The sequence below is a fragment of the Pan troglodytes genome, chromosome 1 (genome assembly GCF_028858775.2).
Source record: "Pan troglodytes isolate AG18354 chromosome 1, NHGRI_mPanTro3-v2.0_pri, whole genome shotgun sequence".
Taxonomy (NCBI): Eukaryota; Metazoa; Chordata; class Mammalia; order Primates; family Hominidae; genus Pan; species Pan troglodytes.
In genome coordinates, this window is record NC_072398.2 from 79,479,702 (window position 1) to 79,601,597 (window position 121,896).

The 121,896-nt window shown below is 39.3% G+C and overlaps 2 protein-coding genes across 8 annotated transcripts; both read left to right on the forward strand.

Moving 5' to 3' along the window:
* The first annotated feature begins 3,828 nt into the window (after nucleotides 1-3,828).
* On the forward strand, nucleotides 3,829-46,603 carry SELP (selectin P). 7 transcript variants are annotated; one of them, XM_001137240.8, is made up of 17 exons: nucleotides 3,837-3,921; nucleotides 16,018-16,108; nucleotides 17,822-18,208; nucleotides 21,545-21,652; nucleotides 22,126-22,311; nucleotides 22,834-23,019; nucleotides 23,561-23,746; nucleotides 25,540-25,725; nucleotides 28,085-28,270; nucleotides 32,006-32,191; nucleotides 38,037-38,222; nucleotides 39,079-39,288; nucleotides 40,336-40,521; nucleotides 41,489-41,608; nucleotides 43,731-43,761; nucleotides 44,989-45,044; nucleotides 45,626-46,603. In XM_001137240.8, exons 1-16 carry the CDS (start codon nucleotides 3,919-3,921, stop codon nucleotides 45,041-45,043), a joined length of 2,493 nt encoding a protein of 830 aa, XP_001137240.1. In that variant the 5' UTR covers nucleotides 3,837-3,918; the 3' UTR covers nucleotide 45,044; nucleotides 45,626-46,603. The 7 variants fall into 7 exon arrangements, with proteins under 7 accessions (XP_054511523.1, XP_001137240.1, XP_009436184.1 ...); XM_009437909.5 differs by having other exon boundaries at nucleotides 45,730-46,349; XM_054655545.2 differs by having other exon boundaries at nucleotides 41,492-41,608; nucleotides 45,730-45,860.
* A 2,061-nt stretch (nucleotides 46,604-48,664) lies between these two features.
* F5 (coagulation factor V) lies at nucleotides 48,665-121,185 on the forward strand. The gene is made up of 25 exons (XM_016932051.4): nucleotides 48,665-48,964; nucleotides 52,671-52,762; nucleotides 62,812-62,934; nucleotides 74,403-74,615; nucleotides 75,857-76,000; nucleotides 78,273-78,494; nucleotides 79,803-79,968; nucleotides 82,516-82,693; nucleotides 84,523-84,622; nucleotides 85,243-85,457; nucleotides 88,667-88,817; nucleotides 90,744-90,956; nucleotides 92,206-95,053; nucleotides 98,666-98,840; nucleotides 104,326-104,562; nucleotides 105,529-105,739; nucleotides 107,250-107,429; nucleotides 109,324-109,440; nucleotides 110,438-110,509; nucleotides 111,442-111,545; nucleotides 111,994-112,149; nucleotides 114,678-114,822; nucleotides 116,775-116,926; nucleotides 119,708-119,890; nucleotides 120,892-121,185. Exons 1-25 carry the CDS (start codon nucleotides 48,807-48,809, stop codon nucleotides 121,036-121,038), a joined length of 6,702 nt encoding a protein of 2,233 aa, XP_016787540.3. The 5' UTR covers nucleotides 48,665-48,806; the 3' UTR covers nucleotides 121,039-121,185.
* Nucleotides 121,186-121,896: the final 711 nt, after the last annotated feature.

The window sequence follows — 121,896 nt, forward strand, 5'->3', positions numbered from 1 at the left end:
GCTGACTTTGGTGGAGAAATAACCTTCTTATGTGGGATAATGCGAGGATGCTGGCTGGGTGGGATGCAAAAGTTCTGACTTCAGTAGGGGCAAAGCTGTGTGGTCTCCATGCAGATCTGTCAGCTGAGGTTGGTGTTAGTGAATACTACGGGGATCCTTAGAGGCCAACACTGTGGGTATCTACAGTGGCAATGAGGCTGTTGAGGTTTTCAATTGTGACAAGTCCTCCATATCTCTTTTCTTCCCCCACCTGGGAAGTCATGACTGAGGACATCCCTCTTGGAATTAGGTCTAACTTGCAGGCCTGCTCATGGTGGTGGTGACACTGGTATCTGATGAACAGTGCCCATGGAGTGGCCAAGAGCCAAGGCCTGAAGCATGGGCATGCATGGAGGGACCACAGCACCAGATTCAATTGTAGCAATGGTACCAGTGCCCAAGGCACAGGCATACTTACTATCACATAGATAATGGTGTGTAAAATGCAGGTATTTATAAAGCAGCTAAGGAGCCAGGGACTTTACTGCATGCATACGCAGAGCTACAGTGGCTCCAGGATCCAGAGTGTGGGCTAGCTCTCCTTGGTGGCTGAGCTGGTGACTAGAGCATGGACAGGCACAGAGAAACCTTGACTCTGGGACCCAGGGTGTTCACTAGCTCACTATAGTGGTGGCTCTGGTGTTGGAGGTGTGGGTGTGTGTAGTACAGCCTCAGAGACAGGGTCTGGAGCGCAGGTGTGCACATTACTACAGCAGCTCTGGAGTTGAGAATATGGGTTACCTTTCTACAGTGGGTGAACTAGTGTCTGGAGCAAAGACTTTCACAGAGAGAACTTGGCTCGGGGTCCCAGGGTGAGATCTAGTTCACAACAGCAGTGACTCCAGTGTCTGAGACATGAGGAGGTGCACTGCAGCCACAGAGCCACAGTCCAGAGTGTGAATACCTGTAGAGCAGCCACAACTTTTGGGGATCAGGAACACACATAGACTTGTGAGAGGTGGCAACCCTGGCCCCAGTCCTGGGGCAGTGCAACAATAGCTGCTTCTTGGTGAGGGGGTGTGAGGGGTAGTGCAACTGTGTTTCCCTTTCTAGCATCCTGCTATGGGAATGGCTGTTGGACAAAAGATGCCAGTGTCCTCTGTGGAGCAGGACACTGGGGGCCTCAGTGGCTCTGTGTCACATGACTGACACAGATAGCCTACAAATTTCTTTATTCGTAGCTATCTCCTGGTGTCTCATATATGCCAGTCTCACCGGTGATTCTTCTACATGGATATTCTTTCTTTTCTCCATTGTGTTGTTCCAAATTCTTTAACACGCTCTTGAGCCCCATCCCCCAACTCCCCACCTTTGTGAGGGCTATGTTGGTTGTGTATAACTGTCTATATTTGTTTTTTTGTTGGGGCATAAGGCTGACATCTCCTACTTCACCATCTTGCTAATGTCACCTGCATAGGAATCTTTTTATGCTTTCCTTATATTCACTAAAATTTAACAATATCAGACTTAAAAACATATTATCAATTGAACTTATTAATATCAAACTTATTATAAATAAGAAACTACCAGGCTGGGCATGGTAGCTTATGCCTGTAATCCCAACATTTTGGGAGGCTGAGGTGAAAGGATCACTTGAGCCCAGGAATTCAAGACCAGCCTGGGAAATATAGAGAGACCCTATCTCTAGAGATTTTTTTTTTTTTAATTAGCCAGTAGTGATGGCACACATCTATAGTCCCAGCTACTCAGGAGGCTGAGCTGGGAGAATTGCTTGAGCCCAGGAGGTCAAGGCTGCAGCAAGCAGTAATCATGCCACTGCACTCCAGCCTGGGCCACAGAGTGAGACCCTGTCTCAAAAAAAGAACCTACTAGTCTACATACCACACTTCCTCATCCCCATCTGAGACTATATATGTTTTTTCTAACATGAGGCAATGCCAAAAAGAGGGGCTTGTGAGTGAAAGTAAGAACAGAAAGACATGGAGGCAAGTCTTATAGAATAATAGCCAACACTTAAACTTACACTTAACAGCGTGATAGGTATTGTTCCAAACACATTAAATTCATTTAATGGTCCTTACATGTCTATGTATTTGGTGATTATTATCCTTATTATTCACATTGCTGAGTGTATTATTCTGTTCTCATGATGCTGATAGAGACATACCCGAGACTGGATAACTTATTTTAAAAAAAAAAGGTTTAATGGACTCACAGTTCCACGTGGATGGGGAGTCCTCACAATCATGGTAGAAAGCAAAAGACACGTCTTACATGGCAGCAGGGAAGAGACAGAAATGAGAACCAAACAAAAGGGGTTTCCCCTTATAAAACCATCAGATCTCATGCGACTTATTCACTACCATGAGAACAGTATGGGGGAAACCACCCCCATGATTCAGTGATCTACCAGGTGCCTCCCACAACCTGTGGGAATTATTGGAGCTACACTTCCAGATGAGATTTGGGTGGGGACACAGCCAAACCACATCACTGAGGAAACTGAGTCATAGGGAGATTAGTAACGCCCAACACAGCTGGTAGGTGGTGGAGCCAGGCAGTCTGACTCTAGGGTCTGGACTCTGAACTGCATCATGCTGCCAAGAAGTTCCTCATTTTTTCCTTTCTCTAAGTTTCCCTTATTCCCCTACAGTCATTCCTTCAACAGCATTTCCTTCACCATCTTTTCTACTTCTACTATATAATTAATTTTTTCTTCTTGGTCCCAAATTCCAACGTGCAAATGCAGCCTTATATGCCCTAATTCATCTTTACCTTTAGACTTTCTTCCAATGTTTCTACTTCATTCCATTTTAAATTTATCCATGAGATGCCTATTTACAAGCTGTAACCATCATGAAGTGAATGAAGAATAATACCTACTACTGCACAATAGAATTCCAAGAGTATAAATAGGAGTTATGGCTTTCTGACTTGAAACTAAATACTTGATACTTGATTTTGCTGTCTGAGATCAATCTGAAAAGTAATAATAATCACTAACATTTGTTGAGCATCAATTGTGGGCCAAGTGTCATTTCAATCACTCTGTACATATTAACTCATTTCATCCTACAACAACCTGGTGAGGCAAGTTCTGTTATTCTGTTTTACAGTTGAGGAAACAGAGGCATAGAGAGCTTAAGTAGTTTGCCCAGTAGATAGCCAGAGGTGGAGCCAGGATGGGTCTCGGGCAGTTTAACAGCACAGCTGAAGTCTTAACCACTATGCCAACAGCTTTTTGGTCCTACACATCCCATGGGAAGAGGAAAATAAAAAGGTATCTATTTGTATACCTTTTTATTTCTGATATAAGAAGCAGAATTCCTTTCACATGACCTATGTCTATTTAATACGTCATTTTGAAACTTACCAATAAACTTTCCCAAGTGCCAGAAAACTGTTAGTGGCTTTTTCCATTTCTCTCTAATTTTTTTTGTGCTACTATTTTTGCTCCTTTCCCTCAGAAGGCTGCTGGAATAGTAAACATTCACTGACATGTCATAATAACTGGAAAATGGGCACTGGAAAATCACATTGTAATTAATTCAAAGCATGTTTTCCAAATGTACTACTTTAAATTGGAGCTTATATCATAATCCAAGGAAACCTTTGTGTGTGTACTGTTCCCACATTGCTCAGCCTGGGATATCCAGGAGTGATTCACCTTGCGCCTGCCTCCAGACCATCTTCCATGGAAGGGGGTGACCCCTTGCCTCTTGGCAACCACTATTTCTAAGCTGCCAACATTACTCTTGCATTATCAACATTCTAACTTCATGGGAAGGGCTGTGGTGAGTTTCTGGAATGTGAATAGGAAGTTGTTTTTCTAAACAGCCTGACACTGAGGGGAGGCAGTGAGACTGTAAGAAGTCTGGGTTGGGCAGAAGGCAGAAAACCAGCAGAGTCGCAGAGGAGATGGTGAGTTTATTTTTTTTCTGCATGGGAAGTGGTTGAAGTGAGTTGGAGTGGTATGGGGTAAAGTCAGGCAGGTAAAGGTTCAGAAAGTGAGGAACAGCGATAGCCATGGAGTTTTATGTTGAATTGCCTATTAGATTTTGTGAGTACTTTAAAACTTGCTGTCCACTTTGACCCTCCCAACACCCTTGTGAGCTGAGGTTGCTATTTCTATTTTACAAATAAAGCCATCGTGGTTTACAGAGGCTGTGTTTTATCTAAGCTGCACTGTTAGGCTACATGATGTTGGATCTGGGGCCTGTCCTCTGGCTCCGCAGCTGCTGTTCCTCCTACTAGAATTTATAGGGGCTCTCTGAGAATAGATCATGGTAAACCTGTCACCCCATTTTCCAAGATTGTACTTCTCTCTGGGATAAATGATGGAATAAATGGAAGACTGGGTAGGTGCCCTGGGACAAGCTTACAATTGAATAGTTTCTCATCCCCATCCCTCCCATTTCTTTCTGTGAGCCTATGAATCTTCTGGGACTGATCTGGAATATCCACATAGTTTCCTTTTCTGCCCTAAGACTCAATCTTGTTAATGACTCAGTTTCTTCTTCTATAAAATGGATATAGTAATAATACTCTGTAGTTTCATCATGAGGATTAAATAAGATTTTGCTGAAAAGCATCCAGATCTGAGCCTGACACATAGTAAGTGATTAGTAAATGTTAGCCATTATTGTTACAATAAAAAGAAAATTCTTAGGAATAGTGGGGTTTAGGATTCAGGGAAGATCCAAGGATAGCTAGGCATTTTGAACTCAGCAATGTTATATGCTCATGGATAAGATGCACGTGGTTAGGCTACTTCTAATTCAGGGAAGATCCAAGTATAGCTAGGCATTTTGAACTCAGCAATGTTATATGCACCTAGATAAAATGCACATGGTTACGCTACTTCCAATTTTCCCCAGACTTTCCAAGAGTATCCCACATAGTCCCAGGGTCTGAAATCCTGCAGTCTGTGGCTATGGAGGAACCAGGCAGGTCTCTGTTTTTGAGCACCTTTCTGTGGGACTCCAGAAAAAAGTACCGCATACACCTGATTCATGCTGCTTCTTTGCTTTACTATAGCACACTTTTCAAGTACTTATAATGTGGGTTTCTGTGTTGGGGAAAACAGGAATAAGAGTATGATAAAGCGAAGAGGAAGGAGTTTGAGCCTGTCTTAAGTTTGAACCACAATGACCTAAGGATATGAATTACTTTTGTCCTATCTTTTTGCATGTCACACTTCTGAATTGGTTAACTTAAATGAGCAGTTATTCCTCTCTTCCTTCTGCTCTCCTTGGCATCCTCCTCTATTTCAAAGGTATGAACTTATTGGATCATAGAGTTCTTTGAGATTTTGATGAAAGTTACAACTTGTCTTTCCCAGATGAAAGCAAAAACATCGACATAAACACCAACCTTTAGAGACAACCACAGGAGGTTCCCAGACCTCCATGTGGATCCCAGGGTAAGAACCCTTCTCGATTGCCTTCTGGGCTTCATGTTCAGAAGCCTCTCTCTTGGTACCCTGAAATCAGGCTTGAGCTCTACAATGAAGTGCTAAGGCCCCAGCCCTGGAATGGTTTTTAGTATTTCAAAGACAAGACCTCTTCCTTTTCCTCTGAGCACATTTGGCCCCAAAGATTCAGAAACCTCAAACTGCATGTGTAAATTTTGCTTCAAGTTCAGAGAGTGGCTTTAATTAACCTTTAGGACCTGAGAAAATGAGGATAAGGTTTTTCTGGTGGGGTATTTTCAATCAGATAGATCTCAGAGGAGTAGCTCTTGATTGGGAACTTATAGTTAAATTGCACTGATGTTTGTCAAAGTTTTAGCGGGCTATGGCCGGGCTCAGTGGCTCATGCCTGTAATCCCAGCACTTTGGGAGGCCGAGGCGCATAGATCACTTGAAGTCGAGAGTTCAAGAGCAGCCTGGCCAACATGGTGAAACACCATATTTACTAAACTTACAAAAACTGGCTGGGCATATTGGCATGTGCCTGTAATCCCAGCTACTCAGGAGGCTGAGGCAGGACAATCTCTTGAACCCAGGAGGTGGAGGTGGCAGTGAGTTCAGATCACACCACTGAACTCCAGCCTGGGTGACAGAGCAAGACTTGTCTCAAAAACAAAACAAAAAAAAAGTTTTAGTGGGCTAAGGAGCAGGTCTGGATTTTCGTCCATTTATACCTTTTAACCACCTTATGTGGCTTCCAGTCCTTACTCTTCTTTTCATTACCTGTTTTTCAAAATGCAACTAAAATAGTTCAGACTCTCCTGGGCTAGCCACCAGCTCTTAGAATGTGCATCTTCAGAGATCTTTAAGTAGAAGCTTATTAATCAAATCCTCAAAAATCAAAATGACTTACTACATAAAAAACTGTGTTTAGAAAAAACCCTGGACCTAAACCTAGAGAGTAGGCACACAGTGGTTTTATAAATGACATTCATTATATTGTCTTCAAGGTGTCTAATCTTTTTTATTAAAAAGTAAATCAGAAACTTCATGAAGTCAAATACAGAGCAAATCCTCACTATTTGTAGAGATATAACTCATCTCTGATCCAATAGACTTTTAAAAAAATTTTAAGTGTCATACTTTATTTTTAATGCTAATATTTTACTCAAAATAATGGCAATTGGTAGTCTAAATTAAATATATGCTTGGATTCTAAGTGTTGATGTCCTGGGTCCCTTCTTGTCTATATTCATAATTTGCTCTTTGGCTTAGAGACAACCTCTTTTCTCACTGTATTTCTTTTTCCACCCCTAAGCTGGACTACTAATATCTGTGCCACACCACTACCACCACCACCGTCCAGAAACATAAGGGAACTAATGTATTAGCTGTAATAGCTTGTAACATCTGGGCTTTGCTACCAACAAGTTGTATAGTTCTGCATCCTCAACAACTCTCATATTCACCTCCCCCATTTGCATTCCCATTGATGCCAGACCAAACCAGTCCCTCTTTAACTCTCACTGGGACCATTGCAATAGCCTCTTCTTTTGCAGTGCAATCTCCCTGATTGTAACTCATTAAAAAAAAAAAAGTATTGCACTACTCTCACCCCTATAATATCAGCATTTTTGGAGGCCAAAGAAAAAGTATTGCTTGAGCCCAGGGGCTCCAGGCCAGCCTGGGCAATATAGTGAGACCTTATCTCTACAAAAAATTAGCCGGGTGTGGTGATGCATGCCTGTAGTCCCAGTTACTCAGGAGGCTGAGATGGGAAGATCACTTGAGGCCAGGAGGTGGAGGTTTCAGTGAACCCAGATCATGCAACTGCACTTCAGCCTGGGAAATATAGTGAGACCTTATCTCTACAAAAAATTAGCCGGGTGTGGTGATGCATGCCTGTAGTCCCAGTTACTCAGGAGGCTGAGATGGGAAGATCACTTGAGGCCAGGAGGTGGAGGTTTCAGTGAACCCAGATCATGCCACTGCACTTCAGCCTGGGCAACAGAGCAAGACCCTGTCCCCCAGCCCCACAAAAAAATCATACCACCATTAAGTGCATGTGTTCATGATACTTCTCTGTTCAGAAGTATCCCTTCTGCCAACTGGTATTTGTGACCCACAAGATATGGTCTCAAACTACCTTTTCAATTAACCTCTAGGATCTCCCAATCTTCAGCAGGCTGGAGTGCAGTAGTGCCATCTCAGCTCACTGCAACCTCTGTCTCCTGGGTTCAAGCGATTCTCCTGTCTCAGCCTTCTGAGTAGCTGGGATTACAGGCATGCGCCACCATGCCCAGCTAATTTTTGTATTTTTTAGTGGAGTTGGGTTTCGCCATGTTGGCAAGGCTGGTCTTGAACTTCTGACCTCAAGGGATCTGCCTGCCTTGGCCTCATAAAGTGTTGGGATTACAGATGTGAGCCACCATGCCCAGCTTCCGTTGGCTTATCATTGCACTTAGAATAAAATCTCATCCCCTTGTTTTGGATCCCAAAGCCCGATGTGATCTGTCACTACCCCCGGCTCATATTTTTCTCTCCATTGCTCATTCCATTCTGGCTACACTAATGTCTTCATGTTCTTTGAACACACTGCAGTTTGCTTCCACCTTAAGGCCTTTGAAATAGCTTTTTCTTCTTCCTTTAATGCTCTTCTTCCTGCTTCTCACTGGCTGGTTTCTTGCGGTCATTCTTCTCTCCACTTAAACATTATCTCATTAAAGAGGTCTTCCCTGACATTCCTGACCAACATAGTGACACAGTCATTCTATCACATAAGTTTCATTTCCTACCTAGCACTTATGGCTATATTCTGTTAATATTTTTCATGTTTACTTGTTTAGTACTGTTGTGTAGTTATTAGTATTTGTTTCATTGTCTTCTCTACCAATAGAATGTGCATTCTATGAGGACTGGAATTATGTCTGTTTTCACCATTTTATTTGTTCACTTAGCTATTATCACTACTGTAAAAGTAATGCATTCAGTTATAATTATTATGTATTTTTCCAACATTTTCTTATTTAGCATATTTTTGTCTTACTTTCAGTCATTCCTCTGCCATTATTCATTCATATATTTATCCATAAAATGTTTATTGAGTATTGAGTATGTGCCCTACCATGGCTGGGGATTCAGACCTGAGTAAGTAATAGTCCTTGCCCTTGAGAAGCCTCTGTCAGTAGCTTCCTCAGCTGTATGCTCACATGTTTGTTGCACATTTAAATTGTGGACCTCCTGCTCAAGAGAATATTCAGAAACGGAGATGCTGATTAGAGGACATTGGAAACAGATGACCATAAGGAGGTCATCTTTACTTCCCAGGAAAGCAGAAGAATGAGAAGAGAATAGGGCCATGGAGGTGGGAACCTAGAGAAACACTTACCTCTGCAAGGGAAGGCAGAGGATTGAGGTAGATTCAGAAGAAGACTCAGAAAAGTTTCTCAAACATTAGAGCAGAAGAACAACAGAAGAGCTAAGGGAAGCATTTTAGGCAAAAGGAAGTAGTGGTATTTACTGCTACAGAAAGGTCAAGGAAGATAAGGGTGGAAAGTCTTCATTTGGTTTGGTAATGAGGATGTCAGCAATGAAGTTTGCAGGGACACTTTGATAGGATGGTGGGGCAGTGGGCTGGAGAGTAAGGGGGAGGCAAGGAAGTTAAGAAAGTTTAGCTATAAGAGGAAGGAGAGAAACAGGCAGATGTGGGCAGGAGGACAAAGGGTCAAGGGAGGGACATTGTTTGATTCCGCCTTTCTAAAAGCACAAAGCTGTGGTCTACAATGTAGACAAAAAGAACAAGATCTCCTTTCTGTGGCACTATTCTTGCCAACTTTGTAAGCCACCTGGAACGTGGCAAGCCATGGGACACCTACTAGCCTCTGGTACCTCCTTCTGTGAAAAGTTAGGTCAAGGTATTTGCTTCTTCCACTTTCTCTCTGCTTTTCTCTTCACCCTGCAATCATTATTAGTTTTTTTGCTTGTTTGTTTGTTTTGTTTTTTGAGAAAGAGTCTCACTCTGTTGCCAAGGCTGGAGTGTCTCGGCTCGCTGCCCCCTCTGCCTTCTGGGTTCAAGCGATTCTCCTGCCTCAGCCTCCCAAGTAGCTGGGACTACAGACATGTGCCACTATGCCCGGCTAATTTTTGCATTTTTAGTAGAGATGAGGTTTTACCATGTTGCCAGGCTATTCTCGAACTCCTGATCTCAAGTGATCTGCCCACCTTGGCCTCCCAAAGTGCTGGGATTAGAGGCATGAGCCACTGCACCAGCCCAGTTCTTTACTAAAGTAAAATTAAAGATAATCATGGTGCTTAATGAAGGCTTACACAGGCACAGGATGTTATTCTAATGACCCAGTCTCTGACTCCTTTCCAGCAACTTCCAGTTGAACCAGCCTCCCAGAGAACATTAAAGACTAGCAGAGCATGTGGATGCTTCTAGAGAGGAATTTCCTCTTGTTTTAGTATTTAACTTGCTTAGTAACACAGGACAGAGCAGCATCCTGAAGACTATAATGCAGAGTAGGAGCAGATATGAGAAGGCCTGCCCACCCCAAGCAGGTTTCAGAGGAAAACTGTTACTCAAAGAAGATTTTTAAACATCATCAATTCTCCATACCTCCACACAAAATCCCTATCAGTTGCCTTACAGTTAACACAGAATCTTGAACTTGGGCCCCATTAAACATGGACAGACTTAGTAGGTCATGAACCATCTGAGATTCTCTAAACTACTGCAAGTGTGCATTTGTTTTGAAGAAATCTGACCACCGCTTTTATCAGATTTTCAAAATTCATAAGCCCTGGAAGAATAAGAATAACTGTGTTAACCCTATGCACATTCAGGTGAGCCAGCTTGGGCAAATCATTTACGCTCATTGAGTCTCAGTGGTGGGGAGTGGTGGCTGCCCCATCTTAGGCATTCGAAGTCTGAAAGACTTCCTGCAGAACAGCAGATAAATGCTAAGTTGGCTTGGAAGTGACCTTTATGGTCTCCCACAGCTCTGAAATAACCTGTAAGAGGTGAATCTTGGTATTTGGTGATGCATAGAAACAGAAAAGTATGTCAGATTAAAGCAGGGGATGCACACTGACTTGCATTTTCCTTTCTTAGATGTTGTGCCTTCATCAAAAGCACTGTACCAGTCCTCTAAAACCTTCAAATGTTTAAAACAAGTTGTCTCGCTCTCTCTCACTTTGTTTTATCTTGTGTGGTAGAGAATTTGCTGATGAAATTTTGCTTAAAAAAAAGTTTAAACAAACAAACAACCAGGTTAAAATGGGAAACATCTCTTTTTGGAAATTTTGTTTAAACCAAATCTTATTTAAAAGTTTAAACAAACAAGTCAAAACAGGAAACAGTGGGTAGGGTTGGCCACTGTGATGGGAGACTGGGAGCCTCACCGACTCCTTCGCCCTACACACTCTTGTGAGCTGGCCCCAAAGCCAGGGAAATCCCTAGAAATACTCTGTTCAGGGAGAAAACCACTTCCACAGGAAGAGTACCACTAAATTTAAAATCGTTGCACTCCTTCTGCAATCTGTCTGAGTAGAGGCAAAGCCCAGGTTCGAAGTCAAGCACTCAGGTCCCCTTCATGAAGGCTGCAGAGTTGTGTTCTTCAGCAGTAATATGTTTGCTCCTATACCTCCAAAAATATCCTGGAACACTATGTTACCTCTTACACCTTTCTAAGTGGAAAGCTACAATTTTTTATCCCAAATTTTAAAAGCAAAAGAAGATTGGATTTTCCAATGTATTACAAAAATTAGACTGTAAAAATAAAATTGTTACATAATTTCTTAAAGTTTATCCAATGGAATAAAGTACTAGCATGATCTGCAATCCTCATCACTTAAAAGACCACAAGCAGGCTCTTAAGAAATTTTATATTATTCATTTTTCTCTCCTTGAATAGTTATTTCTATCCCACTTCTACAGTATTTAGCCTAAGATTACACATTTCAAGCTTAAAGTATTTTCTTGATTATTATACTTCTTTGCAAAATAAAAATATAAAATTTCAATTTTCTACAACTGTAAGTCTCTATGTGTTAAAATGTTTTTCTTTTCTATTGAGTTAGCATGATAACTACTTTCAGTACACAATTAAATAAAGTAAATATACTACAAGTTTTGACAAGTGACTTAAACCTTTATATTTAAATTGCTATTAAAGATTCATCTCTAAGACAGGAGGAGCTTTCCCTCATTTGTTCATATATCCATGAATGAATATTACTTATCAACAAAATTAGACAAGTTTGGCATCAATATTATTCCCATATTTCATTTTCAAGGATTTAAACATTGAGAAACTTCATTCATATGAATAAGTAAATGGAATTAGAAGTTTTATTATAGCAATGTCTCAATTCCTTGAAGTCCTTCCAAGTTATATGCCCCAAATTATATAGTGATTTACTATCAAAATTTAGTCAAACTTGACAACTTAATCGGGTGCTCCCTCAAAGCTGATGAAAGGAAATAAATGGAAATCACTGGACTTGAAAACGGATTTGCTGCAATATCATTTAAAATATTCAAATTCTTAATACCTATACCAATATTTCGAATCATCTCTGGCATATGAATGTATTTATATCCAAGGGCAAAGCTCTGGAATAAATAAGAAATTAGTAAAAGGTATAATTTTTCTCTTATAAAGTGGGAGAAAGGTGTATTTTAGGCAGATTGTTTTTAAGAAAGTATATATGTGAAAGTTGAGAATCTGAATACAGATTTAATTAACACTCTCTTTGCTTGTGAACCCCTTGGGAAGTCAGCCTTATCCTGGTTTGAAGAATTCCACTTCAGCATTTGGAATGGTGCATTTTGAAATGTGATAGGAAGAACAGCTTGTGACACAACACAATTCAGAGAAAGCAGTGGGGTTAGGTTCGCACCAAAGGGTTATCAATCACTCTGCATTTTGTGCAAATAAACAGCTGTAAATCATAACGTTATGATACTCTCAGTGTTTAATCATAGGTCCTGCAGAGATCAGCAGCTTATAAGAACACAAAATATGCCTACTTACCAAAGTCAAGATTCAGAAGCTCCCAGATGAAAAGTTCTAGGCTTATGAGATAACTCTACTCTCTGGGACACATTAACTGGTTTGAGTTGAGTTCTCCCTGGTATCTGGTCAGGCTGTAGTCAAAAGTGCATGAACACATGCACACACACGACCCCACACTGTCCCATGCACCCTACTGGGCGTGACACATACACAACCCCACACTGTCCCATGCACCCTACATCATCCATCACTGGGCGTGACACACACACACACACACAACCTCACACTGTCCCATGCACCCTACATCATCCATCACTGGGTGTGACACACACATACACACAATCCCACACTGTCCCATGCACCCTACATCATCCATCACTGGGGTGTGACACAAACACACACACACACAACTCCACACCATCCCATGCACCCTACATCATCCATCACTGGGGCATGACACACGAACACACACACAACCCCACACAGTCCCATGCACCCTACATCTCATCACTGGGGTGTGACACACACACACACAGACACACACACACACAACTCCACACCATCCCATGCACCCTACATCATCCATCGCTGTGGCATGACACACACATACACACAGAACCCCACACTGTCCCATCCACCCTACATTATCCATCACTGTGGCATCACACACACACACACACACACACACACACACGCAGAACCCCACACTGTCCCATGCACCCTACATCATCCATCACTGGGGCATGACACACACATACATACACAACCCCACACAGTCCCATGCACCCTACATCATCCATCACTGGGGTGTGACACACACACACACACACAACTCCACACCATCCCATGCACCCTACATCATCCATCACTGGGGCATGACACACGAACACACAACCCCACACAGTCCCATGCACCCTACATCATCCATCACTGGGGTGTGACACACACACACACACACACAACTCCACACCATCCCATGCACCCTACATCATCCATCACTGGGGCATGACACATGAACACACAACCCCACACAGTCCCATGCACCCTACATCATCCATCACTGGGGTGTGACACACACACACATGCACACACACACACACAACTCCACACCATCCCATGCACCCTACATCATCCATCACTGTGGCATGACACACACACACACACACACACAGAACCCCACACTGTCCCATGCCCCCTACATCATCCATCACTGGGGCATGACACACACATACATACACAACTCCACACTGTCCCATGCAGCCTACATCATCCATCACTGTGGCATGACACATACACACACACACACACACACACAACTGCACACCGTCCCATGCACACTACATCATCCATCACTGTGGCATGACACATACACACACACAAACACACACACGACCCCACACTGTCCCATGCACCCTACATCATCCATCACTGGGTGTGACACACACATACACACAATCCCACACTGTCCCATGCACCCTACATCATCCATCACCAGGACATGACACATGAACACACACACAACACCACATAGTCCCATGCACCCTACATCATCCATCACTGGGGTGTGACACAAACACACACACACAACTCCACACCATCCCATGCACCCTACATCATCCATCACTGGGGCATGACACACGAACACACACACAACCCCACACAGTCCCATGCACCCTACATCTCATCACTGGGGTGTGACACACACACACACACACACACAAACTCCACACCATCCCATGCACCCTACATCATCCATCACTGTGGCATGACACACACATACACACAGAACCCCACACTGTCCCATCCACCCTACATTATCCATCACTGTGGCATGACACACACACACACACACACACACAGAACCCCACACAGTCCCATGCACCCTACATCATCCATCACTGGGGCATGACACACACATACATACACAACTCCACACAGTCCCATGCACCCTACATCATCCATCACTGGGGCATGACACATACACACACACACACACACACACACACAACCCCACACCGTCCCATGCACCCTACATCATCCATCACTGGGGCATGACACACGAACATACACACAACCGCACACCGTCCCATGCACGCTACATCATCCATCACTGGGGCATGACACACGAACACACACATAACCTCGCAGCAAATTGTCACAGACCAAATTGTGGTCTGAGGCAATTTGAGATTTCTTTACAGGAAAGGTTTTAGGTAGCAGTCTGGCTGGGATAGTGAAAAAACTGCAAATGCATAGCAAATGCACTGTTTTTATGTTGATAGTAATGTTGAGTGGCTTTAGAGGGGAACTGATGTAGCAGCTAGGCTTGGTCATGTCGCATGCTTTATCATCCAAAACAGCAATGCAGCATGGGATTTAGAAGCCTGGAGGTTAATGAAGGTAAAAAAAAAAAAAAAAAAAAAAAAAAGTACAGTGGAAAGAGCTCTTTCTTGTTTCAAAGTCAAGCTCTGCTACTGTCATTCTGAACGTGTTATTTAGATGCCCCAAGCTTCAGTATTTTCATGTGCAACATGAGGAAGTCGGACAAGATGAGCATCACTAGAACTTAGATGCCCAAAAACATTTTTTGTTTTTTTTTTGAGACGGAGTCTCGCACTGTCGCCCCGGATAGAGTGCAGTGGTGTGATCTCCGCTCACTGCAACCTCCGCCTCCCGGGTTCAAGCGATTCTCCTGCCTCGACCTCCCAAGGAGCTGGGATTACAAGCACCCGCCACCACACCTATCTAATTTTTTTTTAATGTACTTTTAGTAGAGACAGGGTTTCACTATGTTGGCCAGGCTGGTCTTGAATTCCTGACCTCATGATCCGCCCACCTCAGCCTCCCAAAGTGCTGGGATTACAGGCATGAGCCACTGTGCCTGGCCCCAAAAACATTTTAAAAATATTCATAGATTTGATGAAATCCCAACAGAAGAGAGTTCATGAGAAATAATAGTTGCTATAGATCCAAGGGGAACAAGTTTACTGCATATATTAAGAAATATTAAATATATACATACATATGTATATTAAACATTGAATAGTATTGTAGATGTGTACAGAAATGAAAAAGCAAGAAGATAAAACAAAGATCCATAGTACAAAATAGATGGCATAGCATAACACAATTAGTTGATGCTCTGCACCTCAAAGTATAGGTTAGACATTATTTGTGTGGGTCAGGAAGTTCTCATGTGACTTTCTATTATTCTTGGGTATGACATACCACTTCTTAAAAAGATTGTTTTATAATAATAATGACAGCCATATTAATATGTTTAGTTTTCTTCCATACACATTAAAAATGTATCTTAAAATAAAAACATTGGTGGCACAAACTACTCAATAAACATTTGTTGAATGAATGAAGAAATGAACTCTGTCCCCAGCCTTGCTACAGTGTCCATCCAGGGTAGAACTTAGAAGCAGGGCAATGAGAAGCAAGAAGGAAGCAGAGGGCTTGAACCCCTCTTCCAATGGAAATTGGCACAATTATACTTCAACATAATGATTGTTAACTAGAATTATTTTTGGCCATGTTGGTGGTGTACGGATACTAAAAGAAAGTTTTCTCTTCTTGTTTCAGGCCAACTGCCAAAAAGCCATCTTGTACCAGAGATTCCAGAGAGTGGTCTTTGGAATTTCCCAACTCCTTTGCTTCAGTGCTCTGATCTCTGGTAAACTTTATGCTAACTTTTCACTTAGCCCTAAGTAATTAGGGTAGAGCCCAGATCTATGTGTGAGAAATTTAAGGATTGTAGCCAGTTGGTTTGAGGCATGGGAAAACTGTCCAAGTCCAGATTGCTGGAAGACAAATGTACCCAACGCCATCATATTGGTAGAAAGGGCATAGGAAAGAACTTAAAATGATATATCCAGGACCAATGTATCCATTAGGCACAGTAGACACAGACCCACAAAATTTTTAAAGACCCACACACGTCTGAATTTCTTTTATAATTATTTTCTTTGAAGTCAAAGAAAATGTTTTAATATATAGTGATATATTCATCTTTGTACCAGTGCAGTTGCAAAATAGAATTTTTAATATGTTAGCATGGAGGAAGAAGCCTACGTAGGCAAAGTTGCCTGAAGTCTATGAAAGTCATAATGCAGCCCTGGCTATATCAGAATAAAGTCTTTAAGGCAAAACAATGCCCTGGAAATGTCAGCAAGGGAGGTACAAGCATGACTAACCCTCATGCAGGCAGCAGAGGAGAGGGTTGGATAGAAACAAGCCTTTAAATAAACAGGAAAGAAACCCATTTCCAGGCCTGATTGCTTGCTTTGTACACCTCTTCATGTGGGAATTGGCCTCTCCTGCCCCGGGTGGACTCCCACAGACTATGATAAGAGTGCTGTAGTACCTTCATACTTTTGAAACGCACATTCTTTATTTCATTTGGTATCAAAAACACTTGTGAAAAAGGGCTGTTCTGAGCCCTATCTTAATAAGGGAGTATTCAGACATGGAAGAAGTAGAGTAGTTAATGAAAGACAAACCGCCAAGAAGAATGGAAAGACTATAAGATTGCAGATCAGGATATCTGATTTCCCACCCGGGCTCTGCCACAAACCTACTGTGTTTCACTCATTCAACAAGTATTTATTGAAGGCCTATTAAGTGCTAAACTCTAGGCTCAGTGCTAAGGATCCAAAGCTAAAAAGAAAACACCGTCGGAGATTTACAACCTGGCAGATGTAGACTGTATCATAGAAACAGACATTACCGTACATGGCAATGAGCACAATGGAGGCAGGGATGAGGTGCTGTGGGAGCCTGGAGGAAGGAACACAGAGTCCACCTGGGAAAGCCATGGAGAATAGGTGGAGTAAAGTTTATCAGACATAAGAAGAGAGGACAGCCAGGATTGTGGGGAGAGCATGTGCAAATTCAAGGAAGTAGGAATTCTGTTTTGCTGAGAAAGTACATACAGTGGGCAATGAGGCTGGACCAACTGGTAGGCTCCAGGTCATAAAGCATGTTATTTTCCATGTGAAGAGGTAGAGCCTGCCCTTAAGACATTTTATGTGTCATTTAATCTGAGCTTGGGCAAATTACTTATGTCTCCTTCTTTTATGAAAGGACAGGAGTAAATTAGATGACTTCCAGGGTCCCTCCTAACTTTGATATCTTATGATTCCAAACCTTTAACATCAAGGATCCTCAGAAGATGACATTTTCCTATTCTGACATCATTCACACTTTTAAGTGAAAGGTGGAAACCACTCTTTTTCCTTCAAACAACTACATTAGACATAAACTAGTCGTTGTTTTGTGTATTAATGTTCTGGTCGGAAATTCATCTGAGTATGCAGAAGCATACTTGGGATCACGGCCTCCTTTTGGTGAGGGGTACTAACCTGGCACTCACTCTCCTTTACTCTAGAACTAACAAACCAGAAAGAAGTGGCAGCATGGACTTATCATTACAGCACAAAAGCATACTCATGGAATATTTCCCGTAAATACTGCCAGAATCGCTACACAGACTTAGTGGCCATCCAGAATAAAAATGAAATCGATTACCTCAATAAGGTCCTACCCTACTACAGCTCCTACTACTGGATTGGGATCCGAAAGAACAATAAGACATGGACATGGGTGGGAACCAAAAAGGCTCTTACTAACGAGGCTGAGAACTGGGCTGATAATGAACCTAACAACAAAAGGAACAACGAGGACTGCGTGGAGATATACATCAAGAGTCCGTCAGCCCCTGGCAAGTGGAATGATGAGCACTGCTTGAAGAAAAAGCACGCATTGTGTTACACAGGTAGGGCCTTCTCTACTTTGAAACTTTCCTGTTAAAAAAAAAAAACCCTGCCTTCTCTGGTTGGCCAACATAACCACCGAGTCAACACAAAGATACAAAGGCAGGACATGAAATCAAGGGGTAAATTGTTAGTCAATCAGCATTATTGAGCACCTTGAAGAATATAAGATCAGAATTAGAGAAAACTAGCTGCTTAAAACTAGAGGGAAATTTTAATATCATCCAGCTCACCTGTCTCATCTTATAACTGATGAAAAGGACACTCACGAGGTTTTAGTTTCTCAAGGCCGTGGAGCAGGACAGAAGAAAAGTGAGGACCAGAAACCAGTCTCCCAAATTTTAGGTCTAGAGCTTTTGTTCACCCCTGTGTCTTGTATAACAGAGAGTGTAAATTGGAAGGAAATTTAGCCCTGCCCCTAGGTGACACAGCTGTAACTAATAGCTACTGAATGTCAGTATGCTCTAGGCATTGTGTTATTAGTTTATTTAGTTCATGTGTCATTTGCTCATTTAATATTAGTCAAATTTAGTCCTCATGACAACTCCATCAGTCAGGTTTTTCTATTACTCTTACTTTGCTGATGAGGGAAATGCTCAGAGCTATTAAGTAATCTGCCCAGGGTTCTAAGCTAGTTGATGGTGGAGCCAGTTTCACACTGATGTTGATTCCAAAATTGGTGTTTTTTAGCCATGTAAACTACCACATTCTTTGCTCTACATTTTTATGAGACAATTTGAGAATATAACCAAGGATTGTAAATGCTTTACAGTTTCTCTTCAACAACAACATATCTTTAGATCCATTGAACTTTGGTGGGAGGGTAGTGGTGGGGAGTGGGCAGGAAAGGAAAGAAGTAATTGAAGGTGAAATACTTCGAGTGTATTTTAATTCTCAACTTTACCAGTGTCAGAGTAAGCAGACATTCCTGAAAGCTTGGTCTTCCTCTAGTCACGAGCCTAGTGTCAGAGCTGATTCCTTCTTTCTGATGTTGCTTCCCTGTCTAGAGGGGCCGGTCCTGTCCTTTGTAGAACATGAACACTGTGCCTAAGGATGGTATGGACTGCCCCGAGCAGGAAGGTTCTAAGTACTCGGAAGCTTCTTTGATAAATCATCTGCCATACATATTCTGAATTCTTTAGATTTTAAACACCTCTCCCTCAGAAGCCCTCAACAGTACATGTATGGAACAGAATACACAGAATAAAGCAAGCCTTCTACATTGTCCCTCTTCTCCCCAAGCCTCCTAGCTGAGGCAAAACATATCCATGAATGCATTATCATATAATCAGATCTACTTTATAAATAATGCATTTATATATAAATAAATTGATTAATGAGCATATATTCATGGATCAGGATGGACATTACCAGGATATTAGCTCATCCTACTGCTCTCCCAGTCAGCTCTCTACCCCTTTCTGGGCTATGCCTCCCTAGAATTATCTCTTATGAGATAACCTTGACTGCCACTAGCTGTTTCAATATGCCACTACTTCCCCTTCACACCCAACCTTCAAAATCCATTTCTGCAAGACAGTCTTCCTCAATAAAGCTTGCCAAAAAAATTGCAAGACAGAAAAAAGATAAAAAATTACTGGCATAAATGATGACACTCCTCTAACCCGCAACAGTGGTGGACATCACTAATTAATACAACTTTACCTGAACACAGATGGGTTTTATCTCCACCAACACAGTACTCTAAGCAGCCACTACCATTGATTGTCGTTTTGCCATCTAAGATGTAAAGGATGTAGAGAAGCATCAATTATCCATGGGAGACGAGAAATAGATATATTTACTGTAATATAAAATTAAGTTTGATTGTTGGAATAATTCTCCACATGTCAGGAATTATTAGACCTCAGAGCAGGCTATCGAAAAAAGATTTATTCATTGAATCATCATGAATAAATCATCTTCTCCCTGGAGATCCAAAGGAATAGACAAATTGCTAACCTATCTATTCAGGAATCCCTGAAATGGGATAGAATACAGAACATTGTCTCTTTTTTTCCCCCTAGAGTTCTGAGATCCCAAGGAAGCTATAATTGGGGAAACATTTGTATGTTTCCCTCCAAGAACATAGGGCAGGCAGGGGTTGCTACTGTAAGGCATTAAGACATTGGTGGGGTTAAGGTCAGGGAGCGAAGTGAATAGGATGTGGACCAAACCTGTATCCATTTAGCTGCTATTGCCTCCTACATCTTCTCTTTATTTGAACCCTTCCCAGTGTCTCAGTGCAGCTTCACCAAATTCACTGGCTGCCATAGGAACTTCTTCCTATAGAACCTTGCATGGTTTATAGAATTTTAATATCTCAGAATTGAGAGGAAAGATAGAGATCATGTAGCACAGCATATCCACATATGACATATGGATATCCTTTTGTAATATACTTCCAAGTGAACCAGCATGTGGACAGGGCTTAAGACAGAGGAAATAACCACCAGAAAACAGTTCAGCCACAGAACTTGCCCCCAACTATGACCTCATTAATAAAAACATCTCAGTGCTTTGAAAGTATCAATTCTAATACTAATTCTCTTCAAGTGCATATACCCTCAAATACTTTCTCGCAGGAAAGAAACCATGGCCCTTCTCTATTCTGTCACCTGAGTGGCACTGTCTTGGTGAGGAGCACATGGCAGGTCAGCCATAGTCAGTACTATCTTGGCCTGCTGTATTCAGACTCATGAAACATCACCTCATAAGATTGTTTGTCCTTTACCATGAGTGGGTCTTAAACATCTCATTTGGCTCCTCTGTTTCTCCACTGTAGGATTCTGGACATAGATTTGAAGCAAATGAAAGGTGAAAGGGTTTGGGCTCTAACACTGTGCAAGCTGAGCTCAGAGAAGTAACTTGCCTAAGGTCACATAGCAAGTAGGCAGCAGAGCCAGGATTCATATCACACTTGTGTGATCCCACGCCCCACATCTGGTGCCTAACCTCAATGCAGTAATACGTGACATTGGGCTTCCATAATAAAACAACGCTTGGTTTGAAAACCACAACCCATTTTGTACCACATAGGGTTTCTCTGTCCACACATCTGTCAGTGGCTCCATTTGTCCCTCTGTGTCCACACAAAACAATACCCTCCTTAGGAAACACTAAATGCAGTATGAAATGGGAGCCATGCAATACTCCAGCAGGCCCCTACAATGCTTTTCACAAGGAACAGGTTGGCTCTCTAGAAGATACTGTGGTTCCCTCTTGTCTGGCTAGCTCAGTCCTATCTGAGAGGGGATGAGTCTGTGGTCAAAACGAGAATTCAGCCTTTCCTCACATCTGTGAATGTCCATGACTCTGACCTTTCCATATCTATGCAGCCTCCTGCCAGGACACGTCCTGCAGCAAACAAGGAGAGTGCCTCGAGACCATCGGGAACTACACCTGCTCCTGTTACCCTGGATTCTATGGGCCAGAATGTGAATACGGTGAGGCTTCTTTTTTGTTGATATTATTTTGGTTTTATGCTAGAGATGATGCCAAGAAGTAAATAAATCATGCTGAAGTCTCTCCAGTGAGAATAGGATGGTACCAGCCCCCCTCTATCATCTGTCTCCTCCACTCAGTGTCCCTAGACACACACTCTAGGTAAAAACATTTTATTCTTGGGAGAAAACATTGACTCATAAATTTCAAAAAAGAAAAGGGAAAGGGAAAGGAAGCAAAACCAACAGAACACTTTCAGGCTAATTTTACTTGTTTGAAGTAAAAACTTGTGAAAGAATGACTATTTCCTAAGATGCAGCCAATACAAAGAGACCAAATAGAGATGGATAGCTTGGGTTAGAAGTTTAGGAAATTAGAGTTAAGAGGGTTACACAAATAGTTACAGCTTTCAGCAAATCTGACATTGCTGTTAATTCTACATGGAAAATAAAAATAACTATTTTGTCTCCTGCAGCGAGAGAGTGTGGAGAACTTGAGCTCCCTCAACACGTGCTCATGAACTGCAGCCACCCTCTGGGAAACTTCTCTTTTAACTCGCAGTGCAGCTTCCACTGCACTGACGGGTACCAAGTAAATGGGCCCAGCAAGCTGGAATGCTTGGCTTCTGGAATCTGGACAAATAAGCCTCCACAGTGTTTAGGTATGTAGACCTTATTCTTTTCATCCTCACTGACATAGAATTTTTGGGGAGAAGAGGACACAATGAGCTTTCTCCATTAAAAAATGTGAGAAATAATGACCATCTATGTTAGATGGAAAATTCTGGTTATCACTGTTAACTGTCAACCAGAGTAACATTAATTTCAATTTTCATGGTATTTTTTTATGGGTAGAGTGACTTAGTTTAATTGTTGATTCGCAGGCAAAAACATTACAAAGGGACCCCCCTTTCCCTTTGTTAATTGTAAAGTAAACAGAGTACAATGATGAGGACTTAGGGGTTAAGAATTATTAATTTGATAATTTTACCTAACTTCTCTACATGAAAAACAAGGGTGTTTGATCTTTCCAAACAGCTATTGAAAACACCATTTAACCATTCTAGTGCATCCCCCTGCCTGCCACTTTGGGAAGGTGTGACTGCTGCAGAATTTGAAGGCTTCCAAGGTGATGGACAAAATTTGTCCAAGGACTCACACTGTTATTCTGTGGTTGGTTTTAGCTGCCCAGTGCCCACCCCTGAAGATTCCTGAACGAGGAAACATGACCTGCCTTCATTCTGCAAAAGCATTCCAGCATCAGTCTAGCTGCAGCTTCAGTTGTGAAGAGGGATTTGCATTAGTTGGACCGGAAGTGGTGCAATGCACAGCCTCGGGGGTATGGACAGCCCCAGCCCCAGTGTGTAAAGGTGAGTTTCAGATAGTTGGGATGTATAATGTCCATTGCACCCAGTCCTTACTTAGCGCATAGATGAAATTGACCAGCTTATGGAGAAGCTGGCCTGAATTGCCAAAATTTAATTCTCTTCCTACCTGCCAGTCAGCTAGATTGGGTTCATCTGTGATGAGAAAGGAAAAAAATTCCTTTCTTTCCCCAAACACAAATGCAGGCAGTTTCAGAATGGCCTCATTCATAATTTCCACATAAGATTAGAAAGGGTGGCCTCTACATCTGTAAGTGGACACTAGAAGACCTACTGAGACAGGTTTATAGAAGTATAGGGAATAGAGGACATTAAGAATACAGCTTGGAGGAATCTTTGTTTTTAACAGACTCAGATCACCCTGGGAACTGGTAATCCAAGTCTGGACAAACATCATTAGGGTCTCTTGACCTTTACATCTTGCTAGCTCCACCTGCATTTCAGAGGTGGTTCCACCATTGCTCTCTATCTGTGGCTTTTCTCCTTTCTCAGTATCTTTCTCTTTATCCTTGGTTATTCTCTCCAGCTGTGCAGTGTCAGCACCTGCAAGCCCCCAACGAAGGAACCATGGACTGTGTTCATCCGCTTACTGCTTTTGCCTATGGTTCCAGCTGTAAATTTGAGTGCCAGCCCGGCTACAGAGTGAGGGGCTTGGACATGCTCCGCTGCATTGACTCTGGACACTGGTCTGCACCCTTGCCAACCTGTGAGGGTAGGATTTTTCGTTAGCAACCTCCATTCTGTCCAAGAAGGAATCATGGCATGGTAGAGAGGCCAAGGGCTCTCAGTGTCGGGGTGATCTCTTCTAAGTTCTTGCACTAGAGCAAGCTCTTCAACCTCCAGGAACCATGGTTTTCTCATCTGTGAAATGGAGCTAAGAATTGCAAGGTGCTTGTGAGGATTAAGTACATAAAAAGTATACAATTAAATAGCATGTATAAAGTACCTAGCATAGAGCTTCTGCTCTACTGACATATCCGAGGTATAGGGCCATGTCCTATACTTGAGAGGGAGTTGGGAGCAGCGGCTAAGGTGGCTAAAGAGAGTGGTTCACCATGTAGTCTTTGAGGGTAGCCTTTGACAAAGAAGCAAAGGAAGGAACACTGCATCGAAAAAGTGTGTGATGCAATCCCAGGCAATTACATAATTCCACCAAAATGAATTCTCTGCAATTGCCTCACACCCTCAGTTTATAAGGCGGACAGTGGTAATGGGAGAATAGAAAATTTACGATGGATTAGTGAATTCCCAGACCTGGATGACAAGCCCAACCCTGCTACTATCTAGCTATGAGACTTTAGAGAAGTCACTTAACACTTCTGAACCTCACTTTTCTTGCCTAAAACATAAGAGAGAAGAGAGAAACACTAGAGGATTTTGGTGTTTTTGTTTGTTTGTTTTTGTTTGTTTGTTTTGAGACAGAGTCTCACTCTGTCGCCCAGGCTGAAGTGCAGTGGCACGATCTCAGCTCACTGCAACCTCTGCCTCCCAGGTTCAAACGATTCTCCTGCCTCAGCCTCCCGAATAGCTAGGATTACAGGCAACTTTTTGTATTTTTAGTAGAGACTAGGGTTTCACCATTTTGGCCAGGCTGGTCTCAAACTCCTGACCTCAAGTGATTCACTCACATCAGCCTCTCAAAATGCTGGGATTATAGGTGTGAGCCATTGTGCCCAGCCGGATTTTTGGTTCTTAAATGCTCTGAGTCTGTAAAAACCAGAGGTCAAAGCCCAGAGCAAAGAGGTAGTCTTTACACTTTGAAAAGTTTCAGAAATAGCCTGGAAATAAAATGCTTTATCAAGGAAGAGCATGAGGAAACCAATCTTTATCAGAACTGAGGTCACTCAGGGCTTAATTGTGCTCAGGAATTCACTTTGGCTGCACTCACTTGGCAACTGAAGTCTGATTAGGATGACATCCTGTGTTCTAGAGACAAAGCCCGGTCAGGATCATTTTACAGGACTAGGTAACAGTGTCAACAATAAGCTATGCTAGTCCAGCTTTTTTTTTTTCCCCCTATAAGTCCAGCATTTTCCTGTATGTACTCTTTTCAGATTCAGTTTCACAGATAATGTCAATATTTAATGAGCACTTTCAACGTACAAAACACTCTGCTCAGCTCCAGAATAAAACTGTGAATGACTGAGCCCAACTTCGAGAAGACCATGGTATAATGGGGAAGAATGACAATCATGTATGAACAGCACAAGAACAGAGGCTGTGGGAGCACATTGCAGGGGCTTCTACCCTTAGTTAAGGTGGGAAGGGAGGGCTTCCTAAGGAAAGGGAAGTCTAAGCTGAGACCTGAAGGGCAGGTGAGAGTGAGTCAGGCCAAGAGGGGCATGGGAAGGTGTTCCAGGCAGTCTCTCTTTTGGAAAATGGAGGTTTTAGGGTTCTGAACACACTGAAAATGTGGACAGGAAAGATACAGCATCCAGGAATTTTTTCTGAGGAAGAACCTGGCCCTTCCATTACCCGGCTTTAGAAGATACCTTTTCCACTTAGCTATTTCGTGTGAGCCGCTGGAGAGTCCTGTCCACGGAAGCATGGATTGCTCTCCATCCTTGAGAGCGTTTCAGTATGACACCAACTGTAGCTTCCACTGTGCTGAAGGTTTCATGCTGAGAGGAGCCGATATAGTTCGGTGTGATAACTTGGGACAGTGGACAGCACCAGCCCCAGTCTGTCAAGGTACTGTAACAGTGGTAATGTTTTTCTGTGTGTCTCAGCTCATTAGAGGCATCAGCATCTGCACTGAGCATTGGCATGCCTTTCTTTATCAGATATTCACTGAGAACCTACTATGTGCCATGTCCTTTGTGCTTGGGACCAGGGATGAGATGAAATGGTGCACGAAGCCAGTCTTAGGCACATGTCCACTATAGTATAGTCAAGGTGAGGGTTGCACTGATTGACACATATAGGGTGCATTGGAATGAAGAAGATGGGGCTTGGGGGAATAAATCATGCATGAGGAATAGCATGGGATGGGGAAGGGTAATGGACAAGGTGTTTAGTTCGGTCCTGTCACTTCCTGTCCTTAAGCTAGTGGTTTAGACTCTCTGAGGCTCAGTATCTTCCGTAAAATGGGGCTACTATTATCAGCCTTACCTACCTGCCTCACTAGTAGTTGCGAATTAATGTCTGTAAACGCAACTTTAAAACTCTTATATGATTTATAGGGAAAATGATGATGATGACATGTTACCTTATAAATCACATGTCTGTGGTCTGATTTGACAAAATGATCCTCTTTCAATATGTTAGGTTTCTAATCTTTTGCTCTTATACTAAGGCACTCATGGGGGGCGGGTGTGGTGGTTCACAAGGATTATTATTTTTTTACGAGGAGTACCTCACACTAAAGTCATGTTCCAGAAGTGTAATATTGACATTTTGTGTTTTCATTTACGGAGACCTCTGAGCAATCTATGTGACTCCCCTGGGTTCCTAAGTATACCTTGATTTTAAAATGAGGCAGTGGTTTGAAAGCAGGTCTTGAAGAGATATTTGTGCACCCATGTTCATAGCACTATTAATCACAACAGTTAAAATGTGGAAGCAACCCAAACACCCATCAATGGATGAAAGGATAAGTAAAAAGTATTCCACATACTTACAGTGGAATATTATTCAACCTTAAAGAGGAAGTAAATTCTGACCTCTGCTACAAACATGAATGAACCTTGAAGACATTATGCTAAGTGAAATAAGCCACTATGAAAGGACAAATACTGCATGATTCCACTCATATGAGGAACTTAGAGTAGTCAAAGTCATAGAGACAGAAAGTAGAATGGAGGTTGCCAAGGGCTCGGTGGGAGAGGGAAATAGGGAGTTATGGTTTAATGGATACGGAGTTTCAGTTTGAGATGATGAAAAGAGTTTTGGAGATGAATAATGGTGATGGTGGCACAATAATATGAATGTACTTAATACCACTGAACTGTACACTTGATATTGGTGACATGGTAAATTAAATTTCATGCTATGTAAATCTCACTATAATAAAAAATTGAACAGCAAAAAAAAAAAAGAAAAAACAAGAAGGCAATAGAATAGATGGCTGTACACCATGATGCTGACACCTAGTCTGAGTTATGGAATGTATTGTATATGTTATCTGGGAGAAAAAGACACAATGAGCTCTTTGACACACTTAAAAGGGATCATAAGGGATTATTCAAGCCATTGTTGTCTCCAGGAAGGTAAATGTCTAATCAAGAAAAGATAGTTGGATATTCTCTTAAGTATCCAGAGATGTGGTCTCACTAACCCCCTTCATAGGCCTTCTGAATGTTTCCCACTCCTGAACTCAGTGTCTGCATGTGACGCAAAGCCTTAATGATATTATTACTATCTATTACTACCACTGCTACTAATATAGCAGCTAATGTTCATTGAGCACTTTCTATGATCTCAGTCTAACTCTATGAGGTAGTTACAATTATTACTACCATTTTAAAGATGAGAAGAGACAACACACGGAATATGTGTGCTCTCTTCATATATGGTTATTTATTTTACATCTTTGAGATCATGGTGTATATTATAATTTTTATTCTGATTTTTTATTTAACATCATACATTGAGACCTCTCTCCTATCTTTACAGGTTAAAATATATTATTTTTAGTGACCTTTAACATTCTTTTCATGGATCCACCATCATTAATTTCCACCCTCAATTAATGGCATTTGTGTTTGTTTTCAATATTCCGCTCTTACAAATAATGTCTTCACAAAAATCTCTAAATAGATTTTTTGGTGTGCATCTTGATTACATACTTAGCATAAATTCTTGGGTCCAAAAGCATGATAACTTAAAAATTATTGATACATGTTGCCAAGATGCTCAACAAAGGTTTAGCATTTCCTAATAAAATCCTTCATGTGCCGTTATAATTAAATGACACTTTTTCTTATCTTCTATGTTAAACGAGCCCAATTCAGGAATCCCTGTTCTTGACACTAGAAAGAGTTAATGGCTCAAAAATCAATGAGTACATGTGTATTACTGTTTCTTTATTCTTTACTTCCTTATCCCTTAGCTTTGCAGTGCCAGGATCTCCCGGTTCCAAATGAGGCCCGGGTGAACTGCTCCCATCCCTTCGGTGCCTTTAGGTACCAGTCAGTCTGCAGCTTCACCTGCAATGAAGGCTTGCTCCTGGTGGGAGCAAGTGTGCTACAGTGCTTGGCTACTGGAAACTGGAATTCTGTTCCTCCAGAATGCCAAGGTAAGAGTGTATTCTTTCTAACATCATGGAAATAAATTGTAGGCAGTATTTTTAAAGGCTGGATTTTAGAGGTGACAACTATGTAAGATCCACCTTGAAATGGACTGGAAAATTCATAAATACTCTCACTCATCCTCTTGTCCTATAACCCAAGGATCCCAAATGCAAATGCCTCCGGGGGATAGGCAGATAACACAAGTGTCAGGATGTCTGGCCATAGACAGTGGGGCATGGCCCTTGCTAACTCCTTATCAGGGTCTTTACCCAGACCTGAAGGCTCCTGCCACAAACCAGGTAAACTCTTCTCACCTGGCCAAAAATGGCATCTGGAAAGAAGACCAGGTGGGAAAAAAATTGCTTCAGAGTGGTTGTCCCAAGGCTGGTCTGGCACTTCTAGGAACCACAGGGTATAATGGTAAAATGGGAGGGGCAGAATTTACAAGTACCCAGTTGCAAACACTCCAAGATCTGTATAAAATTGGAGAAATAGACTTAGAATAAGGTGAAGAGTGATAGAAAAAAGAGAAAAACTAATCTGTATACTGGAGGTTACGGGATTCTCAGAAGAAAGAAATGTGTGGATTCAGTATAAACATTCTATCTGCATTGTACTTGATATACATATATTTTTTGAGACGGAGTCTCACTCTGTCGCCCAGGCTGGAGTGCAATGGCACAATCTCAGCCCACTGCAACCTCCGCCTCCTGGGTTCAAGCAATTCTCCTGTCTCAGCTTCCCGAGTAGCTGGGACTACAGGTGCCCGCCACCGTGCCCAGCTAATTTTTGTATTTTTGGTAGAGATGAGGTTTCACCATCTTAGCTAGGCTGGTCTCAAACTCCTGACCTCAGGTGATCTGCCTGACTCGGCCTCCCACAGTGCTGGGATTACAGGTGTGAGCCACTGCTCCCGGCCTTGTACTTGATATTTAACAAGCCAGTGTGCTCTGTCAGTATTGCAACATCTTGTATGAACTAGAACGGGTTCTAGTCATCCATGTTTGTGAATTGAAGGATAGACGTATTTTTTTATATTCCCCAAGCTTTTTCCCCCTCAATGTATCCAATTCCTTAGTTAACTTTTATAGACAATGCTGCTTTTTAAACGCAAGATTTTCATTTATAAAAATCTGCAGAAATATAATAAAGAAATGAAAAAATATCCTCTTAAATACTCCTATCCTAAAATAGACACTGTTAGGCTTCTGGTATGAATTCTTCCAATATTTTCTCTGCTTTTCCTCCTATGCAATTAATATTTTTATGATGTATATACAATTTTAACAATAAAGTTGAATGGGTAAAAGACTAGACAGTTCTACATTATTTGCCATACCTTTCACTTTGTATAGACTTTCAACATTTGAGTGAAAGTGGGCAGATACATATTTTTACTAAAAGGAAACCACTCACTATTCAGGTCACACAAAAGCATAATCACATACACACACACACACCCCCACACACACACCCCATTGTTAAGCTAGGTCAACAGTAAATGAGTGAATGAATGAATGAATGAATGAACAAATGGACAAGCAAACAGCAGAATTGAATGTCCTTCATCACCAGGCACCAGAGAGGATGGCAAGCCCCCGGACTTAGGGTTGGGTGCACCTTCAGAGCTGGGTCTGGAGAGAACAGGGCGGGGCTGTGACCTTGCCCCTTAAGTGCTCATCCTGGCTACATTGAAGTCTGGACATATCACAAAGTCCACACAACTTTGGGGAAGTTGTGGGAAGAACTGGGAATCCCTGAGGACAGTGATCACAGTGATTGAAACTCTTACAGGCAAGCCTGGGTGGTGCAGGGCACAGATTACAGTTCATTGCTCCATACTGTCCTGCCTCTGCGTGTTTCACAGCAAGGAGGTTGCCACTCACCACGGCTTCCTGTGACCTTCCAGTTCCCTTCTGCTTTTAGTTATTTATTTACTCTGAACTTTCTCCTCTTGTTGCCGGGTGCACATCAAGTGAAATACCCAAATGTGGGCTGGGCAGGAAGGTACCATGCAGTGTGCAATCCACTCGCTGTTGTAATACTTCTGAGAGAGTGTTATCAGACAATTTCCCTTTTTAATGTCCTCCCACCCCTCCACATCTACCCCTGCTGTCAGAAGGCAAAGCCACAGAAGAGCTGGAAATGGGCTCTGCGGTACCAACATCCTCACCCACACCCTTTCCCCCATAAGTCCTTGCAGTTTATAGGCTTCTTGAGTTGTGTCCTCTCCAGCCCCACATACACACTTACTACAGAAATACTTTTCAACTAGAAGAAAAGAACCAGATCTTTGGACAAGTTGATCAGATTGAAAGGAATGTAGCTAGAGAGGGGAAGGAATGAAGGGAAGAGAAAGGCATAGAAAGTGTTCTTGAAACCTCATGCTGTTTAAGTCAGTGGCTGAAAAATGACCCTAGGAGCAAGGACTTCATGTCTAAAACACCAAAAACAATGGCAATAAAAGCCAAAATTGACAAATGGGATCTAATTAAACTAAAGAGCTTCTGCACAGCAAAAGAAACTACCATCAGAGTGAACAGGCAACCTACAGAATGGGAGAACATTTTTGCAATCTACTCATCTGACAAAGGGCTAATATCCAGAATCTACAATGAACTCAAACAAATTTACAAGAAAAAACAAACAACCCCATCAAAAAGTGGGCAAAGGATATGAACAGACACTTCTCAAAAGAAGACATTTATGCAGCCAAAAGACACATGAAAAAATGCTCATCATCACTGGCCATCATAGAAATGCAAATCAAAACCACAGTGAGATACCATCTTACACCAGTTAGAATGGCGATCATTAAAAAGTCAGGAAACAACAGGTGCTGGAGAGGATGTGGAGAAATAGGAACACTTTTACACTGTTGGTGGGACTGTAAACTAGTTCAACCATGGTGGAAGTCAGTGTGGCAATTCCTCAGGGATCTGGAACTAGAAATGCCATTTGACCCAGCCATCCCATGACTGGGTATATACCCAAAGGATTATAAATCATGTTGCTACCAAGACACATGCACAGGTATGTTTATTGCGGCACTATTCACAATAGCAAAGACTTGGAACCAACCCAAATGTCCAACAATGATGGACTGGATTAAGAAAATGTGGCACATATGCAAGGATTTTCCTTTTTCCCATTTCAAAGATAAAGCAACTGAGGCTCAGAAAGGTTATTGTCTAGTGATAGATTGCTAGCAAGTAACAGAGCCAAAATTTGGGTGCAGATTCCACCACTTGGTTGGGAAAGGGGGAAGAAAGTATTTTCCTCCATTTCTGTGTTTCCAATCATTTGTCATTGTTTTCTGGTAAGGTCATTGGGGTGTTTCTGAAGAAGGTATCAAGGGAGAAACCAGTTCCACCCCTGTCTAGAAGCAACAAAAATGAGTTGCCCCACTGTCCTCCCAAACAGAGCACCAGCTTCCTTTAAAAATCACCTCTAAAGCTGTTTGTGATTGAGCACTTCAGGATGTCAATCACCTGTAAGCTGCTGCTATTTTACACCTCTACAATCTCTAACTGGTGATAAAGCATCATGAAATTCAAACAATCACTTTTAGACAAATACCATCGTTGTATATTAATCACACACACACACACACACACACACACACACACACACACACACAGAGAGAGAGAGAGAGGGAGAAAGAGAGAGAGAGTTACAGAGTTCAGGTTGCTGAATTATAAAATGATCTCTTCTTTTCTCCTCTGCCATGCCCATGATAGCCATTCCCTGCACACCTTTGCTAAGCCCTCAGAATGGAACAATGACCTGTGTCCAACCTCTTGGAAGTTCCAGTTATAAATCCACCTGTCAATTCATCTGTGATGAGGGATTTTCTTTGTCTGGACCAGAAAGATTGGATTGTACTCGATCGGGACGCTGGACAGACTCCCCACCAATGTGTAAAGGTAGGCTGTGGGTCTGTCCTTTCTTATGGCTTTAAAGATGACATCAGAGAATGGAGAATCATCAGGGATTTATATAAAAGTGTTCTTGAGCTGAAGCAAACAACACTCTCCACAACAATGGTAATCTAGATTAAAAAGTTCTCCCTCTCTTTAAATAATATTTTAATAGCTTTAGTTAAATATTCCACAGTTTCAAGAACATCCTGGCCAACATGGCGAAACCCCGTTTCTACTAAAAATACAAAAAATAGCTGGGCATGGTGGTGCATGCCTGTAGTCCCAGCTACTCGGGAGGCTGAGGCAGGAGAATCGCTTGAACCCAGGAGGTGGAGGTTGCAGTGAGCTGAGATTGTGCCATTGCACTCCAGCCTGGTGACAGAGCGAGACTCTGTCTCAAAAAAAAAATTGCACAGTTTCAGGAAGTGCTTTCATGTCATTATAGCATTCCAGTTTACCACAATTCTAAAATAATAAGGAAAGGCAGTATCATCTCATTTTATAGATAAGGAAGAGACATAAGCTTAAAGAGGTTAAATAACTCGTCCAGGGTCACACTGTTAGTAAGTGAAAAGGCTCAGCTCTATGTCACTGAAAGTTTTACTTCCTTACAGAGTCTTCTTCAGCTACATTCTTCATTTCTTCATTCCTACACTCATCTTCAACTGAGCATTACTAAATCCCAGCCACAGACCTTATTTAGGGATGGGTGAGATTTAACCCTAGCATAACTATGTGTGCACTTCCCTCCTCTCTCCACTTCTATATTGAATATAAGCTTCTTGAAGGCAGGAGCTGTGCCGTCTTCATCTTTATACCTCCTGCAGCAGCTAGACAGAATAAAAATGGGTGTGTGTGACAAATATCTGTTGAATTGAAGCTGATCATTTACCAGTAAAATTTACTCAAACACAAGCTTTGGTAATTTAGTGGAATTCTCAAAGGCAGGGGCCAGATCTTATCTGTCTTTAATTCCCCTGAGACATCTGGCTGGCAACGTATCTAGTATATTTTATGTTCTAAAATAGAAGTGCACTGAACTAATTAATTCATAGCTCCTGTTTAGTTGCAAAAGGTGCTATTGTTCTAATGTATTGTTCAGTGTAGAGTTAGTAATAATGAGACCAGCGATAATTGGTAATAATTATTGCTTAATGTAGGACTACCTATTTCATAAGCATCATCACATTCAATCCACACAAATGACCCTTAAGTTGGTTATTACTATGCCCATTTTAAAGGTGAAGAAACTGAGGCTTTGAGAGGTTAAGTAGCTAGCAAAGTTCATATAGCTTGAAGTATGGAGACAGGATGCAAACCCAGGCCTAGTCTGATTATAGGGCTAGTGTTTTGACCACTGAACTACACTATCACCCAGTGGCAGAGCTTCTGAATCTCAGGTAAGTCACTTGTGAATTTACTCTTTTCCACTCCACAGATTGCAGCTATAACTGCTAAATGAACTTTAGAAATGGCAGTGCCTGGTGATCAGATGAGAGAATATGTCGGTAGAAATCTATTCGTGTTACACAAAAACAGCTAAAATATTATTTATTCCTTCCTGTGGAATGAGCACTAGATTAATATCCAAAGACTTGTATTGCTCTCTCTCCAAGTCATGTGCCATTAGGAAAGTCTTGTCACACCCTTAGGCTCCTGTTTTCTCAATTCCAAAAGGAGAATTGTGGACAAGACCATCTTTGAGGTCGCTTCCCTGGTCAAGAATTCTGTAGGGTGAAAGACATAAAATGCTACCATCTGCTGTCAAAAAGATATACTACAAGTTCCCTGAGAATTCTAGAACATGTATGGAGGAAAGCATTTGGGCTTGTGGTTTTTCACTCATTCATTTATTCCTCACTCTCTTATTCATTTATTCCATTGACATTTCTCATAAGTTCTATTTTCCCACATTTTAAGGCTGAAGAATATTTTTAAAAACATTTAAAAATCTCATTCACATTTTAAATCATGTAGGCAACCAACATGGCTGCTAAATCTGTAATCTCTAAAGCCCTTGCTTCCCTTCACTACTTTCCAGCCCCCCTTTCTCTGCAGGAGGAATTTGCCTCCCACTTTGCAGGCCCCATCCCCACTCACTGTCGAGACCCAACCCTGACCATGAACAGCAGCTTTAACCCACTATGGCCCTTGGAATTATCAACCTTGACTGATCCTGATCTTGAGCCCTGGTTTTTGCATTTGTGTTTCTTCTTCGTTCTCCAAATTTATGCTCTAAATTTAGGCAAATGGTTCCTCTTATTTTCCCATATGCCTGAACCCATTAATTTTTAACCCTCAGCACTGCCCCCTAGAACCCCAATTTTCACATGGTGTTTTGCAGAGTTCTAGGATACATCAGATGGACTCAGGGGCCTCCAAGTAAGCAGAGGCAGTGTGGCAGGTGGAGTTCTCAAGCTGTCTCTTCAGAGTGCAATGTGAGATTTCATTTTGGGGGATGGCTCTACAGATAGTTCCACTTTAGTTAGAATGCCAGTTCCCTGGGCCCTCTGGGATGTGGCCTCTGCCTAGTTGTTCCTCAGTATCTGCAGGGGGAATTGGTTCCAGGACTCCCTGCAGATACCAGAATCCCCAGATGCCCAAGTCACTTATATAAAATGGCATAATATTTGCATATAACCTACATACATTCTCCTTTAGACTTTTAAATCATCTTTAGATTACTTATAATACCTAATGCAAAGCCTACACATCACTTCATCTGCATGGATTCAACATACTCAGCACATGGCAAATTCAAGTTTTGCTTTTTGGAACTTTATAGAATTTATTTTTTTTCTGAATGTTTTTGATCCACAATGAGTTGAATCCATAGATGCAGAACCCTTGGATACAGAGAGTTGGTTATTTTTCAGCCTTGTCTCTGCCTTTGCCCTTCAGGACCTGAAGTCCTTTTCATGAGCCTAAGCAGTGCTTGAGGTTCTTGTACCAACTTTGATGATGCCATCTGCATGATGGATTGCTTGTACACAGTTTCTGTATCCCTCCTGTCCCTGCCTGTTGGACCACTTTCATGATACAGACTGCTGAATTCCTAATCCCTTAACACTGTCTGTCATTGATCCTCTGGTGACCATGTTTGGCTGCTGAACCCAACTCCTAATGTCTATTTTCACTGTGTGGGGAGGGGTCCTGGTTCCAAGTCCCAACCTCAACTCTGCTCTTCTGCCATGTGCCTGCTTACTCACGTCCTAAAATATGGTGAACTGGTGCCCCCTAAAACTCTGGCCCAGCTGACATCTCCATTTTTTTCTTCATTCCCCCAACATTTCTCTGAATCTGTGGGGCTTCCTAGTTTTATTTCTAAAGTTTGAGTTTACAATATTCAACTCAGTTACATTTATTATTCATACTATATCTTCTTTCCAGAAAATTATTGAGAAAACTCTATCAAACTCAAGTAAAATGATATAATAAAAGGAAACAGATAATTTACTAAATCTATTTGAAATAATATAAATCAATATGTTTAAGAATTCAGATGCAATCATGTATACTTTCTTGATGGACTATAGAAGAACACCAATGAATACCCATATGTGATAGAACTGCCTTGGTAGTCAGTGAAAATAGAACACTAAGCGTGCAATAAATGCAACCCTTATCTGTTTTCTATTTTTGTAATTATTCAGGAGTTTTTTTTTTTGCCAACGTTTTAGAGTAGGCTCAAGAATATGACCACTTCTCAAAGTTATGCACAAAAGTCATTCCTGGGTATAACTCTTTTCCTGCATCTGCACTAATCTCCATTCCAGCAGCATCCTTGATAACTCCACAAATGTCATTCATCCCATGTTTGCTGAGTGCCCACCATATGCCGGATCTGGGTTAGGCTTCCATGTAACTCATCTAGGCTGCCCCTCAAACAGGTAAACCCGCTTCTTTACATGATCCAGAGCCAAATTCTTAGTATGTAAGGGTCAAGGTTAATTTTTACCTGAGAGAGTTCAGAGACTTTTATAAATATGAAAGTCTGGATATGTAACCTTGGCTGAGCATGACTGATAAGACTGAAACCAAAGCACTATCCCCCAAATGAATTTAATGCTGTAGTAGTTCTCATTTTATACTAGGGCCCCCTTACGTTAATTTTTAAAAACAGTAATTCCTCTTGTTTCTTTTCAAACCAGGTAGGCATACCTTTTAGAATGCATTTAAATTAAATTGTATTCATTACTGTATTCATTCAATTCATAAGTATTTGTAGAACCCCTCCTATGTGTCAGGCCCTGTTCTCTGGGATACAGTGTTCAAAGAACTGACAAGGTCCCTGCTTTCCTGCAGCTGACATTATACATATTCTTCAGTTTAAAGTTGTAATTCTGGGAGATTATGAAAAAGTTATTTTTGTGAAAATGTTCACAGATGACTTCATGTCTAGGAGTTACACCAGTAGACATGTTTCAAAAATGTTTAGTAAATTGATTTGATGTGTCAGATATGAAGTTGTTAATTACTCAACAATTTGAGAGTACTGAACTGAAATTCACTGTGTTATTTTGGCTATTTGAATGGATTCATGCAATAAGAATCCATAATCCTTCAATGAATAGCTTGTTACTGAAAAATACATGGGCCAGTATGTAAAAGCCAAATACTGTACATTGGTTTTCCATGAGGGAGCATATAGGTCTTGAAGAGGTTTGTAAAAATCAAACTATCTAAGTAAATGAGACTTATCTGACCAAGGTATTGTTTTCAGAATAGCCTTAGATTTAAAGAAAGAATAGTCACTTCATTTGTCTATAACCCAACATTTATCGATAAATAATAGTCTTACATTAGAGAATTAATGGGGAGAAAGGAATAATGCTAAGAAAATATGTAACTGCAATAATTTGTAAAAATACTTTTGGGGGGAAATTGTGAATTAAAATTTAAATTCATTTATTCATTCACTTGGCAAGTGGTTACTGAGCACTGCCTCTTGAGATCCTGGGATGGGAGTTATGGAAGACTCAAGGATGAATCATTCTTGGGTTTTAGACACTTTCCATCCAGTAGAAGAGTGAGGGTATGACATGGGACATGACAGCACATGAGTTCAGACAAAAAGTTGAAGAATTCAGAGGAGAAGAGTTCAGGCTGTGGTGATCAGCAGAGTCTTCAGAGAGTTTACGAGTTAAATCCTGGAGGATTAGTGGGATTTTACGCCATGAAAGTGGAAAAATTCTCAGGGGAATGTGAGCCAAGAACCAGAAGCAATAACACACAAAGTCACTTCAGGGAATTCCAAGAAACTAATCTATCTTGACCAGGAGGTTTTGAGTTTTCCTGTGTTATCTGGATGGGTGGTATTAAAATACAACAGCAAAATAAACAAAACAATTGGCGAGGAGATTCAAATGGAAGAAATAGTTTGAGGCAGAAAGCAATCATTGCAGTTTTAGGTGTGTTGAATTTGAGAAGATGGCATGATATATGGGAGCAAGTAGTCTCAGGCAAGAGGAAGGGCGGAAATGAAATCCTGGATTGCACCCATTCAAGTAAGATAGAGGGAGCTGCGGCAGGCTACGAGGTCTCTGAAGCAGAGGATGTAGAGAAAATAGGGTGACATTGTAAGTTCTTGAGTATGGCTGCCTAAATCTTTGACTTCTTTGTCTTCGTGACTTGTACCTATACTCTTCTCTGTAAGCTCACCATCCTCCCACTGCCCTTTGCAGCAAATGACCTACATGATATGTTGTGGAATGCTGCTGCCTAGCAAAATACCTGGAATATAGGTGCTTAATAAATATTTTTTGAATATATAAGTGAATGAACTTTGTGTAACACAGAACTTCTGAATAAACTTGGAGATTGTGACACTCTTAATTTGATACTCTAGCCATCAAGTGCCCAGAACTCTTTGCCCCAGAGCAGGGCAGCCTGGATTGTTCTGACACTCGTGGAGAATTCAATGTTGGCTCCACCTGCCATTTCTCTTGTAACAAAGGCTTTAAGCTGGAGGGGCCCAATAATGTGGAATGCACAACTTCTGGAAGATGGTCAGCTACTCCACCAACCTGCAAAGGTAATAATATGTACTTGCTAAGAGAGTTCTACTTTTGGAAATTTATTCTACAACAACAAACAATTATCTAGTTCTTATATGTGAACTAGATAATTGTATATATTACCATTATTTGGGTTTAGCAAACAGCTGAAGGATTTTAAAATGTCTAAGGAGTGACAGGATATTTTTATGTTTGTGAATAAAAGATATATTGATTCTTAAGCAGGAATTTTGTTTCATGGCTTCTTTTTTTGAAAGAGCTTTGTTGAGTGAACGGAATGGTCTCCATTAATTTATTGCTGAGAGAAACAGACAATACTGGGGTAGAGTCACTGGTCCAGTTTTTCAAATCTAGGAATTGAGGTGCAGAGAGGTCAATCATCATCTTCCTGCCACATGGCAAGTTAATGACAAAGCTGGTGGGATCATTCAAATGGAATAAATAGTTTGAGACAGAAAGCAATCATTGCAGTAAATTTCAGCTTTCACATTGACCTTTAGTCAGAGAACAGTACCACTTCCCAATAAGGCAGGGTTGGGCAGGCAGTTGGCCCATGTATATTTGGCTTTCTGCTGAATTTCTTATATTTCTGTACCATTTTTTGCTTCTTTTTAAAATAGCAATAACAATGACTCCTCTGATTTCTTCTCTTGGCCAGGAGAATCATCTCCTCAAGGATGCTTTTTAATAATTTTCCTCATCTGGTTTTCTATCTCTGACACTGATAGTTTTTCTTAACTTCCTTAAATAGCTCTTGCAGGAGCCTCCCTTGTTATGAAGGGAGTGAAAAGCAGTTATTCCAGATTAGCCTTAACTCTGTTAACGCTTCTTTTAATTGGGAGGTCTCTGAATTGAAACATTTTCTCACAACAGGCATAGCATCACTTCCTACTCCAGGGGTGCAATGTCCAGCCCTCACCACTCCTGGGCAGGGAACCATGTACTGTAGGCATCATCTGGGAACCTTTGGTTTTAATACCACTTGTTACTTTGGCTGCAACGCTGGATTCACACTCATAGGAGACAGCACTCTCAGCTGCAGACCTTCAGGACAATGGACAGCAGTAACTCCAACATGCAGAGGTAAGGTGAAAAGGAGCAGGCAGTTCTGAACCTGCCTTCCTGCAAGTACTCAAGCTAGCCATTGTGCCTGTATGTTGAAGTCTCACCCAACCACAACCACTACTCCAAGTGTCATCTCCCTTATGAAATCCACACCAATCCCATTAGAAGTAATGTGTCACAGGCATTTCACTTCTGTCCTTCCTCATGTCACAAGCTAAAGCTAATACACAAGTACTCAGAGACTTAAAGGAAGAAACATTTGCAGATGTCCAAGATGTGTTAGAAAAATAGGCATATTAAATGTAAAACCTGCTATAGAAATTGGTAAACTAGAAGTTGCATATTATGTGACAGTATAAACATTCCATATTTTCATAATAATTTGAACCTAAATAAAAAGTTAAGCCATACGTGATATTTCCTGAAGAGCTATCGCCCTACACATAAAGCATTGAGACCTATGTTTCTTTCATTTTTGTATCCCCCACAAAACATAGCACAGTGTTTTGCAAATGTCACTACTGATAAATAACATTTATTTGAATTAAATCTAATTTCTTGACCTTTAATTTCCTATCCATAAATTAGAAAGAATAACCCCGAAGTTCCCTGAAAATGTAGTTTAAGGAGGATGACAGTCTACTTCTTTCAAACTCCCAGTGTCCAGATATGCTGAACACTTATTAAGTATTTTAATAAACACATACTGACATGCCAGTTGATCACAAATGTAGTAATAACATTTAGACTAATAGTATTTTAAGAACCAAAATTTTGTAAATAGTATATTTGGAGGCAAGATTTATCAATGCATTAGCAGGTATTTGTCGGATGCTACTATGTGTCCATCTTTGCATCTTGGTTCTTTGGCTATCGCCCTTCGAGAGAATATTTTCATATATGTGCTGTTAGAAGAGCTACTGTGAATATTGGAAGTGGCTCATATCCTTTCTGACCTTTTACATTCTGCCTCATTTATTGGCAATGTTAGGTTACAAAAGAAACTATAATCTCTTTCACCTCCAATCCACATGTTGTTTCTCTTGCATTCTTTCTTTTCTGCAGCTGTGAAATGCTCAGAACTACATGTTAATAAGCCAATAGCGATGAACTGCTCCAACCTCTGGGGAAACTTCAGTTATGGATCAATCTGCTCTTTCCATTGTCTAGAGGGCCAGTTACATAATGGCGCTGCACAAACAGCATGCCAGGAGAATGGCCACTGGTCAACTACCGTGCCAACCTGCCAAGGTACAATTTTCATGTGGGTTAAGAAGTCACTTTGATGTGGAAAATAACAAAATCAGTGTTTCTTCCCTGTGTCTTTCTCATAGTGGTCTTGCTTTCCATCCCCGGGTTTCCCCCTGCTTAATAAGTGTTTCACAATGAATCAGGCAGAATCTCCTTGCCTTATAGAGTAGTGGAAATTAAACCCAGTGACTGTGTAGGTAATCACCCCTCCTCTTCAGTGTTCAATTGGTGAAATGAAACCTTTTGCTTCGTTATAATCTCTGTTTAACAGACCTTGAAGTTTCAAAATGTTTTAAACTGGGAGTTATTTCATGCAGATTTCTAATTTATTATCTCAGAAGACCTTTGCTTACCACCTAACTCTAAAAACCTCCTAGCAGATCTTCCTTAATTAAATTCCATCTGTTTGCAAGGTATATTTCAGCCCCCTATTTTTTCCCCTCATAGCTTGTCCTGACTGCCTTTTGTTACATAACTGAATCTTTGCCAAAAAATTATGCACAGTTTATTTTATTTGCCTAAACTTACATGTATAGGCTTCTTATGTCTACAATTTAATTTCTTTTATTGGGACCTTACCCTAATTCTTTTGGAAATTACAGTTTATATTTAAGTCTTAGGAATAAATTAAGGCCCCACTTTTATTTTATTTGCCCAAACTTACATGTATAGGCTTCTTGTGTCTACAATTTAATTTCTTTTATTGGGTCCTCACCCTGATTCCTTTGGAAATTACAGTCTATATTTAAGCCTTAGGAATAAAATAAGGCCCCACTTCCCATTCTGTTGCAGTGGATTTATGAATTCCAGATCTTCTTTCATGTTAGTTTGTCAGCATTCCCAGGACCTTTGGTGATCCTACTTGATCGCACATCTTAGAGTTCTTGAAAACTTTCTGGGAGATAAAGGCTAGTCTTTTGCATAATACACTTCTTATGTCTTGCATGTGTGTGTGTTTGTTTTGTAGCAGGACCATTGACTATCCAGGAAGCCCTGACTTACTTTGGTGGAGCGGTGGCTTCTACGACAGGTCTGATAATGGGTGGGACGCTCCTGGCTTTGCTAAGAAAGCGTTTCAGACAAAAAGGTAAATAGGAAAGAGTCTTCTCTTTGCTTTTTTCTTTCATGTAACTTAGGGTGGGGAGGCAAAAACCACAACTTCAGTAGTTCATGTTGGAAAACATTTGCATTGAAAGAAAATAAAGCCAAGATAAGTGATCTTGAGAACTGATTGTCCATTAGAATCACCTAGGGAACTTCCTAAAAATATAGATCCTTCTATGGGGAGACTTGGTAGTGGGTGTGGAAATCTGAATTTTTCAAAAGCCCTCTCCCAAAATTCAAATGAGGCTACTTTGCAGTTTGGCATTTGGGGCCTCTGGTCTAAGTACCCTAGGCTATCACTAAAGCTAATTAGAAAGGTGTTATGCTTCCTGACTTCACTCATTTCTTCATGCAGCTGTCATTTATTCATCAACTCTGTTAGAGTGTGAGACTCATAATGATGGTTTCTGATATTAAGGAAGGAAAAATCCAGTAGGGGAGACAGGTGAAATCAGTGCTGGTAGTGAAGTGTAGTAAGTGTGTTAGGACACAAATACAACCTAGGTATTATTAGAACATAGACTAGGGATGCCTAAACCAGACTGGCAGGTCAGAAAGCCTTTTTCAAGCTTAGCTTTGAAGAATGAGAGGCATTTAGCCAAGGGGAAAATGGAAATAGAGTTCCATCAGAGAAAATGGCATGTAGAAAGACATGAAAGTGTGAAATCAATGAGAAGATGGTATGTTTCGCAGTTCAGTGCATCTGAATCAAAAGGGGATTATGGAGGAGGCAGGAGATGAAGTTAGGGGCAGAAGAAGCCGCCCCTTATTGGTGACCTGGTGTGATAAGCTAAGAGATTTGCTTTTTCTCCTGAAAATTTGTAAAGTTGATGCAGGATTTAAACAGAGAAGACCAAATAGATGAAAACTCTCTGTAAGGGAAACTGTGTTCATCAGACTGTTCATCAGAAAAAGAACTTTAGTCTAGGAATTAAAGACGGGAACATCCCATCTCTTAAGGTTTAAAACATCCTTTCTCAATCTTCTCCAGACACTTAGCCTGCCTATAAGTTCATACAGTTTTGTTTATAACCTAATGGGGCTCTTCTTCATCACTCCTCATAGAAAGTAACTGGGGGCATCAGAGAGACCATTAATTGCTCAAATCAAGGTAATTGAAAGTGGCTATGTTAAAATATCTGAAAGAGATCTCATTGAATTTCTCTATTGTTGACATAGGTCTCAACACCTATTCTTAACTGCTCAGAGGCAAAACCATGTGTTCCTTACTCTTATTCTTTCTCCATTTACAATGCTACCAAAACATTGAGGCTGTTTTTCCAAATTTCCTTCATATACTCTCCTGTGAGTGGCTAAGACAATAGAAAAAGGTCAATACTCTGCTTCAATACCAAAGAGATGTACTGAGAGCTACAGTGAATCCCTCCATGCAAAATGTGTGCTTGCTCAACCAAACCCAGAAGGCAGAGGCAAGAGCTCCTAGACCTTAATCTCTATGATCATGTAGGAATCACTCTAATCTTGATGTTACCCCCAAGTCCTTTCTTTGACTTTGAGACATTTCCAGGGGACCCTCTAACAGTGGAGAAGGACAAATGGCCACTCATGCCCCAATATTTTTAATAATAAATACATTCATTTGTTGGGGATGGGAGCTTTTTTCCTCAGCTTCTCCCAATTTGATTTTAGGCTTTGAAGTTTTCTATGGCCAAATAAGAGGAAAATGCTGCAGCCATAGCTGAAAATTCAACTATGAGAGTCTGTTATTTGGATAAAAATATGCTACCAGGGAGGAAAAACATCCACTGTTCTGTTGGTTTGGATTCATGTATGTGATTAGCTTGCTCAGCTAAGGGCTGAGGGCAAGTGACACAAGATGCCCTCAAAATAAATTGATTTATGTATTTACTGAAAGGAAGGAGGAAGAAAGTGACAGGACTCTGGAGTTAAATATTGTCGAATGTTTAATTTAGCCTAAAACACTGTCTACCTTTCAGGGAGAAACTGTTCCCAATATTCCCCTTATAATGAGCCCTCCTGAAAATCAGTCTACTGGTTTTCCCCAATAATTTCTATCCTTAATGACCCTCTCTTTCATCTTGTTTTTTTTTTATCATTCATTCTTGTCTTCTTGCTGATTTTAGATGATGGGAAATGCCCCTTGAATCCTCACAGGTAAGGTAGAAATGTTTTAGGATTGAGTAAATTTTGCTACCTTAACTTTATAATTCACTGTAATATGTCAGAATGATTACATGCAATGCCTGCCTCCTTTTTACAATGTCTTTTGCAATGTCTTCTTTTCTACTCTGAAGTAAAATACACAGATAATAAATATTCTAATTAAAATATAAAGTAGGAATAAAACAAAAAGTAATTTATAATAAAAACAAGATGCAAAAACTTAGGCGCTGTGCCAGTAGATGCAATGAGGTCATCAGAAGCGTGCACCTTCCACAGAATCACTAGGAAAGCAACGGCCACGCAGGTGGACTGATGGGGGAATGTTGTATTAGTGACTCAAAGAGCATTAGAGATGTGGCCAACACCAGTCTAATTTTTCAAAATGGTGAACAACTCCAGTAAAGTGTCTGAAAACCTGTGATAATTGTCCTTTGATTCATATGGCAATTGCACTTTTTAAAGATGCAAAAAATGCTTAATATTTACATGTAAAGTGCTTGAGTTCCAGGCTCAGAGATTTTTTACCTGTATGAATATCGAGCAGATATTCCAAAGTTATGTGGGATGTTGGACAATTCTTTTGTGTCCTGTACCCCCTGCTATTTATAATCTAGCAATAGTTTTCAAAAAGGGACAGTATGCCCCCAAGGGTATTTTTTGATTTTTGTAATGAACAAGAGTTCTACTGACATTGAGTGGGCAGGAGGCAGGGGTGCTGGATATCTTTTAAAGACATTTCCGTCCTGGAGGACATGGAAATCCTTATATGAACTCTATTGTCGTAGACATCCAGCACCCTTGCCCCATACCCACTCAATATCAGAAGAACTCTTGATGGTTATAAAAATCAAAAAACACCCCTAGGGGGCATATTGCACCCTTTGAAAACTATCGTTAGATTATCAAGTGTTAATGCCAAGAATTTTGTATCTACCTCTTGTCACCTAGAAGAGGTTGCAGCAACTTAGAGGGTATAACAGGTATTCAGTACATAAAGCATGAACAATAACTTAGTGTGGGTGCAAAATGCAATGCAAATTACCCAGAGCTGTTAAGTGGGATATTGAATATTTCTTTGGCATTTATTTTTCTTTCCTTTCTAAAGCAGAATTCCAAGGGTGGATGGTAATTTGTGGTTTCTGGAAATACTATGTGTTGGACTGTGTTGTCGAGAACTAAGCAGTATATTGTTGCCATCCTTGTGTTTCTGTTCTTTAGCCACCTAGGAACATATGGAGTTTTTACAAATGCTGCATTTGACCTGAGTCCTTAAGGTAAGGTCCCTATAAAGATATTTTTTAAGGAGATAGAACACTAGGGAAAAATGGAAGACTATAAAGCTTAACTTTTCTTTACATAATCATATATTAAATTTTAAGTATGTATTAAATTTTCAGGCATGAAGGAAATTGTGTTGGCAGTAGGACACAGGTATGACAATGGAGTTACAAAAGAGTTCACAAAAGGATTTTCATTTCCTCCAGGACAGAAATGTCCTAACAAGACATAACTTATTTCAGGATGTGTAACATTTCCATTATTAACTGCTAGGTGGTGATGATGTGGCCTTGCCTGCAAAGCAGAAGTCAGGACTGCTGAAAAATGTTTACGAACTGTTATGGAGTCAATTCCCTATGCTACCTGCTGGAAAAACAAAAATAATCTGATGCTATCCCTCTCCCAAAAAGTGGGTAGTTCAGTGTCCTACAAAAAGCCTGAATGGCAGAATATTTGAAATCTAGAAAGAAAAGGTTATGCTGCGCCTCAGGGTGTAGATATGATGAGCAATTTTTTTCTTTCTTTTATTTTTTTAAGGAAATGATAATTATTTAAATTTCTTTGGTCTCATTTCCAGAGACCTGTCCTTTTCCTGGTCTCCTCATTCAGCCTCCATATGATCCTGTTGTGAACATCAAGTTTCCTGCTACACTGGACTTAACTATAATGCATTTGCTGCAGGTTTCCATAAACACCCGTGAATCAAAGACATGGAATTAGATTAGCTCTGGACCAGCCTGTTGGACCCGCTCTGGACCAACCCTGTTTCCTGAGTTTGGGATTGTGGTACAATCTCAAATTCTCAACCTACCACCCCTTCCTGTCCCACCTCTTCTCTTCCGTAACACAAGCCACAGAAGCCAGGAGCAAATGTTTCTGCAGTAGTCTCTGTGCTTTGACTCACCTGTTACTTGAAATACCAGTGAACCAAAGAGACTGGAGCATCTGACTCACAAGAAGACCAGACTGTGGAGAAATAAAAATACCTCTTTATTTTTTGATTGAAGGAAGGCTTTCTCCACTTTGTTGGAAAGCAGGTGGCATCTCTAATTGGAAGAAATTCCTGTAGCATCTTCTGGAGTCTCCAGTGGTTGCTGTTGATGAGGCCTCTTGGACCTCTGCTCTGAGGCTTCCAGAGAGTCCTCTGGATGGCACCAGAGGCTGCAGAAGGCCAAGAATCAAGCTAGAAGGCCACATGTCACCGTGGACCTTCCTGCCACCAGTCACTGTCCCTCAAATGACCCAAAGACCAATATTCAAATGCATAATTAAAAGAATTTTCCCCAAATGCCATGTTCCTCTATTTTATGGTTTGTTCAGTAAGGTCTGTATACATCACATTGTTTACCATCAGTGTAATAACACACAATTATGGTTGTCCTATTTACACCTCGACCATTCATTCAGTCAGCAAATATGTATCGCACACCCTACACTGCAAGAGAAAATCAGAGAAATGGAAAAATTCTTCATCACCTTAATGTTTTACAGGGAAGAACAAATATGTTTTACATGTTCTTTAAATCCCATGTTTAATAAATAGGTCATTGAAAGTTATATAGTATTTATCTGGAACTGATGTTAAAAAAAATAGAGCCAAAAATTATAGTAGTCATCTTGTCTCTGTAAAATGTAATTCAATAAATATGTCATGTACACTGTATATACATAAGCAAACATGCAAATAAAAAAGCAGCCTACTCAAAGGTTACAATAATGTTGCAACAATTCTGGTAGTAACCTTGGGATTTAGGGACACAGTGCTTTCAAAACATTTCTCTGATACACTGCCAGTAGCATCTCTGACTGCTTATTTAAATGTCAATAAGTAGGCTAGGTGTTCTAGGACTTTGGTCTCAACCCTGTTTCCTGAGTCAGAATCTACATTTTGTAAAAGTTCCCCTGGGAATTCTGATGGTCTGCCAACTTTGGGAGACACTGATAATATTGTAGATAAAGAAGTGTAAGCAACTGTTCAGTTAGGGAGACAATAGATACCTGCATGGAATAACAAAAGGTAATTAACATGATTATATAATTTGAATAGTGTTGTAATAGTTCATAAAATGGAAAAGCCACTTTGAGCCCAGAATCTGGGAGATAGGCAGAACTCTGGACTGTAAAGAATGGCCCAGCAAAGAGGAAGAAAATGGGCATTCTAAGTTGGTGCAATAATATCAGCACAGGAGAAAAGACAGAATATTGGGGGGAGTGGGGAGGGAGGAAGAGGCTGTTGATGAGCCTGATATCATTAACAGAGACCTCATGTGAGGTGCCAGATTACAATTTATTGAATGTACTGAATGCATAAAGCATAAGACAGAAACTTGGAGCCATGCAGATACAGGGAACCCAGGACAAGTCATTATGATGCCTCAGACAATATAATTCGCAGATTCTCTATCAATAGCAAAGTAAGATTTAAGGTGCTGTGAAACAGTCAGATCCTTCAAGAAAAACAAGAATACGAGGGGTCCTGGAGACAGGAAAATATGATCATAATAATAAATTTGTGATTCCTTCTTTCTCTCATTTTCTCTTTCTTTCTTTCTTTTTCTTTCTTTCTTTCTTTTTTTTTTTTTTTTTTGATGGAGTTTTGCTCTCGTTGCCCAGGCTGGAGTAAAATGGCACGATATCAGCTCACTGCAACCTCCACCTTCCAGGTTCAAGCAATTCTCTTGCCTCAATCTCTCGAGTAGGTGGGATTACAGGTGTCCACCACAACGCCCGGCTAATTTTTTATATTTTTAGTAGAGACAGGGTTTCACCATGTTGGCCAGGCTGGTCTTGAACTCCTGACCTCAGGTGATTCACCCGCCTCGGCCTACCAAAGTACTGGGATTACAGGCATGAGCCACTGCGCCTAGCCTCTGTGTGTTAAGTGCTGGAACTATAGTTTACAGTAGCATTTTATCCTCCCAACATACCCTATCAGGAAAAACTATTATTGTCATCCTTATTTCACAGATGTCAAAACTGAACAGAGAGGTACAGTAACTTGCCCAAGACAACACAGCTAGTAAGTGAAACTGAAATCTGGACAACTGATTTTTTTCAGCCAAGCTCTTCAAGCCCGCTGCTATGCTGCAGCTTAGCTGGCGACAGGCCCTTATCAAGGCAGAACTGTGCCTTGATAGAGGCCAGGAAGGCGATTCAGAGCAGTAGGCCTTGTCCATGTGTTTGTTCCCTGCTTCTTCACCACTTGAAAATAGTGTTTCAGTGCCCAGTAACAGAGCACAATACTCTTTTCCTCAGATTAAAAGGGGAGCCATCTGCTTAAGGTGGTTGGGTGCCACTGCACTGCACAGAAAGTTCTCCAAGTGTGAGCTTGGACCCAGGCAGGCCTCAGGTCAGTGGTAACGGACGACTGCTTCCGTGGTGTTGGCAGGTGGAAATGGAGGGATAGAGCTTTGTCCGGCTCATGAATCCCTGGGCATTGTCCCGCCTGCTAGAGCCTCTGATCTCTGCCCCTTCTTCACCTGCAGTAAAACAGTCACTAGTTTGGTTGCTCTCCCTAATACCTCTGGTCACTGGGAGCTGTGATCTCACCAAACTCCTGCCAGGAAAAGCCCCAGAAAAAGCGGAGGGAGTGAGAGCCAGAGGCTGCTGCTGCCGTTTGCAAGAACTGCAGGGGAGGAGGACGCTGCCACCCACAGCCTCTAGAGCTCATTGCAGCTGGGACAGCCCGGAGTGTGGTTAGCAGCTCGGCAAGCGCTGCCCAGGTCCTGGTGGCAGCCAGCGGGAGCAGGAAAGGAAGCATGTTCCCAGGCTGCCCACGCCTCTGGGTCCTGGTGGTCTTGGGCACCAGCTGGGTAGGCTGGGGGAGCCAAGGGACAGAAGCGGCACAGCTAAGGCAGTTCTACGTGGCTGCTCAGGGCATCAGTTGGAGCTACCGACCTGAGCCCACAAACTCAAGGTAACTCAGGTGTGGAGTCCGGGTGGGCTTCTCTAGAGAGGAAAATCTATTTCTTTTAGAGAACATTCCCTTTGCAATGTCATGGCTTTTTTTTTTTTTTTTAACTTCAGGTAAGTCAATATAACTAATAGGAGAGTATACTGAATTAAATAAACTGGGCAAATGATAATTTTGCCTCCAACAATGTAGTTTATCATTCTGATGGTTTAGAAAGCACCCTATTTGATTGGTTAGATGCTGCCTTCTTTTCAAGTTTATTTTCACTACAGTTCTGTTAGTATGTTTGTGTTGGCTTATATATTGGTTAATTCAAAGGCACCAGGCACTTGCTCCCTCATTAGCCCTTCCTGCAAACTCCTGTTCCAGATTTTTAGTTGTATAGTATTTTTATGAGACTCCTAGTTACATATTATTTATTCCATTGTCTACATAGCTTCATCTTCTAAAACTAAAAATGAACACCTTGTGCTTTTTGTCATATAATTTTATTGCTGCCTTATAAATGACTTTCAAAATATCATCAGTTCTTGTATGTTTTTGTACTTTCACCTTTTTTCTGCTTCATATTTGACTTATTTATCCTATTGAATGTGACTCTTCATTTTTTTTTCTCTCTGTTCATCATGTCCTGGGATATGGTTTACCCTGGCTACTTAAAGGCATATGTAACTGAGAGGAGGTTTAATTCAGATAAAATACTATCCTTGAGTTGCAAACTATTTTTTCTAATTGAAATGTTAAAAATAAGACTTCTCAGAAATTAACTAAATCATAGAGTCTATTCAATATTTCCAGTTAGTTATTTTTTAAATGGTAAATCTGCTAGTGTGACTCACTTTTTTTCCTTACATCACACTTCATTATGAAAGATGTGTTCCTCTTTTACAATTACAAAACCAAAGTAATCTGCCAAAAAATAATGTAATATTTTGAGATCTTTTAGTGTATAATATTAACCTTTTTAAAACTCTTATTGTAACTGGGTTATTTTGGAGGGTATTACATACCATCTTGGTCTTATAATAAGAAGAGATCCCTCCTTCTCAAAAATAATCATTTTAAATATCGTACTTCAAAGTGATAATCTAGGTCACACCCACACCCTTCGGGAACTGCCGTAAGCTAAAACCCCAAGGAAAATAACAGTCCTTCTAACACTAATCTTGCCTGCTCATGAGTAGAATGCAGACTTGGTTGTTGGCTTTCTTGTAGCATGCTGGGTTTATGCTTGGGAGTTTTTTCTCTTGTCTGTAGTTAGCGTTGAAAATAACAAGAAAAATACTGGAGGCAGAACCAGATAGGGCAAAGGTCTGATTCACATGGTGAGTACACAGGGAACCATGACTGGTCATTCTGTCCCCTCATCCTGTGGGTAAGTTTCCAAAGTTCTGGAGATTTGTTCCTCTGGTAGCAATTGTTGAGTCAAAACCATAGAAACACAACCCAGACAAACTGTCATATTGTTTAACCCTAAATCATATCATTTCTCTCTAGCATTTTCTTATGAAAAATCTAATCCATATATCTGGCTGCTTAAACTAAGAACTTGTTCTAACTTGTCCTGCCCCTAGAGCTATGATACTCACTAGGTGAATATCAACATAGCCAACTCCATCTTTTGGCAAAGTATTTTAGCACAAAGCAGACATCTATCTACTTATTTCATATAATATTAGCAGGACAATGCCTTTTAAAGGTAAAATGTATCTATTATTCTTGCTCCAAGTCTAAGGTGAACACTTTCAAAAATTTCCTTAGAAAACTTGTTTAGTCACTCACATGTATACAAAGAGATATTGAAGAAAAGATATACATACATTTTCCTTCTAGGGTTCTAGCTTTATATGATTTTGTGATTATGAACAAATCATCTTTAAACAACCCTTATAAATGAAAAACTTGTCGTACACATTGTTTGAATTCATATCATCTGTAACTTTTTAATCAGATAGATTATTTTCCAATAGAAATTGTTCAGATCAAAATAGACATACCTCAGTATGAATACACAGCATACATAGTAAAACATGTTAGGAAACATCTCTCTGTTGAAATTACTCCACGTAAGAGACGGATATTTTTTAGTAAAGATTTTACACCATCATCTACATTTCTGTATTAAAGATCTGGGGCAGGGGAGGACAATAACTTTTCAATTGTACTAAAAATAAATAAATAAAAATGGACTTCCACATTAGGGACATTAGTATATAGAATCCTGGAATTCTTAAGTTAGAAGAATGCTAAGAGTTCATTTAATTCATATTCAACTTCCATGCTTTAACCTTCTACTTTTCCCCTTTCCCTCAGCACCAATGACCTTACCAAGTAGTTGTCTAATTTCTACTTGAATGCTGCCAGTGATGGAGAATCCACTACCTTCTCTATCTAGCTATTCTAAAAGTACTTACGTGCCTCCTTTAATTCTGCCCCCACATATTAACACAGTTTCTGTATTCCACATATTACAATTTGTGAGCATTACTGTAACTACAGATTTGTTTTTGCTTTCTGAGAAAACCTGAAGGGTAAAGACTAACTCTTATTACATTTACAAAATAATATTACTAGCTAACATGGATTGAGTATTTCTAGTGTGCCAGCTCTATGCCTTTTGCACATATCAACTTATTTAAAATTATACAACAATTCTGTGAAGGAGATTTCAGTATTAATCTCATTTTATAGTTGTAGAAACTGAGGCACAAATGGATGAAGTAAACTTTTCAAAGTAAAACAATAAGAGGTAGATATAGGCTTCAAGTCCAGAGATACTGAATTCACAGCCTGCACCCTAGCCACCTCGCTGTATAGAAGTCATGGCATATGTGGGTGCTGTTATGTCTTGATTATGGCTGGGCCACTCTCCCCACATTAGGAAGCAAAACAAAGCCACTCTGATCAACTGATTTAGACATTTGTAAGGTATTTTCTCCAAATTCTCTTTCCTTTTACCCTCATCTTTGAGTTTAAGACAAGGATAAGACTGATTTGCCTTTAGAGGTACAGAACAATAACAACAACAGCAAAAACAGGAAAGTAACCCACCACTCACAACTCTCCCTGTTGTCTGTCCTCTCTCTAATTTTATTTAAAATCATGAATGCAGTGGTTTCACATTTTTTAATCTTGCTTCTGCCACTTATCAACTGTATCTCTTGGACAAGTTACTGACTCTTTCCAAAACAGTTTTTTCATTTGTTTGTTTCCAATATGAATCCCAGGGCTTTTACCCCATTAGCCATCTCTCACCTCTCAACTAGAAATAAATTCCACCAAATCAATGCTTTTTCACAATGTTCCCCAGTAGATTAAAACTATATTTGATTGGTCAGTTGAAAAACAGCTCATATATTTATTCGTAAAGGATTTGGTCATATTTTAATCATATAAAATCTAAACCTACAGTTTGGGTTTCTACTGTGATATTGGGTTCTTTTTAGAAAATTGATTCTGAGGAATGATATTAGGGTAGATTAACTTGTGAACAAATAGTTATCACAACAGGATATTTTTGAAGAGACCAATAATTATTTCATTAACTTTACTTATTGATCATATTTATAAAACTGTGGGCTTCTGAAATACAATAAAGATACTGGTATTCTACTAGAAGTCTGAAGATAAGAGAGATCTACTTTTTTTGTAATGTGAGAAATAGATATTGAATATGCCTTTCAAATTGGTTTTTGTATTTTATTTCCAGTTTGAATCTTTCTGTAACTTCCTTTAAGAAAATTGTCTACAGAGAGTATGAACCATATTTTAAGAAAGAAAAACCACAGTCTACCATTTCAGGTAAGCCTGAAATATACTTTTTTATTTTAAAGATAAATTTCTATGGGTAATTTGGCATTCACATGCATCTAAAATATCCATTTACTGAAAATTTATAGAAACATGTGGTTTTTTTTTTTAAGAAGTACTGGCTACATAATATGTGGGGCCCGGTGCAAAATGAAAATGTGGGTCCCCTTGTTCATATTATTGAAAATTTCACAGTGACTGCAAAGCATTAAACCAAGCCAGGGGCCATTTGGGGCATGGGGCCCTGTGAAACTGCCCAGGTCACATACCCATGAAGCTGGCTCTGTTTTTAACCTTGATTAAAATAACTAAATAAAACTTCTAAGTGTTTGAATTTTTATTCATTCGTCTAAAAAACTGTTATTGAGTACCTGGTATGGGCTGGGCATTGAAATAGGCATTGTGGATGCAATAGTGGACAAGACAGTCTCATATCCTGGGTTCATGGAGATTATGGTCTAGTTTAATGAGCATAGATGTGCCTTCGCAAAATGATATTTTGCTTCCATTTGGCTCCCTAGATTCATTCAAAGGAACTATGTATGGCTGACTCTTTTGCATCTCTTTCCCATCTATTCTTCTGTTTATTTAGTGTGATATATACAATAGCCATAATTTTTAAAGAAAATCTCTTATTTTTTCCTCATCTCTTCCTTTATCAAGAAGACTGGGTTGAATAGGGTTCTAATATCTTAACTATGATACCATATTCCACAGGGATGATAGAGACCATCAAGGGAGAACTTCCTCTGGTTGAATTCCCTTGTCAGTAATTCACCTGTCCCTTTCCCCAATCAGATGAAGACCTGCTGTCTTTCCCAGAATCATCCTAGTCTGTCCTGCCTCTTCTGATCTCCTTTAATCTTCAATATTTAGTCAATGGGAGTCTTCCTTTTCGTTAAAAATCAACAATTAAACCAAAACCAAATCAAACCATGTCCAGTTAACTCCTATCTAGAAAAAGAAAAAAAAATCTCCCCTTGACCCTGCCTGTCTTTTCCTTTTCTCTCCTCTCCTTCACTACCAGTTTTCTGTACGAGAACTCTGTATCCTTCTCCACATTTCTTCGCCTATATTCCTTCCCTAATCTGCTTTAGTATGAATAAGTCTACTAAAATTACTCTCACAAAAGGGCACCTAGGACTTGAGGTGCCAGAGCCTATGTTCTTTCACTAGTAGACATTACTAGGACATTTAACACTCTTCCTTTCTGAAGCTCTCTCTTTACCTGTCTTTTCTAGTGCCACTTCCCCTAGGTTTTCTCAGACTTCTCTTACCACTCCTGCTCAGTATCCCCACCAAATATTCTTCCCCAGGGTTCCAATCTCACCCAAAACCAAGGCTTTCACTACTACCTACCCAGAAGCCACTTTCCCTCTGAAGCTACATTGACACCCCCTCAATACCAGCAGAATTAAATCTTCCCTCTTCTATACATCCCCAGTACCTTGAATTAATCCCTACCTTCTAAAGATATTAAGAGGATCAATTGAGTTAATAAGTACAAAGTATTTATAATGATGCCAACACATAATAGGCACTCAGTAGAAGTTAGCTATATTATTGTTATTGTTGCTGCTATTACTAATCATAACTTAGATCATATATATCATAGTATTATGGATATCTATATATCTATATTTCTCCACTCATTTCTATAGTCTTCATATGTGTTCATTTATATATTTATTTAATTTTAAACAGATCTGCATTTAAATATTCTTTTATTTTTAAATAATTGTGTATTGAGGCCAGGCATGGTGGCTCATGCACTTTGGGAGGCCAAGGCAGATGGATCACTTGAGGTCAGGAGTTCCAGACCAGCCTGGCCCACATGGTGAAACCCCGTCTCTACTGAAAATACAAAAATTAGTTGTGCATGGTGGTGCATGCCTGTAGTCCCAGCTACTCAGGAGGCTGAGACATGAGAATCACTTGAACCCAGGAGGTGGAGGCTGCAGTGAGCTGACATCGCATCACTTCACCCCAACCTGGGTGACAGAGCGAAACTCTATCTCAAAAAAAACAACAACAGCAACAACAAAAAAGTATATTGAGAACCTACTACATTCTAGGCTCTGGGATAAAGTGAATAAGACATGGACCTTGATTTCCAGGAGCCAATCAGCTATTGGGGATAACCTATGGATAGACAAGCAATGACAGTAGAGTAATAAGGAAGAACTATGATGAGGATTCTGTAGTAGGACATAGGAGACCTATCTCCAGTCCGGTGGTCAGGAAAGTATTTCTATTTCTAGATTGATAGCTGAAAAAAGAGTAGGATCTTGGAAAGCCAAGTGGGGAGGCAAGGGGTTGGGTGGTAGATGCATTTTAAACCAAGGCACAGAATGTTTAAAAGTTTGGAGGTGAGAGTATGGTATATTTATGGAACCATGACTGGATCAGCACAGTTGGACCACAAACTTCAGGGAAAGAATTAACAAGAGATGCAACTAGATGGGGATCAGGGATCCGTGCTAGGCTTTATATTGAGAGGAATAGGGAGTCCCTAAAAGGATTTCAGCAGGAGAAATATTTGTCCTTTAGAAAGATTATTTTGTCCAATTATAGAGAATACATTGGAGAAAGACCAGTCCAGAGCCAGAGAAAGTAGTCATGGGACTGTTGTATCAATCCAGATAGCAGAGAAGCTGAGATGGAGTCCAAAGATATTTAGGAGCTAAAATTGATTAAACTTGGTGACTCATTAGATGTAGATAATGAGGAAGAAAAGGGAATTGTTATGGACTTCAAGGTTTCTGGTTTGAACAGCAGAATGGTTAGGGTGCCATTCAGTGAGAAAGAAAATGTAAGAAAAGGAGATAGTTTGTGAGAGAAGGTGATAAGTATAGATTTGGAGTCTGAGATGTGTATAGAATATCTACCTAGAGATGTTAAGTGAGCAGACGGGTGTAGAAGTTTGGCCCTCAAAAGAGAGATCTGAGCTAGCTGTCAACATTTGGGAGACCTCAGAACAAAGATGGCAAATGAAGAATTTAGAGGGTGTGAACTCACCCAGGGAGGATGTGATGAGAAGAGAAGGCTGCAGACAGAGCTCAAAGTAGCAGCAAAGTCCAAGGGATGAGCCAAGAAAGAAAAGTTTACCAAGGAGCTTGAGAAAGCCTGTTCAGGGAGGGGAGAAGAAATCTAGAGAATGTGTTATCCTGGAAGCAAAGGGTCAGATGCTATTAATATAAGGGCCAAAATATGGTCCTTTTGTTATGGAATAGTGGGACAAGACCAGATGGCAGGGTGTTGAGGAGTGAATGGAAGGCGAGGAAACTGAAGCACAACTGTCTTAGAGATAACTCTTCCCTGAAACTTGGTTCCAGATGGGAGGAGAGACAGGGTAGTTCTAGGGGTGGACTGAGGAGCTTAAGGACATTTCAGAATTTTATAAAAAGGAATACAGAGACTTAAATATTTAAGGGAAGACTCTATAGAAATGCCATGAAGTCCTTTCCAATAGAAAATGTGGGGATAAAACATCTGAGAGAGAATGATTAGTGGAGACTTAGAAGAAGCAGGAAGCATTGGGATTCAAACCTTGGGCTGGCTTGGCCTTAGGTAGAATGGCTACCACCTTCATGGGGGGCCAGGAAAGCAGAGGATAACGTTGCAAATAAAATTAAGTTTGTAGTTATGAGCAGGAAGTTGAAGGATGTCCTGTCCTATATCACAGAGTCTATTCATTTTCATAGCTCCAGCTCCAAGCTTAGCATGTACAATAGATACTTAAGAACTATTTAATTAAACTAAATTGTAGGTAGATGAAGGGAATATAAGGTGGGAAACATACTCATGAGGGCCACGGAAAGAGGAATGGGGCCGGTATTTGAAGGTGTACCTTTTGTGGCTTTTGCCAAGCTAAGCAAATTTTAATCCCTTTGCTGTGTGAGACATTGTGCTAAATGCCATAAGAGACGGAAAGAACTAATTCCAGGCTGAAGACTTTTAAACAATAAAAAGGCATGGATAGCTTTTGAAGAAAAGGGTTCTGTGATCAAAGTCCTTTCAGATGATTAAATTTTGTAGTGATTTCCTGATTTAACCTTGTTGGAGGTAGACTCTGACAGTTGGTGAGAACAGTCTCCAATTTATGTGTAAGGCCTTTGCACCTTTCTGTCAACCCCTGTGTATCTCAGAATATATTTGTTTCATGTGAACAAAGGTGTTTCGACGTCCATTTTAATGTAATCTCTTCCTGAATGTCCAAAGTTGCTTAACTATGAACTTATGAAGTGCAGGAGTGGTATCTTATTCACCTTTGTATCTCTATAGTAGTTGATACAAGGAGGCAAATCTGGCGTGAAGGAAAAGCCTTTTATTTTGACTGAGAAGATCTGGATTTGAACACTGCCATTAACTATGTGGCCTCTCCCATTCCCCAGACTAGTCCTGTGTTATTTGTACCTTTCCCCTATGTCCTGCTCCACTCATCTCCTGGGTATGATTCTAGCTGAGCCCTGAAAAAGTCATGAGCCTCACTCCTGCAGCATGAACTATTGTTGTTGTTAGTTCTTGTAATTGCAGGGGGCTGGGCTGTAGGATTGGAGGTATGAAGATGCCCATCCAATAAGGTTTGTGGACATTTGGGCAGGTGAGGGAGTACAGCTGGGGTCATTTTTAGGAATTCTGTCTTGGGCTTTAAAATGGCTAGTCTTGGCTGGGCATAGTGGCTCACGACTGTAATCCCAGCACTTTGGGAGGCCAAGGTGGGAGGATTGCTTGAGGCCAGGAGTTTTAGACCAGCCTGGGCAATGTAGTGAGACTCTGTTTCTATTTTTAAAAAATACACATATATATTATATATATATTTAAATTAGCCAGGCATGGTGGTACATACCTGTCATTTCAGCTACTGGGGAGGCTAAGGCAAGAGGGTCATTTAGGACAAGAGCATCACTTGAGCCCAGGAGTTGGAGGCTGCAGTGAGTTATGATCACACCACTGCACTCCAGCCTGGGTGACAAAATAAGACCTCATCTCTAAATAAATAAATAATTAATTAAATTGGCTAGTTTTGAGTCTGCATATTTTTCAGGGACAAATTATAAAATGTTTGTCCCTGAAGGAGTTTTGAAATAGCTGCAACAATCACTACCTTGTGTTATGTAATGCATTGTTCACCTAAGAGCAGGGGATTGGATGAGTTGATCTTCTGCAGTCCTTTCCAGTTCCACAACTGCACTAAATTGGGTACATGCTGTGCTGGCTTCCCCAAGCCCTGAAGTAGGCCACTCCTTTCCCCAATCCAGCTTTGGGCACTGAGGAGAGGGTTAGAAGGGTTTTAGGCCATCTGGCTGTTGGAGGAGCTAAAGAGCAGCTTGAAAACCATTTAGCCATGTGTTTTCCTACATGCTTGAAAGTATTTGGTATGCATTTATGAAAACATCCTTTTGTTTTGCCTTAATTCTGAAGAGGCAGGAGGGGAGGTTGAATAAATACTCCAAACTGTCCACTGAAGTAATAGGTCTTATTAGGTTAAATAACTTAGGAGACTTTCTCTGGGCATCTGGTATTTGCAGGCATGTGATGCCAACAAACAAATCAACCAAGCAAGAGAACCATGGCAACTAAATGCGGCACACAATTGGCAGCATAGTCAGCACCCTGTTGGGCTCATCGGCAGCTGGGGTAGGTGGGAATAGTCAGTGGAAACTTCCATCAGGAGCCAAGACAGAGGGTAGCAGCTGGAAGAGGGGGGTCAGTCAGTGGAGTCCGACATGTCAGGAGTCAAAAGAGGTGTAGACATCTGGACTATTCTATAAAGATGGGGGCCTGAGCCTGTCCCGTGGAAGGAATAGGGAGAGCTTTGGCTCAGGAGTCCAGAGATCTGAGTTCTGATCCCAGCAATGCTACCAGATCACTGACTGACCTTGGGCAAGTCATCTTTGTCCCCCGATTCTTACCTCCCAGGCTTTGTTAACTAAAATAAGGACTGAACTTTGTGACCTCCACAGTCCTGTGTAAAGCTAACATAAAAACAAACAAAAAGCTTCAGGCACAAGATCAGAATAAATTCCAGGAGTAGGAGTTCAAGGAAAGGAATAGGACAACCGTGGGTGGCAAGACAGGGGTAGGGAAAGATAGGACCTCTGTCCCAGAAATCAGAGTTTACCATTGCTTCTGTAGCCAGTTACTGCAAACTTAGTGGCTAAAACAACACAAATTTATTCTTTTATGATTATATTTCTGCAGACCAGAAGTCCAAAATGGGTTTTATTGGGCTAAAATCAAGGTGTTGGCAGAGCTGCATTCCTTCTGGAGGCTCTGGGGGAGAATTGTTTCCTTGTCTTTTCCAGTTACTGGAAGCTGCCTACACTCACGGGCTCATGGCCCCTTCCTCCATCTTCAAAACCAGCTGAGTAGCATCTTCCAAGCTCTTCCTAACTCAGATTCTCCTGCATCCCTCTGATAAGGACCTTTGTGATTACATGGGATCCACCTGGACAGCCCAGAAGAATCTCATCTCAAGATTCTTAATCATAGATACACAATCCCTTTTGCCATATAAAGTAGCACATTTCCAGGTCCCAGAGATTAGGATGTGGACATCTCAGCAGGGGCACATTATTCTGCCTACTACACCCACCAAACAAAGCCCTCCCACGGTGTCCTCCATCTCAGAGAATGGCACCCTCCTCCACCCAGCTCCCCAAACCAGAACCTCATCAGCCATCCACGGCAACTGATGTCCTTTATTCTCTACCCCACATCCAATCCATCTTCAAGTTCCAACTATTTTATCTCCTAAATACATCACTAATATATTCTCTCATCATCATCTCATCATAATCTCAGTCACCACCATCTCTCCTGGAGTCTTCTATCTGTTGTCTCAATTGTTCTCTGCTCAGTCTCCTCCGAGATCATCCTCCACAAATGCAGCCAGAGATTTTAAAACCAAAATCTGGTCCATGTTGCACCCCTGATGAAAACTCTTTAATGGCTTCCAGATACTCTTAGGCTAAAGGGAAAACTCTATGAGGCTTACAAAGCCCTGCATGATGGGACTCTGAGGATGCCTTCGGCTTCACCTTCTGCCCCTTCCTTTCACATACTAAGCTCCACCTCCCCACTGGATAACTGTCAGTTCTCTAAAAAGGCCACATTTTCTGGCACCTCAGGGCCTTTGCGCATGCTACTCTCACTTTTTAGAATGTCTTTGGCCATCCCTTTTACTCTCTGCCTTTGGACCTCAGTTAAAGGATTAATTCCTCGGGAAAGGATTCCCCAACTCACCTCCAATTGGACTAGATTCCACTGTCAAATACTCTTCAGAGTATTCCATCCTTTTCTGTCATAATATTTACCATCGGTTTAAATTGAATGTTTTTGTGATCATTTGTTTAAAATCTGTCTTTCCTACTGTAAAAACTTATAAAGTTATAGAACTATAAAAATGTTTGACTTTTATAAACTCTATGAAGGCAGGGAGTGGGTGTATCTATTTTACTCTTTTACGCACCATTGCAATTCTGATGCCTAGGATAATATAGGCACTTGATATTCATTGAATAAATAAAGGAATGAATAAAGGAATGAATACAAGGTGGAGGTGTAGTATAAAGAAGTGGCTTAAAAGTCACGATCTAGAGACAGACATATTAAACTTTAAATCATGATGCTGTGTGATATTAGGCAAGATATTTAAACTCTCTGAGGCTCAGTTTCCTCACCTATAAAATGAGAATCTTAATATCTACCTTAAAAACTTGTGAGGATTAATGTAGGGACTTACAGTGCTTGAATGTATTAAGGGAAACAGTACAGGAAAGCCCTATTATGATTATCATCACCACTGCAAACAAATGCTGGCTGAACTCCATGAGTGCTGTGACTTCCTTCTCCTGCTTCTAGGACGCCTAATGGCGAGAAGCCAATCCCATGACACTTGTGGATGGCTCAGAAATGACAGTAGTTGATTTCTGTCACTTGTCTGGAATGGGGCTTTTGGTCATAGATTCTCAAGATTTCAAAGACATCAAGATCACCGAGGAGCACACGTTAAAGTCCAGATTCCCAAGTTTCACCTCCAGAACTCAGATTCATTGAGGCTGAGGTGATATTTGGAAATCTGCCTCTTATTAAGACCCTAGGTGATTCTGATGCAGAGACTCCAAGGACTACACTTTGGAAATTCTAGTACAGTCATCCCTTGGTATCCACAGGGTATTGGTTCCAGGACTACTCACAGATACCAAAATTTGCAGATGCTCAAGTCCCTTATATAAAATGTCATAGTATTTGCAATAACCTATGCACATCCTCTCATATACTTTAAATCATCTCTAAATTAGTTATAATACTGAATGCAATGTAAATACTATGTAAATTGCTATTATGTTATAGTTTTATTTGTATTGTTTTTATTGTTGTGTTATTTTTTATTGTTGTTTTTTGAATATTTTTGATCCAAAATTGGTTGACTCCATGGATGTGTAACCATGAATATGAACCATGGTCATGGAGGGCTGACTATATATAATTCCTCAAATTCTGACTCAGCCATCAACTTTTCCCCTAACTCCCCAGACAGAATTGGTGCTTCATCCTCTCTTCTTCTGTAATATTTTGCCCATATCTCAGCAGTCGCTCCTATCATACATCTATCTCCAAACTAGCTTGTGAGTTCCTTCAGTACAGGGACTGTATTTGATCCAGGTAGCCAGAAACTTTCTAACACAGTGCCTGGCATGTAGAAAGTAAAACCTCATTCTTGATTTCTGCACCCATAACCTCCTGTCTCTGCTGTGTTCTCCCATTGCAGTAACTAATAACATCATTTACCCAGTTGTTCTGATAAAACACCTTGAGGTCATCCTTGACTTCTGTCTCTCACAAGCCACATGCAATCCATCAGCAAGTCTTGTTTGCCTTACCTACAAAAATGTCCAGAATCCAATCACTACTCATCACGTTCTGCTACATGTGCTGGCCCAGTACACTGCAGTCTCTTTCCTATACTGCCTAATCTCTCTGCTTCCATTCTTGTCCCTACACAGACTATTCTCTACACAGCAGCTATGATGATTTTTTGTTTTGGGATGAACTTTTAATACACGTTATACTATGTCTCTGCTGTACAAAGTGGTTTTTCATTTTACTTAGAAATGCTCCATTTCACTTAGACGAGGCATGGTGGCTCATGCCTGTAATCCCAGCACTTTGGGAGGCTGAGGCGGGTGTATCACCTGAGGTCAGGAGTTTGAGACCAGCCTGGCCAACATGGTGAAAAGTCATCTCTACTAAAAATACAAAAATTAGCTGGGTGTGGTGGTGCATGCCTGCAATCCCAGCTACTTGGGAGGTTGAGGTAGGAGAATTGCTTGAACCCAGGAGGCGGAGGTTGCAGTGGGTCCTGAGATTGCACCACTGCACTCCAGCCTAGGAGACAGAGTGAGACTCCATCTCAAAAAAAAAAAAAAAAATGCTCCAGTGATGTCCCATTTCACTTAGAAGAAAATTCAAGTTCTTACCATAGCCCATAGGGCCTCCCTTGTTCTACACACCTACCATCCACCTCATCTCTTCTTTCTTCCCGTACTGTTTTTCTTACTGTTCCTTAGATACATCAAGACTACTCCTGCCTCAGAGCCAGAGAGCTGTGTGATTTGGTTCCTCAATTCATCTAGGTCTCTGAGCACACCCATGTTAGAGAAATCTAAAGTAACTACCCTCTCGCATCACCCTCTGTAATTGAAATGAACATCTTTCTTAAGCAAAGAAAGTTATTGCTAAGGAATGACAGTGGGTCAAAGTGGGCAAGACTTGGTCAGAACTATTTCTCCTACTCTGTTGACTTCTTTTGGGTCCAGGACAAGTGTTTCTACCATTCTGTTGTGATCTGTGTACATGTAATGTTGAGTTAATGAGCTGCTAAAACCTTCTAGATTGAAAATAAGCGAGTCAGCCTCAGGACCAGGAGGAATGGTAGCAATCACTCTTGGTATCATCTGTTTGTTTTTCTTGCTTAGCAACTCTGCCTTTGATGACCCTGAATACAGACATAGTTTAAATATTTGTTTTCACAGGACTTCTTGGGCCTACTTTATATGCTGAAGTCGGAGACATCATAAAAGTTCACTTTAAAAATAAGGCAGATAAGCCCTTGAGCATCCATCCTCAAGGAATTAGGTACAGTAAATTATCAGAAGGTAAGATAAATCTAATATTTTTCTGAAAAGGGAAAATGTCTAAGTCTTTAATACCAGCATCAACATTTAAAACTATACTGTTAACCACGTGTTGTTAGGGAAATCTCTTGCAACTGGTAATTATAAAAATTGTTGCTGTTGTAAGTTTTGAGAGAAGAAAAGGAAAAGGTTTTGGAGTCCTCTAGACCTGCATTTTTCACTGGGTTCTTACTCTTTAATGTTTGGGAGGGCAAGTTATCTAATTTCTCTGAATTCTCATATGTTCATCTTAAAATGGGAATAATAATACATACATTGAAAGATGGTTTAAGGCGGGGGTCAGTAAATTTTTCCATAAAGGGCCAGATAGTAAGTTTGTTTGGCTTTGCAGGCCATAAGATCTCTGTTGCAAGTACTCAACTCTGCCTTTTAGTACAAAAGCAGCCATAGACGATACTTATTTTTTTGGCTTTGGTTACAGATGCCAGAACTAATTAACTTTATTACCGTATTCTTTCCCTCAAGTCATACACCAGAGTAAGACCGCCTCTGACAATACAATTTTATTTACAAAAACAGGAAATTGGTTGGGTTTGGCCCATGAGCCACTGACATAGTGACATAGAACTAGCCTGATATAGGCTTCCTGGCACATAGATGACACTCAATAAGTGGTATTTGGTGGTGGTGAGACTAGAAGCATTAATAGTATTAGACTTTTGGACATAGTGAAGTGGTTAAGAAAGTAAGCTTTAAAGGCAGACAAGTTAAAATTCGAGCTTTATCATTTCTGATTCTACGACTTTAGCATCTCTGAGCCTCAGTTTTCTCATCTATAAAATGGAAATGATTATAACCACCCATAAGATTGCCTGAAATTTAAATGAGGTCACTTAGGTAGAGTACTAAACATGGTTCCTGGGATCGGATAAGCTCTCTATAAATAATGATGACAATGATGGCAATAATCATAAAGATAATAGTCATGCAAGTTATTGTATCAGCCGCTGAATAGTAAGTACCTGATGTTAATATGGTTCTAATTATCCCCTTATGCTGATGTTCAGATCATTGTAAGTATAGTAGAGTTCCATCAGGCACTGGTATAAAAAAATTGTATCCATATTATAATAGTTGTTGGTATGATAACATTTTAAAATAATTTCAGACTTTTCATGGTTCACAAATATCTTTCCTTCTCCTACATGTTCCAGCCATCATACCTTTGAGAGAATAATTGAGTAGGAGAGTGGTTTATGTGCAGGTTTTAGAACTAGACTAATAAGTGCAAATCCTGGCTCAGTGACTTTTATGAAGTTATTTAATCTCTGTGTGCCTCATCTTTCTCATCTGTAAAATGGTAATAATAATCATGTCTCTGTCATACAGGTTTGTTGTCGTGAAATCTTAGAATAATGACTGGCATATAACAGATAATAAATATTAGCCATGATAGTAAAGATAATTCTTCAATTAAAATGTGTTCAAATAATTTAGTATTTATCTTAAAACTTGTTAGTTTCAGAAAAAATCAGAAAGTAATTTTTAAATTTATTATTTTCTATATAAACTGTTCTCAAACTCATACCCACTAAGGTATAAGTGACTGATAATAGGTCAATGAACTACCTTCCTTAGGAGTACTTGCATTAGCACTTAATCTTTGGCTTGAGGAAAAACAATGAAGCATTAACTGTGGCACTGAGATTTCTTCCAAAGTGAATTTGGCAAGACTCTGGGTGAGGTAGTGGGAACAGGAGTTTCTCCTATGTTCTTAAAATCATACAGTGACATAGTGAACAACCGCTTCACCTACTTATGAGGCTTCTAGACGACTGCATCAGAAGCTCAGCAATGTAAAGAAGAAGGGGGAGAAACCTCAAAATATCAAAATGTCACATGCAGGTTTCATTTCAAATAAGGGAGGAGGTAAGAATTGTAGACTTTGGACCCTACCTGGGCTGTTTGCACAGTGAATGAACCTTGCAACACTATCCCTCTTCCTTTACTGTTTATTTGTCCCTACATTCCCTACAGCCAGCAATTATTTATGAGCAATTGCTTAAAATGCTCCCACAACTTTCACTGGAGACATGATTATTGGCATATAATATTGCCTCTGGTCCTATGAATCTAAGAAAGGTAAATACATATTGGTAGGGAAAGTAAAATTTTACCTTGGAAATGAGATGCAAATCTAGTAAGCAGATAGTATCTTTTATGGTAAAAGACAAGCCTTCTAAGTTGATTTCATTATGCCCTCTACATTAAAATAAAACATCTCCTCCTGCATGTCTGACACTCACCCTCACCTATAGCCTCCCTCTGTGGTTTGAGCTATTTTTTTGGGAGTGGGGATAAACTAACTGCATGCTGAGCCAGTTACATGAGAATCCAGATTCCTCTATCTCAGAGGTAGGTATTTGAGAGATAGGTGGTAGGGGGTTAAGATAGTATTACACTGGCTTGAGAAACCACAACAGAACATAAGACAACTCTGGATAACCCTTTTTGACAGAATGGACAAACGGTGATTTGTAAAAATGCTTGTAAGGACATTTCCTTTAATAATGTATTTAATAAGACTGTCTTAGATCAGGGAATAAAGTATCTGCAACTGTAACTAATCACTTAAAAACTGTCACTAAAGGGTTTCAATTTGAGGTTAAATTTTCAGAAACTCTGTAACTAGCATGCATCAAATTGACTTCAATGCTGCACCTTTGAGCAAAGTTTGTTGTTCAGTAAAATTTTCAAAGTCGTTTTGGTCAACTACCTTTAAAAAGCTTGTTTCATGGAGAATTTAATATTATTCTTTTCTTTTAGTTATATTCTCATATTTTAAATATATGAGTTGCATATGAATGTAATGTCACAAAATTAGTTCTATAATATATAGCCATCTGCTGGTAAGCCAGCTCTCCAAATAAAACACGTTTTCTGCCAGACATTGTTCGTTGTTTCTAAGTGTTGCCAAATTCTCTATACAAAAATTTGCTCTTCTAGATTTTTCCAAAACATTCCAATGCTTGACTTAATGTAGGTGATTACATTTTTTCACTTCTCATCTGAATATTTTGGCCTTATGTAGAGACTTCCTTGAGTATATGATAAACACCTGAAACAAACTATAACGGCTATAGTTTGTATATTTAATAAATCACAAAAATGTGGATCCCTTTTCCAAAGAGACTTGCAAGTCCTGTGCAATGAAATCAGCTCTTTATAAAACATCAGCATTGATTCGCCCATTGCCTACATTATAGCTTCTAAAAGAATATTCTGAATCTTTGAATGTAGTGAAGCATTCACTAAGTTTATTAACTTAGGAGAGGAAAAGAGTTGTTCACAAAAATAAGTAACAAGGGAAGAGTTACTGAGTGAGCACCCTAATGAGTAACCAAAAAGGCTCTTTATGTAACTTCACTTTCCCAAAGCTTGTATGCACCATTTTTCATTTTTAAAAAATACTGAGAGCCTTTGGCAAGTAATTAGTACATCATGACAAGAATAAATACAATACAAAGCTGACTATCGACTGAGCAGGAAATGAACAGAACTGAGTAAATATAAATGAAGAGCTACCCTTGTGTAAAGATTTTATTCCAGCAAGCAGCTGAACAAGGACTTCTTGTGCTCTAGCACAATAGTTGTCACTGTCCATTTCTCTTCTTTTCAGTTTAGAGCTTAATTTTTTTTATTTTGATTACAAAGTCAAAATCACATTCACCAAAACTGCATCTCACAAATGCTTCCTCTTAATAGCTGTTTGTATTTTATACTTTATATTAATGTATGTTGCAAAATCAAAGATACAACAAACCTGTTTTATTCTAGACTAAAGGTAAAATAATTTGAAGTGAAAAGAATAAAAGCATTGATAAAATTACACCCCAATTATCTCATTAGCCATCTCACTCAATGTAATTATAGAATATATCCTATGTACAAGTGTGTATCATTCACTGTTTCAAGATGCTCATAATTCAACTTTTAGTAGTATACTAAAGTTAATTAACATCATTCATTTAATTATTTGAAATTCATCTTATATGTAACTGACAGGCGAATGTGAAATTCTGAGTAATTTAGTTTGATCAATTAGACAGACATTAATTTGTGTGACTAGAGTAACCTTTCATTATCTATCTCAAAATATCATGTACACAAGTATATACAATAATTTTTTAAGCCCAGTATGTGTTAAAATAAATCTAGGTGTGAAACATTGATTGTTTACAGATAGGTTCAATATTGTTAGAAAATCAGTCACCCTGCTATACCTAGCACAAGTGTTATAGCATCTTGGGCAAGTTTTAGATACTTACATTGGTTGGTTCTCATTCCAGATTGACAGTGTGTTCTAATTGTAGCCCTAGAAGAAATCTAGAGGTCAAACCTATCACAATTAGGGCACCAACATGTACCCTAGAGTTAACTAGGCAGAGACCCTCAGGGGCCCAGGCCCTGTCTTCTTTACATTTGTACTCTGGCATTTAGCACAGAGCCTGGAACCTAGTGGATGATGATGGTCATGATCATGATGATATTAATCATTACTGAGCTAAACTGAGGGGCTGAGGACTGATTAGAAAGTAAGGACTATGCATTATTTTTCCCTTGCTTTAAAATTATTGATTTTGCTGATAATTTTGAGCAGGTACTTTGTCTTATTTATTACCAAAAAAAAAAAAAAGTACTTTTACCAAAAAAGTCTTATTTACTTTCATCGCCTTTGGAATAGATACATCACTACAATGGATTGGAAGTTTGTGTCCTCCAAAAATTCACATACTGAAATCTGACCTCCAGTGTGATGGCATTAGTAGGTGCGGTCTTTGGGAGATTTTTTTTTTTTATTATACTTTAAGTTTTAGGGTACATGTGCACATTGTGCAGGTTAGTTACATATGTATACATGTGCCATGCTGGTGCGCTGCACCCACTAACTTGTCATCTAGCATTAGGTATATCTCCCAATGCTATCCCTCCCCCCTCCTTTGGGAGATTTTTAGGTAATGAGGATGGAGCCCTCATGATGAGATTAGTGCCCTTATAAAAGGGACCCTCTCACTCACCCTCTTTCTACCATGTGAGGATACAAGGAGAAGATGGCAGTCTACAACCTGGAAGAGACCCTGCACCAGAACCCAACCATGCTGGCACCCTGATTTTAAACTTCCAGCCTCCAGAACTGTGAGGAAGAAGTGTCTGTTGTTTATAAGCCACTCAGTCCAGGGTACTTTGTTAACAGCAACCCAAACTAAGAAAATCACCAATTTCTATCTTACTCACATGTGTTACCAGAACTCAAGCACACTTAAGATCTATCTTATCTAAAGTAGAACATAAAGGAAAGAGGCTGTATTAATTGCAACATGACTGGGAAAGAAAATACTTAACCAAAATGTGAACATGTATTCCCACAGGCTATCAGAGCATTTGTTAGGAGCCAGAAATTTTACAAATATTTTCCAGTCTTCATAATCCATCAAAAAGGATAAAGTTATCTCTAGAAAAAGGATTATATTATCTTAAATTATAAATGAAAAAACTGAGGTTAAAGGGACTTCAAGAAACCTTCCCAAGTTCCCACAGTTAGCAAATGATACAACCACCAAGATATTTCAACTCTGACCCTGAAGTTCAAGTGCTTTCTCCCACTATCTAGCAGAAAAAAGTATCGTTAACCATATAGTCTCACAAATACTGAATTACAAATGGCGATGAGTGCTGTCAAAAAACCAACAACAAACAAACAGGTATCACAATCAGAGATCAAGAAGGGTGTAAGATGATATTTGATCTGACATCTGAAGAATGAGCACACATTTACCCAGAAAAAGAAAGGGAGGAAGAACTTCAAAAGTTATCTCCTACCCTGCAAAGAATATAATGTTTTGCCCTTAGGGGAGCTTGTGAAGGCAGTGGAAAGAATATCATTTTCTACTATAGAAACCCCATGTGATGTTTTAACAGTTGAAACAATGGAAGCTGCCTGTCCAGAAACATCATTTTTCAACTTTATGAGGCCATGTAGCAAGAAGCATTGAAGAAGGGCTGTCATGCTTGATTCAAGGTAGATGGTGCAGCTCATCAACTAGCCATGCTAATTTCAGTTAATACACAAGTTCTGACCTGAGAGGGCAACTCTCCTTATCAGTCCTGTTTGTGCTTTGTTACCAAAGCTCTTTTGTAATCTTTCACAGATAATGCTTCCTGCTTATTAATGGAGACTTTCTCCATAAACTTTTTTTCTTTTATAGACTAGAATTATGTTATAACTTACAGGAAGTGACTTAAGCTTTTATCATTTCTCAGCTCTTGACAGTTTTATTATCAAAGTGAAAGTACAGCCTAGAGTAAATATTAGTTATTAGTGTCAAGCTATCCTTTGGGGTGTGTTGGGGGAAGACACAACAAAGTCCACTTTATGCTAGCGCAAAGTTCACAAACTCAGATGCCTATAGTAGCCAGATAAGTAGTTCAGTGAACAAAATTGGTCCAGTAAGGACTGATCATCAGAAAGCAGAAAAGGGCAGCTAAGATCCAGATCCAACAAAATTCTGTGCAGGAGTTTCGTCCTGTTGTTAACCAGATCTCCAGGTTTTTGTTTTTTAAAGAGAAACCAGTAATCCAAATTCTTATATAATTTCTCCGGATGTTTAATGTTGGCATTTAATCTATTTTAACATTACGCAATCGTAACAACACACAGCCATGAGCTTTGACTTGTTGACCTAGGCTGTAGCCCATAGGACCTTAAATTTTAGGAATTTAATAAATATTCACTGAGCATCTTCTTCATGTTCATGTTCCATGCTTCTCTAGGTACCTATGGAAGGCACCAGAGATACTAAGACAAATACAATCCAGCACTTTTCCTTGAGGAACTCACACTTGGGTGACCAAAATGTGCAGGACACAAATACTTATGATCTAGTAGAAGAAAATGAATTAGTCATATAATCTCACAGGCATTTAATTACAAATTGTGATGGGTGCTGTAAAAGAAAAAAATGTGTATCAGAATTGGAGATAAAGGTAGAAGTGAACAGATATTCAAGGTGATGTCTGAATGATGAGCACATATTTATCAAAAGGAAGACGGGAGGAAGAGCACTCTAGGCAGAGGGAATGGCATCTGCAAAGACCCTGAGGTAGGACAGAACTTGGATGTCTGGGGAACTGACAGGGGACCCAAGGGACAAGGAGCCCATAGTAAACAAGAGAAAAGACGTATGATAAGACTGAAGAGAGAAGTATAGGTAAATCATACATGGACTTGTGGTCCACGTTAAGGACTTTATGCAAGAAGTAAATCTAGATATACCTACTCAACTTATGGTTTCCATGCTCAGAACCTCATGAGATACATTGCACGTTACTGTAGTACCTGAATCCTTCATTGCTATTGAATGGATGTGCCTTATTTTCCACTCCCACCTGGAGAATCCAAACATATGCTGATGCCATGCAAACTCATGCAAAGCGTTTTGAGTGGAATAGATTTTCCACAGTTGGGATGGGGAAAGGTACAATTAAAGAAGGGAAGCTGACATTGCTGTAATGTAAAAAATTATTTTATATGGAAATTTAGCATCTCAGACTTTGGCTTCAGAACATAAGGAACCAGATTTACCCTTTTTCTCAACAACTAGACAGGCAGACAAAACATATAAAACAGAAGCTTTCAGACATCGAATGACAGACAACTCAAGACAGTAAAAGAAGAGTAACAAACCAGATGTGCCCTATCAGCACCTAAGCTTACTGCTTGAAGAGTGTTTCCAGGGAACAGCACAAGCAGGGAGAACCCAGACAGAGTCTCTATGGGTTGAGGAAATAGAGTTTGGACTTCGGAGAAGCTCAAGTGGCTAGAATTTGTGATTTTAGGGTAGAGTCCTGCAGAGGACAGTATAATCACAGAGAAAGAGCTCTAGAGAATCTACAGAGAGGTTTTGTCAAGTTGAATACTGATCTGCACATACATGTGAGGAAAGTACTGAGGGTAAGAAAAATGTCACTTGAAAGGAACAGGTGGAACAGTCCCTGGACCTTACTCAGGGCCGGTAATCGTTTATGTTCCTACCATCAAACATAGAAAGACCTCCTAATAAATGAGCACTGGATAGAATTGTCAGAAGGATTTAGAAACAGTGGATGGATAAAATTAGACTACAGGCTGCTGAGGAGGCAACAGAATAAAAAATAAGATTTGAAAGAATCAAGTTGATTTCAAGTATCTTAACTGTGAATAAAACTCAATACTAGTTAACAAGAATGCAACAAACAACAATGTAAATTCACAATGTTAATAAAAATAAACAAGCATTAGAAGAAGCAGAAAGAGATGACTCATAACCAAGAAAAAACTCAACAGATTGAGAAGTGAAAGAGAGAATAGAAGCAGCAGGCAGAGACAGTAAGACAGCTATCATAAATCTTCTCAATATGTTCCAGAAAGCAGAGAAAAGCATGAGCATGATGAAGATAGAGAATATAAATATGCATACACAGAACTTCTGTAGATGAATACAATTGTTGACATGAAAAGTAAAAAATAAAGCATAGAAAATACAGGTAAAAAATAAAGGATAAAAAATTATATATTATAAACTGAAGGACACCACTAATACAACAAACACTGGATGAAATTAATAGCACATTAGACACTGTGAAAGGAAATAGTAGAAAATATTAATGCATTGCAATAGAAACTGCAAAGTGAAATACAGAGATTAAAAAGGCTGAAGAAAGTGAACAGAGCATCAGTGAACTGTGGGACCATATCAAGTGATCTAACATATGTGTAATTGGATCCCAGAAGTAGCAGGAACAGAAAAAGTATTTGAAGAAATAATGACTGAAAAATTCCCAAATGTAATGTAAACTACAAACCAACAGATTCAAGATGTTTGACAAAACTAAGAAGAAGGAACATGAAGAAAACCACACCAAGCCACATCACTATCAAGTTGCTGGAAACCAGTGATAAAGAGAAAATATTGGAAGCAGTGAGAGATAAAAACACACACCACATACAGGGGAACAAAACCAAGAAATGATAGTAGACTTATCGTTAGAAACTATGCACACCAGAAGACAATTAAGGACATCTTTAAAGTGTTGGGAGGGTAGAAGATAGGGGAATCTGTCTGTTTAGTATTCTATACCAAGTCAAAACGTCTTTTTTAAATGAAGGCAAAATAAAGAGTGTTTTAGACATACAAATGCAGAAAGAATTTCTCACTAACAGAGCAGAAAAAAATGTTAAAGGAACTCCTTCACATAGAAGAAATATTATGTCAGAGAGACATTTAGATTCATAAGAAGGAATGAAAAGTTCCAGAAGTTGATAAATATAGAGAAATTTTTTCCTTGTTTTAATCTATTAAAAAGGCAATTGATTATCTAAATGTTAAAGCAAAATAGTAACAATTATTGTGGGGTATATTATGTATATATAAATAAAATGTATGACAATAGCACAAAGGCTGGGAGGGAAGAAATGGAAATATATTATTGCAAGGTTCTTACAAGTGAAATAGTGTAATATTATTTGAAGGAAGTTTGTGACAAGTTAAAAATGTACTATATATTGTAAACGGAAGGGCACCACTAAGAAAACAAAGCTAAGAAGGCAACAATGGAGATTAAACATCACTAACTATACTCAATCCAAAAGAAAACAGAAAGGAAGGGGAAAAGGAATAAAGACCAGATAGACAAATAGAAAATAAATATAAAGATGGCAGTTTTAAATTCAACCATATCATCAATTACATTAAAAGTAAATGGAAAGAACACTACAATTAAGAAACAAATAAGATTGAATAAAAAGCAATGCTAAACTGTATGCAGAATTTAAGAAATCCACTTTAATGAGAGAGACAAAGATAGGTAAAAAATAAAGGATAGAAAATTATATACCATACCAGCTAACACTAATCCAACACAAAAGGGTGTGTAATGATGATTCCATTGATATGACATTACAGAAAAGCCAAATTATAGTGAAATAAAGCAGATTAGTGGTTGTCTGGGCCCGGAGGGCATTGGCTACAAATGGCATGAAGAAATGTTTTGGAATGATGGAACTCTTCTCTATCTTGATTGGAACTATAGCTATAAGACTGGGTAATTGTTTTTATCAAAGCTCAGCAAATATTGTACTTAAAAGTGGTAAATGTTATTATATGCAAATTATACCTCAATGAGGATAATGAAAGGAAGAAAGAGAGGGAAGGAGGGTGGGGAATAGGGAAGGAAGAAGACAAAGAAAGGAAGAAAGGAGAAAAGAAAAGAAACTAGGAAAGGAAAAAGAAAAGAAAGGGAAGAGAAAGGAAGGGGAGGGGAAGGATTAATCATTTCACTTTTCAAAAAGTGTAGTTGCTTCAGTAAGAGTAGTTTTATTGGCCTTTTACCCCATCATGTAAAACATTTCAGGCTTTTTTTCCCAGATCCTTGTTGTCTGCCTACATCCACACTGATGTTCTCACCTTCTTCTCTTAAAGAATTTATCAAGTTATTGTACCAAACAAAAATAACTGCATCCCAAAGAGAAATTCTGTCACCAGCTGATGATAGGGAATCTTTCACCTAATTAAATGAGGAATTCCTCAGGCAGAGGAAACTGTTCATTCCACTTGGCTATCTATGGCACTCACCTCTCCCCTTCCTGACCTCACTTGCTCCATTTTATTATTGAAAACCTCACCCAACCCTCTACACTTCTTTTAATATTGAGTATCTCAGTTCCTTCTCTTCAATAAGGAAGACCAATTTCTTCATCCTCTCCCTCTCCTATCAGTAGGGAAAGTCCAATATACATGTAGGTGTTAATGATGTGTCTTTGGGTGCACAAAGTACAAAGTAAGACATCTAAGTTTCAGGGGATGGACACATTTCATATTCATACAGACAACCAGCCTGCATAGGGGAGTTAGACGCTGTGGCTCTGGGGGAAAAAATCGAGATAATCAGATGGCTAAGATGAAATAAAGAGATAAAACAAAGCTGAGGATCACAGCAGTTGGAAAGAAGATCTGAAATAGCAAAACAAAATAATACATAAACAGCTCTGACTATCCTCCCATCTCATGTTAATAGGCTAAGTATGTCTTATTAAACACCACAAAGAAGATATCACCCATTCTTATATTCTGAGATGGTTTACTAATCAAAGGCGATTCAATTCTCTGATTATATTTAAATAATAATTGTTCAGGTACCCTGGAAAATTAACTTGCTAAACTTTAATTTACAAATAACATTTGTTATTCTTAAGATCACCATGTTATCAAAGCCTTTGTAACTACATGAGCATAGAAATGGGCATATGTGAATCTTTCCAAATAATAAAAGTTCACTATTGAAGGACATATGCATCTCCAGAGAGCTCATCTTAGCTATCCCCAGATTTGAGAGTGGTGAAAACGCAATCCTCAGAAACTGCCCACATATCTTGATGGCTGTTACTCCTCCAGGTGCTTCTTACCTTGACCACACATTCCCTGCGGAGAAGATGGACGACGCTGTGGCTCCAGGCCGAGAATACACCTATGAATGGAGTATCAGTGAGGACAGTGGACCCACCCATGATGACCCTCCATGCCTCACACACATCTATTACTCCCATGAAAATCTGATCGAGGATTTCAACTCTGGGCTGATTGGGCCCCTGCTTATCTGTAAAAAAGGTAAGAACACCCCCACCAAAAGATTCAACAACTAAATGTTGGAATGGTCAGGAGTTCTGTCATGGGACAAAGCTGGGGAGCATCTTGGTAACTTCTTGTACATCAAGCAGAGGAAGACGGCACGGAGACCAGATCATTGTTTGACAAGAGAAAAAAACACCTGCTATTTCAGGGTGTGGATCCACCTCTGTTTCTTCTCATTCCTCCTTCATCTCAGTCCTTAAGGTTCTCCCAGGCAAATTCCTGTTTGAGAGTATGTTCTGATGTCATGCTTGTATGATCTGTAACATTTACCTCAAGGCCAAAGTCTTTTAGAAAGTATACAGTAGCCTATACTCTGCTGAAAGAGCTCTTGGAAAGAACTTTGGCTAACATGTTTGACATATCTGAGGTTTGGGCTGGTAATTTGTTCTATAAACACGTGAAATGCCAGCTTCCTTTCTTACAAACAAGTTGAAAACTTTGGGTGGTAGGTTTCAAACACACTCAAGTGACTTTACAAGAACTTTTATTGGCTGGGCTTCTTAGGAGCAAGCTTGGATTTTCATTTTATCCCATGAGAATCCAGCCCATCTTTCATTAAAACAAACAACCACAGTGAGCCACAGCATGGGAAATAACCTGATGGACTCACCATCTGCCTATACACACACTCAGACCATACCTACATACATGCCCAATGTATTTACTCATTATACAAAGACTTTTTTTCCATTTCCTGGTATATATAAGATACTGTGATGGTACTGAAAAAAACCTTAAAACTTACAAAAGACTATTCTTGCATTTTACCATCAGCAGCATGTTTTTCTCATAGTGAGAATGGATTAATGCTGATACTTCCACCCAATTATCTAATGCCCCCTTTCATATACAAATAAGATGACAGCATTAAACTTGGGGCATGATGCTTTTACCAACTGAGCTAACGTATCTATATACTCTTCTATTGAGACTGGAGGAAATGGATACTTGTACAGAGTCTTGAGAGTCACCAAATGTTTTCTTCCCAAGCTGGATGAAATAAAGCCTGTTCCCCAAAGCAAGAAGGTATCAAAGAAGACAGTGTGGCACCAGATTTTAAATAACCCTAGAACCATTATTACTTGATAAATATGCTATTTTAAAAAATAAGAATTTCTTCAAGTTGAAATCATTATGGTTGATTGCTTGCTATCCAGGAAAGCTAATGAGCGTCTTCTATCTGCAGTGCTACTGAAAACATGTCTTTCCTTTCATAGGGACCCTAACTGAGGGTGGGACACAGAAGACGTTTGACAAGCAAATCGTGCTACTATTCGCTGTGTTTGATGAAAGCAAGAGCTGGAGCCAGTCATCATCCCTAATGTACACGGTCAATGGATATGTGAATGGGACAATGCCAGGTAACACGAGGGCTGTGTACCATTAAACAACAGTAAAATCATTAGTAATTTTTCGGTCCTGTTTTCTTCAAAGCACTAGAGAAGTTGACCATACTCACTGTTTTGCAACTCCCTATCAAGAAGGAAATATTTTCTCTTTTTTTTTTTAAACAGGAAATAGAAGAGACAAATTAGAAGCTAGAGAAGAAATGTGCAGCCTTGTTAGGTATAGTGATCTGAGTAGGTTTCACCTTGGCCTGTACTTTGAATAAGACCTTAAGGTATCAGCTCAGCCACTCTCTCCGAGTTCTGCAGTTCCTCTATGTGATGACCATGCCTTCTTCAAGGACAAGCCCTAGCAGGAAGGATCAGCAGGAAGATTGCATAAAGATGAACAGATTAGGAGTAATCCTCAACACACAAAAAAACCCAGCATTTCAAAAGGCGACAGAAGAGTAATATTCAATGGCATCTAGAATATTTTCTCTTTCCATTTGCATTTGGGCACTTATGAGAAGGCAAAATCATAGCAATCGTTAAGAGAAAAAATAACTGATTCCCACTTAGACCACATCTCTTCTATTTCTCTCTGGTAGAACTGACCTACAACTAAAGATCCAGGGTATATGATACTAGCCTGAGGGAAAAACATTAAAAAATTAAAATGCCACTTTACTAAATAAACCATATTTCAAAACACTAAACTTCTTAGAGGTTATTCTCTAATGCCATCTGAAAATCACAAATAGCTTCACTTACTAAAACACAAATATTGTTAAGAGTTGAGATCTGGGTAGTGTTTTTAAATTGTATTCTATTTCATTTGACTACATTTTCCACCTGGTTTTCTGAAAATATACTCATATGACTCCCAATGTTGATCCCAAGTTCCAATACTGGGAGCTTGTAAAAACTGGGGCTTAGTTAACTGACCTTGACCTTGGATAATCTGAGTTCAGACTTCACTCATTTCTCTACCTTCTGTGGCCCCGGATAAATTAGTTGTCTCAATGTGCTTACTTACAAAAGTGGACTAACCATTTATCCTAATATCTATTTCCTGGCAGAGTGAACAATCTGTATAAGTATGTGGATGCCAAGAAAAGCAAAACCATATGCACAAAAATAAAAATAAATTGATCTGAGCTTAGAGTTTACGAATTTATAGCTCCCAAAAGAATAATTGGGGGTAAATGGGACAAGGTAGGGAAAGACCATCAGTAGAAACTAAGAATAGTAAACATTTGTAAAAACCCTCTGCCTTATAAAGCAGAATAAATTGAATACATATGATACATGCTAACACAGATATGTTAATTGCTGAACTCAATATAAGCATTTCTTTGGCATGGATAAATGCTTCCACCAAAGCCTCCTAGTGATGCAAGGAATCCTGGCTTTGTTGCAATGGTCTCCTAAAAAAAACAAGCCTTTGTGTGGGTAAGGAACTGATTCTCAGCCCCATTATCTAGTATCTAGTGATTATGTATCTGAGATGTAAAACAGAAACCTAAAAGCCAAGGATGGAGTCTCCTCACAGAGCAAATGAGCATTTTCCCAGTGACTGTAGGAGCAAAGAAGGAGCAAAACTAAGTTTTTATATTCAGTTATCACTACTCCTTCCATGAAAAGCTCCCAATGGCTCAGCATAATGAGGACTTGTACACTGCATTTTAAGGAGAGTGTGTAACCCCAAAGTGATTTCGTTGACTTGTCATTAAAACAATCAAAAAGTAAGTAAAAATAACAATTGAAAATCCTCACATCTTCTTCCCTTAGGCAGAGCTTCGACCACTAGAGCTAGAGAGCTGAGAGGATTAAGTGCTTGAACTCAGCCCTATTGGCGGTTCTGGTGATTTGACTCCCTCCAGCTGAGATCAGACTGGGGTGACCAAACATTCCATTTTGCCGTGGACTTTTTACCAGTTCTAATAGTTAAAGTCCTGAATCTTGGGAAACCCCTCAGACCAGAACAGTCGGTTACCTTCTTGGTTCCCTTCTTGGCCTAATCCTTTAGCAATCCCTGTGTTTCTGAGTTAACATCCACCATCTCTAAGCTCTGTTGTTACCTGTATAATGCCATTTATCACAATGAGTTGTCACTGCTTGTTTGCTGGTCACTCAGATGTCTGCTTTTGCAGGGCACAAACTACAACTGGAGTGTCTGTTCCCTCAAAGCTTTATACAATGCCTGACACACAGCAGGTGCTCAATACACTTGGTGAGTGAATGTTTGATCACAGAGTACTTGACTGAATGCTTATTTTGGCCTTTGTCTCTCCCTCTCTCTCAGATATAACAGTTTGTGCCCATGACCACATCAGCTGGCATCTGCTGGGAATGAGCTCGGGGCCAGAATTATTCTCCATTCATTTCAACGGCCAGGTCCTGGAGCAGAACCATCATAAGGTCTCAGCCATCACCCTTGTCAGTGCTACATCCACTACCGCAAATATGACTGTGGGCCCAGAGGGAAAGTGGATCATATCTTCTCTCACCCCAAAACATTTGCAAGGCAAGAAACTCTCCTGACAGTCTTGCTTCTCAATGCAGAATCCTTTCTTCCCATGCACTAACTCCCTCTTTCTCCCTTGCCCTTTCAAGCCACCTGCACCGCAGACAAACTTTCCTCGGTTCCTAACAACCAAACTTAGATATTTTGCTCTTAGATTTATAACTTGCTCTTTGGGGATGGAGAAAGCGAAGGAATTGGCAAAGGTTTTTTTTTTTTTTTTTTTAATTAAGCAAAAGCTAAAGAGATCTCTAACTTCCTCGAAAGAAGAAAAGAGGAAGAAAACAAATGCATACATAGAGATATTCTTTCTTCGGGTTACTTCATATGCAGCCAGAGAAAAAGACCTAGATGCTAGCACAAGACAAACTGCAAATTTACAGAAGCACTAAGTTGTAGAAAGTGTAAAAGTTTAGCATGAAAACATTAACCTTTACAGTGGGATGAACACAAAGTCTAGCACAGAGAAGAACTCAATGAATATGTGTTGAATGGATCATACATGGCATATACTGAGGGGTGAGCTCCAAAGAACACTGGGGAATTCAGGTGGGAAAATAAATCAACCCACGTTATGTGGTATCGTGTAAACAAAATAACTGATTGTTCTACTACACATTTTTGCTTTAAAACTGTTGAGATTAGAGTTCATATAAATGGAGACTAAAATCTAAGGAAATGATATCACAATAGGAAATCATTTTGTTACCAAAATAATGTATAAGCAACACATATAAGGAAGAGATACTTCATGAGATCATTTCTGTTTCTTTTCACATGAGTAGTCAAAATTATATTTGAAGTAATAAAACCATCATGATATCCGTGGAAGATAGAGTTCCCAATAATATTAAAACAACAATGTAACTTTTGTTTCTTTGTTGAGGATAAGTGCATTATGTATTGTTATTAATATTTAATTTTTCACAACAATTTTATTAGGTACTGGTGCTACTTCATTTTATAGATTAAGGGACAGATGACAGAAAAATGAGAATTTAACAAGACTTAATTCATAAGGTCTTAAGAAGTTAAAAATTATTAGAAATTTGCCTGCTCATGAAGAAATAAAGGGAATCTTTCCAAATTTTTTCCCTAACCCCTCCTCCTTTTCCCCCTTTTAAAATTCTTGCCTTTTCTGGATGCCACTTAAAGAGTTCCAAACTAAAATGTTCAAAAATTGCCTGAGCATTACTTTCACTCTTATTATATTAATATAAACCTTCCACAAGTTGATTTAAAGGATATGCATTTCAATCAACCATAATTTCTTCTCTTGAGTTATTTCATTGTCTTTCTGTCCTAACTCAGCTGGGATGCAGGCTTACATTGACATTAAAAACTGCCCAAAGAAAACCAGGAATCTTAAGAAAATAACTCGTGAGCAGAGGCGGCACATGAAGAGGTGGGAATACTTCATTGCTGCAGAGGAAGTCATTTGGGACTATGCACCTGTAATACCAGCGAATATGGACAAGTGAGTTGTTGGGGTTCATACCATTGGGCAAAGGTTCAAGACACATTCCATAGGGTCCTAGATGGTTGGGGTGAAATGTTGTAAGTTCACAGCTCTCAAGGGGACACATGTATTGGTTTCTATTCAAGTCTTTTTGTAAAAATTAATCTTGAATTACCCCCAAATCACCAAAGAAATTCAGCCTAATAATAATAAAAATGACAACAGCAGCTACCTTTTGTTGAATGTTTGCCATTGCCAAGCACTGTATTATCCCTTTCTGAGAGCTTCACTTCAACTCTACAAACTAGATACTGCTCTTATTTCTTTTTATAGATGAGGAAATGGGTCTGAGAGATTAAGAGATTTGGAAATTCAAATAGCTCTTAAACCCTTGAAAAGTTACTCAAATTCACTCATAATAACAGAAATGCAAATTAAACTTCATGGGAATACTACTTTTATCTATCAGATTCACAAGTCCAGATGACATCATCTGTTGACAAGGCTGTGAGAAAAAAGAACTATCATATATTGTTCGTGGAAGATTAAATTGGTAAAAGGATTCTGAAGAATAACTTGGCAATATGTATCAAAATTCTAAATGCATATACCCTTTGACTCAGCTATCTCACTCTGGAAATCTAACTATACAGATACACTTGTTCACAGGTGAAATGATGTATGTACAACATATTCACTGTTGCAACGTTAGTAGTAGTAAGACTGGAAACAACTCAAAATGTCCATCAGTAGAAAACTAGTTTAATAAATTATGATACATTCATACAATGGAATACTAAGCATCAAAAAAAGAGGATGCAAACACTCTATATGTACTAATACAAAAAGTTCTCCAAGATATGTTATTAAATTAAAAAGCTGGGATGTAGTATAGCGTGTATATATAGCTGCCTTTTGTTAAAGGAGTGAAAGGGATAAGAATATTTATATTTTCTTATTTGTAAGACATAAAGGTGTTCTGGAATTACACGCATGAAATTAATATATGGCTACCTAGAAAATTCAGGGAGGGTAGGGAGGTCCATTGAGGGTTATCAGAGAAAAGTGAGAGTTTTCTCTGTAATAAAAATTACGTGAATGTATTTTCTATTAAAAATTCAGGGAGGGCTAGGGAGGTCATTTTGAGAGTCATCAGAGAAAAGTGAGAGTTTTCACTGTAATAAAAATTATGTGAATGCATTTTCTATTAAAAACAATTAAACTAGGAAAAAGAACAAAAAAAAATTTGGCCAAGATTATAGAATTGTTGACAGAACTGAGATAGGAATCCAGGAGTGTTTGGCAACAGTCAGTGCTTTCCACTGGGCAAAATAAATTCATAAAATGATATGCCATCTTAAAAGATTGCTGGGTTAAATGATATTTCTGACTTTAGGTCTTGGAGGAACTGCCATACTGTCTTCCACAATGGCTGAATTAATTTACATTCCACCAAGAGTGTATAAGTGTTCCTTTCTCTCCATGACCTTGCCAGCATCTGTTCTTTCTTGACTTTTCAATCATTGCCATTCTGACTGGCATGAGAGGGCATCTCACTGCGTTTTTCTTTCTTTTTTTGAGACGGAGTCTCGCTCTGTCGCCCAGGCTGGAGTGCAGTGGCGCAATCTCTGCTCACTGCAAGCTCGGCCTCCCAGGCTCACGCCATTCTCCTGCCTCAGCCTCCCGAGTAGCTGGGACTACAGGGGCCCGCCAACACAAATACAAAATACAAAAAATATAATTTTTTGTATTTTTAGTAGAGACGGGGTTTCACCGTGTTAGCCAGGATGGTCTCGATCTCCTGACCTCGTGATTTGCCCGCCTCGGCCTCCCAAAGTGCTGAGATTACAGGCGTGAGCCACCGCGCCCGGCCTCATTGTGGTTTTGATCTGCATTTCTCTCATGATCACTGATGTTGAGCTTTTTAAAATGTGCTTTTTGGCCGCATGTAGTTGCTTTTGCAAACTAAGGTAATAAAGAGGGCAGGGGAAAAGTGGTTCATGTTTCTGCTCCCAAAGTATTTATCCCAGTAGCTACAAAAGATGGGTGAAGGAGGTTGCTTTTCAGTCAGCTCAGAGAATTGGCTAGATGGTGGAAGAGATAGCCCAATAGCACAGAACTATGATTAACAATGCTAGTAAATGTTTCCTGGGGTTGGAAGTTGCTTTTAGGGATTAAGAAATACCTTTAAAACCAAAAAGGCTATCACAGAATAAGTGATAGGACAGACTTTAGAAAAATTCCTAGTATCTTTTCAGCCACTATAGGCCTTTTCCCAGAGATATCAAATGTCTGCTGTAGCAATAAGAATGACAGGAAGATCTAAGTAGCTGCTTCTAACCAGTTACCTATGACTTTTATCAGTGATGCAGGAGACAAATCAGAAGTTTCCAGTTTTCCAACTAGACAGAAAACATAAGGACTTTGCAAACTACACTAAGAAATTTTTAGAGAACTAGTATGTTAGCTGATCTAAGAGCAGAATGTTTAAGCACAAGGGTTTCCCCATCCTACCGAGATCTCTATTTGAGAAAGTGGTTTAATTTTTTTTTACTTCACTTTAAGAAAATACAGGTCTCAGCATTTGGATAATTTCTCAAACCAAATTGGAAAACATTATAAGAAAGTTATGTACACACAGTACGAAGATGAGTCCTTCACCAAACATACAGTGAATCCCAATATGAAAGAAGATGGGATTTTGGGTCCTATTATCAGAGCCCAGGTCAGAGACACACTCAAAGTAAGTAACACAAATACAGAATCATGGGAGAAATTAAATAGTAAAATATTATGGAGTACCTGGTTATTTTTTAATTTTAAAAGAAAAAGATGCTCATATAATTTTAAATTCAAATGCAACTTTTAGTTTTTATTTAGTATTTGTATTTATTTACAGCTTACTCAGTAATACAAAGGATCTGAGACAGTTTCTCAAGTTATAAAGGCATAAAACAAGGAGTCTATGTAATTGGGATAGAATATGGGGACAAAGAAAATAAAGCCACAGATAAGTAGATACCATGCGACCCTGTAAGGCTGTCTTCAAATTTTGTCCTAAGCTTTATGGCAGTCAGTGTAAAAAAGGAAATATGTCAGGGTGAAGTTTACATCATCTACAAAAAGAAAGCACCATTTATCCTGATGTTAAGATCTAAGAGGAACTTCTTTAATGAGTTCTACAAAAGAGAGTGCTGAGTGATACAGTAGATGGCATCCTTGATAAAATTCTTATAACCAGCATAATAGATTAAAAGTTGCATAAAATAATAGATTAAAAGTTGCATTAAAATGTTTCTCATTATAGCTAAGATATAACAGTAAACACAATTGAATAGAAATAATTTTTACTCATTTTTTAATGTAGTCTAGGTATGCAGCTCTCTAATGGTTGGACTCTGATGAAGGTAAACTCCATGTATCAAGAGCACGGAGTTTTCCTCAGACAATTCTCCTTAAATGTCATGTCACTTCACCAAGATAGATAAGAATTGGACAGCAGAGAATTAAAGGTTGCAATCTTTGACAAAATCCTAGAGTGTAGATAATCTACAGACAAAGGATGATCCAAAGGCTTTGACAATCAACCAAATAGAAGATAGGATTAAGGTTCTCTTTTGCAGATTAAAGAGCCTAACTAGGACTCCTGTGTGTTTTATGCACCTGACAAGGTCTATTCTGTTCATTTAAAATAGCCAAAGGACAAAAGCAGTTTTTTTCTCCATGCCTCTTTCCCTTCTTCCATTTCTGATCCCTTTTATGTGCTCTCAGCAAGTGTAGACATACCTTATTAAAAGTTCAGGATCTGGCTATTTGTCTGTGCCTCTCAAGCAGGTAGCTTCCCCCCCCCCCCCCCCCCCCCGCCAAAGGGTCTTACTCTGTCACCCAGGCTGGAGTGCAGTGGTGTGATCATGGCTCACTGCAACCTCCACTTCCCGGGCTCAGGCGATTCTCGCACCTCAGCCTCTCAAGTAGCAGGGACTACAGGCACACGCCCCAACGCCTGGCTAATTTTTGTATTTTTTTGTAGAGATGAGGTTTCACCATGTTGCCCAGGCTGGTCTTGAACTCCTGAGCTCAAGTAATCCACCTGCTTCAGCCTCCCAAAGTGCTGGGGTTACAGGTTTGAGCCACTGAACCTAGCTGAGAAGATGACTTCAAAGACAGTGTCCTAAAAAATCTACCGGGCAGGGGAAGGGGATCATGGTCTAGAGATGAGAAGCAGATTCAAAATGAGATGTGGCCCAAGCTGAATAGAGAAGGGCAGGGGAAGGAGGACTTGTTTGGAGAGAGTGATACTGTGAGGAAAACATCACTTCTCCTAACCTATCCTCTAAAGTCAGACTTCTCTTTCCATTTTCCACCTTAATGTGTGAGTGAAACACTCTCTCCAATGCTCCTGCCAAGTGATGAGGGGAGGTTACTGCTCAGATAAACAGATCTAATTTTCCCACTGTGGGTACACATGTATACACACACACCATCCAAAAGGTGAATATGCAAAGCTAGTATCTTATATTATTTGTCATGATCAACCTTAAATCCTAGAATAAATTTGATTTAACTTTGTAGATCGTGTTCAAAAATATGGCCAGCCGCCCCTATAGCATTTACCCTCATGGAGTGACCTTCTCGCCTTATGAAGATGAAGTCAACTCTTCTTTCACCTCAGGTTTGAATCTTTCACTTCTACTGAATCCAACTAGTAACTTCTGAGAGGCCGCCACATTTTTCTGCTATTCTCCTTGCCCGGTGGTGTCACTACTGCAGTCAGGTAGTATACATGTAGGAGTATCCTAAAAATCACAGCCAAACTCTTCTCACTTCAGGAGTTTTGTCTCTTAGTGGTAACAAAATATGGTGTCTTTTATTAGTGTCATAGTGGCCTCTAGTGGAGCATTATCTAATGGCTACATGTTATCCAGGTTCCAAGTAGAATATTTAAAGAATTCAATTGAACAATGAGAACATTTAGACACAGGATGGGGAACATCACACACCGGGGCCTGTCAGGGGGTGGGGGGCGGGGGGAGGGAAAGCATTAGGAGATATACCTAATGTTAATGACAAGTTAATGGGTGCAGCACACCAACATGGCACATGTATACATATGTAACAAATCTGCACGTTGTGCACATGTACCCTAGAACTTAAAGTATAATTTAAAAAATAATAAAAATAAAAAGAATTCCTTTTGCAATATTAATTGGTTCCAACGAAAGCTTATTTATTTATTTATTATCATGAAATAACTTTGCAAATGAAAACAATTTTGAATATATTTTCTTTCAGGCAGGAACAACACCATGATCAGAGCAGTTCAACCAGGGGAAACCTATACTTATAAGTGGAACATCTTAGAGTTTGATGAACCCACAGAAAACGACGCCCAGTGCTTAACAAGACCATACTACAGTGACGTGGACATCATGAGAGACATCGCCTCTGGGCTAATAGGACTACTTCTAATCTGTAAGAGCAGATCCCTGGACAGGCGAGGAATACAGGTATTTTGTCCTTGAAGTAACCTTTCAGAAATTCTGAGAATTTCTTCTGGCTAGAACATGTTAGGTCTCCTGGCTAAATAATGGGGCTTTTCCTTCAAGAGGACAGTAATTGTCAAGTAGTCCTTTTTAGCACCAGTGTGAAAACATTTATTCTTTTTTTTTTTTTTTTGTCTTGTCTATTTTTATCAGTAACATCACTGCGGAAGGCAAGTCTAGAGTGTGATAACATATTTTGTCTTAGTTTCAAATTCCAGGTCTGTTGGTATTGGATGTGTTGAGCAAGTTGATTAGCCTTTCCTAATTTCTTCCTTTTATCAAATGGGCAATAACCCTCCTAAAAATGTTACAGGTCTGTTTGGGGGTTCAGTGAGATACCATCTGGTAAAAGTATAAAGCTCTTTACCAGTCTTTGCTATTTTTAGAGACCTGCAATAGGGAGACAGAGGAGAGATTCTCTGAAAGCAACCAAATTTAGAGACATAGTTCCTAGTGAAATTGGACCCAGATTATGGCCCATCTCTTTTGAGACTAAAGTATACAGAAGAATGTGAACAAAGATACTGAATTTCTGAGTTTGTCTTCATTGAAGAATTGTAGTCTCATATTATTAAACTAAAATTCCCAATTATGCTAAACTGTAACCAAAGAGGTCTTATCTCAAGGCATACAAAATAAACATATGCCTAGAAAAAGCAGAAATGAATTTCTGGACATATGGAAGATCCTGATTTATTGAGCTAGGAAAGGAAACAGGTAGTAGAAGCATAAGGCTTTTCTATTGCAACCTTCTCTTTCATCCTTTGCACTTATTCAGAGCATATTCAGTCAATCATTCATGTTGAAAGGTGTGCAATTACAGAGATAGACAGACTTTCAGCTGCCATAGCGAAATGAGATTTTTCTTTTGGGATTTGTTTTTTTTTTTTTCTTTTGAGACAGAGTCTCACTCTGTCACCCAGGCTGGAGAGCAGTGGCACAATTTTAGATCACTGCAACCTCTGCCTCCTGGGTTCAAGTGATTCTCCTGCCTCAGTCTCTTGAGTAGCTGGGATTACAGGCGCCCGCCACCACCCCCATGTAATTTTTGTATTTTTTAGTAGAGACAGGGTTTCACCATGTTGGCTAGGCTGGTCTCGAACTCCTGACCTAAGGTGTTCCACCTGCCTCAGCCTCCCAAAGTGCTGGGATTACAGGTGTGAGCCACTGTGCCCGGCTCTTTTGGGATATTTTAATCTCTGAATTTTCTTATCTGTTCTGTTTGCTTTTGCATATTACCTTTAGCTCTAACAAGTGCTGTGTACACAATGGACTCTCATAAATGCCTGAATTATATGGCTTCAGTAGTTCCAAGAACTATGTCACTTTGGTTTCTGAGAACTCAGTGGTGTAGATAATTTGCTGCAATGTTAATGACTGAATACAGCACTTTTTTTTTTTTTTTTTTTTTTTACTTTTAAGTTCAGGGGTACTTATGTGCAGGATGTGCAGGTTTGTTACATAGGTAAACGTGTCATGGAGGTCTGTTGTACTTACTACTTCATCACCCAGGTATTAAGCCTAGTATCCATTAGTTATTTTTTCTGATCCTCTCCCTCTTTCCACCCTCCATCCTCTGATAGGCCCCAGTATGTATTGTTCCCTTCTATGTGTCCATGTGTTCTCATCATTTAGCTCTCACTTGTAAGTGAAAACATGCAGTATGTGGTTTTCTGTTCTTGCGTTAACTTGCTTAGAATAATGGCCTCCAGCTCCCTCCATGTCCCTGCAAAGGACATAATCTTGTTCTTTTTGATGGTCACATAGTATTCTATGGTGTATATGTACCATATTTTCTTCATCCAGTCTGTCATTGATGGGCATTTGGGTTGATTTCATGTCTTTGCTATTGTGAAGAGTGCGAAAATGAACATACGCATGCATGTGTCTTTATAAAAGAATGATTTATATTCCTTTGGGTACATACCAAGTAATGGAATTGCTGGGTTCAAAGGTATTTCTGACTTTAGGTCTTTGAGGACTCACCATGGTATCTTCCACAATGGTTGAACTAATTTACACTCCCACCAAGAGTGTATAAGTGTTCCTTTTTCTCCACAACCTTGCCAACATCTGTTAGTTTTTGACTTTTTAATAATAGCCATTCTTATTGGTGCGAGATGGTATCTCATTGTGGTTTTGATTTGCATTTCTCTAATGATCAGTGATGTTGAGCGTTTTTTTCATATGCTCTTTGGCCACATGTGTGTCTTCTTTTGAAAAGTGTCTGTTCCTGTCCTTGGCCTACTTTTTAATGGGGCTGTTTGTTTTTTTCTTGTAAATTTAAGTTCCTTATAAATGCTCGACATTAGACCTTTGCCAGATGCATAGTTTGCAAAAATTTTCTCCCATTCTGAATGTTGTCTGTTTACTCTCTTGATAGTCTCTTTTGCTGTGCAGGAGCTCTTTATTTCAATTAAATCCCATTTGACAATTTTTGCTTTTGTTGCTATTGCTTTTGGCATGTTCGTCATGAAAGCTTTGCCCATCCCTGTGTCCCAAATAATATTGCCTAGGTTGTCTTCCAGGGTTTTTGTAGTTTGGGGTTTTACGTTTAAGTGTGTTGTTGTTGTTTTTTGTTTGTTTGTTTCTGTTATTTTTGAGATGGAGTCTCGTTCTGTTGCCCAGGCTGGAGTGCAGTGGTACGATCTCAGCTCACTGCAACCTCTGCCTCCCATGTTCAGGTGATTCTCCTGCCTCGGCCCCTCGGCCTCCCGAGTAGTTGGGATTACAGGCATAAGCCACGATGCCTGGCTAATTTTCTTTTCTTTTCTTTTCTTTTTTTTTTTTTTTTTTTTTAGTAGAGACGGGTTTTGCCATGTTGACCAGACTGGTCTTCAACTCCTGACCTCAGCTGATCCACCCGCCTTGGCCTCCCAAAGTGCTGGTATTACAGGCGTGAGCCACCGCGCCAGGCCTACATTTAAGTCTTTAATCCATGTTGAGTTAATTTTTGTATATGATGTAAGAAAGGGGTCCAGTTTCAATTTTCTGCCTACGGCTAGCCAGTTTTCCCAGAACCATTTATGGAATAGAGAATCCTTTCCCTATTGCTTGCTTTTGTCACGGATCAGATAGTTGTAGGTGCGCAGCCTTATTTCTGAGTTCTCTATTCTGTTCCATTGGTCTATGCGTCTGTTCTTGTACCAGTACTATACTGTTTTGTCCTCCAGAGGGCAGCAGACATCGAACAGCAGGCTGTGTTTGCTGTGTTTGATGAGAACAAAAGCTGGTACCTTGAGGACAACATCAACAAGTTTTGTGAAAATCCTGATGAGGTGAAACGTGATGACCCCAAGTTTTATGAATCAAACATCATGAGCAGTAAGTCAGAGTACTATTTTTGTTCATCAGTTTTTCATTCCTGTGGTTGAAATATGACTGTGCCTAGAGTCAGAGACATGGATTAAAATCTACTCGCTAAGGGGCACCTCCAATCCTCACTTCCAGTCCAAAGACTTGGTGATGAAATCCGTGGGTGACATCATAGCAACATTTTTAAGCAAGAGGTCAAAGGCTCACATCCTTAGAAATGCGTTTGATCTTCTATTCCAAGCGTGTGTGTGTGTGTGTGTGTGTGTACACAGACATACTCTGCGTGGTGAGGAAAAGGGTGAGGGGGTAGGACTAATGGAAGGTGTTATAGTCCATGTCAATAGTATCCTAGACTGAGTTCAGGGTGAATATATGGCCAGGACAGAAACAAGGCAAGTAATCCAAAGATGGATTGACACATCAAAGTAGAGCAAAATGAGTATAGGGACCCAAGAGTCTTGGAAAGGCATGCATGAAGACGTTTCAAGTGATCAGTAAGATGTTCAGAACAAAAGGAATTCCCTGAATGAGGGTTCCAGCATTTGCTGCAGTTCTAAAGTTCAGTGGCCAAAAGCACTGCCATGGCAGTCTGAGAGAAATGTCACTGAGCCAGCTGGAAGCAAACTTCTCCACAACAGCCAGGGTCCCCCTACTGATCCTCAGAGTCTAGAGTCATGGTAATCACCTTCTCTAGTAGGTAATCACACATGTGAGGATGATTTCTGCATGTTCTGTTCATATAGCTTCAGATGACTGACAGCTAGGGATTATCAGAGCTGACAGGTGCCAGGTCAAATAATTCAAACAGAAAATTACTCTCAGCCTTCTTTGCATAACTTCCTTTTGGCAGTGAATCTATCATAGTTCTAGACCAGTGCTGTCCAATAGAAACTACGTATGAGCTACATGCGTAATTTAAAATTTTCTGATAGCAACATTAAAAAGTAAAGAGAAATAGGTGACATTAATTTTAGTAATATGTTTTACTTAACTCAGTATATCCTAAATATTATCATTTCAACATGTAACCAATATAAAAATTAATGAGACTTACTTTACTAATAAGTCTTTGAAATTCAATGTATATTTTATACTCATAGCATATCTCAGTCCAGTCTACCCATATTTCAAGTGCTCGATAACCACTTGTAGCCAGTGGCTACCATATTGAACAATGCAGTTATAGACCATTTAGAAAAACATCTAGAATGAGGTATAAACTAATAATACATCATGTAAATTATTAAAGTCACTTAAGTGATTTAAGTAGGTATTTAAATATTTGTTAATGCCAGTCATTATACAGGTACTAAGGCTAAGAGTGGTAATCGAGGTAGACATGAGCCCTGCCCTTGTAGAAATCATACCTTTGGTTTACTATGCTTAGTACATAAGTAAATAAAAATATTGCCTACAGCAGTGTCCCTTTTAACAATAATGAAATGTATGAACTGGATACTCAAATGGAAACTGTGAATACTATGTAGATTATAAGACAGCAATAAAAACTATAAAATATGCTAAATGGGCTTTATTTTTAGGGACATTACTTCTTACCCAATGACTAATATATCAAAAAGATGAATTTCTTATATTATGCTTTTCCTCCAAGTGGAATTATTAGAATATCTTTAAAGGCAGAGAATGGAGCACAAAATATTTACTATACATTTGACGAATGACTAAATCAATGTAAATGGAAGGCTTTATCTTTTTCCTGAGATTTATCCTTTGGCTAATTTAGGAGAATAATCTCTCATTTGAAAATTCTGAGTTTGATCTTCTAGTCACATGTTAGACTAGATAAAGCTTATCTTGGATAATCACTGCTTTGACACAACCAAATTAACATGGAGACATTTATCTTAGGTATAATTAGACACATGCCCTTTTGTTGGCATAGACTTGGAATTTTAACAGATTTTACACTTTCAGCTATCAATGGCTATGTGCCTGAGAGCATAACTACTCTTGGATTCTGCTTTGATGACACTGTCCAGTGGCACTTCTGTAGTGTGGGGACCCAGAATGAAATTTTGACCATCCACTTCACTGGGCACTCATTCATATACGGAAAGAGGCATGAGGACACCTTGACCCTCTTCCCCATGCGTGGAGAATCTGTGACGGTCACAATGGATAATGTTGGTGAGTAAGAGTCTGGACACTCACAGAGGAAGCTTGCTTTGAATTTCTGGTCTATAAAGGTCTGCTGCAACTCTCCAGGCTACCAGTGCTCCTCTATTTATCTCCCTGACCCCCTGCAGGCTTTTCTTTCAATGTTTCTCATGATTTCTCTTTGAGAAATTAATGACTTAAATGGATCCAGTTCTTTAGTGTGGGTTATTTTTCCTTCTCTGGGCAAAGTAGGAAGTAAAAATATACAACAGCAGAAGAATAAGGCATAACTCTGAGGAAGAAGCATAAATATTTTGGCCACAAAATAGCATTTCTTTTATCAAAATGCCCTATTCGGTTTTTTGCAACAGTCATCTTCAATCATCAGGTACAGTGCCTTAAAGGCTGCTTCAGCAACAGCTTTGGAGTTTGTCAGACTGGAATGCAAGTCCTGATCTGCCAATCGATTGCTGTGTAACCTTACACAAGTTACTTGGCCTCACTGAGCCACAAGTCATTTATCTGGAAAACAGTGTAATCACATCTCACAGAGTTACTTTGACCATTAAAATAGTAATATGTGCCAAGTGCCTAGCACTCAGTAGACACCAACAATGGTAACTATTGGAGACTCACCAAGAAATCTTTAATGTTCCAGCAATGCATGCCATTTCAGAGATTCAAAATTGTCCTCGTGAATTATCACTTAGAAACATCTAAATGTCTCTTATTTGTGGGGATAGAGCTCATCACCATCCCTTTAATTCTAAGACAAGATGTGCTGTTAGGATATTTATTATATTAAAAGTCCATTTTATTCTTGATTCATCCCTTTCTTAATATATTTTAAAATAGTGAGCAACTATCTGTGCTGAAAGACCTTTTTATTCTTGATTCATCCCTTTCTTAATATATTTTAAAATAGTGAGCAACTATCTGTGCTGAAAGACCTTTTTTCCCCTCTAATCTCCACTAAGCAATACTTTTGGTTTTTATTCTGTTAAGCGAGATGAACGCACTGGTCATGTGCTTAGAGTCACAGCAATGTCAAATTACTTTAGAAAAACAAAAGTTTACTAAACATTTCATTCTAATTTTTCTCTCCTTATGTTATTTTGACCCAGTAATCAATAGTTCACAGACAAGCAGTGGTCCACAGCCCATACTTGAATATTCCTGATGAAAGTTTATTAGAAATTACCTGCCACAATGGATTCTTGTGTTTTCATGTCTTTTCCCAGACTTCCAGATCTCTCTTCTGTCTGTCTCTCTTCTGTAGGAACTTGGATGTTAACTTCCATGAATTCTAGTCCAAGAAGCAAAAAGCTGAGGCTGAAATTCAGGGATGTTAAATGTATCCCAGATGATGATGAAGACTCATATGAGATTTTTGAACCTCCAGAATCTACAGTCATGGCTACACGGAAAATGCATGATCGTTTAGAACCTGAAGATGAAGAGAGTGATGCTGACTATGATTACCAGAACAGACTGGCTGCAGCATTAGGAATTAGGTCATTCCGAAACTCATCATTGAATCAGGAAGAAGAAGAGTTCAATCTTACTGCCCTAGCTCTGGAGAATGGCACTGAATTCGTTTCTTCGAACACAGATATAATTGTTGGTTCAAATTATTCTTCCCCAAGTAATATTAGTAAGTTCACTGTCAATAACCTTGCAGAACCTCAGAAAGCCCCTTCTCACCAACAAGCCACCACAGCTGGTTCCCCACTGAGACACCTCATTGGCAAGAACTCAGTTCTCAATTCTTCCACAGCAGAGCATTCCAGCCCATATTCTGAAGACCCTATAGAGGATCCTCTACAGCCAGATGTCACAGGGATACGTCTACTTTCACTTGGTGCTGGAGAATTCAAAAGTCAAGAACATGCTAAGCATAAGGGACCCAAGGTAGAAAGAGATCAAGCAGCAAAGCACAGGTTCTCCTGGATGAAATTACTAGCACATAAAGTTGGGAGACACCTAAGCCAAGACACTGGTTCTCCTTCCGGAATGAAGCCCTGGGAGGACCTTCCTAGCCAAGACACTGGTTCTCCTTCCAGAATGAGGCCCTGGGAGGACCCTCCTAGTGATCTGTTACTCTTAAAACAAAATAACCCATCTAAGATTTTGGTTGGGAGATGGCATTTGGCTTCTGAGAAAGGTAGCTATGAAATAATCCAAGATACTGATGAAGACACAGCTGTTAACAATTGGCTGATCAGCCCCCAGAATGCCTCACGTGCTTGGGGAGAAAGCACCCCTCTTGCCAACAAGCCTGGAAAGCAGAGTGGCCACCCCAAGTTTCCTAGAGTTAGACATAAATCTCTACAAGTAAGACAGGATGGAGGAAAGAGTCGACTGAAGAAAAGCCAGTTTCTCATTAAGACACGAAAAAAGAAAAAAGAGAAGCACACACACCATGCTCCTTTATCTCCAAGGACCTTTCACCCTCTAAGAAGTGAAGCCTACAACACATTTTCAGAAAGAAGACTTAAGCATTCGTTGATGCTTCATAAATCCAATGAAACATCTCTTCCCACAGACCTCAATCAGACATTGCCCTCTATGGATTTTGGCTGGATAGCCTCACTTCCTGACCATAATCAGAATTCCTCAAATGACACTGGTCAGACAAGCTGTCCTCCAGGTCTTTATCAGACAGTGCCCCCAGAGGAACACTATCAAACATTCCCCATTCAAGACCCTGATCAAATGCACTCTACTTCAGACCCCAGTCACATATCCTCTTCTCCAGAGCTCAGTGAGATGCTTGAGTATGACCGAAGTCACAAGTCCTTCCCCACTGATATAAGTCAAATGTCCCCTTCCTCAGAACATGAAGTCTGGCAGACAGTCACCTCTCCAGACCTCAGCCAGGTGACCCTATCTCCAGATCTCAGCCAGACAAACCCCTCTCCAGACCTCAGCCACACGACTCTCTCTCCAGAACTCATTCAGACAAACCTTTCCCCAGCCCTCAGTCAGATGCCCATTTCTCCAGACCTCAGCCATACAACCCTTTCTCCAGACCTCAGCCATACAACCCTTTCTCCAGACCTCAGCCATGCAACCCTTTCTTTAGACCTCAGCCAGACAAACCTCTCTCCAGAACTCAGTCAGACAAACCTTTCCCCAGCCCTCGGTCAGATGCCCCTTTCTCCAGACCTCAGCCATACAACCCTTTCTCTAGACCTCAGCCAGACAAACCTCTCTCCAGAACTCAGCCATATGACTCTCTCTCCAGAACTCAGTCAGACAAACCTTTCCCCAGCCCTCGGTCAGATGCCCATTTCTCCAGACCTCAGCCATACAACCCTTTCTCTAGACTTCAGCCAGACAAACCTCTCTCCAGAACTCAGTCAAACAAACATTTCCCCAGCCCTCGGTCAGATGCCCCTTTCTCCAGACCCCAGCCATACAACCCTTTCTCTAGACCACAGCCAGACAAACCTCTCTCCAGAACTCAGTCAGACAAACCTTTCCCCAGACCTCAGTGAGATGCCCCTGTTTGCAGATCTCAGTCAAATTCCCCTTACCCCAGACCTCGACCAGATGACACTTTCTCCAGACCTTGGTGAGACAGATCTTTCCCCAAACTTTGGTCGGATGTCCCTTTCCCCAGACCTCAGCCAGGTGACTCTCTCTCCAGACATCAGTGACACCACCCTTCTCCCTGATCTCAGCCAGATATCACCTCCTCCAGACCTTGATCAGATATTCTACCCTTCTGAATCTAGTCAGTCATTGCTTCTTCAAGAATTTAATGAGTCTTTTCCTTATCCAGACCTTGGTCAGATGCCATCTCCTTCATCTCCTACTCTCAATGATACTTTTCTATCAAAGGAATTTAATCCACTGGTTATAGTGGGCCTCAGTAAAGATGGTACAGATTACATTGAGATTATTCCAAAGGAAGAGGTCCAGAGCAGTGAAGATGACTATGCTGAAATTGATTATGTGCCCTATGATGACCCCTACAAAACTGATGTTAGGACAAACATCAACTCCTCCAGAGATCCTGACAACATTGCAGCATGGTACCTCCGCAGCAACAATGGAAACAGAAGAAATTATTACATTGCTGCTGAAGAAATATCCTGGGATTATTCAGAATTTGTACAAAGGTTTGGCCAGTTTTCTCCTTTTTTATTCTCATTTTTCCATTACTGCTGAAAAAAGTAGCTACTACAATTCAGGGGGATAATTGTGGGCAAATTATACTAAGAACAGTATGGTTCCCCTATTGCAAGTTGGCCTGTTCTTTTTCCTTTGTCAATTCCAAGATTGCTTCTTTACCTTAGATGACCCCTGGACAATATAAGAACAATCACTGTGAGAACTCTATAATATTCTGTAATTAAGCATTTTTCTGTGTCCTCTCCTCTTACTACCCATGTTTCTACTGACTCTTATTGCTCCAGGCAGAGCCCAACCTATCCATAGCTGTATGCTAATCAATATGATTTAATTGAAGTTAGCCTCAAATCCAAACCCAAATATGATGTAGAAATCTTTTTGCATTTACTTGTTTGGATCAGAATTTCTAAGAGATCCAAATTGCTTTTTTAAAAGAATGTTTACAATTCAGTTTTGCTTAGGGGTAGAAAGCCATGTTGAACTAGGCTCTTTGTTCTGGGATGAAGATACAGAAAGAGAAGAGAGAGGAGGAAAGGAGCGAGGCTTAGTCAACTACAAATTCTCAGGGATATAGCATGATGACTGTGCATCAACTATCTAGATATGCCCACAGCTTTTACTAAAGCTGTTACACTAATCACTTAAAAAACCAAAGTGTAATTACAGTAGGCAAACACAATGTATGGTGTGACTTATGCAAATGAGTTCATTAATCTGATGCCTGACATCTCCACATTAGAACTCTGTTTAAAACACCTTTTCCTATGACTTCCTATTTAAATGTTGCACTCAATACCACATGAGAACAACTAGCTACCTGAGTATTTCTAAGCAAGGCCCCGAGGGAGTGAGATGCAGGGCCTGTCCAGAGTGAATAGGGATGGAACCACTTTCAAAATCTTGTATTCCATTCAAGGCTCACAACCCACTTTTATGGCAGTCGAAGTTGCTTTACCCACTCCCTTGTGTTCTGTGAGTTTGCATGTTATGCTCAGAGTCTGGAAAGATGGGATTAGTAGGGGAGGTAGACCAGAAGAAAGGCAGAAGGAGATTCTCTGTTGATGACTCACAGTATATAGCAAATATTATGGGTTTGATGGGTGAGTGTTTGGCTTGTTTCCACAGGCTTGGGAAATGTGAGAGTCAGTGGGAGAATTCGACATGCTTCAGTCCTAGACTGAGCCAATGAACTAGATGGAAATAATGTGCTTTATTTATTTATTTATAATTTTTAATTAAACTTTTTATTTTGGAACAAAAACAAAATAGATTCACATACAGTCAAGAGAAATAATACAGAGAGATCCTTTGGGTATCCTGAGTATTCTTTACCCAGTTTCTCCCAGGGGTAACATTTTGCAAATCTATAATACTATATCACAACCAGCACACTGACGTTGATACTGTCAAGATACAGAATGTTCACCATCACCATAAAAATCCCTCTCATTACCCCTTTATAGTCACATCTGCCTTCCTCCCACCATACCCCTTCCTTATTCCCTGGCAACCAGTAGTCTGATCTCCATTTCTATAATTTTGTCATTTCAAGAATATTACATAAATGGAATCAGGCAACATGTAACCTTTGGGGACTGGTATTTTTTCACTCAGTATAATTCTCTGGAGATTCATCAGGTTATTGCATGTATTCCATTATATGGGTGTACCACAGTTTTTTGTTGTTGTTGTTGTTTTATAAACATTTATGGTGTAAACATGATGTTTTAATATATTTATAAATTGTGAATTGGCTAAATCAAGCTAATTAACCTATGCATTACCTCACATACTTTTTTGTGGTTAGAACACTTAAAATGTACTCAGCAATGTTAAAAATTCGGTGTGTTGTTATTAACTACAGTCACCATCTTATAAAACAGATCTTCTACATTTATTTCTTCGAACTGAATTTTATCTTTTGACCATTTTCTCAATGCTCCACCTCTGTATCCCTTTGTTAACCACTGTTCTACCTTCTGCTTCTATGAGCTCAATGTTTTTAGTTTCCACATTATAAGTGAGATCCTGCAGTACTTGTCTTTCTGTGCCTGGCTTATTTTATGTAACATAACGACCTCCTGGTTCAGTCATGTTGTCACAAATGACATTTCTTCGTTTTCTTTTTTTTAAATGCTAAATAGTATTTCATTGTTTATGTAGATCACATTTAAGAAATCCATTTATTTGTTTATAGACATTTGGGTTGCTTCCCTATCTTGGCTAATGTGGCTAATGCTGCAGTGAACGTGGGAGAGCAGATATCTCTTCAACATACTGATTTCATTTTCTTTGGGTATATACCCAAAAGTGGGATTGATGGATCATGTGGTAATTCTATTTTTAATTTTTAAAGGAACCTCCCATACTGTTTTCCATAATGGCTGTACTAATTTACATTCTCACCAAGAGTATACAAGAGTTCCCTTTTCTTCACATCCTTGCCAACATTTATCTCTTGTCATTTTTATAATAGCCATCCTAACGGTGTGAGGTGAGCCCTCTTTGTGATTTTAAATTGCATTTCTCTGATTATTAGTAATGTTGAGCATCTTTTCATATATTTGTTGGTCATTTGTATGTCTTCTTTTACGAAATGTCTATTCAAGTCTTTTGCTCATTTTTTAATCAGGCTATTTGGGTTTTTTGCTGAATTGAGTTCCTTATATTTTTAATATTAATATTCTTATCAGATATCTGGTTTTCAAGAATATTCTCCCATTCCAAAGGTTGTCTCTTCACTCTGTTATTTCCTTTGCTGTGCATAAACTTTTGAGTTTGATGGCAATCCCATTTGTCTATTTCTGCTTTTGTTGCCTGTACTTTCGAGGTCAAATCCAAAAAATCTTTGTCCACACCAATGTCAAGAAGCTTAAGAATAATGGACATGAGCAAAAAACAAATGTGAGAAGAGTGGCTACTTTTAGGGTACAAAACATTCACCCATCCAGTGACTTTCATAAGTGTGACCTTCTAATTAATCTGACCATTGTCACCTGATAGCCCCAAGCTCTGGCACTGTCCCATTACATGGCTTTGTCTGCCTTTGATCTTAAAATTTGGTGTGTTAACATACGATTATATTTATACATTCATTTATATGTTTGACAAAAATTTATTAAGTTCCTGCTGTGTGTCAGATAATGTGCTTACCACTGGAGAGAGTACTATGAGCAAACTAGGCACAATGGCTGACCTCATGGCACTTATACCCAGTGAGAGACAGATATTAATAGATAATCTCACAAATAAATTATATATAATCTACAATATATACTATAGAAATATTATAAGAATACTACAGGAATTTACTATATATACTATAATAATACTATAGAAATATGAGAAATTGATATAGAGACTTGACCTAGTCTAAAAGCTCATAGGAAGACTTACCTATAAAATAATATTTGAGTTAGGAATTGAAAGATATTTACTGGCTTTTGTTTTTATCCACTTATATATTTACTCATTTATCCACCAAGTATTTATTAAAGACCTTCTCTATGCTAGATGCTATATTTAGAAAGAGACAATTTCCTAAATTCTGGGAACAGTCTTTAATTTCTTCTTTTACACAAATAGTATTATTATTTCAGGGAAACAGATATTGAAGACTCTGATGATATTCCAGAAGACACCACATATAAGAAAGTAGTTTTTCGAAAGTACCTCGACAGCACTTTTACCAAACGTGATCCTCGAGGGGAGTATGAAGAGCATCTCGGAATTCTTGGTCCTATTATCAGAGCTGAAGTGGATGATGTTATCCAAGTAAGTCTTTTGAGCACTGCTAAGAACTTCGGAGGAATTTCCACAAGCACCAGAGGGTTGTGAAGGTGCAGGTGGCAAGAGAGCTATAGGTGATTTGTTTGTTTTCCAGGATTAATGAATAATTACATTTCTTTTCAAAGACTCCTTGCCAAGCAATTTGGCAATCTTCGAGACTAAAAAAAAAAGATCTAATTTTTTAAATGCTGAAAACTACATAATCTGTGGAAAATCTTTCTGTAATTTCTATCTAAAGCTAACCTATCTAAAGTTAACACAGAAAATTAATATATTCAAGAGCAATTGAATTGGGTTTCATAGCAGTGGTGGTGGTGGTGGCAGTAGCAGTGCTAGTAGTAATAGTAATTTAGAAATATCTTCCGGTGTTTTCCTAAAAAAATAAATAAAATGAAGTTAAATAAAACGAGTAAGGAAAGTAAAGATGTCTCCGTGCCCTCCAAAAGTGAGCAAGTTTCTTCAGTGTCTTCCTAGTTCTGGTAATTTCTTTCAAAATCTTGTGTCCGGACCCACGATTATAACTTGCTTTTATAACAAAGTTTACTTCCGCCATTTTTGCTAACCGCTCACGTTCAAAAACCCAGAAAGAACCCTGATTCTAAAGTAAGCTATTCTAGATTTTAAAATATAATCTACTATACCTGTGTAAGCATTCACTACATTTTCAGTGACCATTTGCTCTTTTTAAAAACGTAAACAAGTACATAGGGATATAAGAATCTTAATTATTCTAAATTTTCCATGAAGCTATGGTAGGCAATATTCTCTTTTATGATTAGAGGATCCTTTTTCAAGATGAACGATAATTTAACACAATATTTAAAAAACTTATTCTAAGTGAAGTAACTCAGGAATCAAAAACCAGACACTGTATGTTCTCACTTATAAATGGGAGATAAACTGCGGGTATGCAAAGGCAGACAGATTGGTATAATGGACATTGGAGACTCAAAAGGGAACGGGGGATGGATGAAAAGCTACCTATTGGGTACAGGGTACACTACTCAGGTGACAGGTACACTAAAATCCTAGACTTCACCACTATACAATTCATCCATGTAACCAAAAACCACTTGCATTCCTAAAGCAACTGAAGTTTTTAAAAAAATTTAAAAATCAAAATTAACGCACGAAAGCCACAATAAACAAAACCTCACAATTGTGAATACAGACAGGATCAGTAACAATGTTGCATTGAGACATACTGGAGCCTTAGGCAAAAGGAAAAAAATCAAATACTGAATCTTTGTTTTAGCCCTGGATTTCACTAGATAAAAATGACTTCATTTGTGTATTTTAAAAATAATTTTAACTTTTATTTTAGATTCAGGGGGCATACGTGCAGTTTTGTTATCTGGGTATATTACGTGATGCTGTTGTTTAGGGTATGATTGATCCCATCATCCAAGTAGTGTGCATAGTACCCAGTAGTTTTTCAGCCCTTGCTCATCTCCCTCCTTCCCCCTTCTAGTAGTCCCCAGTGTTTATTGCCATCTTTATGTTCATGAGTACCCAATGTTTAGCTCCCACTTATAAGTGAGAACATGTGGTATTTGGCTTTCTGTTTCTGCATTAATTCACTTAGCATAATAGCCTCCAGCTGGCATCCATGTTGTTGCAAAGGACGTGATTTCAGTCTTTGTTATGGCTGCCTAGTATTCCATGGTGCATATGTACCATATTTTCTTTATGTAGTCCACCACTGATGGGCACCTAGATTGATTCCATGTCTTTGCTACTGTGAATAATGCTGTGATGAACATCCTAGTACATGTGTCTTTTCAGTAGAACAATGTGTTTTCTTTCTTTCTTTCTTTCTTTCTTTTTTTTTTTGAGATGGAGTCTCACTCTGTCGCCCAGGCTGGAGTACAGAGGTATGATCTCAACTCACTGCAACCTCTGCCTCCCAGGTTCAAGCAATTCTCCTGCCTCAGCCTCCCGAGTAGCTGGGATTACAGGCACCCACCACCATGCCCAGCTAATTTTTGTATTTTTAGTAGAGACAGGGTTTTACCATGTTGGCCAGGCTGGTCTCAAACTCCTGACCTCGGGCAATCTGCCTGCCTCAGCTTCCCAAAGTGCTGGGATTACAGGCATGAGCCATTGCGCCGGGCTGAACAATTTATTTTCTTTTTTGGCTATATACCCAGTAATAGAATTGATAGGTCAAATTGTAGCAGGACAAGCCACAGACAAAAACCCCTCAGACACCAAGTTAAAGAAGGAAGGGGTTTATTCAGCCGGGAGCTTTGGCAAGACTCATGTCTCCAACAACCGAGCTCCCCGAGTGAGCAATTCCTGTCCCTTTTAAGGGCTCACAACTCTAAGAGGGTCCACGTGAGTGGGTCGTGATTGATTGAGCAAGGAGAGGGTACGTGACTGGGGGCTGCATGCACCGGTAATTAGAACAGAACAGAACAGGACAGGGATTTTCACAGTGCTTTTCTATACAATGTCTGTAATCTATAGATAACATAACCGATTAGGTCACGGGTCGATCTTTAACTACCAGGTCCAGGGTGTGGTGCCGGGCTGTCTGCTTGTGGATTTCATTTCTGCCTTTTAGTTTTTACTTCTTCTTTCTTTGGAGGCAGAAATTGGGCATAAGACAATATGAGGGGTGGTCTCCTCCCTTAAAATAGTAGTTCTGCTTCAAATTCTTTGAGAAACCCCCAAACTTCTTTCCACAGTGGCTAATTTACATTCTAAGCAGCAGTGTATAAGCATTCCCTTTTCTTCACAGCCTCACCAGCATCTATTTTTTGACTTTGTACTAATAGCCATTCTGACTGGTGTGAGATGGTATTTCACTGTGGTATTGATTTGCATTTCTCTGATGATTAGTGATGTTGAGCATTTTTTTCACATTTGTTGGCTATTTGTATGTCTTCTTTTGAGAAGTATCTGTTCATGTCTTTTGCCCACTTTTTAATGGGGTTATTTGTATTTCGCTTGTTCAATTGTTTAACTATCTTATAGTTTCTGGATATTAGACCTTTGTCAGATACATACTTTGTGAATATTTTTTCTATTCTGTGTCTGTTCACTCTGTAGATAGCTTCTTTTGCTGAGCAGAAGCTCTTTAGTTTAATTTGTCAATTTTTGCTTTTGTTGAAATGCTTTTGAGGAATTAGTCATAAATTCTTTCCCAAGGCTGATATCCAGAATGGTGTTTCCTAGGTTTTTCTTCTAGGATTCTTATAGTTTGAGGTCTGACATTTAAATCTTTAATCCATCTTGAGTTAATTTTTGTATATGATGAATCCAGTTTCATTGGATTCATTGGGGTTCAGTTTCATTCTTCCACATATGGGTAGCCGGCTATTCCAGCACCATTTATTAAATATGAGTCCTTTTCCCCTTGTTTTTTGTTGTTGTTGTTGACTTTGTCAAAGTTCAGATGGTTGTAAGTGTGTGGCTTTATTTCTGGGTTCTTTATTCTGTTTCATTGGCCTATGTGTCTGTTTTTGTATCAGTACCATGCTATTTTGGTTATTGTAACTTTATAGTATAGTTTCAAGTCAGGTACTGTGATACCTCCAGATTTGTTCTTTTTGCTTAGGATTGCTTTGGCTATTCAGGCTCTTTTTTGATTCCATATGAATTTTAGAATAGCTTTGTCTAATCCTGAGGAAAATGATTCCAGTAGTTGTTAAAAAATAGTGTTGAATCTGTAGATTGCTTTGGGCACAATGGCTATTTTAACAATACTGATTCTTCCAATACATAAGCATAGAATGTTTTTCCATTTGTTTGTGTCATCTATGATTTCTTTCATCAGTGTTTTGTAATTCTCCTTGTAGAGATCTTTCACCTCTTTGGTTAGATGTTTTCCTAGGTATTTTGTATGTGTGTGTGTGTGGCTATGTTTAATGGGATTTCGTTCTTGATTTCGCTCTCAGTTTGAACATTACTGATGTATAGAAATGCTATTTTGTACATTTGTACATTGTATTTTGTATAATTGATTTTGTACATTAATCTTGCATCCTGAAACTTTACTGAAGTCATTTATCAGTTCCTGGAGCCTTTTCATGGAGTCTTTTGGGTTTTCTAGGTACAGAATCATATTGCCAATGAAGAGAGATAGTTTAACTTCTTTTCTTCTTTGGTTGCCTTTTATTTCTTTCTCTTGCTTGATTGCTGTGACTAGAATTTCCAGTACTATGTTGAATAAGAGTGATGAGATTGGGCATCCATGTCTTGTTCCAGTTCTCACGGGGAAGGCTTTCAGCTTTTGCTCATTCAGTATGATGTTGGCTGTAGGTTTGTCATAGATGGCTCCTATTAGTTTGAAGTATGTTCCTTCAGTGCCTAGTTTGTTGAGGGTTTTTATCATGAAGGGATGTTAGGTTTTATCAAAAGCTTTTTCCACGTTTATTGAGATGATGATACTGTTTTTGTTTTTAATTCGGTTTATGTGGTGAATCACATTTATTGATTTGCATATGTGGAGCCACTTTGCATCCTAGGAATGAAGCCTATGTGATTGTGATGAATTAATTTTTAATTTGCTGCTGGATTTGGTTTGCCAATATTTTGTTGAAGATTTTTGTGTCTATGTACATCAGAGATATTGGCCGGTAGTTTTCATTATTCATTGTGTCTTTGCCAGGTTTTGTTATTAGGGTGATGCTGGCTTTGTAGAATAAAATAAGGAATAGACAATTAGGGGGTCTTTAATCACTAGAAGTTATAGACGGGCTGGGAGGAGCTTCATGGGTCTGACTGCTGGGGTGTGAAGACTTCTCATATGGCATTTAAGTCCTTTACCATCTGGCCCCATCCTGCTCCTTTTCTAGCCTCATTTCTCACCAGGTTCCACCTGTCCCTGTGCATTTCACAGCCCAGTTCCACCCAGATCCTTGCTATTCCCCAAACTCTTCTTTTACTCCCCTGCTCACAGGCATCCTTCTGCCCTTCTGAGAGTCTGAAATGTCTTTCGAGCTCCTGTTCATTCTATGATGGCCAATTCCATTTCCTCTAAGAAACTTACCTTAATTCTTCCAACCACTCCTAAATATTCAACCAAATTGTTCCTCCAGGGCATTGTCATCTGAACCCACTTAGACTTTGTATATAGCACCTGTTGTCTCCAGATTTGTCGTGTGGATGCCCATGTGCATGTCTGTTTCAGCAGTAGCTTAAAAGCTTCTTATGAACAAGAATCAAGCTTCTTTCATCTTCACGTCTCCACTACCTATCACTCTCATTTCAATAGTAGATAATGTCAGTACTTTAGCCTTGAGCCTAAGAACAAATATCTTTTCGTATTTCTGGAGAAAACTACTTGGGCCATATCTCACAGGATGGTTATGAAAATTAAATGAAATAATATACATAAGTTATTTTGTACCTTATATCTTAGCTCCGATTTTATAACCAGCCATTTTGACTTATAATGCTGACATTTTTATGGTTTAGATTTTTGTTAAGCTTAAGTACATTTGTGGATCATTCCTTTTCCTAGGTTCGTTTTAAAAATTTAGCATCCAGACCGTATTCTCTACATGCCCATGGACTTTCCTATGAAAAATCATCAGAGGGAAAGACTTATGAAGATGACTCTCCTGAATGGTTTAAGGAAGATAATGCTGTTCAGCCAAATAGCAGTTATACCTACGTATGGCATGCCACTGAGCGATCAGGGCCAGAAAGTCCTGGCTCTGCCTGTCGGGCTTGGGCCTACTACTCAGCTGTGAACCCAGTAGGTACTTTCATTGAAAGTTTTTCTCATTCCCCTAACCTCGTAATCTGAGTCCACCAAATGGAAGAGTCGGGGTTATTTCTTGTCAAATGTCTGTCTTGCTTTTCATGAGGAATGCATAAGGGTGCGGTTAACAGTCTGCATTTATCATAACCAGGGACTCTCCATGCAGCTCTTCAGATGACAGAGAGAGAAACATTTATTCAGTGGAGAGGAGGGAAGATTACTTGAATGATTGGCCATGAATTAGAATGCCTACATTTACAGAAGATGGCATTTATTTGAAATTTTCTTGAACAAGTATTAGCTATGTTCTGCTCTTTCTTTATGAAAAGAACTGCAAAGTCAAGACTCCTTTATCTGTCATTCTGCAATGTATATATACTTCAAAACAATATGTCATACACAGTATATGCATACAATTTTATCTGTCAATTAAAAAGAGAAATAACTCCTCCATTTCAGGCATAGTGGAAAGAGCACAGACTCAGATTTAAATTTTTACCCTGTCAATGCATAATCCTAGGAAATTCCTTGACCTCTCTTAGCCTGGTATCAGAAGTTAAAAATGAGATAACAGTACATAGTGCATGGTAAGCACTTGGTAAATATTTGTTCAATGAATGAATTTATATTTACCATATAAGATAGTTGTCAGGATTAAATGGGAGATTGCAGGCAAATCATTTAATATAGTAATAGATTCTCAATAAATAGTATCCCTTATATTATCAATTTATTATTATCATCATTGTTACTGGGATAAAGATCAATCAGAGGAAGGAGGATTATGAATACAACAGAATTAGGTGATAAATATCCAGGCTTATTACGCCATTCATTTATAATCTTCATCTTCAAATTCAGAGCCTATCAGAAAGTTTCCTTTTCTATATGATGAGTGATTATCAGAAGAGCAAGGAAATTCCTGAGAAAGAGGCAATACAATTTACTCTGTTTTTCCAGGAAAAAGATATTCACTCAGGCTTGATAGGTCCCCTCCTAATCTGCCAAAAAGGAATACTACATAAGGACAGCAACATGCCTGTGGACATGAGAGAATTTGTCTTACTATTTATGACCTTTGATGAAAAGAAGAGCTGGTACTATGAAAAGAAGTCCCGAAGTTCTTGGAGACTCACATCCTCAGAAATGAAAAAATCCCATGAGTTTCACGGTATTTTCCTCGGACTTTGATCTAATCTCCTAATTAAATCACACTGGGTCACAGTGATTTCTGCCCTTAGATATTCACAAGATTAGACATGAGATGCTTCTGAGACACCCAGAGCTACAACTAAAACCGGTTCCTTCACATTCCAGAAGGCTGATGTAATGTGGCAGGTGACACTGTGGGTGAGGCAAAAAGAGAAAGTCTGAAAGATAGCACAGAGAAGCTGCTGCAAAACAAACCAACAGAAAACCACAACAACAAAAAGCCAGTGTGCTTCAGCTGGTAACATACATTGAAAAGGAATTAACATTGTTCTGCAATTTAAAGTTAATAAGCTTGTTTCTGGATCTCTAAAGGCACAAGTGTTTATATAAAAGAAATGATCACCTGTGTGTCTTTTCTAAAATAAGAATGATGTTAACAGTTTTAGCTCTCAGCAGCTACCAGGTGGCACCCAAAGCATATGAGAACAAAATGAGATAAGAAACTAGGTACCCAGGTAATAGGAGAATAGTGGCAAGAGAGCATTTGGGTGGTCACACTGGGAAAAGTGTGCCTATTTGGAAATTCACTCAGAAATTTGCCCTGTAAGCTAGTAACTGAAACAGAAACTGAGAAGAGAAAGGTACGAGCTTGTGTTATGAATATGTAGATAGGTGTTCTCACGCCTGATATATTTTTAAGGATGCCCAAATGATCTCAACCCGTCCCTCTCCAAAAATTCACTTGCCTGGTTTCTGAAATTTCACAGCAGTTCCTCTAACTTAAGAAGGAGGAAACAAAGCACTTCCCTCACTTTGGTTTCAGTTAAATGTTTGGTAACACTAAACTTTATCTTTACAATTTTGTGTTACATTTTTAAGGTGATCAAGTTTCTCAGGAACTTTTTTAAAAATCCGCATATTTTACTGTGGGGAGAGTAGATAAAGCCTGAGAACCCTAGATATCTAATCTGAGAAGTGGGCAGAGGAGTTGTCATACCAATAAGAGAATAAACATGACTTGCTATGGTTGCTGGATACACCAACGATAAACTCCTAATTTTATAAACTCCTAGACTTCCTAATTTGCCTGAAACTTTCTCTGAATTTAGAAGGCCTTAAGGTGACATGCTGCATATCTCCTTGCTGACTCTAATCCCTGGAGTTTACTTTGTCTGCCCATATTTGTATTTATCTTTTGTAGTTAAGCAAAATTAAGACTGTTAATGGAAAGTATACACGGGTAAAGCATGGAACTGTAAAAGCTGAGGAAAAGAGTGATAAACTGCTTGGAAAGGGAGTTCCCCCTGCCTTCTGCTGTAGGCTGGTGTGAATGATATGAGAAGGACTAGTGGTTCTGCTTTAGCCTCTCACTAATGTGACATACAAGAGGGCCCTTTCCATGGCTAGGCAGGCCTGGGAATGCAGAATCATGAGGAATATGGGTGTTGAGTGGGTTGCCCCATATTTCCTTGTCACTCGCCCTCTCTGTGTCAACATTTTTAATTGATTTCAACTCTTTGTCCTTTCAGCCATTAATGGGATGATCTACAGCTTGCCTGGCCTGAGAATGTATGAACAAGAGTGGGTGAGGTTACACCTGCTGAACATAGGCGGCTCCCAAGACATTCACGTGGTTCACTTTCACGGCCAGACCTTGCTGGAAAATGGCAATAAACAGCACCAGTTAGGGGTCTGGCCCCTTCTGCCTGGTAAAGATTGGGTAATGGGAAGAGGTCCCTGCTAAGAAATACAGGGAAAAGGCAATCTGTAACTCCTTCTCATTTCTTCCTGGTGCATATACTTCCTAAGGGGTCAGAACACAGGGTTCTGGCATAGAGCCTAGGCAAACCCATAGACCCAAAGTATATACGGAGTACAAAAATGTCACCTAATTTATGAACTATTTGCAGCACCACACAGGCTAAATGTGTGACCCAACTCAGTTGCTACATAACATGCAGTTTCTCCCAAGCCACTGTGTGTCACACAGATGAGGTCTTAAGCAGATGAAAAAATGAATCCCACAGGACTCAGGCAGCTACAGCTGTCTCTGCTGGGAGGGTTTCCAGATTCTTCAGTTCTGCTCCTCTTCTAGGCCCTATCACCCTAATATCTTTGGGCAAGTGACTCCAGGAATCATATTTTTTAACTGACTTATAGACTGTTTGAAGAGGAAAACATTTTTAAAAAATAATTATAAAAGTTAAAGAATAACAAAGGTATTTAGAACTTTTCATGTGCAAAATAAAGATAAATGTAGATTTAAACAGTCTACAATTATACAGAAGGGATGTTTCTGTGCCAATGAGTTGTTTGTAAGTGTATCTACTTGTGCAGCAGTATAAAAACCTAGGAAGTCAGTTAAAATGCAGATGTGAAGGCAGAGGGATTTTGTTCTCAGAGACTTTAAAGTAGATTTTGGGCAGAATTCCAAGGAGTCTGTATTTTTAACAAGCAGCCTTCCTTCTATTTTGCCTTCTATTAAAAGTAATGGCAAAAACCGCAATTATAGTTTGCACCAACCTAACACATGCTGCCTGAGGAGTTAGTGAAGGCAGCCCCTCGACAGCACTTTGGGTGACATTGTGTGAATCTGCCTCAGATGCAGGCACAGAAGTCCAAATGGACTGGTTTGATTAAGAGCAGGGAAAAAAAGAGGGTTCTTATTGGTTTTTCACATGCCAGTAACTCACTAATACATCTAGAGAGTATTAATTGTATTATATTAATATCATATTAATTAATTAATATAATAATTAATAGATAATTTATTGTATTAAAATCAGAGACAGAAGAGATTCAGTCAAATTTACTCATCTTTTCATCAAGTATTAGAAGATCAGTCATCCTTCCTATCAGCCTGCAGACAGACTGAGAAGCTAGGATTGGCTGGTGTCTCTAAATCTGCAAACCTAAATACCTGCATTGGAGAGAGGAAAACTGGAGACATTTTTCAGTGTGTTTGAGGAAGATAATCATATCTATTCATTTTCACCCACAATCTGGGAAACAGTCATAAATTATAGTCAACAGAATTTAAATATTAACTGCCAGGGGGTAATGTTAAATACCAGAATGGATAGCCAGAGGTTTTAGAAATCTCATTCTTTCAGTGTTTTTTCTGAGCAATTTATGTAAATCTCTATTCAAATATGTAAGCTTTATGGAAAACTTGAAAACATGGAGGAAGAAGGTTTTATTTTTATTTTCTTATATAAAAAAAGAGAAAAAAGCAAAATGAAAAGAGAGAAAGGAAACATGTATGATATTTTTGAAGCCCAATGATGTCATTCGAGGTCACTTTGATAATTAGGACTGTGAAGCTGTATTGTATGTGAGTTAATTTGTAACATTATATTTAGATAAGTGAAAGTTTCTTCTAGTGAGGTGTGGTGATTTAAAATTTTTTTTAGTTATCTCTGTGTGTGTGTTGTTATTGTTTTGTTTTTATCTGTTATACTTTTAGTCCTACCTAAAGAAAAATGGTTAAATTCTATTTGAAAGCCTCTTGTGAAGCAGGAATTTTAGGATTCTTAGAGAACTATCAACCACAATATTTACTTGTTAATTTTTGCAAGTGTAATGTTGTTCTTTTTATTTTAGGTTCATTTAAAACTCTTGAAATGAAGGCATCAAAACCTGGCTGGTGGCTCCTAAACACAGAGGTTGGAGAAAACCAGAGAGCAGGGATGCAAACGCCATTTCTTATCATGGACAGAGGTATCACAAGAGCCATGTGATATTTGGTTTGGCAGGAGAGTGCCTATTACTAGAATATTACCAACTTTTAGATTGGAAATATTCAACTCTAAGAACTCTGATGTGACAAAGGCATAATTTGTAGCCATAATTGCTTTTATTCCGGACCATGGTCTGATTGCATTGAAAATACATCAGTCAGATCAAAAGCATTCCTGTCAATTGGGAGACCTGTGTAAAGCATCCTTCTTCATGACTTGTGATCCATGGACAAGTGCATATAAGAAATCTTCCAGCTTCCAAGAGTTGAGGAGGGAAAAGGTCACAGGAATTTAACAATGACTGAGTCACTAAACTTGACATTTCAGCATTTAGGAAACACAGTTTTCATCTGTCCATCTGTTCATCCATTCTTTAAGCCATTACTAAGCACTGTTGAGTATGAAGCACTGTGCCAACATCCAGGTAGCACAGTGGCTGGTATCCCTTCCTTGATCAAGATATAAATAACCTTGTAACTTTGAGGTCAACTTTTGAGAACATAGTCTCATCAGGGCTAGAACTTTTTTTCATATTTTTATATTTTGTATTTTTATTTTTTTTGTAGAGAAGAGGTTGCCCAAGATGGTGTCAAACTCCTGGCCTCAAGTAATCCTCCCCCCTCAGCCTCCCAGAGTGCTAGGATTACAGGCATGAGCCACTGCACCTTGCCATGGATGGTACCTAATGTTGTAAAATAGCATAATTTAAGATAAAAGCAGAAGAAAATCAGTTTAAAAAATGATTACATTTCAGGATTTCAGTTGCTTTCTTCTAGGATGCCACTATATCTATTAAAGCACCAGTCTTGTTAGTGCATTTACCATTTTATAATCAGATATATTTAAGTCAGGGCCACACAAGGTAGGTAAAAATATCTAATTATTGAGTCAGAAACATAATCCCTAACCATGGAGTTTTACTTTATTATATATATTTTCTAAGCAAAAATTATTCACTTTTTTTCTGTTTTTCATAGACTGTAGGATGCCAATGGGACTAAGCACTGGTATCATATCTGATTCACAGATCAAGGCTTCAGAGTTTCTGGGTAAGTTGTAGCACCATGGTCTGTGAATGGTACCCCCTACAGTTGTGCAGCATGCAGCCTATGAAACCATACATGACAATCCTATCTATGAATCAGTTTTTCTCTTTATGCTTTTCTCTACTACAATGTAGTGAAGCAGCTCCATTTGGGGTACATATATGGTAAAGGAAGGAACACTATGGTAGGAGCTAAAGGCCTGTTAGTGTGCTCTTAACACTGCCACCTCTTCTGGTGTATGATGATCCCAAAGAGTCTTTTCCAGGAAAAACCGATAGCTGGGGGTCATTGATTTCTCTACATAAAAAGCCCAGCCTCTCTGAAGGGATTTGGCAAGGATCAGATAGCTTACTCTTATGACCACGCGCCCATTTCCAAAACTCTCCTCAGTCATCTTTTCTGGGTTTGACCACACGTGTAGCATTTCAGCCAGATTCACAGGGTCTTATCAGCCAGGCATTATAGTCCCCATTAATACGGCCCTTTGCCTGTGGCAACCATTCATCTATTCAGAAAACTTTGTTGAACCTTCACTATATGTGAGGAACTCCTCCAAAGTTTTCTCACACTGCCTCAAAGCCCTTCCCAAGATCAAGAGGTCATGATCAAGAGGATGATGAGGCTCTCATATACCCTTCCATGTCTTCCTGTTAGGCAGGCACATTCAGCATTAGGAATATCAACACAACAGAAAAAATCAAACATGACCTGTGTGCAAGAAAGGGGATAGGAGGTGGTTGGCAGTTGACCAAACACAGACCTGAAGCCCAGATTTCATCATCAAGGACTGGCTTAGTAGCTGAGGCCCATGCCTAGACTCCTGACTACAACACAGGTCCTCCAAGGATCTGGTTTTCCACTGGATTAAACTCACTTGAGAAATTGCTGGGTTTTTTAAAAATTCAGAATAAATCTTTTTCTTCCCTTGAGTTTAGGTTACTGGGAGCCCAGATTAGCAAGATTAAACAATGGTGGATCTTATAATGCTTGGAGTGTAGAAAAACTTGCAGCAGAATTTGCCTCTAAACCTTGGATCCAGGTTTGTCTTAATAGACTGATAATATTTACTGCTATTGTAATAATAAAAATGAAAGTGATTTAGTAATTCCTTGTTATTGTTCTTGCAATGTTGTTAGGGGAAATAGCAAGTACTAAGTGTGAGGCACTGTTCTAAGTACTTTATATCCTTAAAATCAACCCTCTGAGGTGGGTTCTAATAATATCTTGTTTTATAGATTAAAAAACAAAAGGCACAGAGATACTACCTACCTTCCCAAAGTAACACACAGCTAATTAGTCATTGAGTTGGGATTCAAATCTAGGTACTCTGTGCCCAAATATGAATTGCATGTAGTCATTGTATCAGTTTGCTAAGATCTTATGTGCTAGCTCTTTAGTTCTGAAGAAAGCTGATTGTATAATGAATTTAGGCAGTGTGTGACTTGTTGACAAGGACAGTTCTGTTTACTGGCTTTCCTATATTGCAGGTGGACATGCAAAAGGAAGTCATAATCACAGGGATCCAGACCCAAGGTGCCAAACACTACCTGAAGTCCTGCTATACCACAGAGTTCTATGTAGCTTACAGTTCCAACCAGATCAACTGGCAGATCTTCAAAGGGAACAGCACAAGGAATGTGATGGTTTGTGTGCATATTTCTATCTGAATCTCTAGACTCTAGACTTGGCCTAGAATTATTATGACTATACCTAATGATTATGTATTTTAAAAAATACCTTTCTGGGTATTAGAAATGTGAATGGCTTTCTAAGGGTCATATGGAGAAAAGCAGTAATATGATAGGTCTGTGTCTTACAAATTAAAGAGAGAAGCAGGGTTACTGAAACTTCAAAACCCCACAAAACTTTAAAAAATCATTTTATCATCAAACAAAATACCCAGATTTCTCAGACTGGCCAATGGTATACGGCAGAGTAGAACATCTGGTCTTGCGCCTCAAGGAGCTCATGCTAAAAATTGGCTACCAAGACTTTTGATTTTACTATTGTAGTTTGTTTTGTTCTTTATTTCAGTGTACCTGAAGTAAATAGTAGTGTTAATGCTAGTAAGCCTCTGAGGCAGTGTGATTCTCTGACTTTTTGGGGGGCCATGCCTGAGGAATGACATTCTCCTTCTGGTTCTTCCAGGGGCTCAGCCAGAAGCCCTAACTCTTCTCCTCCTCTCTATTCCCTTCCCCAAAGAAACCTACCTGAATGCAAGGAGTCTGCCTGCCATTATTATACTGATAACCTTGAGTCTGTTTCTGCTTATATCTTATATAAAATTATTTACTGTTTATTAGTTACCTATTTTTAATAATTATTTATAATATGTCTCAGAACCATTGAAATCCTAAATTATGGTTCTTACTAATCAGTATTATGAGAGAAAACACAGATTGCAGTTGAGTCCATAGCATAAAGATTTTGTCATCTATGTTCATGAGAGGATATTGGTATATAGTTTTATTTTTTTAATTGTCTTTTTCTGTTTTTGATACCACAGTTGTACTAGTTTCATAAAATTGGTAAGCATGCTCTTTTCTACATTCTAGGAGAAAATGTCTGTAATTGGTAATAATTCTTTAAATATTTGGTAGGAATCACTAGTGAAACCATCTGGGCCTGCAGATTTCTTTTTGGGCAGTTTTTAAATTACAAATTCTATGTTCTAAATGGTTACGGGGCTATTCAAATTATCTATGTCATATTGGGTGAATTGAAATACTTTGTATATTTCAATTAACTGGTCAATTCCCTCTACATTGTTAAGTTTATATGTGTAGAGTTGTTTGTATATTCCCTTATCCTTTTTCATGTTTGTAGTGATTTTTCCTGTTTCATCTCTGATATTGTCATCTGTCCCTCCTTTCTTTTTTGTGTGAATCTTGCTACAGATTTGTTGATTTTAAAAAAATCTTCTTGGCTGGGCGCAGTGGCTCACGTCTGTAATCCCAGCACTTTGGGAGGCCGAGGTGGGCAGATCACGAGGTCAAGAGATCAAGACCATCCTGACCAACATGGTGAAACCCCCTCTCTACTAAAAATATTTAAAAAAATTAGGCATGGTGGCGTGCGCTTGTAATCCCAGCTACTTGGGAGGCTGAGGCAGGAGTATTGCTTGAATCCGGAAGGCAGAGGTTGCAGTGAGCCGAGATCACGCCACTGCACTCCAGCCTGGTGACGGAGTGAGACTCCATCTCAAAAAAAAAAAAAAAAATCTTTTCACAGAACCAGCCTTGTTTTATTGATTTTTCTCTACTGTTTTTCTGTTTTCAGTATTACCGATACCTGCTCCAATCTTCTGTTTTAAAAAGTTGGCTTTTTCTGACATTGCTCTGTCAGGAAAAGGGGTAGGGCACAGCCTGGTTACTGCCAAGTGGGGGTCAAAGTCCAGGTTCCCCACTCCGTTGCCACCTAAGAAGGGATTGTTCCTTGGTGGCTGGGTGGGAAGGGAAGTTCCCCATTTGGCCTCCACTGACACTGCAGGGGCAGGAGCTTCATTAGGGGCTGGAAATGAAAGCCCTAAATCCCTACATGGCCTTTTCTGACACAACCCCAGTGAGGGTGTGGGGTGCCTCTTTAGCCTCATGAGCATAGAAGTCTAGGCTCCCCATTCAGCCTTTGCTGTTGTGGGTTGGGGAGGGGCCTCAGGATTTTCTGTGGTGTTTGGCTAAAGGAGAGAAGTCAGTATCCACCAGTTTTCTATCATATCTCGCTATGCTGCCCTTTACTGGTACTTTGGTTAGAGAAAGCAGATTTTATTTGGGCTTTTTCAGTCTGTACTCATTGGTGTTTCCAGGTTGCCGGCTTCTTCATCTCTAAGTCTGGGATTTATGAGGCAAAAAGAAAATTCAGGACACTGATCACCATTTCGTTCCTTCCGAGAACCCTAGCCAGTCTGTCTTCTGAGCTCTTTTCAGGGTCTTATGTTTCTCTGAGCTATAATGTCCAAAGTTTTTAGTTGTACTTAGCAGGAGGAATAGGGCAAAGTACATATATACAATCTTCCTGGAACTGGAATTATCCCCAAGTATATTTTATAACCAAATTGATTTAGTTTGGACCCCATGAAAATGTAGTATTACAATATTAAATTAGATCAAAATTTTAATATAAAGTCACTTTATAGATCATTGTTACATAACTAAACTTTCCTCTTTTCTTCTAGTATTTTAATGGCAATTCAGATGCCTCTGCAATAAAAGAGAATCAGTTTGACCCACCTATTGTGGCTAGATATATTAGGATCTCTCCAACTCGAGCCTATAACAGACCTACCCTTCGACTGGAACTGCAAGGTTGTGAGGTAAATGGTAAGGTACAAAGATGCATTATTTTCTCACTGCCACTCAAAGAATCAAGATTTGGGAGGTATAGGAGAATGAGTAGAATTTTTAGTTCTTTTCAGTGATTTAGGCTCCTAGGAAAACCTTTGTGAAACAGAGGTTCTACTCAGGTAAACTCTCAGTGTGATCTAGACCAAGAATGGTTCTGCCAATCAGAGGGCCGACAGCATCTCTGTGAAGAAAGTGCCTGGATTGTAGAGACACATCACAACTCTCCAAGGAAGGGCTCTAATTTGGAATTACCTCCATCAGCCCATTTTCAATAAGACCTACCTGAGATTCAAACTAGGCCTGACTCTTCCAAAGTCCTCAGGTCACTCAAACTTCAATTTCATGACAGTATCTGGCAACATCACTGCCATATATGTGGTGTTCAATGAGTGTTTTTGAAATCTGAATTGGCTTCCCAACTTCCTGAAACCACAATTCTTCTTTATATTTTCTTTCATACCCTATGTAGGTACTCAAGTCTTTTCTATGTTAGCTGCTATTTCTCAGGGGCTGTAATGTGACCTGTGGTATAAATAAATCCAGGTAATCATAAATGGTCATAATAAAATTCTACTATATATAGCAAGGATGTTTAAGAGTCTTAACTGTTCTTCTTGGACTCTTAAAGCAGTGCTTTCCAATATTTTTTACTTCAAAGCACACAAAGAAAATAATATCTGCCTGGCATTCTGAGGTAAAAGAATGAAGCAATAAACCTAAGGCCTAAGGCTTGGCTGATCCAGGCCCCACTTGGCTGCTGAAGGGCTGGAGGTGGGAAGAGGGATCAATAAATAGGCGCACTAGAAACCTGCCATGGCACACCTGTCAGGAGTTGCAGTACTTCCCTTTGGGTGGAGAGAAGCCGCCATGATTCACAATGGAGAAAGTAGCTGAAACCTGGAATCAGTTTCCTATTGAAGCAGATAATGGCACAGTATACCCTTGGATGGATATGGGTATTTTGCCAATGTCCAGATAGCAGTAGTCTAAACATCTCTCAAATAAAACACAAATCTTGTATCGGCAGGACCACTCCTTGAAACAGTTCCATAAGTCATTGTGTTTTTTCGTTCCATATGGTATAGATTTGTTCAGATCCTAATAAACTACCCTAAAATGTGACATTCAATTCTGCTAACTTATTTAAAACATCTATTTTTTATACAAGAAGCATTATTTTCTTCTTATTCATTTTCTTGATACTTAGGTAATTATTAGCAGTGGGTATTATTTTTAGGACCCTTTGTTTTTTTCATGGAGAAAGTAAGGCATCACTTCAAGAAAATTTCTGCATGATTTACCAACAAGAACAAAGTGTCGCAGAGATGATGGGTGGTCAGCCAGGTTCACTCACTAGCTGTGTTTCTTACAGTCACAGGTCTGCCTTGCTGCCTATGATATTCAAATTACACCTTGGAAAATTTCCAAAGGGTACATAACTTGAATTACCCTCTAAGGGTTGAAACAGAAAATATTAAATAGTGACTGAGGGTCCATTGTATCTTCTTGGTAGCTTTTGTTAGAAGAAACAGAGTATTTTTATATATAGATAGTTTAGGATTATTGTCACCTGAAAGCAAAGACCAAAGTTTCCAAGAATCTCAGAAGGAGGAAGTGAGTTTAAATGTTTAGAACATGGTATTTGGTATCAGATTGTCTGAACTCATTTCAGTTTCTGATTCTTGTGGCTGTGTTACCTTAGACAAGTTACTGTGTTTTGGCTATACTAAAATGGAGATATTTATGAGCATTATATAATACATGAAAAGCCTGAGAACAGTATTTGGCACTTGGATTCAATAAATCTTCATTGTTTTGGTTATTGTTTTTGTCATTTGTTGGTAGTAATATTATTTCTTATCTCCTCTGCAGTGCACGATGCCATGCAGGGAATATTGGTGTGTAATTAATCACATTTCTTTTGACAGGATGTTCCACACCCCTGGGTATGGAAAATGGAAAGATAGAAAACAAGCAAATCACAGCTTCTTCGTTTAAAAAATCTTGGTGGGGAGATTACTGGGAACCCTTCCGTGCCCGTCTGAATGCCCAGGGACGTGTGAATGCCTGGCAAGCCAAGGTCAAGTATACTCTATGCATGGTGTTCTCTTAGGGCTCCAGAAGAAAGCAAAGGCCCTCACTACCACAAACATGGAGGATCTGGGAAGCAGGAGTATTTTAATCTGTTTCTGCAGATTAAAATCCTAGGTCCAAGAGTCCAGGATGTCTGTGGACTTGATAGCTTTGACTATAACTTTGTCTCAGAGAGAAGTCATTTATCATCTCTGTGGTTTTTGGTCTAGTCTTGATTTAAACCAATAATAAGCAAATTAATTTTTATGCAAAGGGATAGATAGTAAATATTTTAGTCTTTGTGGGCCATACATTCTCTGCCATAACTACTCAACTCTGCCATTGTAGCAGTAAAGTAGCCATAAACAATATGTAAATGAATGAGCTGGCTGTGTTCTAATAAAACTTTGTTTACAAAAAACAGGCAGTGGGCCAAATTTGGCCCATGGATCATAGTTTGCCAACTCCTCATTTAGACAGCTTACATTAGTGATAAACAAATGATTTAGATTTGCAACATCATCTCTTATTTTTTCTTTACAATTTAGCAATATTTTTTCATTTTCCTAAATGAAATGTCATCTAAACTTTTTTGTTCTCTTCCCCACCCTCCTTATTTAAAGAGCTTTGTGATATTCCTTGAGACAACTAGAAGCATAGTAAAATGTTGCAAAACCAGAGTTATAAAATCAGTGATCTAAGTTAAACAAACACCTTCCAGAGAGTTATGCTGTCCCTGATATTAGCCCACTGAGTAATTCAGGTGATTTAATTTGGGGGTAACTCTTAATATTTGACTCATTTTTATTAATTCTTTAAATGACCTGAGATATCAGAATGGCATGAATAACTTGATGATCCCTTCAGCCAACTAAATCCAAATTCCCTACTTTCTATCCTCATATCTCCCTCCCTTAAGATACCTACACTCCAATTTCCTGACTTTCTATAGAATTCCAGGGCCTATCCTTAAATTAGGCCACTAGAAAGGAAAAAAGAATTGTGGTGCTGGTGGGGTAAATAGAAAAGATTGGATTCCACACAGTCTTGGGAACTGATATCTGTGTCTTGAAACTCATTCTGGCCCAATATGGAATCACGGAATGTTACAGTAGCAAGGAGCAAAGCATCTGGTCTAGATTTTTCCTTTTAATTCTAAGTACACAGGAGATTAAATAATTTTAGCTTAGTTTGGTAGCAGAATCAGGACTAGAATCCCAGTCTCCCAGTAAACAGGCCATGCTCTTTCCACCATTTGAAGCAGCCCAAATACCTCATTTTGCAATTTTGCAGAGGGCAAAGCTGACACCCAGAGAAGTTAAAATAATAAAAATAGTGTTATATTACATTTATATAATTTACATAGCAATATAAATAATAATTAAAGAGATGTTATCCAATTCTTTTTCAGATGACTCTTTAGACTTGTTCATGGTATAACCTTGTCACTGCATACTTCATTTTACAATCTTTTAAAAAAATTTGCACTCTCTATAATTTGCTCTTAGTCTTTGTGATATAACAAAGGCCTCAAATATAAAATGCTAATTTTTAATGGTGTCATTTCAAAGTTAGAATTCGGGATCAGAAATATGTGTTTTACTTAACCCCCTTCCATTCACATGAAATGTCTTTATATGGTCTCTTTAGAGAGGTTGAAAATCAAAGCTGGACATATGCAGTGATGCACATAGATGCTGTTCTCTCCATAACTAAAATGTCTCTACCTCTTTTATGCCTGTGAAAACCTCTAGCTGGTTATACTCTGTATCACTGGTACAACCTTGATATGAAGACACACTAAGATACCACCCAGATGTCACTAGAGGATGTTATAGACTCAAAAGTTTTCTCATATAATCATTCTAATTCAGTTAATTTGCTTTTAAAATACATATAGCATGTGAATTTTTGTGTATACACATATATACACATACACCTATATATACACATACATATATGTATGTTTGGGTGATGTTGAAGAAACATATCAATATTATCTCCTTTAGAATTGAATGAGGTTATGGTAGATGATAAATCTCCCAAAGGTAAAAATTTATCTTAGATGACTCTAAAACTCAGTTTAGACCTTCTGATCTTTCTCCAAACACATATTACCAACCATGTGATTAGGCATTTTGTTAGGCCGGAGACAGGACAATAACTGTACTGTGTATCAAGCTCTACTTATGGTTTTATCAGGTCTCTCAAATATTACATTTATTTGAAATATTAGAAGAAATTGAACTATTTCTGCTCTTTGACATTAACAGGGGGAAAGAGAAGTTGTGTTTTGTAAAACAGGTGAAATAGAGAGAGAATGCTATCCAATTATTTCCCAGATAACCCTGCAGCAATATTACCAGAGTATTTAAAGAAATTTTCTTAAGAAAATAATATTCACAGATAATTTAGCAATTTAATAATTTTTCCAAATAAAGCTCATTTATTCATTCATTTATTCAACAACTATTTATTGAACACCGAGTGTCTTAACATTGTGGTGAGTACCAGGAAACAAAATGAAATAAGCCTCTACCCTTAAGCAGTAAGGAATACTAAGAAGGAAACAATTATAGTACAACGTGTGAAATACTTCAATAAAAATTTACACACATATTGTGGCAATGAAGAAGAAAGAGGGAAAGCTTCTAGGAGACTGTGAATCCTAAGGGATAAGATAGAACAAAATCCTTTTGAGCTCTGTGCTTTTTTGCATAACTTGGTCTAAAAAAGAAGCAAAGGTTTTAACATCTTCCTTATCTATGTGTTTTTGTCATTTTCATAGGCAAACAACAATAAGCAGTGGCTAGAAATTGATCTACTCAAGATCAAGAAGATAACGGCAATTATAACACAGGGCTGCAAGTCTCTGTCTTCTGAAATGTATGTAAAGAGCTATACCATCCACTACAGTGACCAGGGAGTGGAATGGAAACGATACAGGCTGAAATCCTCCATGGTGGACAAGGTAGAGTGGCATCTGGGCAAAGAGAAAGCAATCTGAAGACTGTGCTATAATGAGAATAACAGTATTTTGCATTTGACAAATATGCAGTGACATGTACCACCTCTTAAAGTCTTCTAAATCTTAGTTCTTCAGGTGCCTGGTCTCAGACAAACTCCTGGTTGTCGTTTTGGTTTGTTTTATTTCTCACTACACCAGGTTGCCCTCATAGGAGGATAAATATCATTGTCATAAAAAAAAAAGGGTGATTTTATTTCTGGTGTGTGTAAACCTTGGGGAACTTGCCGATGATGGAGGGGGTAAAGTTATACACTTTAGTTGAGGATATAAGGTACATGCCAACAAGAATAAATAAATTAAAATGCATGGTCACATTTTAAATGTTAGCAATAGTCAACCATTTATTGGTGGCCACTTCCTGGCACTTACTATGCACTTAGGTTGACATACATTTTTAAATATTTACAATGACTTCTGTGAGGTAAAATGTTATTATCCTTATTTTGCCAATGAGGAAATGAAGAATCAGAGAATAAGTAACTTGTTCAGTCATACAGCTAATACAAAGGTGCTGAAGGCTGAAATGGTTTTGCAGCTGCTCCACAGCACCATGTGAGACTTGTTTATTTTTCACTAATTTAAGTCAGATCACTGGTGAGATGAAATCTATCTGGCATGTGATTTCGTAACTGATAGAGGATCATCTCTGTGATAGTGTTCTATGTGTTCTTTGATATGCTCATTTTGAGCTAATAGGATAAAAAATTTTCTGGGTTGGGCATGATGGCTCATGTCTGCAATGCCAGCACTTTGGAAGGCTGAGGCGAGAGGATTACTTGAGCCCAGGAGTTTAAGGCTGCAGTGAGCCATGATTGTGCCACTGGACTCAAGCCTGGGCAACAGAATAAGACCCTGTCTAAAAAAAAACAAACAAAAAAAAAAACAAAAAAAAAACCTTAGCCATTTATGTTGTCATTAAAGATTTTCTCTTATTTGGCTTTCAGATTTTTGAAGGAAATACTAATACCAAAGGACATGTGAAGAACTTTTTCAACCCCCCAATCATTTCCAGGTTTATTCGTGTCATTCCTAAAACATGGAATCAAAGTATTGCACTTCGCCTGGAACTCTTTGGCTGTGATATTTACTAGAATTGAATATTCAAAAACCCCTGTAAGAGACTCTTTAAGACCTCAAACCATTTAGAATGGGCAATGTATTTTACGCTGTGTTAAATGTTAACAGTTTTCCACTATTTCTCTTTATTTTCTATTAGTGAATAAAATTTTATACAAGAAGCTTTTATAATGTAACTCCTTGCTACCAGTAAGTAAGATAATGGCTATTACTTCTGCATTAATTTGAATACAGATAGGAAAATATCAAGAACCAACAAGAAAAGGGCTTACCTTTCTTAATGATTGAAAATGCTATGAAGTAATATTTATGTAGTTAAAATGCTTCATTATAACTCTTTTAAATCCTTTACACACTAGTAAAACAGATATTACTTTAAATAATAATTGATAGACCTGGATAACTTTCACAAACACCTGATTTTTTAATGGTTTTTCTTGAGTGAAGAGAAAAACAATATTATCAAATGAAATAAGTACTTAAAATATCCTGTCTTTCCTATATAACAATGATTTTTCTGACTTTCCATGAGTAAAGAAACAGCCAAGCATCTTTCCAGTAGCCCCATTGAAATTGTGAATCCGTCCTGGTCTCCCTAAGGACTGCACACATTGATATTCAAGGTTGGTGGTCATTAGATATGGAACAGAACTGAAATAACCATGGTAGAACTGAATGTGTAATGTTGGCTTTATTCTAGCTGGTACTACATGGCACACAGTTTCAAAACATAATTTCACCTACTGGAAAGCTCAGACCTGTAAAACAGAGCATGGAACTGCTGGTCTAAATGCAGTTGTTCCTGCTCAAAGAGACCTCTGGCCAAACTGGCAAGCAGTTAAAGTTTTCTTTCAGGGACTTCCTCTCTATGG

Bases quoted from the DNA above. Each gene is read 5' to 3' on its own strand.
- SELP (XM_001137240.8), top strand. The intron at 21,653-22,125 runs GTGAGGCTTCTT...TGTCTCCTGCAG, and splicing joins TGGGCCAGAATGTGAATACG to CGAGAGAGTGTGGAGAACTT. The intron at 28,271-32,005 runs GTAAGAGTGTAT...TGCCCATGATAG, and splicing joins TGTTCCTCCAGAATGCCAAG to CCATTCCCTGCACACCTTTG.
- F5 (XM_016932051.4), top strand. From the start codon at position 48,807: ATGTTCCCAGGCTGCCCACGCCTCTGGGTCCTGGTGGTCTTGGGCACC. The intron at 52,763-62,811 runs GTAAGCCTGAAA...TTGTTTTCACAG, and splicing joins ACCACAGTCTACCATTTCAG to GACTTCTTGGGCCTACTTTA. The intron at 79,969-82,515 runs GTGAGTTGTTGG...CTTCACTTTAAG, and splicing joins ATACCAGCGAATATGGACAA to AAAATACAGGTCTCAGCATT.